The sequence below is a fragment of the Typopeltis vanoorti genome, chromosome 1 (genome assembly GCF_054136105.1).
Source record: "Typopeltis vanoorti isolate ZY-2024b chromosome 1, IOZ_Tvanoo_1.0, whole genome shotgun sequence".
Taxonomy (NCBI): Eukaryota; Metazoa; Arthropoda; class Arachnida; order Uropygi; family Thelyphonidae; genus Typopeltis; species Typopeltis vanoorti.
In genome coordinates this window covers 73,406,399-73,550,577 of record NC_143549.1, presented here as the reverse complement: position 1 = coordinate 73,550,577, position 144,179 = coordinate 73,406,399, and the positions used below count along the sequence as shown (strand labels likewise).

At 35.0% G+C, this 144,179-nt stretch overlaps 1 protein-coding gene across 3 annotated transcripts; it reads right to left on the bottom strand.

Moving 5' to 3' along the window:
• Positions 1–29,003: 29,003 nt before the first annotated feature.
• Positions 29,004–124,982, bottom strand: LOC150110088 (U-scoloptoxin(05)-Sm1a-like). 3 transcript variants are annotated; one of them, XM_090397863.1, is made up of 5 exons: positions 124,639–124,982; positions 101,483–101,583; positions 47,157–47,257; positions 43,532–43,702; positions 29,004–36,739 (listed from the first exon to the last, which is right to left on the bottom strand). In XM_090397863.1, exons 3-5 carry the CDS (start codon positions 47,221–47,223, stop codon positions 36,519–36,521), a joined length of 459 nt encoding a protein of 152 aa, XP_090253989.1. In that variant the 5' UTR covers positions 47,224–47,257; positions 101,483–101,583; positions 124,639–124,982; the 3' UTR covers positions 29,004–36,518. The 3 variants fall into 3 exon arrangements, with proteins under 3 accessions (XP_090253989.1, XP_090254002.1, XP_090253996.1); XM_090397876.1 differs by having other exon boundaries at positions 29,004–36,736; XM_090397870.1 differs by lacking the exon at positions 101,483–101,583.
• Between the last annotated feature and the right edge of the window lie 19,197 nt (positions 124,983–144,179).

The window sequence follows — 144,179 nt, the reverse complement described above, 5'->3', positions numbered from 1 at the left end:
TAGGTACGTGAGAAATTGCATTCTAGCAATTTTGTAAATTTAACTTTTTTTTACAGATAATATCATGGCTGAACCCAAGAAGAAATGTAGACAATATAATATTGAATAATTGAAATACGGCATTATTCACTTGTCTACAAACAAAACATAACCAATGTGCCTGATTTGCCAAAAAGTTTTTTCAAATGAATCTATGAAGTCTTCAAGACTAGAAGAACATTTAAGAAAAGTTCATGCTGATAAAAAAGATAAGGATTGTGTTTTCAAGCACTTAAAGAAAAAATTTTGAAACAACCAGCATTGGCAGGTATGTTTTCAGCAGCATCCAAACTAGATGATGATGGGTTGCACTTCTCTTAAAACATTTCCTTACTGATTGCAAATTTGTTTTTGTATCTATCTGTTTGTTCGTTTTAAACTCGAGAACTGCTGATCTGATTTTCATATGATTTTCTTTTATATGTATCAGGTAGAGCTGGTCAGGTCTTAGAAAGTAGTTTCTGGGGAGGGAGTGGATGCTGAATAAATATTTTTTTGGAAAAGGGGACAGTAAGCCAAATTAGTTTGGGAACCTGATTTACATCAATGCCATCTACAGCCCACCATCATTATTATTTTTTGTCTGTAAATTGCATGTGTTCTGAAGGGCTGATTTGTCTGTATGCAGGATGAAAAACCCTGCTATCTCCGTATGACATTGGCTAGCTCACCTTCGATTGAAAAAAATCCATATAAAGATTCCTCTCATCACAAAGAGAATTGAACAGAGCCTCTTTAAGTTCACCTAAAGAGGCTCCAAATGACCTACAAAGCCTCTTTAGGTGCACTCTGAAGAAAATATTCACCTAGAGAGACATGAAAAGAAAAATTTGTAAAAGTTTTAAAAAGTATCATGAAGTTTTCTGCAAGGATAGAAAAATAACTATGGTGAACTCAAGAAGTGCATAATTCAGAAGATCAAATTGCAGATGATTGGGAGTAGAGCTCTCATAATACCATCTATCAAAGAGGAAATAAAATACTCATGACTTATTTTTCATGGTATTAACAACACCACAAACACTTTTATCAACAAAGATGTTTTATTAACGCTTATATTTCGCTGATTTTCAACTCGGCATCATCAGAGCACAACACACATGTAAACGCGACAGTGAGTGAGTGAAACAATATAATTGCAAAAGACAAAAGACCTAAAGTCCTATTTTTTGGTGCCCTCTAATGGGGGAAAAAAAAAAAAAAAAAGCAGTTATCCAGGAGTTTTTCTTAGGATAACCGTCTCCCAAATTTTTGGCAAATTAATGCAACCATATTTGTCAAGGTTGGGAGAATTCTTCAAAGCCATTGCTGACTCAAAAAATAATCTTTCAGATCTATAACGACTCCTAAATAGCACATTCGTTTTCCTCCATCTAATCCTGTGTGAAGGAGTGTCCAAAGCGTGGTCTGCCAGTCCCGACTTGCCATAGTAATAGTAACGAATGTATCTTTCATGTTCTTCCAGGCAGATGTTCACTGATCTTCCTGTTTGCCCATAATAGGCCAAATCACAGTCACACAGAACTTCATACACTCCTGGGTGTGCTAAAGGGTGAAGTTTATCCTTAGGTGAGCGGATCAGAGTTGCCAGCTCGACATGAGGTTTGAAAGTGGTGCGAAGGCCATGTTTCAACAATACTTTGGCTATCTTTTTTACGATATACCTCTGATATAGGGAATAGAAATGGTTGTGTTGTATTCTTGTGTATTAGGGAAGGGCAGAGTAATGGGCCTATGTAGTATTTTATCTATTTTGTAGGGATTGTAGCCGTTGGCTAAGAACGTATGGCGCAGGTATTGGAGTTCAGTGGTCAGAGCTGTATCGTTAGAACAAATGGCTCCGGCTCTGTGTGTAAGTGTTTTTAAAATGCCGTACTGTTGGACTGGATGATGATGTGATTGTTTATGTAGGTATCTTCCTGTGTGTGTAGGCTTTCTGTAAATAGAAAAAGATAGTGATCCATCTGAAAGGCAGGTGACTAATGTGTCAAGAAATGGTAAACAGTTATTTGATTCTTTTTCTACTGTGAAGTGAATTTTGGGGTGTTGGCTGTTTAGGTGTGTGACAAAAGCATCCAAAGTGTCTTGTCCATGAGGCCAGATGGCAAACGCATCTACATAGTGTAACCACACTTGTTTCTTGTATGTAGCTGTGGTAAGTACTTTGTTTTCAAAGTGTTCCATGTAAAAATTTGCTAATGGGGGAGAGAGGGGGGGGAACCCATAGCAGTACCATTAATCTGTTTGTAGAATTCCCCCCATGTAAAGTAACCTGCATTCATGGTAAATTGAAATACTTCAAAAATATCTGGGGGAAATTTAGACTTGATTAAATCAAGAGTGTCTATAAGTGGTACATTGGTAAATAAGGAGGTGACATCGAAGCTAACCATTATGTCTGAATCTTTTAGGATTAGATTTTTAACCAGTGTTTTGAAATGGATTGAATTTTTTACAAAAGTAGAGGAGTTGCCAGTAAGGGGGGCAAGCGACTTGGCTAAATGCCGGGCCAGTTTATATGTGGGACTATCTATGCTATCAACTATGGGGCGTAGGGGAGTATTGGTTTTGTGGATTTTTGGTAATCCATAAATACGGGGTGGTTTAACATGAATTGGTTTTATTTTCCTGATGATTTCTTTGGGCCATGATATCACTTTTTTCAGTAATTTTCGGACTTTTTTCTTTTGAGACATCGTAGGGTCTCGATGTATAATTTGATATGTGGAACTGTCACATATGAGATCTTGCATTTTTCTGTTATACTCTTCTTTATTCATGCTAACTGTTGCATTTCCTTTATCGGCTTTTGTAATAATAATATTTTTATTATTATATAACTTTTTTAGGGCAGTTATTTGCTTACGTGGCATATTGCTTTTTGGAGGCTTAGCCTTGTTTATAATACTTGCTATATCTAGTTGCATGTTATTGGCCATTGCTGGCGGAAGATTGTGGATACCCCGTTCTACTTTCATCATAATTTCTAGTTTAGGAATTTGTTTGGGTGTGACGGCAAAGTTATGTCGTAGACTGAGAGCGTTCTTGGCTTCTTCAGTGAGTGTTTTCCAAAACAAGCGAGTGTTTACATGCGTGTTGTGCTCTGATGATGCTGAGTTGAAAATCAGCGAAATATAAGCGTTAATAAAACACCTTTGTTGATAAAAGTGTTTGTGGTGTTGTTAATACCGTGAAAAATAAGTCATGAATAACCATCAACACCTAAGCTTATCTGTTAGAGGAAATAAAATAATGTGAGAATTACAGAGGAATTTCTCTACTGAGTGTTCCAGATAAGATTTATGGAACCATATTATATCTGGATAATTGGATTTAGATAATGAGGACAGATTGCGAGTATGTGGATTACATACTCTGGTTAACAGGAGAAAGAGGGGTGATATGATAGATGTCTATAAACTTTTGAATGGGCGTTATAGCATTTCAAATGATGAAATTTTTCATTATATGGAAGGCAGAGAGAGAAAACACAGGGGACATCCATGGAAGTTAAGGTTGGTTGTTCTCAGTCAAGAATGGGTTAAGAGCTAGGTTTTTCTCCCAGAGAGCAGTGAGTGAGTGGAATAATTTGCCCTTATGGGTAGTGAGTGCATCTAGTGTAAATGAATTTAAGAGAAGGTATGATAGCTGGGTTAGGTAATTTACAGCCTCCCTCGATGGGTCCTTGACCCCCTCGAGGTCTCAGATAATAATAATAATAATATTTGAGAATCAGCTAAAAAAAAAAATGTGGAAGTGAAACTTGGAGAAAAACAAACTGGATTCAGGCTAGCTAGGAGTTGTCAGAATTAGATTTTCACTTTAAGACAAATAGTTTAGGAATCATGGAAATATAACAAGGATCTGTGTTTAAGTTTTGTTTGTCTGGAAAAGGCATATGACTAGATGCCAAGAGAAAAGTTTTCAAAACACTACAGTTATATGTATGATGTAAATTGGATATTATATCAAGCAAATCGTGTATATTTGAGTTGGGTCAGTAGTTAGAATTGGAAGAAGTACAAGCAAATGTCTGATATGATACCAGGTGTAAGACAAGGGTGCACTATGTCTCTCTGCCATCATATATATATATATATATATATATATATATATCATGTTATGAAAGAAAGTGGAATGAATATTGATATATCAAAATTAGAGATGTTGAAGGTTTCTCACTTGGTACTACAAATTGAAGAAGCCAAAAAATTACATTCTTGGTTTAATTCTTTTTTCCAAGTGTAAGCAAACAAAGTTTGCACGTGAAATATCTTCATGCATAGACTCTGTTTGCTTACACTTGGATAAAGGATTAAACCAAGGATATAATTTCTTGGCATCTTTAATTTATAAAATTAGAGATTTTAATCTCAGCTCTTTATTTATGCAGTTGATGTTATACTCTTAAATAAATCCAGTACAAATCTTCGGATTCTTTAATTAAATTGAATGGCTGCTGCAATAAATTTGTTGTGAAAATCAGTAATAAAGAAAAGAACAAGTAAAACATTTCATCCTAAATATTCAGGCTTAATTTTTACTGAGGATGGGTAATTAAATATGGAAATAGATAACAGAAGCAAAGCTGGTATGATTTTTAGTCAACTGAAGAAATTTGTATGGAATAAGATAGAAATTTGTTGGAACAGTAAACTAGCTCTATGTGAGATGGTATTCTAACCAACTGTAACTTATGGATCACAGATAAGAGAGACCACAGGTATGACATTAAAAAAATTAGGGGCTGCGAAGTTGCCATCAATGTCAGAATCATATTAAAACTAAAGATATCAGTAAATAACTTGACATTGTGAAAAACGACCAATTGTCAAAACAATTTGTCATTATTATTATTATCACTCCAAGACCTCATGGAGTCAAAGACTCATCTGGTCATGATACTTCAGGATGAAAAGATTACACACTTGTATCATATTGATGGTACTAGTTTACAAGAAATTGATGAGGTCAGGGATCTGGTGGTGATGGTGGATAGAGATTTAAAATTCAGAGGACATATTGCAAGATTTGGTAAAATAGCTTCAAAGATTACTTGGATGCTGAAGAACACATTGAAAGTAAAGATAGGGAGGTTATTATCCCTCTTTATAAGGCTATGATTTCGTCACCTGCTTTTCTTGGGGAGCAGGTGGTGGAGAGGATTCACAGATGAGTGACCAAACTGGTGACAGGTCTGTGGAATGTTTCCTATGAGGATAGACTGAGTGTGTGTGTGCAGGTTGCAGAGTTTATCTGACAGGCAGAATAGAGGGGATATGATAGAAACTTATAAATTACTAAAGGGATTCTATAAGATTGACACAGAAGAAATTTTTCAATATGGAGAGTAGGTGGAAAACAAGGGATCACACTTGGAAGTTGTCTAAGCGTGTGTGGTTAGTAAGGGTATGCAGACAAGGTTCTTTACTTGGAGAGAGTGGTGAACAAGTGGAATAGATTGCCAGAGGTAGCTGTGAGTGCCCCAACAGTGAATAGGTTTAAGGAGATGTATGATAGGTATTGTGTTAATGGATAGAGTGGGTCTCCTGCAATGAGTCTTTTGACTCCATGGAGTGCCCATAATAATAATAATACCATGAAAGTTGGGATAGAAATAAAACAGTTAAAGACCAAAAATCAGAATAAGGCTGTTCTAAAGAAAACACAGGTGTAAACAGACAGCATCAGTGGCAAAATCATTAAACATGATGTCAGAAAGAAACTTGACATTAGTATTCAAGAAGTTATAAGAACTAATCTAAGGTGATGAGTCTCCTGACTCCATGGAGTGCCCATATAAATAATAATAAACATTCTTGAACTAGAAAAGATCAGGAGACAGAAATTTATATTATGAAGTCTCCTCTTGAGATATAAAACTCACCTAATCTTTCTTATGCCATAAATCAGAATATATTAGAATAATTTGAGTCTTCACTAATTGCTGAATTCAGAATACTTTTGTTCATAATGCAAGCCATATAGAATATGATTAATGTTGGAAATAGCGCATGTTTGTCTTTGCACCTAATATTAAGCTATCTTTCTATACATTCTTCATTCTAACTGCTTATACACACACATTGCTCTGTATAATGTTTCTTGTTTACATCAAATAATGGCAGTGTTTTGAGCAGTTCTTGGCACCTTATATGCCCCATATCTAGAAAACTTAAATACAGATTCTTGTTCTTTCTAAGTTTCTCTTCCACAGTTTTTCTTGATCTCTTTTCAAGTACACTTGGATAAACCCAACCTGAAACACTCAAAAGTGAAATTCCTCTATAATTCTCACTTTAATTGTTGTTATTATTTTTATTTTATAGAATTGTACTAGAAGAGTTCTGCTCGAGTGACCTTTAATTTGTTCTGACCAAACTGTCTGAATGATGCTATATAACTATTGTCAAGGTTTCATACCTCCATATTTGCACATTTCTGGTTGAATGTCATATAAGAAAAGAAAAGGGTGATCATTATGAGTGATTTTAATTATGGCAATATAGACTGGAATGAAGAGATAGCAACTGGAAGTAAAGAAAATGAGTTTCTTGAGTTTTTGAGGGATAACTACCTCAGACAGTATGTAACAGAGGGCACAAGAGGATTAAGGGTCTTGGATTTGGTCATCTCATCGGAGGATGTAATTATCAATGAGGTATCAAATCATCCACCAATTGATGAAAGTGACTCATCGGATGTAATTATCAATGAGGTATCAAATCATCCACCAATTGGTGAAAGTGACCATGAGGTGATTACTTGGGTGGTTGCCAGTAGTGCAAGGACCCCTGTGAAAAAAGGGTATATGTGGAACTACAAGGGGGGTGATTATGAAGAGCTCAGGAGACAGCTTGCAGGTGTAGCATGGAATGAGGAGTTAGCTGGAAAAGAGATCAATGCAGCTTGGGGGATTTTCAAAAAATATTTAGTAGATGCAATGTCTAAATGTATACCATGGGTGAGAAGGTTAAATAAGGTAGGTGTGAGATGGATGAATAAAGAGATTAAGCATGCAATACAGAGAAAAAGGGCATTGTGGAGGCAGCAAAAGAGAAGTGGAAGTAACCAATTTCATGAGGTCTACAAAGACCAGGCAAGGAGGGTGACTTGGTTGGTGAGAGTAGCTAAAGAGAGGTATGAACAGCAGTTAGCTAATGAAGCTAAAAAGAATCCTAGAGAGTTCTTTCGATATGTAGCCAGCAAAAGAAAGAATGATTATGGAAGGATGACACTGATTGGAGGAAATGGTATAAAGACAGCTGTTGCAGAATGTGTAGTGGAGATACTTAATGAGCAGTTCATAAAGATCTTTCAATCTTGTGAATGTGACTTCATGGAGAGATTAAGAGCAGTTGATGATGGGGAGGAGAGACTGACTGTAAGTGAGCAAGAGGTGTTTGGGGAGTTGAGTAAACTAGATGTAAATAAGGCTGTGGGACTTGATAATATATCACCGCGTATTCTGAAGGAATGTGCCAGAGAGTTGACACCTGCCTTGACATATTTTTTTAATACGAGTCTTGCACTTGGTCAAGTCCCTAAAAAGTGGAAGGAGGGCAAGATTGTGCCACTTCATAAAGGAGGTGATCGAACTCAAGCATCAAACTATAGGCCTATCTGTGTGTCAGGTGTTGTGGTTAAGTTGTTGGAGAAGCTTGTGAGAACTAGGATCCAGAGTTGGGTTGACAACAATGGTATAATCTTTGATAGACAGCATGGATTTGCTAAAGGGAGGTCGTGTTTTAGTAATCTACTTACTTATTACAATAAAGTGACTGCTTCCCTTGACAGAGGAGAAGGATACACAGTAATATATTTGGATTTTGCAAAAGCTTTTGATAGAGTACCTCATGATAAGTTGACAGTCAAACTAGAGCAGATGGGGTTGGATATTAGATTAGTGCATTGGATTGGAGACTGGCTATCTGATAGGTATCAACAAGTTGTGTATGGGGGTGCAATATCCAAGAAAAGGAAACTCACTAGTGGAGTGCCTCAGGGATCTGTTTTAGGGCCATTACTATTTAACTTGTATATTAATGATATTGGCGAAGATTTGGATGGAGATATTCAGTTGTTTGCAGATGATGCAAAGTTGGGACGAACCATAAAGAGTAGTGAAGATGTTGTGGCCTTGCAAGAAGACTTGAATAAATTGAGTGATTGGGCAAGCAAATGGGGATGTGAGTTCAATGTTGCAAAATGTAAGGTTTTAAAATTTGGAAAACAAAGATGGGATGAAGAATTTATGCTTGGTGAGAATATATTGTTGGAAGTAGAGGAAATAAGAGATCTGGGGGTGATAGTGGATAAGGATCTAAAATTTAGGGGACACATCGCCAAAATTGTGAAGACAACACAAAGACTTCTGGGAATGATGCGGAGGACACTGATGTGTAGAAGTAGGGAGATTCTTGTTCCATTGTATAAGGCTTTGATTAGGCCACACATGGACTATTGTGCCCAGATTTGGTCATCTGGTTTTCAGAAGGATGAAGAGATGTTGGAAATGGTCCAAAGGCGACTGACTAAGGTAGTTTCTGATCTCTGGAATGTCGAGTGTGAGGAAACATTGAGGAGATGCAATTTGCAGAGTCTGGTGGACAAAAGGAAGAGGGGAGATATGATAGAGAGCTATCAAAGTTAGTAAGGGGTTGTTATAGGATTGATGCTGGAGAAGTTCTACAGAGAATAGTGGGAGATCAGGGGAGAACCAGAGGTCATCCCTGGAAACTGTATAAAGAGGGTGTGAGTAGGGGAGTGAGAGGCAGGTTTTTTTCGTGCAGAGTTGTGAATGATTGGAATGCCTTGCCTGAGAGTGTGGTGTCTGCAAGGAGTTTGAATGTGTTTAAGACACGGTATGATGAGATGTGTGTGAGATAAAAGGACCTCCTAGATGAGTCTTTGACTCCATGAGTTCTTGTTTAATAATAATAATATATTCCAGCTGCCTTTCTGCATTTCTGGTATCTAATAGTTCTTCTCATATTATGTTTTGATATGTGCTCTTGATTGCTTTCTGTATAAATATTTTCTAACACTTCTGTCACTACACATTTAACTGTCATTTAATAACCTTTCAAGATAATTACTACGCACATCCAGATCTTCAGTTTTTATGCCATGTTTATCATTTCTGATTCCTTTTACAGTATTCTTTCCTCTGTTTCTAAGCTATTTCAAGAACCTCTGGCACATTTTCTACCTTACTTGATATTTCTGTATTCATCATAGTCTTCCTGTGATTTTGGTTTAACTTTGTATGAAACTAGCATGTTTTTTTTTCCCTTTTTTTTTCAGAGAGCACATGCTGATATAACAGCCAGAAACTTCTTTCAGTATTTCTTTTTACAAGCATGTTTAACTTCCTGTAACAAACATGGAGGTCTTATTTTTCTCTACTTGCATATACAGTTAATCTTCGCTATATGATATGATAGACTGTATTTCCTAGGAGGGACCTCACTCGATGAGTCCTTTGACTCCATGGGGGCCTGAATAATAATAATAATAATATATCAAACTCATAAAAATGAATACCACAGGATTGGTTTGTTTTAGTGGATACTTTTATTATGGAGAATTTTTTTCAGAAAAACATTGTGCTTATGTAGCTATGATTGGGGCTTATGAATAGTTTATCACAGCTGGAGTACAAGGACAGATTGAGAGAATGTAAATTTCAAAGCCTCATGAGTAGAAGAAAGAGAGGTGGGGAATATGATTGAGACATACAGTATAAGTTAGGCAGGGGTTTTTATCAGGTTGACATGGAAGAGATCTTTCATAGAATGGGAGATGGGGGGGAAACAAGAGGCCAATCACTGGAAACTGTATGAGGATGGTGTGAGCAGAGGAGTGAGGATGAGGTTTTTGCAGGGAGAGTATTGGTGAGTGGAATGCATTGCCTGGATGTGTTGTGAATGTAGACACATTGAATCAGTTTAAAGCATGGTTGGATGAGCATTGTGTGCAATAGTGTGTGCCTCCCACAATGAGTCTCTGATTCCATGGAGGTCAGATGTTAATAATATTATATTTGTACAAAAGTAAACTCTAAATTCACTGTATGCTTTCTTTGCTGAGTCAGTCTACATTTTCTTTCAATTTTGCCACTAAATCAATATGATTCACTTTTTTGCCCACCAGTAGTATTTATATATTTGAGTTTATAGTTCATTTTGAAAGTTGCTCATGCTTTGTTTATTTTTTAGAATCTTTATACATGTTTCATTGTGATATTTATGGCTATGGAGACTACAGAAATAGTTTGTGATAAAGAATTTATCACAAAGAATTTGGGATATCATTAGTGCGTGGGAAATTGTGAGAGAATATTTGTTAGCAGCAATGGTAAGTTGTATACCACGAGTGAAGAAGAGGACACAATTTGGAGTAAAGTGGATTACAAACAATAATAAACAGGAATTGCATACGAAAAAGAGGTGGCTATGGAAGAGATATAAGGAGACAGGTGAAGAGAAGATGCATGAGGAATATAAGACACAGGCCAGAAGAGTGACTACTGTGGTAAGGAAAGCAAAACTGGAATATGAGAGGAGATTGGCCCTAAGATCCAAAGAAAATCCTAGGGAATTTTTTAGGAAAAGAGGTGGCTATGGAAGAGATATAAGGAGACAGGTGAAGAGAAGATGCATGAGGAATATAAGACACGGGCCAGAAGAGTGACTACTGTGGTAAGGAAAGCGAAACTGGAATATGAGAGGAGATTGGCCCTAAGATCCAAAGAAAATCCTAGGGAATTTTTTAGCTATGTGGCCAGTAGGAGGAGAAATGACTGTGGAAGAATGATATTGTGGGATAAAAATGGGAATAGAGTGACTGATGCAGAGGAAATAGTGGAATTGTTCAATGAACATTTTATTGGAGTATTTCATCCTAGAGTTGTCAGTTTTAATGCTAGCAGGATAGGGCTGGTTCGAGGTTTAGAGGTACAGGAGGAGAGTGTGTCAGATACTGAGTACTCTGGATGTCACTAAAGCTTTGGGACTCGATGGTATTTCACCACGAGTTTTGAGAAAATGTGCTAGGGAACTGACAGTGCCTTTAACCTGGCTTTTCAATGAAAGTCTGGCTTCGGCAAAGGTGCCCAGGGAATGGAAGGAAGGTAAGATAGTGCCATTGCATAAGGGCGGTAGCAGACTGGAAGTGTCCAATTATAGACCAGTTTGTGTGTCATCAGTAGTTAAGATCTTGGAGAAAATAGTGAGGGACTGTATACAGCATTGGGCAGATGAGGGTAATGTTATCTGTGAGGGTGCTCTTGTTTTAGCAATATGCTAGCCTTTTATAATAAAGTTACAAGAACATTAGATGAGGGAAAGGCATATACTGCAATTTTCTTAGACTTAGCGAAGGCATTTGACAGGGTACCACATGATACCACATGATAAGCTGATATTTAAGTTGCAGCACATGGGTCAGATTGGTCAACTGGATTCAGGATTGGCTGTCTGATAGGTATCAGAGAGTTGTGTATTGTGGAGCAGTTTCAAGGAGGCAGAGGGTTACAAGTGGGGTCCCACAAGGCTCAGTACTAGAACCTATATTGTTTAACCTTTATATCAGTGACATTGCCAGTGGATTGCAAGGGGATATTCAGTTGTTTGCAGATGATGCGAAGCTGGGAAGGATTATTAGTAATAGTGCAGATGTGGTAGCCCTGCAAGAGGATTTGAATAAGCTAGATAGATGGGCAAATGAATGGGGGTGTCAGTTTAATGCAGCAAAATGTAAGGTCTTGAGGTTTGGGAAACATCGATGGGATGCTGCATACTCTATGGGAGGAGTTATACTGGAGGAAGTAGGGGAGACAAGAGATCTGGGGTTGATGATTGATAGAAACCTGAAGTTTAGGGGACATATTGCAAAGGTGGTGAAGGTAACACAGAGGATTGCTGCAATTATGAGAAGGACACTGACCTGCAGAGATAAAAGGGTTATCATTCCGTTGTATAAGTCTCTGATCAGACCACACTTGGACTATTGTTCTCAGATTTGGTCCCCAGGATTTGAAGGGGATAAATTAACTGTTGAAAGGATACAAAGACGGATGACAAAGATGGTTTCAGGACTGTACAAGGAGAGTTATGAGGATCGGCTGAGGGAATGTGGACTGCAGAGTTTGGTGGATAGAAGAAGGAGAGGTGATATGATTGAGACTTTTAAACTGTTGAGAGGTGGTTACAGGGTTGACACTGGGGAGTTCTTTCGCTTGGTTGAACAGCGGGAGGGAGTGATGACAAGAGGCCATCCCTGGAAGTTACGAAAGGAAACTGTGAGCAAGAGGGTAAGGAGTGATTTCTTTGTGTGGAGGGTGGTTGAGCCGTGGAATGCATTGCCTGATGGAGTGGTGAGAGCGAGAACGGTCAATGAGTTTAAGGAGTGGTATGATAGACTGTGTGTTTCTTAGGGGGACCTCCCCTCGATGAGTCTTGACAGACTTTATGTTCTTAGGAAGGACCTCCCACGATGAGTCTTTTGACTCCATGGAGGCCTGAATAATAATAATAATAATAATAATATTTTGCTAAAGGAAATTTTCTTTAGCACTGTGTCTGTTTAGTTTCAGTTGGGACTTTCTGATAATTTGTTATATCAGTGTTTGGTATAGTGAGAGTTCGCTGTGTTTTTATTCTGCTTAAAATTAGAAGATTGATTTTGAAAACAACGTTACCTGAATTTATTATTATTATTATTATTACTTTTCACAATTCTTGATTATAGTGTTTCCTTAGCATACATACCAAAGTTAATAAATGTTTTAATCCAGCTTTAATTATCTGACCACAGTGTAAAATTGATATGCTGGTTGGATAATTGAAAGGTGTCAGTTAACTAAAAGGTATAGTTGTGAGGTGCCAGAAATCAGTTGAAACAGCAACCCATTCAAGGGTTGGATAATTATTGAGAAATTATTATGCTGAGAACATGATTTCACACTGTAACCCGTCATTGCTAGTTACAAATCTTCAATCCATAACATATAAGAATTGATATGGTTTATATTTGGGACTATATAACTATAAAAACTTAAAATATGACAATATCATATTAGCGGGGATATAAATTTGGACCTTCATAAGAGTAATAGTAAAACTGAAGAATATAAAAATATATTATCTACTCATGGGTTTCTTGCTTACATCGATGGCAATACGAGAGAAGTGTACAACTCGACTAGTTGCATTGATCACATATTCATAAGAAACAGAATGGCCTATGAGGTATCCACTGCACTCTACATTATTAATATATAAGATCACCATTCGATACTTTTGAAACTATCTATACCTGTTAGTGTTAACATCAGTTGCACAGGTAGTCAGAATAAATTTGTAATTGGCACCAATTATAAAAAATTTGAAAGATACATAAAACATTGTCAACTGCCACAAACTGACTTATTAGACACAAATCAGTTTCAGTTATATGATGAATTTATCAAAATTATTAAATATGCAGACACTAAATCGCAATATCATAAAACAGTTACAACAAAAAAGGACGTTTACACACACACACACACACACTGGATAACAGATGAACTAAAAAATATGATAAAGACAAAAGAGAAGCTCTACTATAAGCATAAAAAAAAATCCATACAATTTAAATTTTGAATATGACTAAAAATTTCGTTAAATATCTAAAGGAAAAAATAAAACAGGCAAAAGAACATTCTCTGCTATCGAAATTTCTTTCTTGTTGCAATGATAAAAGTAAAGAATGGAGGTTGGTCAATATGATAATAGGTAACACAAAACCGAAAACGCGAGAATTTCCAGAGGGCAAGACATCACTGATATACTTAACAAAATGAACAACCACTTTACCAACTATGGCAGTTGTGTTTTCGACCCTGCAGAAAGGTCAAAGTATGTCAGTCACCTTTCATGGATTAAGAATTCTATGTATCTACATGCAGTAAACGAAGATCAAGTGAAGAGTGTAGTAATCAGATTAAAAAAAAGTGAAAAAAAGTGGGATGTGACAAAATAAATGTTGTTGTCACACCAGATTTAAAAAGTTAAACATCATCATCAAATTCCTGCCATGTACCCTCAAGGGGTGTACAGGATATGATAGTAATACATGAAAAAATTACATCATTACTAACTTCCTATCTACAATTTTCTTCCAAATCAGTCTGTTACTTGTCAAGACTCCAACATTACCAGATCTTATAATTCTATCGTCTAAGGCACTTTGTACCGTATCAATCCACCTATATCTTGGTCTTCCTCTGGGTCGTTTTCCTGCCAACCTGGCAGAGAACACGTATTTTGCTAATCTTGCCTCGCCCATTCTGTTTAAGTTACCATACCACCTGAGATTAGCTCTGCTGATGCATTCCTGGATGCCGACAATGTCAAGTTCTTTCCTAATATTCTCATTTTTAATATGATATTGCCATTGATGCTATCTGTTCACGACTCTAATCTTTCTCAGGACTCTCATATCTGCGGTTTCTAGTCTTTGGTCAAGTGTTTTACTTCTGACAAAGCTCTCAGATCCATAAGTTAAAACTGGTTTGAACACTATCTTGTATACAGCTAATTTAGTGTTCCGACTAATTTCTCTCTTATTCCATATGAATTTATTCAATTGTCTTCCTACCATACCAGCTTTGTTGATTCTGTTGTCTATTTCTATATTTAATTTACCATCTTCACTAAAAATCGTGCCTAAGTGGTTGAAATGTTTTACTTGTTCCACAGGTTCTCCATTCACAACGCAGTTGACATTTTCAACGATTCTGCCTATTTTCATTGTCTTTGTCTTTTTATTGCTGACTTTCATACCATATCTATTACAACAGTTATTCAATTTAGTCAGAGAATCTTGCAGACTTGTAGCAGATTTATTTAGAGGTATAACATCGTCCACATAAAGCAAAGAGCTGACATTAACTTCTCCAATTTTGATATGTTTAATACCACTTTCCTTCATAATGTGATCCATATAGATAATGAATAACAGAGGGAATAATGTACATCCTTGTCTCACACCAGATTTAACATTAAACCGTCTTCCTGTACTTCTCTCAATTCTAACTGCTGACTTACAACTCAAATAAAGACTAGGTATTGCTTGATATGATGCCCCATTGACACCATATAACTGTAGCGTATTGAATAGCTTCTCTCTTGGCACCTTGTCATATGCCTTTTCCAAATCGACAAAACTTAAATACAGATCTTTGTTATATTCCCATGATTTCTCCACTATTTGTCGTAAAGTGAAGACCTGATCCTGACAGCCTCTATTTGACCTGAATCCAGCTTGTTCTTCACCAAGCTTTTCTTTCACAATTCTTCTCAACCGTTTCTCAAGTATACTTGCATATATCTTATCAGGAACACTCAGTAGGGATATACCTCTGTAATTCTCACATTCAGTTTTATTTCCCTTTTTATATATGGGTACTATGAGAGCTCTACTCCAATCATTGGGAATTCTTCCCTCTGTCCATGCATTCTGAACTATGCAGTGCAGCCACTATAATACTTTTATACCACCATACTTCAGCATTTCTGGTCGAATACCATCTTCTCCTGCTGCCTTTCCACATTTCAAGCCTTTGATGGCTTTTTCTACTTCAAGTATAGATATGTATTCCTGACTGCATGCCTGGTCAGTGTTTTTTTATCACTGTGCTCTCATCACTGCTTGTTTCATTTAGCAAATTTTCAAAGTAATTACTCCATACTTCAAGGATATCTTTTTCTCCCGTTTTCATGTCACCTTTATCATCTCTAACTCCTTTTACAGCACTCTTTCCTTCATTCCTAAGCTTCTTCAACAACCTCCAGAATATTTTGCCACCTTCTTGATATTTATTTTCTGTGTTCTTGCCAAAGTCCTCCCATGACTTTTGTTTAGCTAGTTTTATATACTGTTTAGTTTTCTTACATTTGTCTCTGTATTCTCTAAGAGCACAAGCTGACTTTTTTTGCCAGGAACCTTTGATATGCTTTCTTCTTTTCCTTCACTGCCTCTTTAACTTCCTGTGTTCATCATGGAGTTCTAATTTTTCTATCCTTGCAGACAACTTCACCACATGCCTCTCTAGCTGAATCTATCAGGGTTTTCTTCAAGGCTTGCCACTGAATCTCGAAGGTTTGGTTCCTGTTCTCAAACTCTTTCATTTTTTCTTCAATAATCTTTGTGTATTTTAATCTACAGTTCCCATCTGAGAGCTGCTCAACTTTTATTCGCTTTAAAACTTTCTTACATGTCATTCTTTTCAATATGAAATTCACTTTTATCCTGCTCAAGACTAAATAGTGATCACTTCCAATTTCAAATCCTCTGTACACTTTGGTGTCCTGCACCAGGGAGAAAACATCACTATCAACAATAACATAGTCAATGAGACTTTTCTTATTCCTTGCCTCTTCTCTCCATGTGAATTTGTGCACATTTATATGTTGGAACATGGTGTTAGTAATAACCAGTCCATGTCCTGAGCAGAAATCCAACAGGTATTTGCCATTATTATTAGCTTTGCTCTTTTCTCCAAATTTTCCCAAAATATTTTTGTATGTCTGACAATCACTTCCTACTCTGCTATTTAGTTCCCCAACAAGGACCAACTTGTCCTTTTTCATTGTGTCAGTAGCTTTCTCTAGAGCCTCAAAATATTTCTCCACTTCTACCTTAGCAGAACCTTCTGTGGGACCATAGACACAAATAAGTCTCATTGTCCAGCTCACATTATCATTAGGCATAAATTACAATTCTTTACAAATATCATTAATAAATCCTTTGAACATGGTAAATTTATAGAACACCTAAAGACTGCTTCAGTTATACTGTTATTTAAAGGAGGAAATAGAAATGAAATCAAAAATTACAGACCAATAGCTATACTATCCCCAATTGAAATTTCTGATTGAAAAAAACGCTTAAATGACTATTTAAATACAATATCCTTTTACGCTATTATCAATATGGGTTCAGATCTGGAAGCAATACTGAAAAAGCGCTACTCGAGTTTCATAAAAAGGTCTATAGTGGAATAAATGAAGGAATGCACATGGCAGCTGTTTTTCTTGATATATCTAAAGCTTTTCTTGATATATCTGTGTTCATCATGATCTATTGCTATTAAAAATGTTCAAATACGGCATTAGGGGAATTACTAATGACTGGTTCAGATCCTATCTGAATAATAGAAAACAATATTCCAGCTATGATATATTTAAAAGCATAACAAACACAATAAAATACGGAGTCCCACAAGGTACTAGGACCCATCCTATTCATAAGATATGTTAATGATCTATGTAAATACAAACTTTTTGGCAAAATGATATCCTTTGCGGACGATACGGCTTTAGTATACACCGAAACAACCCTTGAAAATCTAAAAAATCGGATTAATAGCGATATGTTAAAACTAAGTATATGGTTTAGTAACAAGGGATTTAACATTAATACCGACAAAACGAGATATATGTACTTTACATGACAAATTAGATCACAGTATAACTATAAAATGGCATGAAAGGAAATGTAGTGATACTCTAAATTGTAAATGTAGCTTAATCAAAAAACCAATAACCATCAAGCATTTGGGCTCCATATCGATAGCAATTTTAAGTTGAACTCCCACACCACTTTCTTAACAAATAAGTTTAGGTTCATAATTAACAGAATATATTATGTTAAAAAATTTGTAAATGCAGCATTCTTAAGATGTTTATACTATTCCTGGGTAAATTCTTCACTGCAATATAGCATTACCTGTTGGGGAGGAGACTATTATAACAATCTGCTTCCATTAATAAGAATACAAGACAGAATAATTAGAGCCATAACTACTACCGACTTTACACATTCAACCAATGATCTGTATATCATTCATAATATTCTACCATTTCAGAAACTATATCTCTATGGTTGTCTGTTATATGTAAAAATAAACACTGAAAGTTTCTTGGTATATAGAAAAAGGCGCGAACTTCAAGAGGCAGATTGGTTGTTGTTGCGAAGAATGTTTTTGATTACAGTGGTGATTAGTGAGTTTTAGATTTTGTGAATCTTCTTTGATAGCAGAATACAAGATAAGACTTTGACTTATGATGCAATTTTCCGGCCCTAGCCCGTCCTCTTCGCCATTATAAATGTTTCATCCCTCATTGTACACAAGGATGGAGAATGTAAAAGATATCAAGGACGCCATTCAACAGTAAAACAAAGATATGTCACTTGACATTCTCAAATTCACCGCTGTAATAACACCATTACAGCGGTGAACATGAAATTGGGACTTTTGATTCAGTATGATATAGTCCATTCCGAGTTTATTCATGAAAGATTACGTAAATGGTAAAAAAATTCTAAAGCAGTTTCATTCAGTGGAAGAGCTGGTGACTAGCTGTTACAGTCTGGTAGTGCTCTAATGCATGTCACTGTCTAAACGACATCCAGTACACATGTGGGTATCCACTAAAACATGCAGATACAACCAATTCATTGACTGCATCTATGTATTGTGTTGGGTGGGTTCTTGCACATTTATTATCTCTGATGCCTTGTACTCATTGGTTGCCTGAGTTCAATCAATGTTTGTAGTATAATAATGAAATCAAAATTTATACCATGGTGAACTTAATTCACTGTGTACTGGCTTTATTCTAGGTAATATATTTAAGTGAAATTTCATTAGAACATTGTTCACGGTTATTTCAAAATGAATCATTATTCAAGCAAAAATATTTATTATGGCTAAGATTTATGGTCACAGTTTTGTTCTCACTTTGTGCAGCAGTTTAGATTTTTTTTAGACTAGATACTTTTTAAATTTAAATACTCAAAAGGGATCCGAACGCGTTCTACATGTTTGATACCATTCTTACTTTTAAAAACCAACATTTTGACTTTCTTATAACCCAAATAAATTACTCAAACCTGGAAAATGGAAACTCTTTTCGATGATTCTCATCAAGTTTCTTTTCAATGGTTATTAAATTCACCAAAGTTGGCAATCTAAAAAATAAAAGCAAACAATAATCCCAAGAATAAAACCTCGTTTATCAACGAGGATCAATGGTATACTATAAGTTTTATTATCTCGTTTATCAATGTGAAAATTAGCGGTCAATGGTATACTATAAGTTTTATTATCTCGGAAATCATTTTTATGTTTTATAGGTTATGCTTAATGCTTACCACTCTCAATGAATGGTAAGATTAAGCATACCGATAGGTTATGCTCCTTTTTACCATTAATCTAAAATAACATTTGTATATTTTTCTTGTAATATTAATATACAAGTTTATTATGTATAATAATGATGTGGTTTTCTGTTCTGACCATTCTGGGGCATAATTAAATTTAGTCCATTTGTTAGAAATTTAATTCAGTTCGTGTTATTGGTTGGGATGAAATAATGTGCGTTTTTCCCCCTTTGAGACATCAGATGTCTCTAGTTACATTTCTAATAACAACAGACGAGTAGAAGCAGCAGTTGCTTTGTTTTCGAGATTTGTTTGCTTAAGTATAATATGTGTTCTTAAACGCGTGACTAACTACCTAATTCAATAGTACTGCAATAAGTTCTGAAATTGAATCAGATTTTAATTATGTGTACGAGTATTTCATTTCTATTTTAGCAGATTTTACTTCCTTACAGAATCCCATCTCCAAAGTTATGAAATATTTAAATAATATTGGTGTGTATGGGGGCGGGCAAGGCAATGGAAGCTAGGAAAAGCAGGATTGGATCGAATTTTAAAGATTTAGCCTGAGACATTTAATATATATGACAAGCTGAGAAGTCAGCTTTCAGACTGTATAAATTCAGAATCAGGAAGAGAAATCAAGTAGGAGTAAGATGAATGAATAGTATTATTAAGTTGGAGTTGCAAATAAATAAAAGGTTGTGGAGGATGTATAAAGAAAAAGGTGATCAGCATACTCATGAGCAGTACAAGGGTACTTACTGCTCATGGGTATGGCAAGGAAGGCCGAAGCTAATTATGAGAGAAAGCTAGCTGATGAGTCCGAAAGAAATCCTAAGCAGTTCTTTCGCTTTGTGGCAAGTAAAAAGGAGATAACCATGGAAGGATAACTTTAAAAAATGTTGATGCTAGGGAAGTTACAGAAGCAAATCAAATAGTTAAGTTACTTAGTGACCATTTTGCAAAAGTGCACCATCTTGGTTGAGCTATTGCAATGCTGAATGTGTTACTGACTGATGAGAGTCTAGAGATAGAAGAAATAGAGGTGCTTAGTATATTACAGAACTTTAATGCTAACACTACCATACAGTTAGATGGCATATTGACCCATGTGGCACAAGATGCAAAAGAATTAGCACTTCCTCTGACCAAACTGTTTAATTTAAGCCTCATCTGGTAAAGTTCCAATAGAGTGGAAAGTGGAGAAAATAATTTCACTGCATAAGGAAAGCGTCAAGACAGAAGTAGCAAATTATAGACCAATCAGTACATCAGGAATAGTGGTTAAAGTTTTAAAAAAATTAATAAAAATTAGAATTGAGGACTGGATGGACAGAAATATGATATTTTATAAGGGACAGCATGGTTTTGTAAAGGGTAGGTTGTGCCTTAGTAACTTGCTTACTTTCTATAATAAAGTAACAGTGGAGGTGGATAAAGGAAATCCTTACTCGGTGATACTGCTGGACTTTGCAAAGGCATTTGACAGGATTCCACACTGAACTCTGTTGCATAAATTGGAACAAATGGGTATAGATCCGAAACTTGTGATTTGGATTAGAGGGTGGCTGGTGCATAGATATTAAAGAGTGGTTTATGGAGGAGCTCAGTGGTGACTAGTGGTGTACCTCAGGTACGTGGTCCTCTGTTGTTTAACCTGTATGGTATGGTGCAAAAAAATAGTACTGAACTTCGACAACCCCCCACCTTCAGTACATGTACTATGTGATGTTTCCTTCGACTGCATGCACATTAATAGAAGAGCAGGTGTAGAGTCTACACCATTACATCTAGCTATACCAATGGTGTTGACGTTGGAAGAAAAGGCGTTTATTCCTGAGCGTTATTTTCGTTCATACGGAGCTGTTAGAGCAAATGTTCTAAGCCTACGATATGTTTGGGAGCAATTTGTTTTCGTCGTTGTCGTGCCCCTAGCAACAGTGTCATCGTTGTCTTAATCGAGAGGTTCTGACGTACTGGAAGTGTTCTGCCTCAATGCAAAAGGCATTCGGGGAGACTTTGATTGTTAATACAAATGAGAATCACAGACGTGTGCTGGAGCAAGTGCTACAGCCTCCGAAACGCAGTCCACGCCAAGCAGCAGTAAAACTTGGGATACCGAGGTGGTCACTACAGAGAATTCTTAAGGAGCTAGATACCTTTTCGTCATTCAGGTGAGTCAGTGTTTAACAGGAAAGGATTGCACTGCACGGTGGGAATACTGTGCACACCTGCTAGTCAATGTCTATGGAGATCCGTCCTTCATCCATAATGTTTAGTTATCGGACGAAGCGCATTTCCACCAGACGAACCTACGGTATTGGTTTCTCGAGAACTGAATTTGTCCAAGAGAAACCTGTTCACAGTGAGGTCACCGCATGGTGTGTGGTTTCCGGTCATTGCATAACTGGGCCCTAGTTGATTGAGGAGGATGTAACTAATCATGACCTTGAATAGCGACACTGCATCGAGAATGTGTTGGTTTTGTTCACCCAGGATTTGCATAGGATGTGCAAAAAATATTCCATTTCATGCACATGTATTTCAACAGGATGGAACAAGCTGTCACACATCACGTTGTTCTAGAGTCTATTTCTCTAAATACTTCCCTGGTAGGCTCATTTCGATGTTCACAGAATTCCCATATCCTCACTTTTACTAATCTCGCATCACTTGAAGCCTTTGTTTGGTGTATGTTGAAGGAATGGGTATTTAACCATAACTTGCCTTCAAACCGTCTTCAATATCCCAACCATTATTCTCCAAGTTGACAGAGAACCTTCGCATGCATGCACTATGAAACTTGTCTTGAAAGACAAGGTGTCCATTTCGAGCAAGTAATCTACCGTCGTTAATGCTTTATTCGACCAAGATTCCACCGATAGTTGTAGATGTACATATCATCATGTGTAGACATGTGTTTCTTTGTTAATAAATCTGTTCATTCCATAACATATATCGTTGTAGTTATTCAATACTTTTTTGTCCCATAATGTACATTAATGATATTGGAAATAATTTGACAGGAAATATCCACTTGTTTGCTGATGATGAACCTGTGTACCTCAGCGAATGTCGCGTTTGCACACCACTGCACTTGACCGCACGAAGGAAGACTTGCTTTCGAATCTAGTCGTCGACTAGATTCGAAAACGGGTTTTTTCTCCCGTAAACTTGGGTTTTTCGTCCCGTAGACTCAAGAAAATCAACCGTAGAACCCACATTATATCAGACATTAACTATATTGTGTTAGGGTTAGGGATAGGCTGACATACGTACAGTTTTGAACGGGATAGCACCGTTTTTTTTCATATTTTCCGGCCGTCCCGTGGTTTTAATAAAAATGTCGATTTTGTCCACTTTTTAAAAAAAAAAAAAAATCAGCGAACGCCTTTTTATTCCCGTATACGGGGAGTAGGCGAGGCCATTTAGCCCTATCTAACTTTTGGAGACTGAGTGGGCAGTTCAATCTCCACTGGTACCAATCAGAGATAGATGGCCCCAGGCTATCACTAATTAAGCGGTACTCAGTGAAGAGAGACGGCTCAAATGTGCCGCCATCTCGTGGTCCTTAACCCTAACACAATATATTTAATGTCTGAAATAATGTGGGTTCTACGGTCGATTTTCTTGAGTTTACAGGACGAAAAACCCGAGTTTCCTGGAGGAAAAACCTGCTTGCCCGTGCCAGAAATCGACTAACTCGGGAACCGGTCGAAAAAAGGCTTAGAAAAATTTCCTCTAGTCGCCGACTAGACTCGAAACGAAGTCTTCCTTCGTGCGGCCAAGCGCCGTGGTGTGCAAACGCCACATCCACTGAGCTACACAGGCTCTCGTCCAGTTTAAAAAACCGATAAATATATTTTAATATTGGTGAATAATAAATTATTATTCATAACCTATAATCTTATATTGATATCATGGATACCAGTAATTTGTATAACCATGGAGTTGCATTGTTCGATACATTGTTCAGAGAAAATAATAAATACATGTTGACCACACCACTTGCACGTCTCAGACGCAGCGTCTGTTCTGCTGTAGCGTTAGTTTTTGTTTTGCCTGTATGCTATCCGATGGCTTTGTTATTCAATGCCGGCGGTTTAAGTTTCGTATTTTTTAAAGTTTTAAGTTTTATTTTTTAAAGCTTTAAGTCTATCCTTGCAATGTCAAAGAGGCGAAACTGAAGTTTTAATGACGATCTCCAGAAAGAATTCGAATGTATTAAACTGGACAAGCTGTGTAGTGATGGAACAAAAGTGGTATGCCAACATTGTGATGTCCATTTTTCCGTTGGTCATGGAAACAGAAGCGACATCAACATCTAAATAGCCAAAAATATAAGGATGCTGAAGACACTCTGGCTTCAGTTAAAAAAAATAAAAAAAAAACATTAGCTCGTTTGTAGTGAGACGTGATGGTGATAGCGAAAGTGTTAAAATTGCAGCAAATGAAGCTTTTGTTACATATCAGTCTGTGGATCACGGCCAAATGACAGCTTGTCGACATTTATCAAAAATTTATGAACCAAAATTTTCTTCAGCACGTACCAAATGAAAAGCAATAATTACCAAAGTTTTATCACCAAACATATTGGGCAAAGTAAAACTTTTTTTATCGCCTTACTTTTTCATGAATACAGAATATTACATAACCCCCGTCCCGTTTTTGCCATTCCAATATCCCGTTGTCGTCTCAAGGAAATATGGTCAGCCTAGTTAGGAACACGTGATGGAGGAACTTGTTGAGCCGTCTCTCTTCACTGCGTTCAGCTTCATTAGTGATAGCCTTGGTCCAGTTATCTCTGACTGGGTACCAGTAGAGATTGAACTGCCCACTCATTTTCCAAAAGTTAGATAGGGCTAAAACGGCCTCGCCTACTCCCTATACGGGAATAAAAAGATGTTAGCTGATTTTTTTTTTTTTTTTTTTTTTTTGCTGATGATGCAAAATTGGGAAGAGTGATAGTCAATGATGAAGTTGATGTAGATATCTTGCAGGATGACTTAAACATGCTGGCGGTATAGGCAAAGGTAAATGATTGTCAGTTTAACGTGGCTAAATGTAAGGTGATGCTCGTGGGGAGGATGAGATCACATGTTGTGTTATCTCATCCTCCCTATATATAATGGAATTGAACTGCAACAAGTTGATGAGGAAAGGTACTTGGGGTAATTGTGGATAGAGAACTAAAGTTTAGAGGGCATATTGCAACAGGCGGCCAAAACAGCATATCATATTACTCAACAACACACTGACAAGCAGGGATAGGGAAGTTATTGTTTCACTTTATAAGACATTAATAAGCCACATATGGACTATTGCTCACAGATATGGTTGCCAGGTTTCCTTGGTGATGAAGAAGTAGGTGGAGAGGATCCAGAGGTGAGTGGCAAAGATTTTTGCAGGTCTGTGGAATGTTTCCTATGAGGAAAGTTTAAAGGTCTGTGGGCTCTAAAAAAACTAGCTGATAGGTGTAAGAGAGGAGATATGATAAAAGCATACTGTACAAGTTATTAAAGAGGGTTTTTATAGAATTGATACTGATGACTTTTTTCTTTACTGTGCAGGAAGGAGAAAAAGAGAGAGATCATCCCTAGAAATTGTGTAAGAGGTTTAACAAAGGTGTTAGGATTAGATTTTTTGCTTGGAGGGTGGTAAATGTGTGGAATACGTTGCCAGAAGTGCTTGTAAGTGCTTCATCTGTGAATAAGTTGATGGAGAAGTATGATAGGTATTGTTTGAATAATGGTTAGTGTGTCAATGTAGGGTCTCCCCCAATGAGTCTTCTGACTCAATGGAGACACCATTATATTACTACTACTACTACTACTACTACTACTGCTAATAATAATAATAATGTCAGGAATTTTTAGATTCATGAACTGGGTATGTAGCAACAGTATTAGTTTAGCTACTTTAACCAGTTATAAATATAGCTGGGCCATGACTATCACTAATTATAAGCGACAACCAATGAAGAGACAGGCAAACAAGTGCTGCCATCCCTTTGCATACCTAACCCTAACAGGCGAAGTTACTGTTTGTGGGTTTTACTGTCGAGTTTCTTGAGTTCACGGGGCAAAAGACCCGAGTTTTCTGGAGGAAAATCACATTTGCCCATGCTAGAGATCGACTAACTGGTCGAAGAAAAGCTTTGGAATAAGTTCCTTCAGTTGGTGACTAGACTTGAACTAAAGTCTATCTTCGAGCGGCCAGCGCAGTTGGTTCAAGCGCCACTTCTACTGCGCTACATAGACCTTGTTGTAAATATCAAGTTCTGTGTAATGCATATTATTTTAATTGTGTTATTACTAAACAACATTTACGTCTTCATTACAGAAAAATATTATAAAAAATAAATACATTCAGCCTACCAACCACTACAAGGCAGGCTGAAAGTATCAAAAAACTTCATAGGCATTCAGGGAAGAGAGCATGGTAAATAATTCACTATCTCATGGTGTCAAACTATTGAGAGTTGTACTGTCGTTTTTTTTTTTTTTTTTGAGTCGCGTGGTTTTCACGGGTGAAAAACACTACTTTCTTATGCCAAAAGGCCTAAAAACGATCCTGTAATCAGTTACTTGAATCGAACTTCTTAGCAGTTTTTCTTCTAGCTGCCCAGTGCTGTGGACGCAAATTCCACAAGTGCAAAGGCACTCCTAGAAAAACTTAGGCTATCAAAAGTGAAATGAAAAATTAGAAATAAATTCAAAATGTGATCAAAGAAAATTTTTTGCTCGCTTGTATTCCCCTCAAGCACTACAAGGCACTAAAGCAAAAGTTTTCGTAAATCTTCGTTATTAATTTGTAGTAATCTATACAAGAAATTGAAATTATCATAATATGTTTTTTAGTTGTTCAAAACGTTCTATTAACGAACACATTGCAACCTCTAGAAGTGTATAAAACACATTCACTCTAAATTTATCTTCTGGCGATTGTGGCATTTCGTCATGATGTTCGTAGTCAAATTGTCGTGTCTTCTTTCGTCGTCGAACTTCCGTACCAGTTTTAAATTCTTGTTCTCCATCCGCCTCTTCACTTAGTTCTTTTGCCGTTTTTAGAACTTCTTTAAAATTTGTATCTCTGATCGATACTCTTGTAAGAATATTTTTAAGTTTTCGATAGATTCTAAAGCAAGTGTAATGTTCATATTTTGGTCTTGAAGCATTTTACTCACAGGATTTATTCTGTTAAGTAAATCATGCCAAGTTATAAGAGAGAAAATAAATTTTTAGTCCTTTATTTTAGCACATAATGTTTGTGCTTTATGCTGTTTCTTTATTAAAATTTTCATTATTTAAAATTCCAAAAAGTGCATCATAAATTTCTCCTAACTGATATCGTAGAGGGCGGATTGCATTTATTTTACTTTCCCATCGCGTTTCTGATGGCTGTTTCAATGTTAATTTTTTTTACAAACTTTAAAAGGATTGCCCAACGTTTGTAAGAAAATGAAAAGAAATTGTATATTTCTCGAATAATTGCAAAGAAACTACTTGCATCTGCATTCATTTTGGCTGCATCGTTAATGATTAAATTTAGAGTATGAGCAGCACATGGCACGTAAAAAGCTCGAGGATTTTTGTTCAAAAACAAATTTCGGAGCCCTTTTTTTTTCCCCTTTCACATTTGCCCCATTGTCATACACTTGGCCTCGCATGTCTTCAATGGGAATGTTCCATTTTTCCAGTTGTTCCATTATTGTTGCACATAAACCACGTTCTGTGGAATCTGATATATCTGCAAAACCTAAAAAGTTTTCCCTGATCTTGACAATTCCATTGTCACAGGAAACAAAGCGAATAATAATGGTCATTTATTCCGTTTTACTTGCATCAGGTGTGCAGTCTAAAATTAGGGAATAATATTTAGATTTTCGAATTGATAATAAAATTGTATCCCTGATTGCGTTACTTAAAGTTTCCAATATTTCATTTTGACTGTCTTTACTCAAATTAGTGTACTCTATTTTTTCGTTCTAGGGCCCTTTCAACATGATTTTCCATAACGGGATCAAACTTCGCAAACAGTTCGACTAATTTAAAAAAAATTGCCGTTATTCCTTTCATATAATTTATCAGATGATCCGCGAAAAGTTAAATTTTGGCTACCAAGGAATTTTATAATTTCAATTAAGCGTTCTAAAACACTCGTCCAATGTTTCTTTTCCATTTCGTACATGCTTTGAATCTGGCAATCAATAGTAGTTTTGTTTTTTAAATTTTTATCAAGCTCCTTCCATTTTAAGAAATTTTTCATGTGAGTTAAACTAGTCTCATGTCTATGCAAAGTTGTACTTACATTTCTCCAATCATTATAACCATCTACAAGACTACTTGATTCAGTAGGTGCGAAAAGTTTGTAACAAAAGCAAAAAACAGAATTTAAAGTTTCGGAATAAATGAGTCATGTTCTTGGCACGAGCTCCCCGTTTTTCATTTTTCTATTATAATACTTGTCGCCAAATTTACGACCATATGTATCTCTGGGATATATTATATTTTTCTTTTGAACAGGCCCCATTTCAATTAAAACAACTCGTAATTTTTCATCAATATTTCCCCATTCACCTGGATCTTCTAAATTTACAGAGACTAACAATGAGTTAGTTCGTAGTGAACCACAACTAAATCTTCTCCTAACTATTTTTCACTTAAATCATGCGTCTTGTTATCTTGTTCAATAGTTGCAATAGTACTTTCATAAAAACTGGGTGATGTGCACGGTTCGTCAACTCTGATTTCTGATGTATCGAGTTGGTTACAATCTGCACCAGAATATTTTAATATTTTAACAAATTTATTAAGAGCCCCAGTTTGTTTCTTAATATCTGCTTCTTTCGCAGCATGACGCTTCCGAGTTTGTGCACCTGATAACTTTTTTTTTTTAAATTTTGATTCCATTTCTATTTTATACTCACAAGAAATTATTACACAACACGACACAGAGACGAAATAATAGTCCGCACTGCGCTACTGTCAGTAGTCTACTGAGATGCGTACTATATGATTGGTTAATTAGCAACAAATGTTTTGTACGAAAATTCGTTTCTGCGCACAAAAACCGTTTCACTGTTTCACTTTAGATAGACTGCAGTAGACACAACATTCTGTAGGCAAGCATTTAGCCTGCTCTCGATGCAAAATTGTCAACAGCCGGCTGATCAAAGAGGCCGCAATATATTATTTTTTAAAATTTTTATTCGCTGTATCCGGTCTTATTTATTTTAATATTGATCATTCTAAGAATTTTTGGTTTTTATGATAAAAATTTTGTTTTTTAAAAATGAACTTATGAACCGTGCCCCGGCGGCGTCGCCCGCTTGCCTGCTTCCGTCGGCCCTGCATGTACGTTAATGCAAATAGCAATTTTTTGTTTTCACACTGCACACTGTTTTACCTCAAGGGCTACGATCTCCAACCGTCCAAGAAACACGTGAATAGGTTTTTCTTTAATCTGATCCACAACACCGTTTTTTTTTTTTTTTATAATTTTACAGCCTCTCCTGTGTGTGTGGAGGGGGGGAGGGTTGATTTTTTTATGTATATAACAGCAATTGCTCCACCATTATGTTTAAATGGATCCATTATTTATTCCCACTGCTTTGTGTTGTGTGTCGATGAGTGAAAAGTTTCTCTTCTTTCAGTTTGATACTGCACATGCAGCTTTATTATATTTATTAAAACTTCATTCCAAACTTAAAAGTTATGGAAAAACTTTCTGACACATTCTACACATTTTAAAAACAGTAGTTTATTACACTGATAACAAGAGTGTACAAACAGTACATGACAATGATTTAATTACATTCACAATCCAAATAAATTCGTGCACTTTTATTAAAAATTTTATTTTCGGGGAAAAAAAAAAAAGAAGATCATTTTTTTTTTTTTTTTTTTTTTTTTTTTGCAATATACGTAAACAAACCACAAGTAGGAAACGATTTAAAAATTCAGTTAACTGCTAGAAATATGCAATCACTACGAAATAAGTGTTAAATTTTATGCTTATTTCATGAATTGAAAATTATTAAGTTTTAAAGAAAATGTTTTGTGAATAATTTTATATTAAGATTATAGTTTGTAGTTTAATGTTCACAGTCTTCGTGTCTTATTACAGAATAATGTATTTATTAATAAAGTTATTTATTAAAACCACAGCTTCATCAATTACATAGCATACATATAATGAATATCACAATATCTTGAACATTAACACTGACACGGTCTACATGGCTTGTTGAACTGCAGGAAAATATTGCACATAAGAAATTTACAAAGAAAAAAAAATACAAAACCATATTGGAATTAATAAGACAAATACATTAATATTTACATATAGATACAATTTATATTGATTTTTAATCCATAGAACAAAATATAACGCTATCAATACGAAAATACAGATTAATTTAGGCTTAAGATCACTGAAGCAAAAGCAAGCGCATTTGATTTTTTTTTTTTTTTTTTTTTTTTTTTGTTTCCTGGAAACTATTTTAACTTTCACTAATAATATATAAAAATGATATAAAGCAGTGTTTTCAAACTTTCTTCATCTGCAGAGCTTTTTTCCTCTCAAAATCTTATTTGAAAATTATACTTAAAATATATATGGAGTATGTATGTATATTTTTAATATGTATCAGTGATGCAGCATATGGTCTAAGTGGTTTGGATCTCTGTACCAAAGAAGGTCACTGCATTGAAATTATTCCGTACCTTCATTTAGGCAAATTTTGCTGCTTTTTTTTTTAATCCTAAATTGTATTTTGGTAGACAGAAGGAGAAAAAGTTAATCAAAAGAAAGTTAGTACTAATCTTCAAGAAAAACTAAATCCGATGGGTCTATCTTAAGTTATTCTACGTATACTGCTCGTATATGTTCTTATATACAGCGACATATCTGAAAAAGCTGAGAGATTAGAAGTGAATTAACTCTAGGTGTTTGGATTGGGTAATGCACATGTTAAAATGTGATTGTTAATAATGGGATTGGATGATGCTTTACCATGTGTTTTAAAGGAAATTATTTAAAGAATTACAAGTAGTCTCGAAGTTGGTTTAATGGAAGTTCTGCAGTTGAAAAGATCTTAAAATAGTGGAAATAGAATACCATAACGTCATGTGTAAGGATAGCGCCAAATTACTATGATAATTAGTTTAGGATTGGGATTTCAAAAGGAATAGTAAATAAAAATGTGATTCTGTTTAGCAATTAGTTTTAATATTTTAAAAATAGATCTTGTTTAGTTCTTTAAGTGGTAGACTATAAGGTAAAAATTGTATTTTATGATGCGGAGGGGAGGGGATGCATGTATATTGTTGGCCAAGGTATGACAGGTTACTACAAGGTTCTTATTTAAGTGGTATGTGAATGGATTGCACATCATATTTTTGAATAGAAAATTTTTTTCTGATAAGTATTAGTAAGGAATATGTCTCAACAGAAGATGACATGCGGGGTGACAAAGGATTCTATCTCTGGGTCAATATTATTTAACATTTTTAAATGCTACTACTATGAGCAATTTGAGGAACTATTCCATTGTATGCGGTGAAATAAAAATGGAAAGGGTAATAAAGAATAATGTCAATGCAATGTTTCTGTAATATTATTTAAATTAGTTGTGTTATGGGCGGATGTGTAAGGATACTCAAGATAAAATAGCGATGGTGTCGGGAAAGATGGAAAATGAAATTTACAGAACTTCATGGATAAATAAAAAAGATCATTGTTAGGGTAACTGTTAGTATGAAGGAAGTCGAAGGAGAACAGAAAGAGGTCAAAGAAGGTGAGGATAAAAAGTTTTTTTTTTTAAAACAAAAAAAAAAAGAAGAAGAAGAAGAGAAACTGTCTGTAATGGTAGTGTCAGTAAAATCCGACCTCGGAGGTTTTTTTTTTTTCTACCTAAGAGTTAACCTTTGGTTTTTATTGAGGGAGACACTGGAGAAGCAGAGCGAGAATTTATGAAATTTTTTGTGATTTTCTGCTTTTTTGAGGAACATGTTTGTCGACAGTCTGTTGCATGAATGTATAATAAGATTGCTCATTTTGGTTTCGAGGAAGGTTTTTTTTTTATTAATTTTGCAATATTTAGGCAGGAAGTAGAATTAAGGTACGAGGATGGTCTGAAAAGTTCGCGGCCTCAACCATGGATGGTAACACTATCGGCAAGATTTTTTTTTCTAAGTTGGCACATCTATCATAAGCATCCATGTGAAATTGCAAGTCATTCTATCAAGTAGTTTCTTTTATACAGCTGTCTGAAGCAAAAGATGTTGTCTGTATTCCTTGAAATGGAGAAATGGATAAAATTGTGTATCTTGCGGTTATAAAATTCTTTGTAAAAGAGGGTTTAACGCCAAAAGAAATTCATTCGAAGTTCATAAAAGTTTAGGGGCACTCTTCTCATTCGTTTTCGACAATTAAGAAATGAGCTGTCGAGTTTAAACGTGGCCGTACCAGCCTTGAAGGTGATCCACGTGAAGGACGTCCAAAAAGTGTAACAACACCAGAAATCATTGATTCAAGTGAACGATATGGTATTGGATGACCAGCGAGTCAAAGTGCGTGAAATTGCTAAGACTATAGGCATTTCAAAAAGATGTGTAGGATATATTTCTCATGAAGAATTGCACATGAAAAAGCTTTGCGCAAGATGGGTGCCGCGCTTGCTCACAGCAGATCAAAAACGCATTCGCATGAAAATCTCTGAACAGTGCTTGGAGCGTTTTTAACAAGAATAAACTGATTTTGTGTGTCGATTTATTACTATGGCTGAGACTCGGATTCACCATTACACATCAGAATCCTAACAACAGTCAAAACAGTGGACAGAAGCCGGTTGTTCAGCGCCAAAGAAGACAAAGTGAGTTCCATCAGCAGGAAAGGTCATGGCATTGGTGTTTTGGGATAAAGGCATTTTGTTTATTAATTATTTTGAAAAGGGTAAAACAATAACCAGGAATATTATTCCGATTTTTTTTATGTAAATACATAAAATGCCAGAATATTGTTGTTCACTGACCATATAATTTTATATTATTTTGTCCATATAATTTTCGACGTGAAGTTTCATTCTGTTCATTTAAGTGCGCGCACGCACTCACGCAAATCAAAAACCAGACTAGACGAAAAAATTCGTGAGAAAAGACCCGGTTTGCAGAAGAAAAAAATCATCTTTCATCTGGACAATGCATCTGCCTACAAAGGTGTTTTGGCAATGGGAAAATTAAGGGATCTGCACTATGAATTGTTGGAACATCCACCCTGTTCCCCAGATTTGGCTCCCTCTGACTTCTATCTCATCCCAAAACTAAAACTCTTCCTCGCTGGTCAGCGTTTTTCTTCGAATCAAGAGGTGATTGCAGCTGGAGAGGGATTTTTCAGATCTTACTGAGAACAGAGACGGGATAATGGCGCTGGAACATCACTGGAATAAATGTGTTAGTCTTAAGCGAGATTATGCTCAAAAATAAAAATAATTTTGAAATTATAAATTCGCTTTTTCATTGTAAGGCCGAGAACGTTTCAGCCATCCTCGTATATTGTTTGAAGTGATTCTACATTGCTAGGAACTCGGTGAAGAAGCACGTTAGTGTTTTTTTTTGTGAAATTTTGTGGGATTTCTACTTTTTTATTACTCTTGCATTCCCCCTTTCATTTCCTAACTTTTCAAAGGAGTAAATTTCGTTTTTACTCCTTTATCAATATTTCACATTAGCAATCTGCTGGGAATGAGACTAAAATTAGAGGTAAGTGATCTTTCAACCGTGAAATTCAAATGAAATCTGCGAAATTTTATTTTGGTGTCTAAATATCTTATTATGACAAAATGAAAATCAAATTTTAATATGGAAGCTAGTATTTTAATACGCCTATGTTTGATGTTATCTGATTATTGAAATGGTTCAATAACTGTATATAGTGAATCAGTACGGACAGTATTTTGCTAGATTTACAGTGAACAGTTGCATGCTTCTGTAACATGAAAATCACTTTGATCAGTTTATTCTTATGGTTTTATACATTAAACAATATGATTTTTATTGAACCATGCAGGAACTTCAATGTATTATATGGTAGATTGGTTCTGCAAAAGTACTGTGTTAATAAAAATCGTATAAATCAAGCAGAAAATGAAGAGATAGTTCCGTAACACTCAATTATATATTGACGTATTTAAAAAATAAAATAAAATAAAATAAATAAATTTAAACGTCTTGTGTGTAGATACACAACAAAAATTTAAGGATAATAAAACGCACTATAAAACAAAACAAATGTTTTTATTTAAACAATTAATAAGTAAAGATACTGTACAGTATGTATAGCGATGTTTGGACAATTATCTCCTTACATAATTTGCAAACAATTTATGGTAATAAGTAAATACGCTAGTACTTACATTAGCTAGTGGGAGACCAGTTATATGTTATAATAATAGATAATTTAAATCCAGATTGTAGAGAATTTAATCTTATTTTGCAGCTTAATTATTACTTTTAAATATTTTATGCACTTGTCTGCCCCCCCCCCCTCTCCCCTTCACACACGCACTCATTTATTATTTTATTCGCCCCGGATTATATTTGCTATGACGAGCTAATATAGTAGCGAAACAAATGTTTATGTATCTTGTGAGTTTCGAGAAACTGACAGCATATTTTGGTGTATATATTGAATAATATCCGCCTCCTGATAATTGACGCACCTGGTTAATGAGTTTTAATAAGTGACTTAAAAATTTATTACGTACGGTATCATTTACTGCCAACTGCACAGTGGAAAACTATTAACAGAAATGATATGCACAAACAGAATATGCCTTGTGAAAACTTCAATACTCAGTCTTTTAGTAGGATAACTAATTTGTGTTATAAGAAATGAAACGGGCTGTATCAAAAGTTATTTAAATATGATCCGTTTTAATGGCAAAGTACAGAAAGAGTAAAAAAAAAAAAAAAATTACTCTTTCTACCAACGAATTTTGTTCCTTGACCTTCATTAGAGAAAAAGTACTTTTTTTTTCTTTCCGCAAAAATATAAAAGTTGAGAAATTGACAGATTCAGATATACAGCACTCCTATCTTTTGTTTTGCTTAATTGGAAGAAGTGCATTTTTAAGCGATACCAAACTGACTAGCGTTTAGATAGTCAGTTGGTATCGCTTTGGTAGTGTTTAGATAGCGATAAGAATGGAAGAAAGTCAAATGAATATGAATATATGGAGTTATTGCTTTGGAATTATGTCTGAAACAACGAATTCTGTGAGGCTAATGAGGCCTTATTTACAGCAATTTATTATTATAAATTTTGTCCTGTCTCTGAGGAGATCAGCTAACACACCTTCCGTTCTTGTATAGAGTAAGAAACTAAAATTTTTTTTTGCAGGTCCTTAATTTAGAAAATTGCTCTGATAAAAATCATTATAACAAAGTAGATTTATTTAGTGTCTATTAGTAATTTTTATTTAGTCTTAGTCGAATTACACTTGACTCATATCAAAATACTTCATTATATTAATGAGTTGGCGAACCAATTTGATAAACTCCCATCTTTGAATGCACAGTGTGACATTATTTTGATTATCAAAAGTGATATGCACAAGTGATATTCAGTCTTTTTTAAGGATAATTAATTTTGTATGATAAGAAATGAAACAGAACGTGTAATTCCATAGCAACATTATTTGTTTAGTCAAAACAAATGACAGCTATTAAGATTTGCATTATCGTGACTTAGAATAGATAAGGCAATTGATACATCCCTACAACACACTACACCACAAGTTACATGCATCATATTTAGCATATTAGATTTGATGCAAACAGCGGGGAATCATTACATACCAATAAAATTAGCATTTACATTAGAAGTGCTTCAGAACTTCTTTACTATGTGCATTATCACTCACAACCAAGAATTATCAGTTGTAATCATAGATATGTTTAAAAATTCACGTATCCACACTGCATGTTTTTATTCACGAATAAACAAATTGAGAGAAAAGTAATGCAACGTATACATTATACGTGTTATATTCATGTGCGTAATATTCCTATATCAGCCCAATGGCTTACAGAAATCATCTCTCAACGTTTAGTAGGAATGATAAACTGTTCAGATTTTTTCCCCCTAATGATATATGCCATTATATGCGGATGAAAAGTTATTAGTCTTCAGCAAAATAAAATATAAATAAACAAATAAATAAACTATAAAATAAAATAAAAAATGTAGTTTTTAAGTGTTAACTCACAATACCAGATTAGCAAAAATATATTATGAAAAAGGCTGATGTTTATTGAGGTTCTAATTCTCCTCTGAGTGAAAAAACACTTTTCAGAAACACAAAGCACTATAACCACGTACAAAGATCAAAAATTAAGTGACTCTCACATTTCTTGAGCCTCTACTTGGCATTTACTTACCATAGGCTTTGTGGCCTCCTATGTGGAGGGAGTTATATAATTTTTTTCAGCCCATTGGCATAGACTACCACCCTCTCTCTCTCTAACACTTGAATCTAACAAAATATCAGCAAAATAAATAAGTAAATAAACTATGAATATTTTATATATAGTTCATTTTGTCATAATATTGTGTTGAGTTAATACTGTTAAAAATAACATGAATAATAACCAACACCTGTCTTGCTACATGTCCAAAATAGCAGTCTTTTCCATTAATGTTTTTTAAATTTCTTTTTAAGATATTATCCAAACCTAAATTGAGTAGCATAAGTTAGTTTAAAGATATGTAGAAGACTTGCTATCCTTTTATGAAGGTATTTCTCTAAGAAATTACCAAAAGATGACTAATGATATGCAATACAATGAAAAAGAAGCGAGAATAAGATTTGGCTCATCTCGTGTACCATATAATACACTTGCTTTTTTTCAAGTCTAAAATGAAATATTTTAATGTCAGGAGAAGAAATAATTTTTGAAATTGTCAGAATATTTATAATTAAAATATATATGGTAATAATGAACATTTCTGCAGTTTCTGGAAGCTGAATATGGTGAATATATCAGGTGAACATCTTCAGAATATCAATGAGATGAATTCACATGAAAAATCCAGTACATCAAAGAGAATAAAATCAATTCTTGATTCTTAATTTCCCAGTAATTCCTTATGCGCATAGCAAAATCAAAACACATTAGTTGTTATATACCTACTTGTCCTTCCATGGGAGTCTTTGGCACAGCAGTTATCATTAACTTCTTCGACGTAACGTATTAAGTCTATATAAGCTGACCTTTCCATACTAATAGGGTTAACAGCACCCATACCAAAAGAAATATCAGTGGTATTGAGGTGGCCCTCAATGCCGTGTTACAGCCATCATAGTCACAGGTTAGAATGCATCCTTGGAGGGTATCTTTCTCGAATCTAAATACACCACACTGGTTGTCCATATTTTCCAACGTACATGCACGGATTACAAGCTCTACTCCAGTTTCTACTGTAATAAAGGTTAAAATATGTTAAAAGACATTCATTGTGTGATTATGTTAATTGTTATTAAGATATTAAGAGAGAATAGTTAAGTTCCATAACTTATTCCAGTATGGTGAAACTATATATATATATAAAATTTAAAAAAACCTGGAATATTTTGTCAGTTTATATATATAGCTTTTGGAATTGAATGTCATATCTTTATTTAGTCGAACAAGTTTAATTAATAGCATGATGAACAGAAAAAGAAATTATATCGTGTATTATCAAAGCAGTCAGGAAAGTCCACATTAGTTTCATAATTTGCAATAAGATTATTCACTTGATATTTATTCATTAAGAACTTTTGCATGCAATAGTGAATGTGCCAAAGAAAATTTGCTAATCATGTAAATGAAGCCAGTGAAGGGTATGAGTTTGAGTTCCACTGAGGTACAAATGTTTGTAGAATCCTTAGCCAGAAACCTAAAACATATTAGCATTGTTGATGAACTTAAGGTTAGGTAATCCAGGAACCATACTGTATAGAAAAAACGCTGCATTTTCATGACGGATAATGAAAATCATCTACCACCTAAATATTCTACAAACATTTGTATTCCCCAGTGGAACTCAAACTCACAACCTTCACTGGCTTTATTTAACATGATCAGCAAATTTTCTTTGGCACATTCACTACTGCATGCAAAAGTTCTTCATGAGTAAATATCAAGTGAACAATCTTATTGCAAATTATGAAACTAATGTGGACTTTCCTGATTGCTTTGATAATACACAATACGAAACACAATTAACTAAAATATAGGATGCCCAAACAACCTGATTTAATACAAAAAAGTAATATTGCGTGGCAGAATTAAAAAGTGTGTTGTTTTTATCTTAAATCTCAATAAACCAAATTATATGATTTAAGGATTTTTTTATTTTTATTTTTTTTGAAAAAAGCAATGCATATTAACATCACGAGACCATACACATTGATAAGTGAGATGAACTATCAGATGGTAGCGTCTCTCTGTCCTGACGTACGTTGGTGTAGCGATGGCGCTTTTGTATGGTTTAATTCATACACTATTGAACTTTTTTAAATGGTTTCATGCTTGGGACCTCAATCTCTCTCTCTCTCTCTCAGCAATAGCACCATTATAATGATGAAAATTTATGAAATCGCTAAGAAATAAATAGATAAATGTAAAGAATGGCTAAATACTTCATGTCATATAGAGAACTCACTCCACAGCAAATTGTGGATTAGAGGAAATCCTTGCATTTGTTGAGATTCTTCCTAGCATGAATTTTAGGTCAAGTTGCCCGTTACAGTCTCATGCCAACGCTTTCTTGGTCTTCCAATTCTTTTTTCCTCATTTATTTTATATCCGTACAGTATTTTTGGCAGACTATTATTGCCCATTCGATTTAGATATTCTATCTATTTTTGTTTACATTTACTTAATCGAGATTGTAAAATTTCTTCAATGGTTTTATGATCCATTTGGTATATCCAGCTGTTTTTCTGAGAAATTTCACTTCCGCTCTTTAAATTAATTTTTCATTCTTCTTTTTTATGGTCTATCGTTCTGCCTTTCACTTCCATATAATAACGTTACTTTAGATAGAACGTTATATAGTCTGATTTTGGTGTGTTTTGTACTAGGGGATGGCTTAAATTTATTATTTATTATACCGTTTACTTTAACAAATTTTGATATTTTAATGTCTATATCTTTTTCATCTTCATATGATGATAAGTCACATCCCAGGTATTTCAAAGTATTCACTTATTCTAATATTTTATTATCTATCACTATTTTACTTCTTATTAGGTTTTCTTCTTTGAAATCAATAATGTTTTGTCTTTATTTTCATATTATATTGTTCTGACATTTCATTTAATGATTTTACCGATCTTTGTAGATCATTTTAATGTAGTTAATACAATTGGATCATCTGCAAATTCTTATAATTTTGTTTATATATCTATTAAAACGTAGAGGCAACAGAGTACATTCTTGCCATACTCTGCTTGATATGTTTTTCCATTCTGGTTATAAAAAAAATCAGCTAACTCCTTTTATTCCCTTTATAGGGAGTAGGTGAGGCCTTTATACCCTATCTAGCTTTCGAAGACTGAGTGGGCAGTTCAATCTCCATCGGCAGCCAATCAGAGGCAACTGGCCCATGTCTATCATTAATTATAGCAGCCACCGATGAAGAGGCTGGCAAACAAGTGCTGCCATCTCTAGGTACCTAACCCTAACAAGATATTTTACTGTCTGAAATAATGTGGGTACTACGGTCGATTTTCTTGAGTTTACGGGATAAAAAACCCGAGTTTTCAGGAGGAAAAACCCGCTTGCCCGTGATCAACTAACTCAGGAATCAGTCGAAGAAAGGCTTAGGTAAAGTTCCTACAGTCGGCGACTAGACTTGAACTTAAGTCTGACTTCAAGCGACCAAGCGCAGAACACGCAAGCGCCACTTCCACTTCCGCTGAGCTACACAGGCCTTTCATTCTGGTTATTTGACTGCTATTTTATTTCCTGTATATTTTTCTTGCTGTAAGAGCTGGTTTGGTATATTTAGATCGGTTAAATTTCAAATAATTTTGTCTGTTAATTTTATCAAAGGTTTTTTCATAATCAATTAAGGCTATGTGTGTTTGTTTTTCAAATTCTCTTCTCTTCTCTTTTCAATTAATAATTTTACAGTGAAAATTGAGTCTAGGCCAGAACTGCCTTTTCGGAATTCTGTAGGTTTATCCACTACAATACTGTTTACTTTCTCTTTTTGTATTCCTGCATATGTTTTGTACCCTGCATTTAGCAGGCTAATTTTCCTATAATTATTGCAGACATCGTGATTTCCCCTTTTTTAATAAATTGGAACAACCAGTGCTTTTTTCCAAGAGTTTGAAATATTTCCAGAAATCCAGATCATGTTAAAGAATTTCAGAAGTCTTTCATTAAAGTTTTCATCTGCATTTTTGTAGAGGTCCATATTTATATTGTCTTCTCCTTAAATGTAATATTTTCTGTTTAGGTTATTCTCTATTTTATGTTTATTAAATTTCACTTCTTTATTATCATCAGTTCAGAGATTTTGAAAATAAGTTAACCAGTTTTCTAAATCTATTGTCTATATTTTTACCTGATATATATATATATATATATATATATATATATATATATATATATATATATATATATATATATATATATATATATATATTTCTGTTTTTATGACATTTTATAACAATTTTATGATTTCTGTTTTTATAACATTGCATCTCTAATATTGTTGCCTGGTATGGGAATTTTGTAATGAAGAAATTTTGAAACTTGGTTCATAGTTATTTCCAATTTAGTTTAAATCTAATTATGATCAATTACTATATAATGAGTTTAATTCAAAGCTTCGATATGCTCTCACATCTAGGATTAACTCGGCTAATTTAAAATTTGCAATAATAATATAGTCAATAACTGATTTACATCCTCTGGCTGACCATGTATATTTATGTATTTCATTATGTTTAAATACCGAGTTCATTATTCTCATAGTATTATAAATGACAAAATCTGGCAGTTTGTGTCCAATTTGATTACATATATCTGCACCAATTCTCCTTATGTTGTGTATTTTCTATTTTCTATTTTGGCATTTTAATCCTCTGCTAGTAGTAAATAGTCTGTTTTATTTGTTTTATCTGTGACATTCTGCAGTTCTTTGTTTTATTGTATTCTTTCCCCTCTTTTGGTGCATATGCCAAGATTATTGTGTGATCTCTTAATGTTTTGGGTCTAATTTCTGTCTAATGTCTCATGCATATCTTTTTCAAATGCAGCCACACTATCCCTATTATAAATTAAACAACATCTGCACCAAGCTATGCAGCCCCTGTTCCGTCTTCTGACACAAGCATTTGCAATATCTTATCGTATACCCACTGCCCTTGTTCATTTCAACTATCACTTCAATACAAAATGTGAGTACATTTCTTAAACAAGACTTCATACGTAACAAAGCCACATTGCTTCCCAATCAAGCTTCACATCACAATTTATCTCTTAATGATCTCTTAATGTTTTGAGTCTAATTTCAGAAGTCGGACTCTGATCAGATTGTTCAATTTGATTGGAGTTTATAATTCGATGTCTCCGTTTTGACACTACCTTGTTTTCATTCTGCTCATTTGGAACCGTGTCAGAATTCCAAAAAATACTCGGTCGGTATCTGATACTGTTTTGAACTGTCATGCAGAGTAACGTAATTTCCCTTGTGGTTTTATGCTTATTTATTTCTAATTAAAATCTCTACTTACTGACAATCCAATGAAACGTAGTTGTTATCACTTCACTCTATATAGAACGACTATCCTCTGCTGAATTGGCCACTATAATTTCTTCACTTTCTTACATGACTGTAAGAACACAAGCAACCGCTGGTCAGTAATCTACCATGCACTGTATACTGAACACTCATCTAATAATGCATTTGTCCATATCTCTGTGCAATCATAGCTCGCTGAAGCCTAGGAACAGATTCCACAAGGTGTCGAACATCCTATATGCGTAAGCGGACCCATGTCCGTTGCAGCAACTCCGTCAGTTCACGCTCATTCCGTGGAGAAGGATAAGCAGTCCTCACATCTCGTTCTAGCATATCCTACACTTGGGTTACAGTCAGGAGAGTTTGGGGGGACTAGGCGAATTCGTTATCGTGTTCCTCCAACCACTCAGTAGTTGTACAAGCCTGATGAAAAGGTGCATTGTCCTGTTGAAAGATGGCACTGTGGTCGGGGTAGACCTCCTGCAGATATGGATGGAGACGATAGGTTAACGGGATCCTGTACAGTTCACCATTCAGTGTTCGCGGAATGATAACCAACGGACGAGGTTGTGTGTCAGAAGAAAGCTCCCCAAACACTGAATGGTGAACGCTACAGGAACACGTTAACCTACCGTCTTCATCCATATCTGCAGGAGGTCCACTCCGACCACAGTGCCATCTTTTAACAGGATAACGCAGAATGTCTTTGGGCTCGTACAACTACTGAGTGAGAACAACATAACGACACGACAGAACGATCGGACTGCCAGTTTCCTTTCTCCTCATGCATTGCATGCCATGGTATATGGCTTCCTCTCATCAAATTTCGTTATTAATGATGGCGTATCCCAGAGTTCTATACTTTACACACCTGCCATTCTTCCTATACATCAGTGACCTTCTTTAACTTCAAATTTTGTTTTGTTGATAACAATATTCTGATTACTCTTCTTCTTCATTTGAGCATCCAAATGATTCACGCTTCAATTTGTCATAACTAATGTTTTTAACACAGATCTCACCATTCTCAAGTACAAGTTGAGTGAAGATAATTTAGTGAATTGCCTCACTATTGATAATGTTCATTCAATCTACCTCTTTTCTCTGGAAGAGTCATCGCTATACTGCACCCCTTTCCCCTGCAATGAATACGATCCCAGCTTTTCAAGAAACTTGTTAATAGATTCCTTCTTTTTCCTTGACTACCGACCTGCAAACGACATGTTATTGGTTTGTTGACTTCTCACGTGTAAAGTTAATATAAAAATAAAATATATAAAAATCATCACCGCATTGGGGTCCGAAAACGATCCTCCTTTCCAATTTGCACATGCTCGGAAGATACCAATATAATGGTTTCTCGAGCCCTGATTAAATAGCTACTCAACAAAACACCATAACTTATTTCAGTAGCTGCTTGAATTAAGGCTGTCGATTCTCAAAACCTTCGTAGACGAGGTTATAATATAAAAATATGAACATATCACAGTCGATTTACTGAATTTCTCGCATGAGTATCATAACTCCAAAGAAATTAATAACAATAATTATGATAATTATATTTAAAAATTAAATAAATGCAGTTAGTGTGAGTCTAGTTTATAAGGTTTGTTCCATAATCAAAAAATGGAATTAACTTTCAAAGCAAATGTAAAATCATCTTTACCCTTTTTATTTTCATTTTTTTTAAACAAAAGAATCAGCTCGCTCTAGTTGCATCATAAAGTTTCGCTGGTCGCATCTCAGGTGTCATTCTGGTTCTCCAAGTGAATAGCACCTCCGTTTGTATTTGAAAGGCTTTAGGTTCGAATTAGAATCCTATTGTAACTAGGATATTTGTCAATGTCCTTAAAGTTAGTTAATCAAGGCATGAAGTGGTTCATTTATTAGGGAAAAGCATCACTGTCGATTCGATATAATAATTTTCCTTAATAAACGAATAAGATTATGTCTGGTATTAGAACTAAAGTCAATTTGTTTCTACTTTCGATGGCAATTACATTTATCTTTATTTATTTATTTTTCATTGGAAAATGAACATTAAGATCTGAGGTTTAGTATAACTATGTGAACATGACCAATTATCAATACACATATAATTACAGTGCCACTGATACGCATCCTTATTATAATACAGTAAGTGCATCTATCGTACATATAATACCGTACGTGGGTTAGATATTCTGGGAAACCCTACTCTAGAAAGAAACCAACTAGGAAACATCTTCACTCGCCACCTGAGACTTTGAATAATCAGGATGCTGGTCTCACACCGGTGATGAAATTTACCTATCAACTATAACCATTTACGAACATCCATAACCGCACTGTGATTCGAACCCATGTTTAGAGAGCGGAGCTGTCATCTACTCAACCAAACAGATAGGCTAAATATGATATAATGTAGGCTAAACACTATGGCTTTATTATTATTAAATTCCTTTATCGATAACCTTGAATGACTTACCCGTTATCCCAATGACCTTAATACAAAAGTTGGCCGGAAACTGTCCAATATGACCTTCTTTGGGCACCATACAGCCTTCGGTGTAGGTACTCATGGCAGGATTGAAGGCATCCTGGCAATTGATATCTGTGCCGTTTCTTGAACTGCAGGTATAACAGTTGATAGAAACACCTGAAAAAAAAAAAGAGGAAGTAAATTCTTTGTTTGTAATAAATCTCTAAAGATTTATTACAAAAAACTCTTTTATTTTAGCTTAGTTTACAGATAATGGTCACTCCTATTCTATTATATGGTTCCAAAAATATGGATTATTAACAAGTATCAAAGTAAAACACAGGCAGCAGAAATGAACTTTTAAGAACAATTCAAGATGTACAAAAGTAATTGTATAAAATGAAGGCATTACAAAAGAAGTGTTTATGGTTTAAATGAAAGATCAAGGAATATAGAGAGAAATCCGCTGCCAAAAGAAGCGGATATAGATATAGACAGAAGGGGAAAAGAGAAAGACCACTTGCAAGATGGAAAGACCAATGAAGGAGGAACAGGTAGATGCCTAATCCTTGATGACAAGAAGAAACTAAAGGAATTCAACATTTTTGGTCGAAAAGTAGAATACACGCGGCAGGTTAAAGACAGCGTGTGATATCTTTACTGTCATTTATTTAAAAAATTAAATTCCCTCATTAACCTAATTTACTTTTCTTTTTATCAACTTGAGGAGCACATTTAACTAATATTGACAGCAACCGAGGTTTTGCGACTACATCACTGTGGAAGAAAGTAGCAATGGTCTGCGATAAAAGCACTAGATATTAGTTGGAACAGCAGGATATCGTCGTCATAGTTAATGGCGTGAAAAAAAATCAGACTTTTGAAGAAATAAAAAGTACTATATCCCTCATGCTCTTTCATTTCATGGATATAATACTTTAGATGAATAATGACCTGCTAAAACATTCCAAAAGCGAATAATTATATATGAAAAACACGTATCAAAGAATACGTGATAAAAATATCGAGCCGAAAAGGCCGTACAAAGCGAATCGGTTGCAAACCATGGATTTTGAAAGCAGTCGGAAGGCAATCATCAGAGCAAGAGTTCAAGTTAATTAAGATTCTTCTTATCTCTCTTTTTTGTGTGAAAACTCAAAAGAAGCATAGATGTGGCGCTTTTACTCCAGTGGGGTCATGCGTTCATATCATCAGTGCCAGAAGTGGAAATTTACAATACCACATAATTTATTTTTTCCTTTTTTTTTTTTTTAATTTCTATTCAGGTGGTAAAATCAGCGGAACCATCTGTAGATACAAAATTGATAAAAACGTTCAATGGGGGGGGGGGGGGATAGAGGACTAGAAGGTACAAGGCAAGATTCGCGCTTTTGAATTTTGTTTAGAGGTGTTTTTCTGTTTTCTCTCCAAATGTTGCAAGTTTCGGCACATTTGGAAAATGGAACTGTAGATTTTATTACATTATATGTATATATATCTACCCTATATATATAAAATGATAAGCCTTTTTATGTCACGTTTGTATGTCACATTTTTTGAAACGTTTTGAAACTCAGGGGCTATCCTTAGTATCAAGTCTTCAAAATTCGAGTCATCAGAATTCAAGGAGAACCGGCCTACCAGTCCGGAACACTGGGGGGGGGGGTCGTAGGCGCCAGGGAGGGGGGTGTAGCCACCTAGTATATATATATATATCATCAAAAAAAAATGAACATATCTAATCACCGAGTCAATGGAACTAATGATCATATATTATATATATATATATATATATCATTCAATAAAAATGGATCAGGATAGTGAAAAAAAAACAGTAATCCAACAAGACTAAAACTACGCGCATTATCCGAGTGAATATTAAATCTGAGTAACAACTAATTTGAGCCGAGGTGCAGACAGAAAAGTATTTCATGAGAGAAGAAATCTAAAACTCAATTAGTAAAACTAATGACAAACAGCAAACGAACAAAACTGAGCAACAGCAGGTACGTCTAGATCTCGAACTTGATACTACTACTACTGCTGCTCTTACCCTGAAGTGATAAATGATCAAAATAATGAAGTAAGTGTAGCCAAAATCGTTATATCATAAACAGCATCATCTTAACAGAAATCTAAATGGATCTTAGAAAAATATCCACTCTTTGCATGGAAATCTTGATGTTTCCTTCGTTCCTGTTTTAAATCCCCCCAAAAAAGAGGGAACAGAGGAGCATCAAGACTGGTTTCGGAGAAGCTGAAACTAAACCCACCGGTTTTCAGACCTACAAAGGTGATATCTTTGGCAATAAACAGGAGATGGAGATTTTTTTCCAGAAAAGATTCGGGCCATCCTAGAATGGATGGAAAGAAAAAGAAATTCCTTTTACACGTTTAAAACTGAATATTATTTACCTGTTAATGCATTTTATATTTTCCCATGATATTTGATTAGCTACAAATCCATCCAAAGTTTTATCAAAACAGTTGACTGTCCTTATCTGACGGCCATTGTACCGCACAAAACAACTTCCTTAAATGCCGAATTTCTTACCTAAAAACTGGATGCAAATCAACCATAACATACGCATATTTGCTATATCTGAGCAGTAAAAAAAAACACTTTAATATTCAATGAATTTGATCAGAAGAAAGCGGTCAGATTAATCACTCTCTCTCCCTTTTCTCCTATTCGCACACCTCCCTTTATAAAAACGGATTTTTTTTTGTTACATGCTTATTTCCTAAATATTTCCCTGAATAAATTTATCCGAATCTGCATCAATAATTTGATTGATAATCCAATCATCTTTTGTACACGAAGTTGCATGTACGATTAGAATTGGAACACTGGCATGTGTATTAATGGACGCTCTAACAATGCGAAGTGAAAGGAGAGAAAAAAAAAAAACTGGGGGGAAGGAGAGTAAGAGATAGCAGCAACGCAACATTTCATACTTAAACAATCATTTACACCCTAAGCCTGCTCGCCTATGTTCTTAAAAAAAGAACAACAAAAACGCATCATCATTTATCTGCTAAAGCATGTCTTAGAAGTCTGGCTTGCAATTCTCGCTCTCATTTCTTTAATTCTCTCTCATTATGTACAGCGACTATTAAAGAAGTTTAAGTCAATCCTTTTAAAGCATCCTTAATCTCACCTGATAAAGCGGGCTATAAAAATATTTCACTTTAATTAAGGTTTGTAACACGGTGAAATAGTGAAATGATCGGGACAGCCTTTCCCCCACTTCTTCATAATTGGTAGGCTGAGGAACATTAGCTTTATCACGTGTCTTAATTGGTCTGTTTGTTTCCATGCCGACCATTACCATCCAGACTTATCACCCATAACATCTGTACGCTAACGGTTCGGTGAATTCCAGATGTAAAGTACTCTTGAGCTCTCTCTAATTCCATTTCCTTGTCTCGGGAAAATTTTCCTTGCTACTTCATGACAGATTGGCCTCGTAAATTGTCGACCATGAGTCAGCGAATGAATTACACTCTCTAACAAAACATGATAATGACCGGCCTCTATAAACTAGAAATAATGGTACGCCACGTGCGAATATCGGATTAACGTCATTACTCCGCCGGTATTTTCCAGCCTCCCGTCGGAAATGCCTACCTTGTCTGACATGTAGCATCAGCAAGCACAGAAGTACACTGAATCCTAAGGTGATTGATGACTCCATATTTGGACTTCAGCGCCACTGGTAGTCAAATAACCTGAGAATGAAAAAAAAAAAAATGAAATGTACATAATTTAAATATCAATGTCATAAATTACATTACAAGAAATGATCGTAAACAATAATTATTTTTGATAATTATTAAATTATTTTATTTAATAATTTACTTAATGATTCTCATTGATCATACTAATAATTAACAATTGTAGTACTTAACTGACATAATATTTATTATATAATAATTTATTTTCTAATTAATAGTTAATCTTCGTTTGTTTGTATTTTACGTAAATCTTGTTTATATTTTTTTCAGCTGCAATAGTTATTTGGTTTCTAAAATCATTAAATGAAAGTGCAGTAAATAAATTCAGAAAAATGACATTCATATCATAGTTAGAGAAAAATAATATTTTAATATACTGAAAGATAAAACAATGCATTGCAGGTATGGAATAATTACGAAAGAAAATATAATATATATCAAGTAGTGCTGAATTATACACTCATTAGACAAAACATTATGACCATCCGGCCTGTTTTCGGTTAACAAGAACGCATGGCTTGTCGTGCAATAGTGCGGTGATAACAGTATCTTGGTATGAGGATTGTTTCGGAGTGGGTATTGCCTTACATGGCGACAATCTGGCCCAATGGATCTGGACATATCCAAGCATTCCGAATGCTCTATTGGCTGCCTAATTCTCCTGATTTGAATCCTATTAAACATTTATGGGATCATGTGGAATGCAGTATCCACCAATCGACACCAGTGCCTTGCTCGGTCGCTGACCTCTGGGACGTTATTTTGTCTAGTTGATCAGAATAATTCAAGACACCTTCAGTGGTCTAATGGAATCAGTGTCAAGACAGATACAAACGGTTACGCTACTGAATGAGGCCTAACACGCTACCAGTTAGGTGGCATAATATTTTGGCTCATGAGTGTATATAATTATGGTATTTGAAAACACACGCACATTTGTAGAATTTTTTTTGGGTATATTATACGTTAAAGTAACCAAGAAATTTTATAAACTTGGTTTTAATCCTATTTCCCCAAGTAAGCAAACAAGCAAGTACGCTAAGTTTGCGCTTGAAGTATTTTTCCCTTAATTCATAGCATCATATATGTCCGCAAGGAGATATGCTTTGCATTATGGGAGATACTAAGGCAAGTGATCAGAGCTTAATCCACCTTTACCACGAGTTGCCTCAGACCTGAAAATACTTCTGGCGCAAACTTAGCGTACTTGCTAGTGTGCTTACTTGGGAAAATAGGATTAAAACCAGGTTTATAAAATTTCTTGGTTACTTTAACATATATATATATATATATATATATATATATATATAATATAGATCGTTTCTGGCAATGACAAAGAGAAATGCTGGTCTCTATGAAGAAGTCTTTTAGGATTCAGTTCCTTTTTTCTCCTTCTTTTAATGGATTACAATTATGACTTACAGAAATGCGTTGTAGTCACTGAAGTTCATGCATTCTTTCAAGTCAACGCGTGTGTTGTTGTATGTTAACGAAATCGAAGGAATTTTTTAGCAGTTTTCCACAGCCACTAGAGAACCATAATAAAATGCTTTATTACCAAGTCTTTATTATATGCGACTATCATAAATGTAATGTACAACTGCGATAAAACGAAACAAACCAAATTACACTCATTTCCATACTCCGCGACATCAGTGCGTGTTATTTGCTAAAGACATATTCTTCTTGAAATAGTCTTCGGAAAGCAAAAATGCTATTAAGAAAACTATAGTATGAAATTATCGTTGTGTGATTCTAAACACGCTTTCAGAGGAGAGAGAGAGAGAGAGAGAGAGAGAGAGAGAGAGAGAGAGAGAGAGAGAGAGAGAGAGAGAGAGAGAGGGGCAATGAAAAAAAAAGCAATTTTGGTGAGCTAATGTTAACTTTAAGTACGTAATGAGTGCTCTGAGTTATCTTTAAGACAAATCTGTAATGTTTATATACGAAATACATTTCAAAAGAGATACACGCTTTAATTCTCATAATGTGGAGATGGAGGAAGATCAAAGACTGCAATTTCCACCAACAAAAAGCAAAACTCAGGCTAATGATGTGAAGTCTGATAATACTGTAATAATCCATATGGTCCGGGTAAAATTTTAAATTTTAAATTTATCGATGTTAAAAAGAAATAAAATATGTGTTTACGGAAAATATTATGTTTAAACCAAATGCATTTTTACAATCATTTTTCTCTTTTAAGTTATAAAATAGTACTCAATGAAGTATCTAATTATGCATGTATGAATAGAGAGAGAGAGAGAGTTATAAAGAGAGAGGAGAGAGAGAGAGAGAGAGAGAGAGAGAAAAAGAATAAAGAATTAAGAACGAAATGGCAAAATTTATACTAATAAATGATTAAATTTCTATCTAATAAATATAAAAGTTTTCTTAATTATCAATACGTTTAATATTATACATTTAAAGCGTGGGATTGTATGAGAATATATTGGCTCGTTTGAAGTTAGTGGTAGACTTATAAATATATAATATTAAACGTATTAGATATAAAGCATCTTATAATTATTAAATATAGTATCTGTTTGCTTCATTATCTTTGATTAATGCTGAGAACGTCATTTGAATAGAAGTAAAAGGGCCTGTAAGAAAGCATATCATGTGAAATTTTATATTTTATCTAAAATTTTTTGTACAAACTTAACCTTACGAGCTACATACGGTTTTATTACATACTTCACACTCATCACCCACAAGAGTATTTTCTTTTTTTTCACTCCCGTCCGCGAACGGTTGTTGTAAACCTGTAGTACATTAATATGGTTGGGATAAAGATTTCTTCCCCTACTTTTTTTTTAATTCAGATAGTCTGGAAATCTAGTTCTAGAGACCAAATATGGAATTTTATTTTTTTCCAAACCCACTTCAGGCTTCTAGTAAAAGGGACAGTGGTCTCACACCGGACAATTAAATTTATCTCCCACCTAAGAACAATGCCAAACATCCATGCCCAAAGTGGAATTCAAACCGAATGCCTGTTGGTTGGAGAGCACAGGCTTCACACTCGGCCTACCGGCAAGTATAATGAAACTGTCTGAACGAAGTATTAAAAAAAAAAAAAAAAAAAAAAAAACTTGGAATTTCGAATCCAGGACACTTCTTCGTGGAGTTATATTTTGAATTTTATTTCAAGAAACCCAGTAAGTGAAGTATAATTGCTCCTACTTAAATATTTGGGACACTAATTCAAAGCCTTTTAATGTGCTGAATTTAAGTCCTAAGGCAGCCAAGATCATGAGCCAGCAATCTAGTTACAGTCTTTTCTGCCAACTGTGTGTGTGTTCATCCAAATATGGATGTTGAATAAAAAATCTTCCAACTCCATAAGAAATGAATTAATTGAATCCTACTTGAAAAAAATTAGATAAAAAATCCATCCTCTTACAGATGCATGTGAACTTTGGTATCTTTCCTTGAACTCCAGCTTTCAATTCTAATTAGAAGCATTTATAAAGCAGGCGTGAGTATAGTGCCCAATACACATTTTTTCGGGATTTAAGAATTTATAGAGAATATTTCACGTTTTTTTTTTCTTTTCTTGTGTCTATCTAGTTTTAGATCTCATTTCAACGCACGTGTTTCAAAAAAGGATAAATAGAATAAAAAAAATAGTAGCCATAACTGCCTGCATATTAAAGATGCATAAGTAAATGTGCTATTATCGATTCTTGGATGAATATTAATTCTAAAAAAAAAAAAAAAGCAGCATTTAATCCACCTTGTTTTGGAAATGCTGAAAAATAGCGGATTCAATTTTAATCAATACTAAATTCTACTCTAAATATGAAATTGGAGATGCGCAAAATTTCAAAACACGAATAGCAAAACATTTTTGTCAATAAACGGCATCAAAACTAGTAGCTTGCAATTTTATTTCAGAAGACGATAACACAGACTTCCATTCTCTTCTAACACCATTCTCTTCCTTACAATTCTTTTAGCGTGATGGTTCAGAAAAAGAACGTACAATAACCTGCACTGTGCGGTGTATGTGCTCATTTTTTTTTCAAGTTTCTTTCTCCGGATATCTGTCTTCACATTGATTTCTACGTACACCTGCATCATCGTGCGGCTAAGGAAATGAAAAAAGAAAGAAACCTTTCATGTTGCTATGCGCTTATTATCTTTGGGATAAAACAAATGGTCTTCAAGAGATAAAAAAAAACTGTTTTTGATGTACTCTGAAAATAGCGTATGAATAAGAACATTGATACTGATAATTACTGATACCATTGGACACAGAGAAATCTGTGTTTGGCAGCGCTGTGCAAATGCTGTCATTAATATTATTGAAAACACTGTTCAAAACGGAAATTGGTAGTTACCTGAATGGTCTCTACCGTAACGACAGTAGCGCTCTTCTGTCATGATGAATAAATGAGACTTGAAGCACGCTACCTCGAATGATAATTAAAAGGAATAAGAAATATTTTATAGATTTATTATGCAGTTTCAGCACTATTTGAGTAAGAAGAAGGCATACGAATTTATTGGAAACACAGAAGAGAAGAATAAAATATTTCTTCCATTAATTAAACAGCCCATTATAGTGGAGATGTTCCTCCATCTGTTAGTTTTTCTGAGTTAGCTTCGAATTTCTGTGATGGAAGACATGTTTACATATTTTACATGCAAGGATAGAAATCTACCACGTTCTGACTTGGCACAAGTTGATTATTTACCCCAATAAACTGTTTTTTCTCCTTCTGCATAACAGTCATGCTACGTAATCCCCCCCCCCTAAGGTCTTAGCTTTCTGCTCAATAATTCTAAACAAATCAATCCACTGAATACGGATACTGAATTAACTCCAACGTTCAGTATCGGTATGTCTAAGTGATTGGATAAAAATGTCGATTTCACAATTTGCCTGTTTTGAGGGATGAAAAACCCGAGTTCCGGGAGAAAAAACCCTCCACCTCTGTGTGTGACCGGTTATCTCACCTTAAGTCGAACGAGATCAGATAAAGGTTCCTCACATCACTGACAGGAATCGAACGAAAATCTTTCCAACCAATGGGCTTCGTGTCTACTGACTGAGCTACGGAGGCTGAAATGTTATATATGAACGTTCTAATAAATAACGATTTATTTGAACGTTCATATAAAATGAACGTTCAAATAAATGAGCAAAAATAGTAAATATTAAACTATTAAATGGCAAATATTTTTAATAAGCTGAATGTTAGAACACTTTAAACAAGTTAAATTCCAATTAAAATTTGAATGCAAAAAGAATCAACGCTTCAAGATCATCAGCATAAATTAGGTGATCAGCACAACCAAAATCATTATATCGATCACCTTGTTTTCCTCATAAAAAGATCCCGCTTCACCTATTTGTATCGTTGATAGTGATCAGATTAAACTTCTTGGATGAACAATAACGTCCGGTCATTTATGCCAAAAAGAGAAACCACTAGCCCTTTTAGGATATTTTTTCTTCCGCGTCAGACATTACTTCCTAAGATGATATAAATACATAATAATATTATAACCATTTCCAACTTTTCTGACCAGAAACATCTGTATAAAAAATTAGACTTATTTCGAGTTCAGATAACAAGATGTTATTGGAAGAGAATCCCAGATTATCTTATTAAAATTAGAGAACGGAATCCTAGTGCTTATAAAAGGCTTATTTTATTTTGTGCTGCAATTCCTGCACAATTTTTTTTTGTGAAAAAAAAAAAAAAAAACTTTGAGATCTACCAAACATTTCTACTTTGAGATCTGCCCACAACTTATTACACTTTTAATACGTGAATGGGTAAGACAATACAGAAACCCTTTTGTAGAAACCATGCATGATTTTTTTCAGACCATCAATAAACAGAACAGTGGTCTCACATCGGAAAATGAAAATCATCCACTACCTAAAGACAATTACAAACTTCAATATTTACAGTGGGACTCGAAGCCTTTTAGTTAGAGAGTGGGTACGCCATCTCCACTAGGCCCAACTAGGTCGGCATATAATGACACGTATGAGACCATGGAAAATCTTATGATCAGATGGAGTCCATTTCCATTCGAATGACGTAATGAAGTAATTAATGTTCACATTGAAAAACGGCATGTATTAAGAATGACTGTTGTAATTAAGTGTTGGTGGTTTATGATGTGATTTTACTAGATATGCATTGTTAGTCTGTAGTTGTACTTTGTTGAAGAGATCTATGCATTGCCCTGAATGCATTCTTACAATGGCCAGTGTCACAGTTCGTATTAAACTTAACTTCCATTCTGAATTCCTCTCGTCCATCCGTAACGGTGTGGGTGCTTGCAGGTAACCAATTTTATGCAAGACGACACCTCTTCCTATATCACCATCCGTGTCACGCATCTACTTCTGCCTGATATTGAGCAGTAAAAAACCGAATGACAGGTCACCTTCGGAATAAAAATCGTGAATTTCTTCCACTTTGAGTAATGGATTCCTGCTATGCTCCCACTTCTCCATGGTTAATTCAAGAATAATACCTTTCGCTCAAGTAATTCGCTTCCCTCCACCTCGATGTAGAATACTGAATACTTTCTGTGGGTAGTTTTCCTTCAATCACCTTTTATTTGTGTTGAGTAAGCAGACAATATGGCGCCACTCATGACCATAACGCAAAATTTACGAGAGCGTATTTATTTAGCATTTTTTTCTTTCAGTTTAATGAGGGTCGGTAAATTGCATGCAGTTGTAAACTATGTCTCATGAACAAGATCCGCTTCCAAATGTACAATAATGGTAGAATCATGCTAAAAAAAAAATAAAACAAGTCTCAAGTCGCTGCTAATTCGGTTTTCTTTTGTCCCTAATAAAAGAAATTAGAGATTTTTATGAGTGTTTATATGAATTCAAAATTTTGCAGAGGTTGCCCTTCTTTTTAGATCCGATTGTTCCAGAGAAATAATTTATGAATTATCCCCGAGATGTCTTGTCTTATTTTGAGTCAGCCAATGTTAGTCAAGGTACGAAACTCTTGAGAAAGCTCATAAATAAAGACAGTTTTATATCTTGGCGGTGCTAAAAATACTAACTGAATGAAGGCATCATTCCATGGCAGTACCAAGTCAGAAATGTGTCAATAATGTAACACGAATACATACACTATTACTTGGAGTATAAATCCTTTTATGTTAGTCCAGAGAGAGAGAGAGAGAGAGAAGTTGATATTATAATACGAATGAGAATGAATTCTGAATATAAATGAATGAAATAAAATTGAATTTCCATCTATTTTCCTTATGCTATTATTTTCTCTTTTTAGTTTATTTCTTTATTTTTAGCACAGTTAGAAGTTTTATGAAAGTGAATTCTGGTAATCTCTAAGGATCACAAATAATCTTACATTTTCCAAACAGAAATACTATTTATTTTTTACAGAATAATTTCGCACAAACATTTTAGTTTTCTTTAAATGCTCCAAACGGATTTCATTGATAACAACTGTCCCTTTAGTACAATTTATTTTTCACTTCTGTGCATTCTCTGAATGTTTTCTTTTTTTTTTTTTTTGGAAACCAATTCACGCAGAATTCTATTTCTATTCTTCGCAAACCGTCATCAATGTTTTCTCCTTAAAGTTCTAACCTACAATTGATTCTATCTAATGTTAATGTTTCTTTTCCCTTAAGTCTTTTAATCCACATAGCATTATAAGTTCCATCATTTTTGTGCGTGACTCCTCAGGTCTTAATTGTAGCTACCGTGCTGCATTATAGAGTACCACTCTCCAAACATACTACGAAAAAGTTATGAGGTGTTTTGCTTCTCATTTGCAACATTCCATGTTACAACATCCCACCGGTAGCAGTTTTTAGCCTGCGAATAGAAATAGGGGAATTAAAGGTGTCACCTCACATGCGTGGGTGAGGATTTCAATAGAGATCCCTCATTTACCTTATTTTCTAACTGCTATTTCGGGCCAGACACAAAAGTCACATCACAAAAGAACCTACAGCACGCACCTTACATCCCTTATCGACAAGGTGGGGGAAAGTTGGAAACGAAACACCACAATTCTCAGCACACGTAACATTGTGTCCTCCTACGTCGACTACTACTGTGCACGAGGCATTTAGCTTTTTTTTGTGTGTATGCGTGCGTGCGTGTGTGTGTGTGTGTATGTTGGAACCGAAATCCCCTGCTCAGTCACACCATCTATCAATGTCCGCCCGCCCGTGCTGCTCTTTTGGCCGTTAATCCACCCCTAGCTTTGCGTCGATTACTTTATTGGAACCGCGCGAGCACTGTAAGTCCACCCCAGTCGTTTACACGCCGCCAGCTGGGTCTGTGTTCGCCACCGATACACCTGATGATAAGGGAAAGTGACTCATGAAACGCAGGAGGGACGTTTCGGAGCAAGCGGTGTCAAGTCTATATAAGGGGGGGGGGATCGTCCAGGACCATCATTTATAGGTTCGGAGAAACGACTCGGTGGGGTGACCGGCACAAAGAACAGAGTTGTCCGGCTTCGGTACGTAGATGAGTCACGGGCTTTTGTCTTGGATCAACGGAACGGAGAGGCGCAGAATGTTCACCATCAGTCACCGGTCTTCATCGTTCGTGTCACGTGACTGTTGCATCGTTCTAGACTGCGTAAACCTACCCCCACACACAGGAAGGGAGACCTAAATTTTCTGGTAGGATGTAACTCGCCCACTCACTTCGAAGATCGATGGCTCTGCAGAAGGAGATGCTTTTTACCTTTGAGCTCTGCGTAGTCTCTGTTTCGGAACAAGTGTGCTCAGGAAGGTGCGCGCAATCAGTAGAAAGACATATCAGCTTACAACCCTGTTTCGGAATAACCACGAAATCTCTCTCTCTCTCTAACCAGTATTACTTAGGATTTATTCGTTTTTCCTTGGATTTATTCTGAAATAATCCGAAGATTTTTTTCCCCCAAAAATTATTTCATAATTTTCTGTAAGCGATTATAAACAAATACATTAATCAGGGCCCCTTTGCTTTAGAACCATGCTGACGTTTCTAACCAGAAAAGTCACATATTCTAGAGCTGCTGTAAGGCCGTACTAGGATAATATTTCAAATATGCGAATCTTAAATATTGATATTTAATAGTGATTAAAGATCAAACGTAATAATGAGAGCACATATAAGTAATATTATGTCACATTTTACTGAGAGGGATTAATTTGTTTCCTTTTACATCACATCCACATGAATATCTTCATCGAAATGTTCACATAGCACATTGAAGTAAATTAAATATCTCACAATCTTCTCATGCCATTTACAAAAGCGCTTTTTTTTTCACCAATAAAAAAAAAATAACACGGATGCCATTTTCTAATGGCATATTCTAATGCCATTTTCTAATGGCATACCACGAAAAACACACTGAAGAATGAATATTATAATTCAATTATGCACTTGAGAATGTTTCCTGTATAATTTTTTATCGATATTTAACGTAATGCGTATAATACAGAATTCTAAATTAAGCAGTCTGCAATAGTAACAGCGTTACTTGAAGGATGTGCATACCACAGATTTTAGATGCACATATCTGTACAACATAATGTATGAGATCTGATCAATAAATAAATATTTCATGTTTATTAGGGACGTGCGAAGGAATGCTCATGAAACTGCACTTTTCCACAACACAATTTTCTTATATATATATATATACATATTTTATTTTATTATTTTTTTTTCGTCTGCGAGGGATAATAATTTTATAAATAAAGTAGATTTTATATTCAGCATCCTTTTATGGCTTGGAGTGATTTAATGCGATCGTTCGTCAAGAGAATGCATTATAGACAAGTCACCTCATAATGTTCATATGATGCGTGTCATACATTAAAATCTGATAAAGAAAATACTTTCTAAAATATAACTTTCATTACAGTTTTGCTCTATTATTCAGAAAATTAATGCGCTACATTTCACAGATTGACGATTCAAATATAATAAGAGATTATTTTAAAGCATTCTGTCTGAAGATATTCTTTAATACTATCTATCTCTGACCTTTTGAACAATCAGTCCATTGTCCGTAAATTTAGAGAAAAAAAATCAGTTGTGAGGAGAGAAATCCTATCGGGGTTTCTCCCCTGAACTCGAAGTGGACGAGGAGATTTCGTCCCATTAGATAACAGGTCAATACTGGCAATGGCGAAGGTATCTCTATAAGAGGAATTCCCTTAATGTCAACTGATATGCCATTCCCGTTCAAAAGATTGCAATTTCGTGTTTGCCCAGCATTCCCGCGCGTGTCAATCAATAAAGAGCCGTGACAAAACATTCCGAGTACCTGGTGGAGATTTCAAATCTGATTCTTCAGTCGAAAATCTCAGAAGTGTGAAAATTAGGCTGAAATTTAAGAAGTGGGTGAGAGAAACAATTCCTTGAGAGATACTTGTGCCATTAAATTAAGAAATATAAACACGTTAGATCAAGAATATTTTAATATTTGCCAAATATTTCAGTCTGAAAATAACAAACTATCCTCAGTGGCTTGACAGGAACAGTTTTTACAAGGAGGAATACCAACAATTAATCATTCAAAAGTAGAACGAGCCGCGTGATGTTACATTGCTAAGCACTAAAGAGAGGTAAATTTCATCAGAGTGACGAATAAATTATGGATATTAATTGACAATTTCATATAATAATCTTAATTTATAAATTCAATTAAAGATTACATTAGACTAATGTAGGAATTAGGTCTCAATTAAAAAAAAAACCTAGTGTGTTATCCTGATTAAACTTTCCCATATTTTTGACAAGGATGGGCAATCATTTCGATTCAAGTTAGGGCGTTGAAGTAAGGCCTCAACACTCTCTTTGAACAGGCGCTCGAATTTACAGCGACATCTGTGTAGAAGGCGAGTCTTGGACCAGAGAATGTTGTGGCTTTTACTCCATCCCGTGCTGCGCCAACCCAGACTTATCGGATTTGTTGTGAAGAATGTACGATTGATGTTCTTGTATTCTTTTTTCTATAGAGCGTCCAGTTTGCCCAAAGTACGACAGATTACAGTTACAAGGAACTTGATATACATCAGACAGCGACATAGTTGAGCGTTTATCTTTAGAAGATGGGAAATAGGGGGATATTTTGTTGATAGGGATATAAGTGACTGTTAAATTATATTTCTTCAGAATTCTTGAAATTGGTTCTGAGATTCCGGAAATATATGGAATTGGAACTCGAGGAGTGTAGGAATCGAACAGATGTTGTGTAGTCTTTTCGGAGAAGCCATTGAATTTCATGTGATGTTTGATAGTTGAAAGTTCTTTCTGTAATTCGTGCGGAGTTGAGCAATTAGTTCTAGCTCGTCGAATTAAACAATTTATAATTCCTGTTTTTTTTTGATAAGGATGATGGGCAGATTGTTTGAGAGTGTAACGTCCAGTAAGGGTGGGTTTTCTGTAAACTGTTGTTGTCAGAATACCTAAAGGAGAGCCGATGAGAAGGATGTCAAAAAAGGATAACTTGTCGAGAGCCTGTTCAAAGAGAGTGCTGAAGCCTTATTTCAACGCCCTAACTTGAATCGAAATGATTGCCCATCCTTGTCAAAAATATGGGAAAGTGTAATTAGGATAACACACTAGGTTTTTTTTTTAAATTGAGACCTAATTACTACATTAGTCTAATGTAATCTTTAATTGAATTCATAAATTAAGATTGTTGTATGAAATTGTCAATTAATATCCATAATTTATTCGTCACTCTGGTGAAATTTACTTCTCTTTAGTGCTTAGCAATGTAACATCACGCGGCTCGTTCTACTTTTGAATGATCGATTGTTGGTATTCCTCCTTGTAAAAACTGTTCCTGTCAAGCCACTGAGGATAGTCTGTTAATTTCAGACTGAAATATTTGGCAAATATTAAAATATTCTTGATCTAACGTGTTTATATTTCTTAATTTAGGGGACACAATTAGTTCATTAATTGAAGGACCTGACAATTGTTTATAAAAAATAAATAAAAAATAGGGGATAACGATAGGTATTTTAAAATTATTTCTGCATACACGGAACTAGAAAGAAAGTACTGGCAACTCTTTGGGTTTGGTAGATCGCCATTAAAGTGTTTCCGCTTAAAGTGCTGAAACCGTATCCATGGTGTGTGTGTGTATGTGTGTGTGTGTGTGTGTGTGTGTGTGTGTGTGTGTGTGTGTGTGTGTGTAAGGGGGAGGGGTGTAAAATGTAGTACTCACTCCGGCTGAGCAGCAGTAAACGAAGAGAAGTGGCAGAGAAGGAGAAATGTATTTAAAGAGATAGATGCTCATGAATAAAAATCCAGGTTGCGAGAGGACAGAATGTCCTCCATGTTTGATATTCCGCCTTATTTACAACCCTTAAACGGTCCAGACTGACTTTCGTAACCATATTACCAGAATAAGGTGGTTAGTCATACAATATATATTTGTGTGTGTAAACTGCATGTGTTGTCCTGTCGGTATGCTTGGTTACAGGATGAAAAATCCGAGTTACCGGAACTGGACCGACCCCCTACTATCTATGCATAAGACCAGCTAATTCACCTTCAACTGAATAGTCCTGATAGTTTTTTCGCGTCTGTTGGATTTGAACCAGGGCTGTGCAGGTTGGTTAAAAATAATCTACTTCGCTAATTCCATGGCCTGGATAATGATTCATGTTCAGAAGGACGCTTTCATTTCCAATCCAAAATTTGGAACGCTTACGGTAATTATATATATATATATATCAGAAAACCTTGTTCTAGAGACCAAACATGGAACTTTTTCAAGACGCTTTAGGCTTCCAATAAGCAGGGTGGTGGTCTCCGAGCATCGGCAGGCAATGAATATCATCTCCCACCTACAGACAATCACAAACATCCATGCCTATAGCAGGATTCGAACCCGCAACTTGTTGGCTGGAGAGCGGATACGCTAACCACTCGGCCAACCAAGTCGACTCGGTTGATAATTAAATTGCTTCGCATCTGTCCGTGCACCACTTTGTGGATAAGTTTTTGTATGCACGTCGGCACTCACGCTCTAGGGATGCTCTGACCAATCGAGCGTCAGCTAGTTCTTTTCAGCCTTCGAAATATTGCAAGGTTCCATGAAAGTTCCAAATACGTATTCCATTTATAAAGTATACATTTCCTTCTACTTCTTATACATATGTACATTACCGTAGATGGGCTACGGATTAGATATGCATAACATATTCTTGAACACTGCTGTTTTCATATTAAAAGAAAGAAAAGAAAGTATTCTAAGTGAACACCAAAACAACAAATGTATATAATTGTCTCTGAAGCAAATTTCTACATAATTCCAAAGACAATTATACATCGCTTTTAATACTGAATTAAAATCCTTCATTTTATACAGTATGATAAAAGACAATCATCCAAATTTTTTTATTATTATTATTTTTTATAATCTACATAGAAGTTTACTATGAATATTTCTGCTACATCTAAGGAATTCCAAAACAAAAATTTTCTTGTGGGAAAATTCCTATAAATGTCAGGAGACCGGATCTTTATTGCTTTTCCGAAACCATGAGAAATGCTATAAACACCAGCAAGGACTTCTCTTAAATGCGCCTACAAAAATAACGTTCGCGAGTTATTCATACATTGTTGCTACGACTTCCTGATCAGGGAAGAAAAGTATTGATCTATCTATCTCTATCTCTCTCTCTCTATCTTGCTCTTCTGCTTAACTTTCTTTGTTTTTCGCTAAAGTTTCTGCCCTGTTTTTCCTGAGGGCTGTTTTAAAGCAGAAAATTTACACCCGAAAATAAAATACGCACTAAAATGTTTGAAAATAAAAGAATGATATCCTGCACATTGTCTCTTCGGTGCTATCTCCACACATGGAGGTCGGCAACCCAGCAATGTTGATAATGATCGTTCTCCTATCTTGGTACTTGGCAATGAAGAAAATTTCTTCTGTCGGTTGCGTGAGTTCGATGATCGTTTGCTTGTTAGTAAGAGAAAGAGAGAAAAAAAAAACTTGGAAGTTTTATTCTTCCAATTACTTCATGTCTTTGCTGGAATCAGCTCAGAAAATTTCCTAAGGCCTTTTTTAAACTCATATTCTAATCCCGTACTTGCACTTAAACAATCGCATTACACCACACCTGTCGTCATCTGTAAAGAAACCGGGGGTTGGGAGCACAGTCCCAAACGGATCCATACTTACCCGCCTGATTATAAAACACGTATTTCGCGCTTCAAGTTTTTTTTTTTTTTTATCATCCGATATATTGCATTCAGGCAATCAAATATTGCATTACGAATGGAATTATACACTAGTATCTGGCATGTAAAGTAGAAATTTGAACATAAAGATGACGCTAACCTCCTCAGAGCATGAGATATCCATAAAGAAAGGTATAACGCCATCTTTTTTACAACCAACTTATATATAAAAAAAAAAAAATCAGCTAACGCCTTTTTATTCCCGTATACGGGGAGTAGGCGAGGCCATTTAGCCCTATCTAACTTTTGGAGACTGAGTGGGCAGTTCAATCTCCACTGGGACCAATCAGAGATAGATGGCCCCAGGCTATCACTAATTAAGCGGTACTCAGTGAAGAGAGACGGCTCAAATGTGCCGCCATCTCGTGGTCCCTAACCCTAACACAATATATTTAATGTCTGAAATAATGTGGGTTCTACGGTCGATTTTCTTGAGTTTACAGGACGAAAAACCCGAGTTTCCGGGAGGAAAAACCAGCTTACCGGTGCCAGAGATCGACTAACTCGGGAACCGGTCGAAAAAAGGCTTAGAAAAATTTCCTCTAGTCGCCGACCAGACTCGAAACCAAGTCTTCCTTCGTGCGGCCAAGCGCCGTGGTGTGCAAACGCCACATCCACTGAGCTACACATTTTTGTTTATTACCTATGTGTGTTTGCTCCAGTTCTTTATTTTTTGGTAATAAATGTAAAGGTTATTGGGAGATAACACTCTTTGTCATCTTTGCTAAGAATACCAAACTTTCATTGTCATCGGCTTTAGATGATGAACTAACTATGAATATCATGCAGTATGGTGCAGCCAAATTAATTATAATATTACCACAACATCTAATTCCATATGCACGCAGACAAGTTTTCGAAAGGAGAATGAAAAATCTTCGGGAAACAAAATATAGTTATTGAAACATGAACTTTCAGTTGAGAAATTAAAAATTCAGTTTTTTTTTTTTTTGTGAATTCTAAACTCGCAAGAAAGCGTATCACGATTGCAGCAAACCAATAGACTAGGTATGTCACTAGATTGCGAACCGACAAAATAATATTGCATTATCTAAATATTTACCAAAAGGTGTCTCTCCTTTCCAAGATGTAGAAGAGGCTCGTTCACCAAATCCATTGTTATTTGAGAAACGTTTATATCGTTGTTTTCCTGGGTTGATGTATCCAGCGAAAAGCTAAAAGAGTTAATTACTGGTCCATCTAGACTACATCCCTATTTTTGAGAGTATTTATTTATTATATTTATTATTAGTAGTATATATTTATTTATTAATATTAATTAATAAATAAATATTCAATACTTTTTTCTCTGTTTAAACAGTTGCAATTTATCGAATAAATTTATAGCAAAAATATGTAGGTATGGGAATGAATTTTTTCTATAGCAGCAGATTTTCAAGGATTCGAATCAAGGTATTTCAAAATAACACCTTTTCTCTCCAGAAACATGAGGGGGTTAATAATGAGATAGCTACACGAGAACAGAACCATTTTTTTTTCGTGACTAGTGGGTTCCGAAAAAAAAAAAAAAAAACCTATTAAGTATGCAGAACTGGATACCCATTATAAACAAGCCGTTGCTCTTTCGAAAAACACAACTAAGACAAAAGCTATGTCAAATACTGTCATGTGACACATACCTTTCCTGAAAACGTGTGGCCCGAACATTCGTGAAAACGAACACCCCTCTTCCAGATACGCATACATAATCATAATAATAAATGGATGTCACAGCAAGTGATTAGTTTTCTCGCTGCACTTAATACACACACAGAAAAGTCAACGAACCCAACAACCACTTAGGTTTAATGCTGAGAGGATCATTTGTCAAAAATGTTGAAACAGGAAACTATTTCTGGTCGTATTGAAACCAGGTTGTTGATTACTGTTAGACTGTAAGGCAGCGTATTATTAGATTTCCTTTCACCGAGATTAAAACTTGTACTATCTGAGAAAGAATGAGCAGAACATAATCATAGAGTCACATGGGTGCGGACATGTCTACGAACTCTTCTCAAGAGAGTAAGTGCTGGGTGTGTTCTCCGTAGATTCCAGACATTTTTCGCATTATCTTTAAATAATGCAGAGAATTCGCATTTTCTAACACACACACACACACGCGCGCGCGCGCGTGTGTGTGTTAGCATTATTTTTATTACACCGACATTTCCTTACGATAAGGTATACTAATAGGACGGCTGAATTAACTAAGTTCAGGCGAAGGCGGTAGGTTTTCTTCCACAATAAACTTATCGACATATAAAATATTGATGGGCTAGGGAAGGGTTTCCTCAAACTTTTTCTACGACGGAACACTTCACAAATCCTGAAATTTTCACGGAACACCTTGGTTATTTGATAATATATTAATTAATAATTAATTGGTAATTTAGCTGATTTATTATTATTAATTAATAACTGATAATTAGTTATTAATCATTGATTAATTAACCATCAATTAAACCATCATTAAATTAATTTGCGCTGATTTTCATTGACATATCCTATTCTGATCACCAAAAATTTATATTATAAGTACTTACGAGTGAATGTAGACTGTGTGCTGGTAGTTTTCCCCTCCTTTTGTACATCCTGGAGATCGCTTTGTAGGCTGGTAGTGGATGACTCACTATCTGTTGCGTCATAAACACCTTCAATAAGAGATTTCTTAATACCAAAATTAAACAAAGTGCCTTGTGTCTTATTCATATTAGAATTTAAATCTGTATTCCTATTACTTTTTAAAAAATCACGGCACGTCGGTTTCAGAACAAGCACTTACACACTGCAATACGAACTTGCAAAGAAAGTATTCAGTATTACTAGATTTGAGAACTGGATACAGACTACCTTGATCTTTAATTTCAGTGGAAAATTTTTCTTTATACTTCCTTGCTGATTGGTCACTGACATTTGCAACACAGATGTTATTTCGTTCAGTTTTTAGAACATGCCGCCCATTGTTGTAATCGGCTTGCAGACAATTTTTATGATCGGTCATAAACGGCGGTATTCTCTTTCCCGAATGTTGAAAGATTTCAATGTGTGAAAATTAACGATAATTCATGAATATTTCCATGTTTAAAAATATGCCGCTTAGTCACTGATATTTGCTACATAGATGTCATTTCCTTCAGTTTTGAGAACAAAGGATATGCCACCTATTGTTATAATCCGCTTGCAGGTAATTTTTATGACCCGTCATAAATAGCGTATTCCCTTTCCCAAATGTTGAAAGGTTTCGTTTCGATGTGTGAAAATTAACGATATTCTTTTTCTTTCACTACGCGTTATTCCCACTTCTTATGCAGGGGCTGCTGCCCGCGCCCAAGACCGACTAACTTGGCTATGCCTGAGGAAGATCCTCAAATTCCTCACGTCTTCGACGGGAATCGAACCTGGGACACTCCTTCTCCAGGCATATGGTTACGAAACGCAAACCCACTAGGCTAACCGCGCGGACTTGTGTGAAAATTAACGATACACAGATGTTATTAGGCGTTCTGGGTCTGAGCTTTTCGACATATTCACGAATATTATTCTCCTCAGAATATTTTTACTATAAAATATTTATTCATGAAAAATGCTTAGAATACTAAAATGACAAATTCCAGGGGAACTTCTCGCGGAACACCTATTCACCTTCCGGGGAACACAGTTTGAGAAACCTAGCTGACAGCTAGGGGGGGGGGGGGGAATGGTAGTGTGGGCATTAAAAGAAGCAAAGGGGTAGTGAATTTCCAGAATAAGTCTTGAGATTCTGTGGTATGTGTCTGGTGGCTTTAATCTTTAGAAGATGAAAACTAAAGTAGACGAAATTAAAGATGAATGGGAATCGGTGAGTCAGTATTTCAACTGTCAAAGATTGTTGAATAGTTATTGCTCGTGTTATTGTAGATTTAGCCAAAAGTTCACACAATAATAAGTTAGGATTAGTATCAACATTGCAGCAGTGCTATATCTCTGTGTCGCTTCCGATTGTGCACTGGCACACACTGAGCTTCTGGTGATGACGAAGTTGGAGAGCAGCTGCGAACGGTTTAAGAAAAATAAGGACTTAAAAGTTCCATCTACTATCTTTTGGAAATAAAAAGGCGTAGAGGATTTATTTCTTTATTTATTAACACTATAACCAACCCCGTGAACTGTTTTGTATTAGTATAACATCTTAATTTAATTCGTATGTTGCGTTGAATCAAAATACTCATAGTACAGTGAGATGCTTTGAAGTCAAAAATACAGTTAGCAAATTCATTCAGAAGTTTAGATTAATGGATTTATTTATTTATTTATTACTAATGCTGCGAATAATAAACATAAAATTGATTTCAAGCAAATTATTAGTGGAGTAATAGATATACGCATGCGCGAGTATACACATTGTTGCAAAATTATTGGAGAATGTCTCATTTTTCTCGAATGTTGCCTACTACTACTACTACTACTAATAACAAATAACGTGGCATAAATACACATTAACTGATTGCAGTTTTGTACAACTGGCGATGCTTGTGGTTTAGAGTTGCTTCAATTTTCATTACTCGAGATATCATCACAGACTTCCACATTTAGTAATGTCAGTTCGTGTGAATAGTTCTGAATTAGGGAATTCGAGATCAAGCATGGATAGCATCATTAAACAGTGGAAATAAACCCAAACGGATAATCAGGCAGCTCATACACTAACTGAGAAGAATGGAGAACGTACTGAAAAGGGTTAGATATTCTTCGCGTGGTGCCGCAATTGATGTTCGACGAGAGTTGTATATCAACCAGAAACTCCGAACCCCTCACACCTTTGGGAATAGTTGAAATGTTGCATGGTATCTGCACGAAGATTCTATAAAACTTTATAACGAAGCAATTGCCGCAAGCAATGCGACGCATGCAAACTTTGTTCCAATAAAAAAAAAAAAGTATAGTTTGACACGCACGTTTATCCTTATATAATATTCTATCCTTCGACTATACACATAAAAGCGAAACACGAGTAGAATAAATTCCCTTGGTTATGATTGATCGACAACAGCGAGACTCAAGTACTTTTCGAGAAGAGCAGAGTACGACAACTCAGCTGGAGAGAGAGAGAGGCATTCTTTTTAAAAATTTCAATTGTTGGAATTCTCGTGTTGCCATTATACGTCGCTGTGTGGCGCAGTGCTTTGTAAGCAAAACAAGCGATAGTTGATTTCGAGTCGTCTGCTGTATTATGGCAACAAGGCGCTGCGATAGAAAGTAATATGTTTTTGGACGTGCTCGGATTGAATTCTGCCAATAAGAAATGAAGTGTCACTAATTGGCTGTCAGCTGTTTCTGGCGGACAGTCAATACCGGCTGGTGGGTTGGTGAAATGGCATCTCGAGTCATACATCACTTTCAAATTCTTTGTACTTTGGCATGTTTGTATGCGTGTTTAGAGAAAACCTATTTTCTTGCTTGTACTGTTAGTTTCCAAAAAATAAGGCTTTGTATATATGAATAGGAGCAGTTGTTCAGTGATGCTTGACAGTTTCTTTATATAAATGGAGACGTTTACATTTCCTTTTTCACTTTGTGTAAATTTCGAACGATTAGATCTGAACAATTCATCGCAACCGAAGAAACAAAGAGCATAAACTTAAGTAATTAAAGATAAACGTTCTTCTGTGTGAGACTTTATCTGTGATATATACAAAGAGGAAATCGGCGGGTTCTTTGGATTCAACAAGAGATAAAAGTTCTTGTAGGCTTCGGACCAATTCCTTCCTATAGATTGGCAAGTAAGGGACTGTTCTAAAATCTAGATTTTTCAATTAAGTGAAGTGTAGGGAAGCAGCAGCTCCGAATAATAATTACCGTTCTAATTATGACCATAATTAGCAGTTGGGAAAGAAAAAGATATAGATAGATAGATAGATAGAGAGAGAGAGAGAGAGAGAGAGAGAGAGAGAGGAGGAAAATATTTCTTTCTAAAGAAAGCAAGATAGACATTATAAACAGAGTACTTTAAATTATGAAAGACCTTAAGAAAATAGATAAAAGAAAGAATTTAAAATTTAACGAAGTATGAACATTCTTTGAAGACAAATTTTCCTAAGGTAAAATGAGCTAATAAATATAAAGGCGGTTCTCTGTCACTGGATAAGACAGCTGTAACGAGAAGAGTCTACAATAAATTTATGTTCTTGGTGTCAAGAGATCCAATTTCTGTCAATAGTGAAGAAAGCGGAAAACAATCCGAACAATTAAAGGTTGAAAACGTTGGGAGAAGATGGGACATACGTGAAAATGATTTGGCATTTAGAGAAAAAAAATGACTACCAAAGAATCCAGAATTAAAAAAAAAATTATATATTATTTGTATATGCACTCTATATTTTATTTATTCATTGAAATTTTTGCGGAACGTGTCACAACGTAAGACTGAAAAGATGAAAATGCAAATATAGAACACAATCGTATTAGAACTGTATAGAACTTCTAAATGCATATATGCTACATGGAATATCCAAAATGAAAGTCAAATAATGAGAAGAATATTTATTTCCAAGCGTTATATTCTCATCAACATACTTGTTCTCCGACTAAAAAATAAAATAAAATAAATTATATATATATATATAAATCCATTCTCTTTTCTTTCTGTTTTACGCATGCGCATAGAGCCACAACGTATACAGCGTACCATGTAGGCCAGGCTTGGCCAGCTTCATTCTATATTTAGTTGATTTCAAGATCATACGAGGACCAATATATGATGAATGGTAGCGTCACGGACCGCATACTTTTAGACAGAACTTAAATAAAAATAAACTCTGCATTTTTTCAAGGCAATAGTTATATGTATCGAATCACTATATTTGTTAAATCATATTACTACTGGGAGAACAATGTAAAATACTTGAAACTGAGTCTCTGAAACTGATCACTGTAACCAGAGCAGAGCACGTGACTTTCAATGATGCGTTACTCTGAAGCGCATAGAAATCTACCAGAACTCGCACAGAGCAGCAGTAGATTTTATAAATTGAGTAATCTTTTTAAAGCAATTTTGATTCCGTGTTGAGAATATAAAGTGTTTCCGTCATCAGAAATAATGAATATAACTAGTATATCAATCAGAAAATCTGCGGTCGAAACTAATAGCTTAATTGATAGTACATATAATTAATATAGTTTTTATCCTGCAGCGGGCCGCACAAAATCACGTTACGGGCCGCAATGCGGCCCGCGGACCTGCTGTTGGCCACCTATGATATAGGCTTTTGAAATCAGATCCCACGAAATAGGGTAGTTAATTCTTATTCACGTAGTCTCCTATGACTGTATATTGCTTATGTTCTTCTGGCTAGTTTGCGTGTTTTGCGGGATGAAAACTTGAGGTTCCAGGAGGGAAAAAACCCTTCCATCTTCGTATGGGAACAGATCACTCACTTCAATGAAAAGTCCAGATAAAGGTTCGTTCTTCCTCGTCCTAGAAGGGATTCAAATCCAGGTCTTTCCAGTCAAAGGGCATTGTCAAAACATTACTGCGATACGGAAACTAAAAAAAACAACGATATAAATGAATAAAATAAGAAAAATAATACAATTTGAAATAATTTTAGAATTCAGATCTTTTTGAATTTTTTATAACCTTAAAGATCCTATTTTTAAGATTATAAATTATAAGGATTAAATTTAGAGTTATGGACGAGATGAACCTCCGTTGTTTAGGTAGTATAGACGAAACCCTTTGGTCAGAAAGACCCGGGTTCGATTCCCGTCAGTGACGTGAGGAACCTTTATCTGGTCTCTTTCGACTAAAGGTGAGTTAGCCGGTCTCATATTGAAGTAGGTTTTTTTTTTTCACCCGTTAACTCGGATTTTGCGTCCCCCAGAACAGGCAAACCGGCCCGTGAACACACGTCTGCAGATACAGGACACACTGGGAGGAGGAGCTAACCTGCAGAGCTAACCATCTTATCCTCGGTATCGAATACCGTAGCGGTTAAGTGAATAGAAAATCCTCGCCATCGCAAGATTAAAGAGGGAAGGGATAAGATAAATAAGAATTATGGACGAACAGCTAAGACTCTAACGCGTAGTGTATTATATCTGCAAATTACGTGTTTCTTATGACCTAGGACAGTGGACTAATTTTGCAGGGGGTGGGGAATACGGTAACTTTTGAAGTCCTCATGAGATCGACTAACTCACCTTCAGTTGAAAAAAAAAAAAAAAAAATCTTAGAGGTTCTTCGCATCCAGGGTATCCGAGATTCGAATTCAGTTCTTTCCAACCAAACGAAGTCAATACTGACAAAACTTCAGAAGCTCCACGGATTAAGGAGTTACGACATAAACAGTAGCCTCTCTCTCTCTCTCTCTCTCTCTCTCTCTCTCTCTCTCTCTCTCTCTCTCTAAGTTTCATTCGCAGTTAACGGAGTTCAATTCCAAGAATTATTTGGTATGTGTATTTCATCACATTATCAGCTGCAGGCGAGTTTTACAGTTCCATACGGAGGTTATTTTTCTTTTAAAGAACACAAACATTATACAATGCTTGTTTAGTGTTTGTTCCTTCGGTCTAATACGGAGACGATGCCTTTTGGTTAGAAAGATTTCAAAGTCCATCTACGAATCGGAGAACACTTATAAGGGCTTTTCAACTGAAGATGAGTTAACTGATCGTATACAGAGGTGAAAAAAAATATTTTTTTTTTATTCCGGAAACTAGTTTTTTTTTTCTCTCGTAAAACAGGCAAACGGGTCATAAGAACACACGCAATTAATAGACACAGCACACTAGCCTCACCAGCCTTAGTTGTTTCAGTCATAATCCAAACAGCAACAACCAAATTTAAATGCATGCAAAACATTAGCAAATAAAATACAAAAGAAATCAATAAAAAGTTAAAAATGGTTTTCAGGTATGGCAGTTAGCATTACGGCAATTATTTTAGGGGAGGGATGTAAAGAAACTGCATGGTGGGTAATTACACTGGCACATACAGATGAATATCCAGATAACATTTAAAAGAAGTAGGCCAAACTGAAGAAGTTGGCATAGTCATGATACGTAGCAAAATATAGGAAAATGACTTTAGAAGTAGGAAAGGAGAGAAAATCTGGATAAAGAGATCGTGAGCGAAAAATAAACGGATGAAAGGAACAATTTCTTTCATCCCGTTGGAAAGAATGAAAGAAAGAATTTCTTACCTCAGTAGCTTGTCCATAAACAACAGAAATAGCAGCATTCGCAGCTTTTTGTTCAGTTTATGCTTCTGCTATCTAAATAGTGCCGCTGTTTGGAAAATTCAGCTGATATTTCTGCTGACAACGTTTTTGTCGTGGTTAGAGGGGTCACACGAGCTTCACATTACTCTATTAGCGCCATCGCTGACTCCGCTTAAGAAAATTGGCTTTCCTTTCTTCACCAAAAGGTCTCAAAGAAAGTTCTTGTGCGACTTTCGTCTCTTACCCATGCAAGCAATTCTCTAGTATTAGTCTTACCCTCATTATTCATGTATACATTCTAAATGAAAATCAAATCCATGGAGAAGAAACAAGCCATAGAGACGTGAAAACGTAAATTAAATGGGATTCCCGTCTCCTGTGGTTTGGAGGTTTTCATAAGAATGTTCATAACTGTATTAGGAATATTTCTTTTTGTTTGCTTAAAATGATATAAATAGAACATAAAGAAAGTTTTATTTATATCTAGTTGAATATTATCCAATTATTCGTTAATTAACTAAGATGGCAGGGTTCAAGGAATATTTATGGCGAGGTCCTAGTTGGTTTTCGAAGTTCTTCCTGGCCAATGGATTGAAGGCAAAGAAAGCGAACACGTTTCTACGCATAGCAAAACTAATTAATATGACATGTTAATAGGTTTACAATCAGGGAGTTATTAAAAGAAGATCAAATATCCTCTTGATAAGAAAACTTGTTTCTTCATAAATCATTCTGAACAACAAAACAGAACAAAACTGAAAAAGCGATTACAAAATTTAAACTCTTTCTCCCGTTCTCACATTTCCAATTAAGAATTTTTTTTTCTTTACATCTACCGGTAAAATTACGTCACATTAACGAATGAACAAAAAAATATAATTAAAATCGATTGATTTCTCGATAATTTAATGTTGAACTTTATGCACTTTAAGAAAATACGTATAAAATGCTTTTTATAGAAGATGCATGCCATTGTATCTTTCGAGTTTTGGACCGTCTTCTCATTTGTCTAAAGACTTGGTTGCAATTGATTGCACATCCATAGGGAGTTGAATGCACGCACACACGCACACGCAAAGAAAAGAATGGTGGTTACCACAGCTCTATTTTGAAAACAGAGCTGTGATAATCACGTGGATTTTAATTTTTCGACCTTTGTTTTCTCTGTTTTTTTTATTTAAAAAAAAACTAAAACCTAAACTTTATTATGTACAGGCTCCATTTTATGTAAGTGAAATGAAAATTTCACTTACATAAAATTTTAACAGTGACCGTCTTTGTATTTCAGATGTCCTTGAAACGTGAAGAATTCGCAGTTCCCAATTTGATGGATTCTCCTTCTATCAGAAGGTTAGAAATCTCATATTGACCATGGATTAATTATTGTGCACACTTACACGAATAAAACAAAATCAGTTTCATATTTTTCAGCTTAATTGAGAATTCTACAGAGGATGCATTCGATTTTTATCTACAAACTGAAATGGTCCCATTCTTAGCGTAATTATTGAATAGTATTTATAATCTACGTATACTTATATATGAACGTGTATCATACATGAAAAAAAAATCCGATCATGAGATCGGCTAATTCATAAAGTACTTTATGAATTTATGAAAGGAAAGTTTTCCATCTAGAAGCTTGGATATTTCATCTCGCTAAGTAGATAACTCAGAATGCCTGCAATTAACAGACATGATACACTGGTCTCTCATATCTTTAGCTGTTTCGATCATAATTCAACGCAACAATCAAGCACTAAACCCAACCCAACTCTGAAACACCAAATTAAGTTTACGAGCTTGCAGGTAAAGTGGATTTTAGAATATAGAAAACCACGAGACCTCTGTAAGACATGCCGCCAATCTCGTTCGAAAAGGAACAGATACTTGCTCTATTCAATGAGACAATCTAAATACAAATCATTCAAATAACATATCACTGAGTTACAACAGGAAACAGTTTCCAGTTATCTGGCGATCCTTCAATTGTAACCTTCAATGCTAAACATCATATATAAAGGACCGACAGAAAATTATAAATGTGCTAGACACTATAGCATTTTTAAATTTATAATTAATTTAATGTTCTCAGGAATTTGTAAAATTTAAAAACCACACAGTATTTAAAATACTTTTTACAAAGACTTTAAAAGTTGTGTTTTGCTCAACATTAGAAAGCTTAGCATTTACTCCTGAGCAAAGATAATTATAAAGATCATCCCCAGTCGACCGTTCAGTTTTTCATATCATGAAAAAGCTACTAATGAGGTCTTCCCGAATTAGTAATGTCACATAAATCATTGCTGATACCATTCCGGTAGTTAAATATTCGAATATAGAATTCTGCATCAGTTGTGTTTGTTATAACATTGATCAGATAAAACCTCGAAATAATTATATTTAAAAGGGAATTCCAAAATTTTAAGTTTCCGGCTTTAAATATCACAAATTTATTGAGATTTTTTTCTATCCAATTCTTTAAAAGACCCTTGTATATTTTTCCCTTTTAATCCAACCAAATTACGCTGTTTTTTTTTTTTTCTTTTCTGGTCAGTTTTTGTTACTGAAAATTAGAACAATCTCATTGCGCAATCAGCTGCGCACTGAACATGATTTTGATTTGCATTCTTAAAGAGATCGTAGAATTTATTTCGACAACTTTTGCACTTTTCCTAATAGGATGTTTTAAGATACTTTTTTTTAGCTAATATAAACTTCTCGGACAATATCAGAACACAAAGCTAATAAGCCTTTTTATTGTATTAAGTGGATTTTTTATATCGTAACAATTCTTCAGCAACAAACGTGGGATAAAAATCCATTGAAGTTAACATTTAGCATGTATTTCTGTTATACTGTAGCGACTACTAATTGTTTGCAATCGAAGTGAGAGAACCAGTTCTCATCCCCTCCTCTCGTGCAGATAAGATTTTTTTTTTCTTCTTTCAAAGAAGATCGTCGAATGGAGACAGTGCAAACAAAGGTGATCGCGTCAATCACTGATAACACAAAAATACTCAAATTCTCTCTGGATGTCTGTCTAGTTACGACATGAAGGAGAAAAGCTTCATATCACACGAAGGTAATCACGTGATTTCTTTGCTTTGATGATGTCTACTTCGCTCGATTTTTATGATTGAATTCTACATTTTTATTTGTGCGAAAAGAATTTGAAACGTAAGAACGAAAAGAAAAACATTAGGAAATGAGTTGGCCAATTCAAACTAAACGTCTTGCCATTAATAAAATAATGTTTAAATTTCTTTCGGTTGTTCAAGAGCTGTAGATCGAGTGCGGCGAATCCCAAGTTAGTAGAATGGAACCCTGAGAAGTTCCATTACAGTATAGTACTCTGCAGAAGGAATTACTTTATAAGAAATGCAGTGCTATTTCAAAATTTCTATACGAACTTTCTATCGTGAATATATCCTTGATTCTTATCCATCATTCCTTCATATTTACGTATCTTGACACATGCCATTTCATTTCTTAATTTTGACATCGGTAAAGGGTAGAAAAATTACGAAGGCACGTAAACACACCAGTGCCTTCACTATCGTCGTTGCATATGCTGCAAATATGCAAATACAAATATTCAAATACTGCATCACCAATGTCGGTTCAGTAAACTTTCACACAGTAAAATAAATATAATTTACTACATAGTTTCTTAGATTTTAATAACTTACAGAAAAAAATCTTCCATTCATTGCTTTATTAATCAATAGTTTTATAGGTATTTAATTTTTTATGCGACTCAAAGGCATTAATTCTGGCCAAGCAGGAAACTTTTCACAGTATCTCAAGTCTCCAATAAGATAGTCTTACACTGGGCGATGAAATTCATTTCCCACCTAAAGACAATCACAAACGCCCATGCCCAATGCGACATCTGAACGCGCAGCATGTTAGTCAGGACGGATACACAAACCATTCTGCTAATGAGGCTGACTAATTAATTGTCGACAATGCTGATATTTGCGATGCTTCGTTCACCAGCTGTTTGTTACATCATAATAAGTCAATGAAAGAAATTAATTATAGTAAACAAAACTATGTAAAAAATATGGAATAAAAATCTTAAAAAAAAAAACAGGAAAAACGCAAAATAAATGACAAATATTAATTAGGAGTAAATATTCTCATTTTTCTTTTCTTTTTCAGTTAATAAAATATTAGATTTAATTAGCAATCCATAAAAGTCAAAACAAGTATGTGTACTCCTAATTAGTGTACTCCGATCAACACTACTGATCGGCAGCAATCTTAAACAGTTGCCTAGGTGTCGCATGTGACCAAGAATTTGCATATAAGCTACGTAAGTGACGTTTATGTACATCTGCGGTTTATAATTCAGTGGAAGCTATGTGTCGTCTCTGGACCTTAGTGACGTAGAAGCATTTCTTCTTCGATTGCAAAGGCCTGAGCTGATTTCTGTCTAGAGTGCCAGGAATTTTTTTATAATAGTTTTTTTTTATCTTAAGATAAATCAGTTGGTGGAGGTGGAGCAGTTTTTCCTTACCAGGACACTCGGAGATTTTTTTTAATCCCTCAAATGTGGAAATTATAGCAAAAACCAATTAATCCTTAGTTTGGCGATAATTTTAATAAGCCCAACTATGTAAAGGTAAGCCATATTGTTTTTGTATCCTGAGAATCTTAACAGTTTTCTAGAAATTAAAATTGGAAAATACTTAATAAATGCATTTATTGGAAGGAAGAGAGCTGGATAAATTATGGAGTAGCCATCTGCAATGAGTTTGATGAGGTACTAAGTATTAATACTTATAACAACATGAGGTGGATCCATATTTGGAATAGAGAGAGTAATCTAAAACAGTATTTCGTCCTTGGTAGAACCTGTTTGCATCTTTAAGATTTGTATTTGACTTTTCTTTTTTTTTTTTTTTTATAGACGACATAAGACATCTACATAATACTGTATAAGTTGAAGAACGGGAAAATGAAGGTGCGTGCCTATCTTTGCAATTAATATTTATGCATCGCTTATTTATCTTGTAGTGAAAGAACCATTTGCTTGTTAACCATTCGATCATTCCAAAAGGATTGCTTTTAATAAATTAAAAGTTAAATTGAAATTTTTTATAACAAACAATAATCGACCAATGACATCATTGCCTACATTAAGAATAAATATTAATTGGCTTTTTTAAAAAAGCAAACATGAAAAGTCAAAATTAAAATCAGAAAAATTAATTACTTCAGCCTTAAGTTTTCGAATATTTATTACCAATTCTATTTTTTACAGTATTTGTCTCTTGTTTTGAATAACTGCAGCTATATTTAACTAGCAATTACGCTTTGTGCTATTTCATGTGTGATTATTATTTTTATCCCTTTCAAGACATTTTCATTAAATTTCAAATCCTTTTTATAGACTGTTTCGTTAGAGAATCGAAGTAAAGAATAATTTAGGAGAAAATAATGTTACTTTTAAAAATAAAATCCATCGTTCTTCGGATCTTAAGTTGTAAGAAAGCTACAGATTTTACATACTTATAACGAATTATAGCGATTTAAGGAGAAACTGTAAACTCGAAATAAAATGATTGGAGATGCCGAATATCTAATATGAGAAATTATTTGTTGTATTAAATGATGTTTGAGAACCGTCAGCAACTTTACACAAGGACTGACTCTAGTCTTCTGAACAACCACTATAATTGAACTCCAAGCTTTCGTGGGTGGGAGCAACATAAAAAAATATCTACTGAACATAGTGGAAAGCTATTCGATGGGAGAGTCGATCTTAACATTGCACTATAAGACCATATTTTAATCTGTCCATCTCCTCCAGCTGTTACCAGTGTTATACCATGATGACTCCGTCATCTTACCAAACAGTAAAATTTAAGGCATCTAATCCTACCCTTCAATTTCTTGAGACTAAGAAAAATGTACCATTAATATACTTGTACGCAATAACAAATATATCCTTCCAGTCTGTTCGCGACACCAGGTAGTATTTTTTTGGAAGAAGGCATAAAAAACAATCCAAAAGCATCATAACCGGAATATCTAATATTAATGGTCTTCTATATATAAATATATTGCGTTCTTTACTTTATTTTTTATTATTTTCTTTCTCAAGGCTTTCTCATTATGGTTTCAGTAAGTTGATGTCATATCAGACGAAGAGTGCCATGAAGAATAGAATAGAATATATTAGAAAGTGGTTCAGTTCCTGTATTTGAAAAATGTTTTAATATTCATCACAATATCTTTGGCCTCTACTTAAATGCTTTATCAATATATATTAAACTAAAACGGCAGAATCCATTATGATTTTGACATTCAGATTTAGATTCTTTGTGAATTTTCTCACGTTTCTTCAGCCCAGCTGAAGAATTCGGTTGTTTCGCTCTGTAAACCAACAACATTTATCATTTATTTAGAATCACAAATGTGTAAAGTAAAAAGTCTAGAGACCCTTCGGCGTCAGCATGGTTGGCCGAGTGGTTACCGTATCTGCCCTCCAACCAGTAGGTTCGAATCCCGTGCGTGGGTATGGATGATTGGGAGTATGTTCAGGTGGGAAATGAATTCATCGTCCAGCATGCGACTACCAACCTACTCATTGAAAGCTCGAAAAAGTTCCATGTTTAGTCTCTACAGCAAGATTTCTTTATGGATTATTCAATCCTTAGTCTATCCCCCAATACTAAATGTACTGCAGTTTTGTTTTGTTTTTACGGGGAAAGAAAACGGTCTAATAATCATCTGGACAATCAGTTCAAAAGAATTCATTTTCTAAATAATCCCAAACAATCCTGATCCAGCTTTCAATTGGTTTATTTTCCCGACTTCCCTTGAAACGCAACATATTGAATCAACAGTTTAAATTGTGCACATTGAAGTATTTAAGACTTCAGCCAAAACGGGCAACGCATTGTATTCGTTTTTCATTTCCTATTGCGATTTGTGTAAAATTTTGGTTTCGATACTATTCATGTTTTCTGATATGTTTTGAGATGGTTTTTCCAACTCATCCTCCTTGTTAACAAACTGATATTTACTCATAATTACAGAATGAAAAATGATTTTCAGAAACAGGAATACAGACAAGCAAGCAAATATTCATACACTTACTTAACATGAAGTGCATATTTGCACAAATGTCGTAGCAAGTTGTCAAAGTCCGTATTAAAGTAACAGCTTCAAAATGATCTGTGACCATCCAAATAATAATAATAATAAAAGACAATTTATTTTGCTACTGTTGAATTTGAAGTATTTTTTTGTGTTATTACCGTGATAATATGAAGATATTCTCTCACTCTCATTCTTCCTAGATAGTGACAGCGGCTTTTGATTATACTCATGAACTAAAACAATATATTCGGTTCTAATTAAGGGGATACAAATCCCTTGTTGTTCAACTGCCAGTAAGCAAAACTCTAAGATCGAGAACTACGAATTTCATATATATACCGAAAAACTATCGGCAAATCCAAGTGTAAATAACCACTTAGTAGTACAACACCAAGGCAACTCGAAGCAAAGGTGGTGCAAACTCCCTCACTATCCTTGATATTTTCTCATAATATAAAAACACAGCCCCTAGAGGATGTAATACTGTAATTACATTATGAGGAGAGGTCACTACCCAGACCGGTTTCAACCTTTTTTTGAGGTCTCATCAGTGAGTAGGTAGACCTGGAAGATAACAAGGTTTAAGGGAAAAGAATTTACATACCTTTACTATACGAATGCCATAAAGGTGTGTTTGTATATTATAATATAAATTGAAAGCCAAACTGCTATTTTTCTGGCATCCTTAATAATAATTAAGGGGATACAAATCCCTTGTTGTTCAAAATAACCGTTTGGCTTTTAATTTATGTTATAATATACAAACACACCTTTATGGCATTCGTATAGTAAAGGTATGTAAATTCTTTTCCCTTAAACCTTGTTATCTTCCAGGTCTACCTACTCACTGATGAGACCTCAAAAAAGGTTGAAACCGGTCTGAGTAGTGACCTCTCCTCATAATGTAATTACAGTATTACATCCCCTAGGGGCTGTGTTTTTACATTATGAGAAAATATCAAGGATAGTGAGGGAGTTTGCACCACCTTTGTTTCGAGTTGCCTTGGTGTTGTACTACCAAGTGGTTATTTACACTTGGATTTGCCGATAGTTTTTCGGTATATATGAAACTCATAGATTCGTAGTTCTCGATCTTAGAGTTTTGCTTACTGGCAGTTGAACAACAAGGGATTTGTATCCCCTTAATTATTATTAAGGATGCCAGAAAAATAGCCGTTTGGCTTTCAAATTAATATATTCGGTTCTATAAGCATTTGGATGTACTAGCGGTGAGAAACAATATTTTCCTTATCATAGTGATTTCTTTTGCACTCTTTACTCTTATTAAATACAATTATTTGCATATTTCTGATGAATATTTTTAACGTTTTTGTCGAATCTATTGTGACAATTTTGTCAGATGCCTTTGCAACATCTAGAAACACCACAGTATATCAGCAGAAATATGAACATTATTCTTAATAGATTCGTCCTTTATCTACGACCTTTATCTCTAATGGTCCCTTATCTCTAATTCGTCCCTTATCTCTAATGGTGAATAAGAACAAAACTATAAAATGTAACGTTAAAATTCCAATTTTTATTTATTCCAAATGCATAATTTTATAATGAAATATATATGTGTGTGTGTGTGTGTGTGTGTGTGTGTGTGTGTGTGTGTGTGTGTGTGTGTGTGTAAATATAATTTATTTAAAATTTTTCAAATAGTTATATTATAAAAAATTGTGATCTCTGCATTCGATGTCACCCCTTGGAGGGGTGACATCGAATCCTACAACTTTTACGAAAGCCAATCTGAGCAGATCATATGGACATTAAGAACCTGCAAATACTGCAGATTATTACTATTACTATTATTATTATTATTATTATTATTATTATTATTATTATTATTATTATTATTATTATTATTAGATGGCGTGCAATAAGCTAGCCATGTTCTACATTGGAGCTGCCTTGATGAAAAAGAAGTCACCTTTATTAAGGGAAAAGGTGATCTAATGAACATAGGTTTTTATACATATTGAGCTTATAAAAACAATAATAATCCAACTCTGATCTCGGATAAACTCAACACGAGCATTACGGATTACAGGCAAATGCAACACGTAAAACATGACGACTCTAGTACATTTAGACTGTACAAGAGATGTTATGTTACGGTTTGCAAAGGGAAGAGGATTATGAAGAAGATTTGTTATCGGATACATGAATTAACAATAATTGATAACGTTAATCTAAATTTAATAAAGCTAAATCTCCACCCAATGACATTACCAAGTTGATGCAGGCAGTTGAAAACCCTCATTAGATACCGGACACTCGCTGCCAAGGTAGACAAACGCATTGTGGATGAAAATAATCAGATTATAAGCCTCTTCCTCTATTAATGCACGCTCTGGATTGCGACTGAAACGCACGCCTGTTACAAAAGCATTTTACAAGAGTTCAGAAGCGAGAATTCATAGAATTATTGGTGATACACCGGTGGTGTTAATGCTTAGATAAACTGAATTTTGCTATTTATATTTTTTTGAGTTTTATATATTTTGTTGTTGTTCATTTTCATCCTGTATTCAGCGACTAAAAAAATTTAAAACAATTTTTGAATCAAAAGCATACCCATTTGTTCAATAAACTAACAATGCGAATGCAAGGCTTATTCCCTATAAACAATTATCAGTTTGAGGTTGCCATGTAAGATTTGGAATATCTATTCCAGTAGCTATACCCACAATTAAATACAATTCTTTACTTGGATCGATTTCCAGTTATGAAAAACCTGGTCTTTTCCTCAAGCTTTGTTCGGGCTAAGGCGTACCTTTCTTTGCGATTCTATTTCGGAGGTTGGCTTATCTGGATTAAAAGCTCTCGAAGCTTCTATGTGGATAACACTTGGAAACTTTCATTACAAAACCATCTGGTGTCGTCTCTGCTAGCGACTTCGACCTAAGGCATTTTAACGAACGTACAATAATAGCATTCGAGTTCCCAAAGAAGCAAAATAACTGCTCGTTCATATACCCCGAAGTCAAACAAATAGAAATCTACCTCGAGGACAGAGTCTAATCTCCACACACACACACACACACACACACACACCGAGAAATAACATTGGGAGAAAATGTTTTTCCTAAACCTTTTTTTTTTTTTTTTTTGACTGTCTTAACTTTTCCTGAGCCCACACAAAACTTTTCAGTTGATCAAGACATTGGGGATGACTGATTACTTTGAAGGTTCGAAAATTATCTACAGAATCGAAAGAAGTTACAGGAAAAACTTTAGTTTTAAGCTACATCACCATGACAACTATTCAAAGAATCTTGCGTGCAGTTTTTTTTTTTTTCTCCCCCTTGTGAACTATGTTGGTGTATCCATAGGAGTTGCATGTCGAAAGTGTCAAGGGACATTTAAAACAGAAGAGAAAAAAGGACTCGAGCCACGTGCAGGTCGACGAAGTCAAACTGCGTGACGGAAAAGCCAAATAGGATCATCTATGGGGAATAAAATCTTCTGGAAAGTTAATGAAAAGGTTGTCCCAACAGTAAAACTGAAGTACGGTATTCGCTGTGCTTTAGTGACATGTGGTCATATGGTATATATTAGTGATATGCAACCGTGATTCTCAACTGAGTATACCGCTGAGACGCTCTATAGTTTAGGTTTTTTTTCCCTCCTAACCATTAAACGATTGAGAGATATCTCAATTGCCAAGGATGTCTTCTCGTTAACCAATAAGTTTTTAGGGGAACAAAGTGCTGTGATGGATGATATTTCTTATATGAGAAAGGTAGAAAGCTCTTATCGTGGGCATTAAATGAAATGCAATGAAAACTGTGATGTCAGTTTCTTTATGTATACCACACCCGTGAAAGGTTGTAAGCCACCGTGATCAGGCTAAAACTTTTTTTATCTTTTTTTTGTATTTTTTATTTATTTTTACACAGCACAGAAACCCTATTCCAAGCCACGTCAGGCCTCCAGTAAGCCGGTCTCATACCGGGCGGTGAAATTCATCTCCCACCTAAAGACAATCACAAAAATCCATGTCTACTATGGAATTTGAACTGCAGTCTGGTGGTTGGAGAGCGCATAAGCTGACCACTCGGTCACCAGAAAAGCTAGGGTTGTCGAATACCGAAATCTGAGCTTTGGATTTATATTGTATGGTAGTGAGTTGTGGTCGTGGTTATTTTAATATTACTATGCGGCTGGGTCACCATGAGTCACATTTATTATATCTATGAACGGCATGTGTTCTCGGCATTAGATAGATGTGAATCTCACCCACAAAGTGTATGGGGGATAGGAATCAGGGGGGGGTTAGACTTAGATTTATGTAAGCTACAAAAGCTGCGGATTAGGGCTTCACATTACAATTAGGCAACTGCATCGGTAGAGATTACCGAAAATTACTCAGTGGAGGAAGCCTCTTAAAAGATATAGCTTAGGGTTCATGACAACAACTTTAAATTCTGTCCAGATCAGCGACAATTCCCAAAGACAGAATTAGGTTAAGGGTAGTCACTATGAAAAAATGTAACAATTCGACTCGCACAAGACTTATTTACTTAAGTGGAAAAATAATGATAATAACAATACGAATTTGGCTGGAGAACTAAGTTCAGTATGTTGTACCAGTTAGTGTAACCACAACCAAGCTAATACACACTCTAGTGGGAAAAAAAAAATAAAACAACGACAAAAAAAACCCATGCATGTAAGGGCTTCAAAAGTTATATTATACTTGTCAAACAATTATCTTCTAGCTTAATTCATTACTGAAGTGTGGTCGTGAAGTATCCTCACGACTGGGATACTTATTGTGCATGGAGGAGAAGCTCTTGACTTCACATCAATTGCCACAGTGCAGCAATGCACAATAATTCAAAATATTGTGGGAAGGGTCACTGCCCAGGCCGGATTCGACCTTTATTGAAGTCTAATCAGTGGAAGCTGGACGCAGAAAGATACCAAGGTTACATCAATGCAGAAGTCACTTTTTATTTCTATATAAGTAGTAAAATGGTGTATCGCCATATTATTAAATACTCAGGATCAAGATAGCCGCAGAAAGTTTTATCACTGGGTTATAATGTATTTTATACTTGCCAAGAAATTATATTTTTCTTTAATCCTTTATCCAAGTGTAAGCATGCAAACTTTGAGCACGAAATATCTTTATGACTAGCTATTTAGCTCTCAGAATTTCCTATTATGAAGAGTTGGTTTATATATTTTAAAGTAAGAATAACCTGTCAGCGCGGTTAGCCTAGTGGCTGTCTGCTTCGCGACCATATGTCTGGGGAAGGAGTGTCTTAGGTTCGATTCCCGTCGACGACGCGAGGAGCTTAAGGATCTTCCTCAGCCATAGCCAAGTTAGCCGGTCTTGGGCGAGGACAGCAGGTGTTTATCCTGGGCTTTTTCCTCCCGCAAAGCAGGCATACTGGCCCCACGAACACACGCTTCGACAGACATGGGATACTACCGGGAATAAGGAGCAAGAACCTATTCCTCAGGATAATTGGTTACCGAAGCTTACGAGGTAAAATGTGTAGGCTTGCGCGAAAGCGTAACATACGATGGAGAAGGATAAACTTGGATACATTAAAATAACAATTGTCTATATTATTTTGGTAAAAATTATATATATATATATATATATATATATATATATATATATATATATTTGTATATATATGTATATATATATATATATATATATATATATATATATATATATATATATATATATATATATATATATATATATATATATATATATATATATATATATATATATTTGTATATATATGTGTATATATATATATATATATATATATATATATATATTTTACTGAATCACAAACTTAATTTCCATTTATAGCATTCTTCCTGAAGACAAATGGATTTTGTTTGCCCTGCTCCTACCCGAGAAGAATGTATTGTGTTGGATAACTGAAAAGAATCGAGAAAGAAATACAAAAAAGAAATTAAAAAATCGCTTTATGTCTAGAAACATGATTTAATTATAGCACTTTGGTTTGAAATTGAGCTTTGTATAATTCTATGGCGAAATTTCTCAGGAAATCAGGTTACTAAAGAACTCCTATTTGGATGTTCTGTAATAACGTTGATAAAAAAAAAGTCTTCATAAAGAAAGATTTAGGCTTATATAAATAAAAAGAGAAAAGAAAAAACTTTTAGACTGCCACTTCATAAAGAACTTTTTAGACTTGTTCCTAATAAACTTTGTTACGAAACCATGCAATGTAAGATAACAATTATTAATTATTATTTATTTATTAGACGTAATAAAGTGTTTTTAATAAACTGATAGATTTAGCATACATTTTAGATTCCCTTTAGATTGCCCAAACAATCTAAAGGGAGATTATCGAAATTTTATTTGCGAAAAAAAAAAAAATTACAAATCCTCGTCATTCTATCATTAGCACATTATTGCCTATTCACCCGCTCATCCATTTTCAGTCCAGCGTTATTTTGAGAGGTTCTCTTACACGTATCGAAATCTGTCTACTAACTGCTATCCGAAACGAGCTCAATTTAATTACTTCCGCAAAGAAAAGAGTCTGACGTAGTTTTTTTTTCAGGTTATCTTGTGTCTCTTTCATAACTCTAATAAGTTTCCCCATCATTTATCACACTCAAGTTCTCTTCTCCAGGGTGTAGGTACATCACTTTACTGAGCAACACATAAATTACAATGACAGCGAAAAACCTTTAATTGCAGAAGACACATTGTGAGTTTCTTAAAGAACAACAGGAATGCTATCATCATATAAATAATGGAATTACCACTCGGCCTTTATCATGCAGCCAGGGTCCATTACAAGGATAAAAAATGAGTTCAGCGTTAGGTTACTTTGATAGAAGCTATTTTTTTAATCGGACCTTTTTTGCAACGTGCTTATTGATCCAAAGGACAACGTGGCAACCCTCCGAAGACACTATCGCTGGCATTTAGATTATGCAGAAAAGCTTGAAATCTGTATGAGCATCGGGTATTTTTTTTTTCTCTGATAGTTTTATTCAGATAGACCATCAACGTTTTATCTAGCCAACATTTATGCAATATTTGTTGTGGAAGAATTTTTTTAGTGTGCTGGGCATGATGGGATACCAAAGCAAATGATACGAAGTCATCAGCCTCTATATACAGCTCAAGTAGCATACTTGTGAAAATACTTCGAACGTAAACTTTGCTTATATTTAAAGGATTAAACAAGAGTATACTTTTTTTGGCAAGTTTCATTTAATATTTGTTCTCTTACAGAGATAGATTTGAAACATTTTTTACATCTGAAGTTTCTATTTTATTGTATTTCCGTGATTAATGAATAGTTGAAATGTTGGTGGTTCAAATAGACAAATTTTATAAACATGCAGAACTTTTTTTTGCCATTTTTTACTTAGTTGAATAAATCAAACTGACCTTCTACCTCTTTTGCACTGGGTTTTTAAATCCTTGAGAAGTTTAACAGTTCTAAAACTATATATATATTTTTTTTGGTAAATTTATTCGACTTATTTTAGACCTGAAACGATACTTCATTACTGGACACAAGGAGTAAACGAATAAGTCATAAATCTGGATGTCTCAGATTTCACCATTCGTGATTGGTCAGAAGGAAGCTAGCAAATCTATAATCGCCTTGTCGGGTAGTTTTTTTTTTTTTTTTGTTGTTGTTTCGTTTTATAGATAAAATAGTTGTCTAGTTGAAATTAAGCAAGTAAGAAATGAGAAACTGAATTCTGTCTAGTAGTGGAAGGATAGGGATTTTTTTTTGTCCTGTAATAATTTTTCCATCATTTTCCTCCTGGAATGAAGGAAAATGATGGAATATATATTTCTTAATATTTTTAGATATGGTATTAATAACTGAATTCTATTTCACTGAGTTTTCCTGTAAGAAATTGTAACAAACAGTTGTTCCCACACGGTAATGTGTTATAGGTTATTACCGCCCCTTTGTGAATGGAAGGTTGCCATAACAATATCCAATCGTACGAAAATCTACCCTGCAAGGCTGCTTCCTTTTATGCATACTGATGGATGGGTGGTGGAACAAAAGAAACAAAAAGAGTTATTGCAGAACGCAACTAAACGTCACCTATTCCCCACTACAATAAATTCTTATAACATAATTCTAATACTACAAAACATTGAATGCATATTGAACCGACAGAATTATTAATCACAAGCCTGGACAATTTTCAATGTTCCCACACGTACGACATGAGAAACAATAGCATACACAGTAACCGAACAAGCAACAGCAAAAATCTTATGAATAAAAAACAGAAGTACTTCTAGTCGAGATTCTAATATATGCTCAAACACGAACCATACGGCTGGTATAATAAAAGTCCCGGATGGGTGAACAACAATAAAATAGCTTTTTTTTCTTTTTTTTTTTCTTTTTTTATCTATAGTCCTTTCTGATGTATGTGTTTCCATTGCATGAAATAAAACCTGACATTGGCACGGCAGTGAATCTCCGAAAACAAAATGCGAAGGAAATGTCACGTGTCACGAAAAAAAAAATAACAAAAAAAGACTACAGAAAGCACGTGAGGTTGTATAAAATGACCATTTCCGTCGGGTGCTTGAGCAGCAGTTATGAACTTGACTGGAACTGTTATTGGAGTTGAGCACGTCAGAGACTGCGGAAAGTCATTAGGCAAGTGCAACGCGCGCGCTTCTGGGAAGCGTAATAATAGTAGCGGGAGAAGGGGGATATTCCCACCTTTACCTACCCCCCCCCGTCCTCCTCTTTGGCTTTTTCTCTGCGGTTTGTTGGAAGCGCGAGGAAATGACATTATCCGCTCACTTGAGGCGGGCGTGCTTCTTAAATTCGACAAAACTTTCTTTCACTTTTGGGCGGTGCGAAAGAAACTCGCTAAGCTGTTATAAGCATCCCCCCCTGCTTAAATGGGCACAGCAAACTTTCGCATCCCACTACGGTAGACCACGTGCTTCAAGAGAAAGAAAAAAAAAAGACCTTCGTCTTGGTCGCTTAAGGCGAAAGATTTGATATATATACAGCCACAAGATGATCGATCGAGTCTGCTTATTTCCTCTTCGGTGGTTCCATTTTGCGTTTGGTACGTTTCGTATAGAAATGCCACCCGTATCACCTCCCTTCTAGACACACTATTAGATGGAGAGCATTGAAGTCGAAGATGTTTGGATTCGACAAAGTAAATAATATTATTTTAAAGAATGCAATGTAACAAGCTGCCAAAATTATTCCGTATGAATCAAGCGTATTTTATTGTCAAATTAAATAGTATGCATAACTATATACAATATATTACGCGCAAATTTTAATGCGTGTGTTTTCCAAGCACTATTCGAGATAGAAAACTAGAGTTTAGTTTTCTGGAAAAAAAAAAAAAGTTTTACACTCCGTATGAAACCAAGAAACTCACCCACATTTTAAATGAGGGTGAGTTTCACACCCTCATTTCATAGAATGCGAATAACTTTTATCATCCTCATAATAAAAGTTCCTCGCATCCTACACGAGATTCAAATCCAGGTCTTTTCATCTAAAAGGCTTCAGCGAAAGCAACTGAACTACGACGGATTTTATTTTATTAATGCTTTGGGTCGAGTTATTTTGCTTACTTTCAAATAATATTTGTCGAAATAATAAACAATGGTACTTATTGAAAGGTACATTCAAGAGATGTCGAATCCTAACACAGAATGAAGTTGTAATCCATGTTATGGTATCTTTAAGAGTTGGACAGCATAAAGATTTTTTCTTCGAAAATTCCTTGACATTTATATAGAAATGGCTTTTAACAAAAAAGTGAAAAAAAAAAAAACAGGCAGGCCGTATAAAGCAACGACTGGAGCATGTTGGTATGAGCCATTCTACTGTATTAATTTTTATCGTGGCAATGCCAAGTTTTATTTCATTATTATTTTTTTCAGTTATTTTTCCCAACTGTCCTGTTTCAAACATTTTGATGATTTTTCCTTCCCCCTGGAAGCTCTCCGGTCAACTTATTTTTACGAAACTTGCACAGTTTCTACATTCGGCTTCGAAATAATACTGGATCCAATATTCACTTTACTTATAAAACGTTATTAGGTTATTTTTAAAAGAACAACTATTTGAATAAGATCTTTGTTATTTTATTTTATTTTATTTATTTTTTTGCTTATATCATTAATGCTAACGATTTAAACGTTATTTGGGATTCTTAATCTTGTACGCATTGATATTATTGACTCAAAATCGGCGAAACTAGGATATACAATATCAGAACAAAAAATTAATAAATCGGACGACCCTCGTCGATGGGAAAATTGCTTCAAGGTAAAGATGTTTAATTCAGAAAAACTCTTATTTCTCTATCTTCGCATCTGTCTGTATCAGTAATATCCCTTCCTCCAAAAAATCAATGAAGACCGTAATGAAATAAATGAGATGTCCCTTCATCAATAATTCTAATACACACAATTAATATTACTCAAAACCGAGTAATAGAAATTACTCGGGTTTTGTTCTGCTATCTTTCTGTTTGAAACCTTCATGTGACTCTTCAAAACTAGCACTCTTTCTTTCTTTCTTTCTTTCTATTTCAAAATGCTCATCTGTTTTTATTTGTCAATTTTATTGCATTGTCGTCAAACATCCGCAAGCAAACTTTTTTTTCTGAAAGTGAAAAATCTAAAACTACAAATAGGACATCCGATGTGTTTCTAGCTAGCATGCTCAAATAATAAAAATAAGATAATACATTTCGGTTTCGAGTGACTAAATTAAAAAATAATAATTAAGTTAATATTAATTTTATGGCTATTGTGGCTATTTTTCTTAAGGAGTATCCCTTGTATAATGCCACTGGCTTTTTCTACTCAATGTATTTAAGACATTATTGATATTTTAGAGACATAGATAAACGAAAAAAATACACTGAAGGAATAATTTTGGACCTACCTTTGTAGGATGTTCGCGGTTGTCTTCTTTTGGAGCAGCATCAGGCGTATAACAATAACACATTTATAACAATAACACTGCGAAAATATGACAGAAAGGAATAGGGGCGAGCAGAGGTATGTGAGTTGAAAACTGAATTTCCAAAGATGAACTATAAATTCTTTGGGAAAAGGAGAAAGATAGAATATTTTTAGGAGAAAGGAGAAGGATAGAATATAATTAATCAAGATTAGGGATGGGAGTAACGACACTCAGTCGAAACGACTCACACCCCGTTACTCTCACCCCTAATATTGATTAATTATATTCTATCCTTCTCCTTTCCCTTAAAAATATTCTAGCTTTCTCCTTTTCCACCTTTTCCAAAATAATGAGGTGTGTTTCTAGCTCGACTCCACGTGACACCCTGGGTAATAAACTAAATGAGCTAGAGCGATTGTTGGCAGCCAGACCCTATCTTAACGATCTGTTGGCTACAGACACATGAAATCACAAGCTGTACAATCACCAAACGGTTCTTTTCAGGACCACAAGAACAGAAAGATGGGTACTAATTTCGGATTTGCCAACCTCAACATTCAAGGAATCAGCTTTACTAAAAGTCAATATCTCTCAAAAATCCTTCGAGGAAATGATATAGACATAGCTATTATTCATGAGGCACACACACACACATACACACAGATAATGAACAACAATCGAAATCTTGAGGAAGAATTGCAAGGTACGATATACTAGGAGCTACACATCATCAAGATCATGGCTGTGCAACTTACGTATGCAATAATATAGAGAATGCTCACTTAATATCAGCACATATTAATCAGAATGTACATACTCATATCGAAAATTGAAGATCTCACAGTGATTAACATCTATAAGCCCCCCCCCCCCCTGGTAGAATGGCTACCTGAAGTAATTCCATATCTCCACATCCTACTATTTACATAGGGAATTTTAACAGCCATCACACCGTGTGGAATTACAATCATAATGATGGAAATGGCGACTCATTAACAAACTGGGCTGAGCAAAACAATCTGAGCTTAATATTGGATGCAAAGGACGAAGGAACCTTTAAGACTGCAGTACGGGAAGGGAGAATACAACCCAGACCTCTGCTTTGTTACCCAAAATTTGCAAAAATCAGTCGCAAAACACAACAAGACGAGTCCTTGAAGAATTTCCACAGAGCCAATAATTGCTCAGTATTGGTAGATGTAGGAATAAATATACCAATAATACGGTCCATTCCAAGACCAAAATGGAATTTTAGGAAAGCGAACTGGCAGGATTTTCATAAATACTGGATAAAAGAGTAAGATGGATACCACCTGTGAGTGAAAACTACAACAGACTACAACTCCAACATTCATTGGAGCAGTCATATCAACAGCGAAGAAGTATATTCCAACGGGTTTCCGAAAGAAATACATACCTGGCTGGAATAAAAACTGTGAAGAGCTATACCAAGTCTATTTAGAATCTGACGACTGCGATATAGTTGACGAACTACTTCACAAGTTTGATAACAAGCGCAGAGTTTGATAACTCTGCCCTTGTTATCAAACTTGTGAAGCTAAAAAATGGATAAAAAGGCTTTAAAAAATAAAGTAGAAAAGTATGATGCCTATTAAAGAAGTTAGGTGTAAGTAACTCAGTCACTCCTAAAGCTCCTTTGGTGACTCCAGATCAAATTGCCTGTCGAATAACCTCGCTGTCTAGAGCCCTTAGAGATCATCAAGACACACGGAAGATTAAAAGATCACTCAGAAACTTACGACAAAGTGCAGCTGATAGTTCCCAATTTTCAAGAGAATTTACCACAGACGAAATAACTGAGGCTTTAAAGGAGATGAAAACCGGCAAAGCATCAGGCTTTGGCGGTATTCATCCTGAATTCTTGGTTAACTGTGGGAAAAAATTCTCGTTAGTGGTTGACAAGATTATTTTCTCACATTTTAAGGACGGGAAACCTTCCAACAACCTTTAAGAGAACCAAAATAATAGCCATGTTAAAACCCAACAAGCCTCAGGATCAAGCAGAGAGCTATCGCCCAATCGCGCTCCTCAGTTGCTGTTATAAGCTCCTCGAAAGACTCCCCCTTAACAGAAATGGGGCAAAAAAAATTGAAATTATTATCTCTATTGATCAAGAAGATTTTAGGGCGCAACGTAATTGTACGGACCAAATACTAAGCCTTATTATCCATATCGAGGCAGGCTTTCAGAGATGTTTGGAAACTTTTGTTGTGTTTGTTGACCTTACTGCTGCGTAAGACACGGTATGGAAAGAGGGGCTGCTATACAAGCTGATACAAGTCATACCATGCCAATACATCGTGCGATGTTAACTCCACCAATCTTATTCAACCTATATACATCTGATCTACCGACAACTAGGTCAAGAAAATTTGCTTATGATGATGATATAGCCCTCACCACCCAACATAAGAACATCGAAGTAACTAAAGATATTCTGACAAATGATCTTAGAACCATTGGGGAATACCTTCATAAATGCAAATTAACACCAAACCTCAATAAGACCGAGGTTAACTCTTTTCACATAAACACCAAATTGGCAAATAGGAAACTTCAAGTTAGCTTTACAAAAAAAAAACGCTGCGGTACTAAGATTTCCTTAAATATCTGGTGTTACCTTGAATAGAACACTGTCTTTCAAAAGACATCTGGAGAATATCTCTTTAAAGATCATAACCCGTGATAACATCATACAAAAACTGTGTGGTTCACCATGGGGTTCTTCTTCTGCTACTACACCGCGATGCTCCGCGTTGGGCCTAGTCTACTCTGCAGCAGAATATTGTTCACCAGTATGACTAAGCAGTCCTCATATCAAGAAAATCGACACGCAAATAAATGCAGCGATGAGGACAATATCGGGCTGTATCAAATCCATTCCCCCTCTACTGGCTTTCAACTTTGAGCAACATTGCACCACCAAATTTGCGCAGGCAAGATGCTCTCGTAAAAGTGTAGAAAAAAATAAACAGAAATCCCCTGTTACCAATACATGAAGACTTTCCACATATAAGTGTAAGTTGCCTTAGATCCCGACGGCTTCCACTAATACTGGCGCTGAAGAACTAGTAAATAGCGATTTCAACGTAAATTTGAAATGGCTAGAAACTTGGAAAGAAAATTCGCCACCAGACTTAAACAAGTATATCCTTCCCAATCAAAATCCGAAAGGGATTGAGCTTCCACGTCATCTATGGAAAAGCTTAAATAGGATACGCACAGGATATAGTATCGGCACAAACAGCTTACACAAGTGGGGAAGATCACTTACATCCCAATGGGACCATAAACTAAACCATCCGGCACATTGTGTAGGAATGCAGCATAAGAACCTACCCTGATAACCTGAGAGACTTTTTTGAGGCAGATCCTTCAGTTGTTTAATGGCTAGCTGAACTAGACTAAAAAATTTAGTGATTCTTTTACCTGTTATTTGTATATATACGCTACTTATCACATTTATATTGTCTGCACAAATCTGTATTTATATATTTTGATGTCGTGTCTTTATTTTTTTTTTATTATGCCATACGCTAAATAAATAAATCCCAAAGAATTTATAGTCCATCCATGGAAACTCAGTTTTCAATTCACATACCTCTGTTCGTCCGCATTTCTAGTTCCCACATTTTTCTATCTCCACATTTCTGTCCCCCCCCTCCTTCCTGTCATATTTTCGAAGTGTTATATAAATGTGCTATAGTTATACGCTTGATGTTGTTCCAAAAGAAGACACCCTAGACCATCCTACAAAGGTAGGTCCAAAAGTATTTCTTCAATATATTTTTTCGTTTATCTATGTCTCTAAAACATCAATAATGTCTTAAATACAATTGAGTAGAGAAAGCCAATGACATTATACAAGGGGTACTCCTTAAGAAAAATAGGCACAATAGCCATAAAAAAACTAATACTAATTTAGAGGAGTTACATGAAAAATTTTCCAGAAATAATATTTCTAATTAAATCAATAATTAATTTTAATCTTTAATTAATAAGAAAGCGACGACTTGTACAGGTTTGTTGTTCAAAAAAACCGAAAATTTTATAGTCAATCTTCTTTGTTTATATTAAAAAAACGAGATGAAGGTTATTTGGATGCAAATTAAGATCCTGTGTGTCTCCTACATGTAGTTTTAATACTAAATGTCTTATTTTCTTCTCCCTTCTACGTATTAGGCCTACTGGCCTCTTACAGAGTATCTTCAGCCTTCTAACTCGTATCCGTCCCGAGGATAAGGTGACTAGCCCTATGCCTCTCAGTATATTCGCATCCGAAAATTCACATAAAACTGCAATAAAATTTATTCATTCCTTTTATTCGATTCGCCAAGCTAAATTCTTGGAACAGTCTACTCGTTACAATATTAAAATACATTTTTCTGAACATTTATTTAAATATTTTGTGTAAAAATTGTACCACCAAAAATAACGTAATGTACCATTAGTGGTACATGTACCACAGTTTGAGAAACGATGAATTCTAGAGTCAAGTGGAGGAACAACGGTTGATTGGCTTTCTATAACAATGTCGAAATACTTCATTATTACTTCCAAGTTTTGGTAAAGAGAACTTGCATTTTTCATCTCTGTCTCTATCGTTGCACTTAGACCAGCACTTCCCAAAATATGGGCCGCGGCTCCCTTGGGTGCCGGTAGTTTTGTTGATGGGGGGGGGGGGGGGCGTGAAATAGTGAAAACAAATTTAAAATGTTTTACGACTAAGTGCGCCATGTCAAATGTGTATGTAAGATGCTAAAAATGTAATATTTGCATTTGATTTTTGCAATATTTGCTGTGTATGTTTTGTATGAATATAAATACAACAAATATTATAATAATATATGTCTGTATTACGATTTTTTTTTCGTGGGGCCCGTGAAATATTTTAATTTTTTCGATGGGGCCGTGAAATATTTTAATTTTTTCAAGGGGTCCTTTACATCCAAAAGTTTGGGAAGCACTGACTTAGACAATCACCAAAATGAATAATACAACTCGCGCGCGCGCACGCACACACATACGCAATACTTGCTATATTCGCTGCAGATTACATTTGAACTATACAATGCATGTCCCTATAAATATCTGAAACGTTTGCTGATGTTTTGTTTTATTTTTACGAGCTTTTTATGTAATCTGAATCGACTCCAAATATTCATCCAACTTCCCTTAAATGCGAACGTGTGCCAAATCAAGAAAATAAGAACAGACTGTCATCATCCCACCATGGCTTTATGTAGGGGGGGTAGTCATTCTTCATGCTCTCCGTGTATATATATATATATAGTGAAGCTGCTAGAGGAGATGAACTAAGATAGAGGGATGTGCGGGAAGAGAAAGATGGGGATATTTATATTTAATGAATCAATCGGACTAATGGATGTAAGATGAAAAAAGGACAGAAATTTAAGAACGATATAGTCAATATCTACCTCTTTTGAATAAACTTCTTGGAGAAGAGTTGGTTATAAAAGTATAACAAAAAATTAAATCGCCGTTCATGTCATTGTAATGAACCAAAACCTGAAGGTTCAAACAGAAAAGGGATCAAGTTCCATGCTATTTAACATGAAGGAGAAACATTTCATTTCGTCTTTAATAACACCATATGAAAAAAAAAAAAAAAAAAGAAAAGAAAAGAAAAAAGAAAAACCTGAACTTAAAATGTCGTTTCTTGAAATAATGAAAATTTAAATAAAACACACAGAATATAAAGAAAAGAACTAGAGTGTTTAATACGATTTTTTCTGGAGAGCGAAAGAGATAATTTTAATACAAAGAGAAAAGGGGTTGGAGTTAGATGTTTTTGGAAACAAAAACAAAGGATACAAAAACAGTGTGATTACAACGCAGTTCAAAGTCTTATGGTTATGCAGTCATGAGCCAAAACATGACCACTAAGCCTGTTTCTTCCAACAGACTGCACGATTAGGCCGAAAACAAGCAGGTAGTGGAGGGATCCTGGTATGAGGGTTGTTCTCATGGTTGGATCCTCTCGTCTCCATTGAACACGCCTTGACTACTGATTCTTGCCTTTGAATTGTTTTGGACCAGGTATTGTCTTGCATTGTGACAGTGTGAAAAAAAAATATCTGGACTCTTCCAAAAAAAGACACAAAGTTTGCATTGCGCAGCCATGCTTCAAAGAGCATATCTAGTCATTCTGTGTGCTATTCTGGGCGTTAATTCTCCTGATCTGATCGTCCGTTAAACATTTATGGGATCATGTGGAACGCAGCATCCACCGGTCGACTCCAGTACCTCGCTCGGTCGCAGACCTTGGCCACGTTATTCTGTTTAATTATTCAGAATATGTCAGAACTTATTCCATTGTCTTGTGGAGTCAATACTAATACGAGGAGCAAGCAGTAATCTCAGCCAAAGGAGGTCCAACACACTACTAGGTAGATGATCAGAGTTTTGACTCATGAATGTGTCTGTAAGTTCTGTCACTTCTAATATTAATTTTTAAAAAGGGCAATAAGGAAGAAATTAAAAACCACAGACCTATAAATCTACTCCTCACCATATATAAAGTCTTCATAAAAATTATAAATAATAGAATAAAATCTAAACTACAGGGAATGCAATCCTGTGAACAAGCTGAATTAGGAAAGAATTACAATACTTTGGACCATATTCACACATTAAGACAGCGCATTGGAAAATCAATTGAACGCAATATACCCTTATGTTTGGCCTATATAGAACTATGAGAAAGCATTTGATTCAGTTAAAACATAAAGTTAAAATCATTAAACACTAAAAGTACTTGAAACCCAGGGAACTGAGAAACCATATATTGAAACACTAAAACATATCTACAATAATGCAACTTCTGTAATTAATTTATATAAAAACAGTGAAAAGTTCCCAATACAAAAAGGCATCCGGCAAGGCGACACCATATTCTCTCAAATTATTTACAGTTGCACTAGAGGAAGTCTTCAGAAGCCTTGCTTGGGAAACAAAAGGAATAAACATAAATGCAGAACGGCTGCATTATCTGAAATTTGCAGTTGATATTGTCCTAATAGCAGATAATCTTGCACGTCTGGAAGAAAGGATAAATCAGCTAAATGCAGCCTACAAAGTAATTGGATTAAAAATAAATAGAGAAAAAACAAAAATAATGATGAATAAATACATAAACCATAGAACTGTCAAAGTTGAAAACCATGAAATAGAAATACTTACTTCATATGTATACTTGGGCCAATTGTTATTCTTTGAGGATTGCCAAAGAAAAGAGATTGAACAAAGAATTCACTTTGGATGGATGGCTTATGGGAAAATGAGAGACATATTCAGAAGTGACATCCCTATAAAAAGGAAAGCTTTCGACCAGTTCATACTTCCTGTCCTAACATACGGAGGAGAAACATGGACTTTAACAGAAGCCCTAAACAAAAAGCTGAGAACAACACAACATCGCATGGAGAGAAGTATGCTAAAAATAACATTAAGGGATAGGAAGTACAAATACCTGGATAAGATCTCAAACAGGTGCCATGGATATTGTAAAATACATTAAACAGGCTAAGTGGAGATGGGCTGGCCATATTGCCAGATGCAGTGACGACGGGAGATGGACTAGAAAAACAACAGAGTGGAGACCAATGGATGAAGCAAGACAAAGAGGAAGACCAAGAAGAAGATGAACTGGAACAAATTGCAGGAGTGAGATGGATGGGAGAGGTAGAAAAACCGAGTGGTCTGGAAACCCATGGGGAAAGACCTTTGTCCATCAGTGGACAGAACCAAAAGGTTGAAGAAGAAGCGCGCTTGGCTAAATATATATGGAAATGTTATGATTTCCAGTCTAGGCTGTGAGTCTAAATTTGACTGTGGCATGGATTTTGACAATGGTTTGATTTTCATCTCTTTGTCAGTCTATTCCTGCTTATTGGAGGCCTGGATTGGTCAGTTACTAGTTAATATGAACATACGAGTAATAGTCATCGTTTTAATGCGCCCAGCTTCGTTACTCCTGCTATAACTGCGTGGCATCTATATGTTTGGTAATAAGTGCGAGAGAAAAAAAGATATAGGTCAGTCGACTGAAGCGTCAATTTTCCCAAAATATGAAGGAATCTAGAAAATTAGTCTGTGATCTCTGAATTTGGGAGATATAAGCCGACGAAGAACTTCCTGTTGAAAGGGTGGATTAAGAAAAAAAAAATCAGCTAACGCTTTTTATTTCCTTATAGGGAGTAGGCGGGGCCTTTATACGCTATCTAGCTTCTGGAGACTGAATGGGCAGTTCAATCTCCACCAGTAGCCATCAGAGATAGCTGGCCCATGTCTATCATTAATTATAGCAGCCACCGATGAAGAGGCTAACAAACAAGTGCTGCCATCTCTTGGTACCTAATCCTAACAAGATATGTTACTGTCTGAAATAATGTGAGTGCTACGGTCGATTTTCTTGAGTTTACGGGACGAAAAACCCGCGTTTCCGGAAGGAAAAACCCTCTTGCCTGTGCCAGAGATCGACTTACTCGGGATACGGTCGAAGAAAGGCTTAGAAAAAGTTCCTCCAGTCGGCGACTAGACTTGAACTTACGTCTAACTTCGAGCGACCAAGCGCAGAGGATGCAAGCACCACTTCCACTGAACTACACAGGCTTGGATTAAGAAATATATAAGAAATATAAAGTAACTATTTAGAAAAGAATTGACCTCATATGTTTCAACAATTCCGGATACCTGAACGATCATCTAAATATGTGAACAGATCGTTGGTTCATCTTTGACCTCAGTTACAGAAGGCAGACTTTCAACTAAATGTTGGTAAAACGGACATCGACGTTTTGAATCATTCGTGACTTGTTGCCGTTGCCCTCATCCTTACTTTTCCCAAAGGTTCTGTGGGATTCAGTGTGGCTTTCTAACCTTTGTACTCTCATTTCCTCAAACCACGTCTCCACAGTTCTTGCGGTATATGATGACTTATGCTGATAACCAAACTGCGTCATTTCCATAGAACATCCAAATCACAGACTACCAATGTAATAATGTTTGGTGTTTATCCCTACTTGCATTAACAGGAAGCCCTAATCTAAGCACCGAGAAGTATCCACACACCTTAACACCACCTTATGATGTATAATGTAGTCTTGGAAGCTACCATACAAACTGAATTCGAGTATTTTGGCTTGCAGCAGTTCTTCATGAAAAGTTGCACTAATTCAGTGTATAATGTTGAGGAATCAACAATTATAAAAGTCCTGAACGACTGGTTGACAAATACACTAGTACCCAACGGGAGGAATCCCACTTTCCGATCTTTTTCCTTCAATGCTGCCAGCAAAGGTTGGTCGAGTGGTAGAGCCTCTGCTACTAATGGCTCAGCAAAAAGTTAAGCAAGTTTGAGTGCGGTTAGTAGTTGAAAGGGATTCAATCGTTCGATGCTGTTGGCACACTCTCCCTCGATGAGTCTTTGGACTCCATGGAGGTGTCACATAATAATAATAATAACAATAATTTCTTTGGCTTGATTATGCGTCGGGTTCATTTTCACTACTGTGCTTCCATCTTTAAGTTAGCCACATTTACTCATTGGATCCTTTAATTTTGTTTTAATCGTAACAACTGAATGATGGTTAACACGTAATTAGCGTAATTCCTTTGCCACTAGGTGGTGTGCAATAGTATTCAAGATGGATGCCCGTATAATTTTTGTAATATGTGTGTGTATAAACAAGCGATAAAAATATTAAAACTTAATATTCGTTGCGGGAGAACAATCACAGTCGGAAACAGAACTAATTCGATGGGAACTGATTTAAAAAAAAAAAATTCATTCAGACTTTTTCTAAAAGAAACATGATTTAATCATTTTAGCAATGAACTAGTTTCCGACCACTCTTTGTACTAGTGTCGCTAGGTTTTTGCTGCAATTTTTTTATTTATTTAATTATTGTGAGATAATTGGCAAAATATCCTGTTACTGGCGCCCTTAGAAACTGTCCCAATTCTTATGCTACTGGTTGTTAAAATAAATTACTGAAGAAAGAACGATGAAATGTTTCATTTGAAGTTTCATATAGCAGACTTTACTTTGTCTACTTAGTATAAAATCAGGATATTTCTCCTTTCGAATAAATTACAATCAGAAATGTATATATGTTTTCTTTTTTTCATGCATGAAACCATGAAATTTTTTTATGTATTCATTTTTATGATCCAAGTGTTTCTTAGATATTCTCGAACAATCACGAAGCTCAGCTACTGCTTAGACGTGCATGAATGAATAATCTTTACTTCTAATCGAGAAAATTGGTTTCTTAATGCACATAATTAGTAGTAAGCAGGGGCGGCACGTGCATAGGCACCGCGGAACTGCAGCACCCCCAATTTTTCTCGATATATAAATATATTTATTAATTTATTTATATTTGCTTGTAATATTTAATTTTATCATCAACAATCCTATACAATTCGCTTATTTTGTATAAAAAATAATAAAAATCCAAGAGGCTTTTTTTTTTTTCGGCGACGTAAATTAAGTTAAGGGGATAATAAATCTCTCATTATTTTAAAGCCGAATAAGAAACTCGAAGATCGAAATCTAAGAGTTTCATGCCGAACGTTCTCGGCATGAAACTCTTAGATTTCGATCTTCGAGTTTCTTATTCGGCTTTAAAATAATGAGAGATTTATTATCCCCTTAACTGAATAATAAAAATTCATCTTGAAGCACTTAGGAGGGCGAAGGACGCTAGCAGCACCGTGTTTACCACGGTGCCATATTGCTACGCGCGCAAGCATAAGCACGTCATAGTGAGATGCGAGAGCTATTAGCGTAATACGACACTGTCCGTCGCGCAGTTCCACTGTTGTTTATATGCAGTTTGCGCCAGTAGTAGAGTGTTCGTAGTGCTTATCGTGTTTATTCCGTCTCTTTAAATATTTGGACATTACAATTAAAGACAACATTTGTTATAGTTTTTATTTTAGAACATTATTGGGTTATGATAATGGATTTTATTTTTAAGTAATTTTCAATTATACTAAACTATATAATTTTATCGATAATAAACAATATTTTTTCATGTTTAATTTTTTTTTAAATTTTTATCATAATTTTGATATTTTATTAGTTAACTTACTATCAGTGGCGGCTCAAGCCATGACTATTCAACAGTTTTCCAAAAATTAAAAACAATAAGAAAGCTTAAAATTAAATCCAAACATAATAACGCAGTTGTACTGATTCAAGAATAAAAAGTAGACAGTGATAATTTGATTTATTTTTGTAGTTTAATTTTTAATGTGTTTTTAACATTCAATACATAAAAATAATAAGTGCCTATGTCTGTGGAATAATTAACCGACACTGATTTTTTTATTATCAATACTCAATTACAAAATCAATTTTTTTTTCAAAGTATTATTTGAAAACAAAACAAAAATTGGTTTATTTTTTGTTTGTAAAGAAATGAATATTCTCATTCTATTTAAGACAAGATAAATAATATTTCATCTCACCGACAGAACTGGAGACAATTGCAGTTCGTTTATTATTTTTTTACTTCCTATTAAAAAAAATCCCTTTCTTAATTTTTATTTTATTGATTTAAAATAAAAATTAAACAGTGTATGCCAACTTCTCTACAAGAAGCGCCATCTATGCAACTATTTCTTCAGTTTTTTTCGTAGTAAAGCTTTTGATGAAAAGATAATTAAAATATTCAATTATCTTTACATAAAATTTAAAAAAGGAAGCTAAAAACATTTTCTATTAAGTAGGAAACGAAAGTTCTTATTAAATGCTTTAACATTAATGAAAAGCAAAAAAAAGTCTACCAGCTTTAATAAGCTGTCATAAACGCCTCATTTTCTGCAGCTGACAATTTGTAAATCGACATCACGAGTTCAACACGTGCTGCCATTTTTTAAAGTTCATTCATACGTTTAACCATCCATCATTAGCTTGTTTTGTGCACAGGCGCTCTTGCAAAGTTTCGTTATGCACTTTGAGACCGATTAGACCAAATCCACAAACACCCTGATAACAGTCTAATCTGCTGACCGGTTAAACCATCACCAGAGGGAACATACAAGCCGCTCCAACACGCATCAATTGTCTGACAAGTTAAGAGTAACTTGGTAATTTAGCAAATACGACGTCCGAGTACAGAATGATTAGCTGCAAGTGGTCACCAGTGCAGGGCGGCCAGTCAGCTGATTAATTATGCAATATGTCCGCTAATTAGGCCCTCAGTATTGCTGGGAGCTCCAGATTAAATCCGCCCGCTCTTATCGTCGCGTCACTGGTCGGAAATGGATTACCTACGAACGTGACAAGTGGAAATTTAACTTATCAGGGAGTGGGTGGGTATGTGGGTGGGTCGGTACTGGAAGACAATCTTAGTCGTGATCTGTTCTGCTACACAGTTCAAGTGCCACAACATGGAGATAATATAGACACCCTTCACGTGTTTCTAGGTGGCTGCGTAGTGCCTTGACACTAATTTCCTGTCGTGACTGACATAAATCCACTTTCGTGGTTGCTTATCATACAGATTGTTAAGGGAGTTCAACCCACTTTATATTACCCCCCTATGGAATTGCGACAGTAGGTGTGTAGTTTTTCACAGATCCATACACACATGAACAGGACAATTTACTGTTTTTCAAGAAACATCCAACTGTACAAATATTAATCAATGCCTACCTTCAAATGTTTTCGAGATTATGTGCGAAGCCGCCACTACGATCGATCTCCAGCTGACAGATGGATCCGAAGTTGCTGCACGCACAGTCTAAATTTCCCCCCTGGATAAATGAAAAAGTGTTGTATTAAACTGCTGCTGATTTTCGAATATAAATTAACAAAAATAATCAGATCAATAGTTTTTATATAAACATTAAAACAAACAATTACATCCTATCAAGAAAAGAGAGAAGTTAATAAAATATTTCGCGATTATGGTTGCCAATAGCAAAGATAAACAAAAGCTCCATTCAAATTTTATACGAGTTTTCTTCCTTCGTCTCTAAGATGCCAACTCTAGTTTGGCTATCCTCCATCCTTTCTCTAATTTAACAAATGATTCGTATCAAATCATTTGGATAGAAGAATAATTTCCTTACACTAGAAGATAATGCATAAATGCATCACGTGAAGAGAGCATGATTACATGGATGACATCTCTGAAGCGTTAATACTGATTCCTAATCTCCCCATGAGAATTAAGCATAACATTAAATTCTACTTCTGAACCTAAAAGCGTTCAGGAGAAAAACTTTTGATCTGAGAAAAAGCATTAAGTTCTGATGAACCCTTTTTTTTTTTTTGAGTTCTGGAGCAGAACTAAATAAGTGTTTCAGGGTTCTCTATAAATATAATGCAAAATTATTTTAAATTCAATAATAAAGAAGAATAAGTTATAGCTTAACCTAAAAATGAACACGGATTAAAATACTACTCAAAAAATCCACACATGGCATACAATACAATAATGTTCTGCTTATAAAGCCTTCATCAGGATCATAGAACAATATCGGAATTTTGTCAGGTGAACCAATATCTAACATTCCTATGTACACATCGCAACAAAATTCGTTAGACATTCAAAATTGCTTAAAATTCACGATACCTAGCAAGTTTTTGTCCCTTCAAGTGTTGCTCTTTCACAAAGAACAAAGTCAACACGCAAAACAATGAAAAAGAAGAAAAAATGTTTATATGTTGCTTTTATAAAAGATTAAAAGCAATCATTCATTTCATTTTTTGGTTCTATTCTTTGTGAAAAAGTAATACTTGAAAGACATTATCGAGCAAGAGTTTTGTTGTATTGAATCGAACACCACATTTATCCGCAAGCTTTGTGCCAGGATTCATCATTCTAAACTTATTCCCAACAACCACTTTACTACTCCAAATTTATTACTCGAAAAAAATTTTTGCGTTTTGATAACTACATAATCAACAATAAAGAACAGATCTTTGTTGTTTATTTTGTGTATGTAATTTTTTGTCGAAATATATAGGACTGCCAACGCAAAATGATTCTCTCTCTCTCTCTCTCTCTCTCTCTCTCTATATATATATATATATATATATATACATACATACATGTACAATAAATATACAATAGTATAAACAAGATAAACTGAAAGAATCAATCTTCAATATTTGTGACATTAAGAATATAAATTATACAACGAACAGCTCTATTCTTCAGAATTCTTCAATATACAGATCAACTCCGTTATTAGATTACACTGGCGCATATTTCGGTTTTACTACAAATGTTTATTTGTAGTCTGTTGGCTCAATGGACACAGTGGATATAAATAAAGATATACGGGAATTCGTATGATTGCTTTTATTATTATTACAGTGGCACTTCCGTGGAGTCTAGGGACTTATCGCGGAAGACTTGCTCTATATATATTATTAATAGCGAACCTGACTCATCGTGGAAGGTCTCGCTAACCCAGCCACGTCTATAATGCTGAGCATTAAACTTATTCCTACTCTTAGCATTCACTCACCCACCTCGCCATTTAAAATAAATAAAATAAAATACTGTTGCTCCTTCTCATTACTCCCTTGCACAACTTTCAGAGATGGTCCCCCCTCTTCTTGTACCGTTTGCGAATATCTCTCCCATGTCCATCCATAAAATACCTCTCTACAGCTTAAACGTCTCATTCACATTATATCACATAATCCTTTTTGTCTTTCATTTAACAAACCGCAAAGATCACATGACTTCAATTTATCCTTGTAGCTATCATTGTATACGATCAATCTGCCTCTCTTCTTTATTCCAGCCTGGTATGGGACGATTAACAAAGTTTGTACACTGGCTTCATAGCTTTAGTTGTTCTGATTGTTATTTTAAAGACTCCAACGGAATCCAGCTCTGAAGTGACTCGAAAAAATCCTTTCAAAAGCTTTCAAAAATCCAAATTCAACTTGCAATCTTGTAATTTTATCAGAGCAAAAATCTTTCAGACATAAAGGAGTTGAAATATTCTGTATAAATTAAAAAAACAAAAAAAATAAACACTAAACTTATTAAAGTCCCTTTCTTAGGTTCTTTCAATTCCCAAGAGTTGTTACTTCCCGATCTGACTACTCTGCGGCATGTTTCAGTAGAAGATAATCTCTTCCAATAATTATACACGGATGTGGCTACATCATCCCTTAATGCGCTACTAAATCTTCTACTTGTGATTGGATAGCAATGCTTGAGTTGTCGATATCTAGTTAGTTCTTGTGATTCCCGTCCACTTCATCCAGAGATCGAGGATAAGAAAAGCAATTTCCTTCCTTACATCGCCGCTGATCGCAAAACCACACGGTGGCTCACGGTCGTTACAAGAAGAAAAGAAAAAATAATAGAAAAAAAAATGTAATGGGACTGTCGCTTTCTCTCGCTAATTCTTCGTCTTCTTGCTTGTCACCCAGCAGGCTTGTGTAAAGTGAAACCTTCGATGTGCGTCTGTTAGTACCAGTAGAAAGTAAAGAGAATTGGTATTGATCGAGAGAGTAGAAAATGCCAGAGAAAAAACGCTAAAGAAAACAGGAGGTGTTTTCATCACAATAACCTAATCAAAATATTCACCAACAGCTGATTTCGTATTTTTTTTTTTAACTTTCAGGAAATCTGTAAAGAATAAAAGCAATTTTATGATAAAAAAATATGCAATTTTTGGAAATTGGTTATATTTCATACATAGCACGCCATTTCATTCTACCATTATATCTTTATGATAGCAATCAACATAACTGAACTTCACTGACAACGCATTTTTTCTATGTAATGCGCATGCTCCAACTTACATTTCGTCTGCTTTTTACTGTTAGCTTATTCAATACAGAACTTCAATATCGTAAAAATGTTTGTGCTGTTACTAAGAGTAATAGTCGTGTAAGTATAATTAAGCAAAACTTCAGAATTATCAGAAGTAATTTGGGTTCAAGAAAAAATAAATATTCGGATATCCAGTACGCTCTAGGCTAACGTAAGTAATTAATAAAATTGACTAGCCACTTACAGAGAGAAACTGATGAAGTTATGTACATTAGGACCGTCTCAGGAGAGTAGCAGGAATATCGTAGATGGCTGTTGTTATTCCTTAGGCGCAACAAATCAATAACAGTTACTTCGTTGCGGTATTCTAAGTCTATCCACGCCAAATTTAATAAACACGAAAAGAGTGAATAGCTTTCTTTCTCTGCATCTCTGCGTTGGTAGAGCTTATTTGTATTCTATCTGTGTCTTCTTAGCAAATTTTATCTTTACGTTCTTTGCATGAAAAAAAAGTCAGGATAAAATAAAACGTCGCTCAGAATTCATGGAATAATTTGAAGGGTTAATAGCTATTATTTATGCATTAAGTGAATCTATTTGACTGATTTTAATGCAATTGCTCTATCATATATCTGGATTAGTTACCAGGAATTTAATTTACTTTGGAAAGAAGTTCGAAGAATTCAAATATCTTTTCAGGCTTAAAAGTGAATGGCAGAAGCTTTTGCCAGTCACGCAGAGGAAGCTGTCAAACTGTAATGATTGCGATGCTGAAAAGGTTTTTTTTTTTTTTTTTTTGTGTGTGTGTGTGTGTGTGTGTGTAGCGAAGAATCGAAGAACGAATATAAAGTCAAGCCCTGGGAAAGCGTTTAAGGGTATGCAGAATAGTAAGAAGAAACGTGAAAAGTACATTGAAGGTGATTATTAATGTTTATACTGAATCTTCAATTTTAATAACCAAAGTTTAGGTAAGTAAGCAAAGTCACCGAGTGATAATTTACTAGGGATGAGGAGACTAATGAGATTTTCAAGCTAAAATTCAAGCAGAATCACTTTCCTATGAACAGTTTGTTAAAAAATATCCCCATTTTGAGCGAATACTTCTCTAAATCCAAGTAGTAAAGCTGAAGTTAGCAAAAAAGCTATTAAAGAGGGCTATTCAGGAAATTCTATGATTGATTGATTCGATGCAAAATAGCCCTCGTTTATGGAAGTATTGGCATCTTTGACATAGTTTCGTTCTTACTGATGTTTATTTTAATATACAGCGGATCACAAACCAATTTAAAACATTTTCTTCGCCTTCACGAATGATGCTATCATACTCATCTTAACCTATTTCACTGATTAACAATTTTAACCATTGACCGATTATATTTGAGAGAATTCAAAAATTAAAGTTACCGAATTTTTTGGAGAATATCGCTATCGCTTCATGTATGCTGTTTATTAGTTATTTCGCATAAAATAATTCATATTTGCATAACGCACCACCTATAAAATAAATCAGAAAAAAATATTTTTTTAAAGTAGTACAAATTCGAGTCTAATATTTTCTTCCTTGGGATACATAATGTTTTTAATATTCATATTGCAAAGTTGGGAAGATGGTCAAGGTTTTTCTCTCTTTACTTTTTTTGAAACTCCTTTTCCCAGCAAAGACTTCCACAATCACCTCAACTTGATTTTGATATTCAACTAAGATTATTATCAGAAAATAATTGTTTGAAAACTGAAAAAAAAAAGACTAAAGATAATAATTAATCAGAATTTGAAAATTTAATAATACTAATAGGAAAATATTTCACTGTGAAACATTTTAGTAAGAACGAAATGCTTCGATGATGCAGGTTACTCTGATGCATTCTGAATAACACATCATGAGAACAATACGTGTTTCGCGTTACAATGATCAGGTTTCAAGTTCCTGAAGAATTTTCGAGCCAACTACAACTATTAGTCTATCTCGTATCGAAGGTTATTTTTCTTCCTATATCGAAAATTCAAGTTTTCTGAAAACACTGCACAGACAGATAGCTGGATTGTTTTCTGGTCTTAGCTGCCATTAAATAATTGTAAGAAACCGAATTCAATTAAATAAAAAAAAAACACATTCCGCAAATTGTATTTATGAAGTAGATAATGCTTTATTTCCTGTATTTTTATACTATTAAATCAGATAAATTGGTGTAAAATATCTTGGTTATTCAGAAAAAATAATGAAAAAAAAAACTGCAATTTAGAAAGTTATAAACTGATGGTGCGGAGACCTTGATAAAGTCTTCCCTATCAACTTTGCGGCTTCATTGTAGTGACGGATTGTAATTTTATTATTATTATGTATCGTGAATGCATTTCACCATTCATGACTCGCTGGAGAAGTTTTACTAGGAATTTCTCATCGATTCAGTCTTTTAGGCACAAGTCTCATTAATTAACATGATAACTAGCCAGCAGTATTCGAAGCACATCTTATCAGATAATGCACTACACCTCAATCCATTTCTCAGAAATGCTGAAAATATGCTGTAAACGTTTCGCATTTACGAGATTGTTGATGTGACGCATTTACAGAATGTTTTAGCAGCAGGAAATATGTTTCCTTCATGGCGATATACAACATTGTTTCATGTACATGTTACCTCTGAAAGGTCGAATATTATTAGCTGAATAGTTGGAAATATTTTAGAAGAGAATAAATATTATAGTTATTTCATGTTTTCCCATTCGGTGTTTCATGTAGTGAAATTCATTTCATGTGTATCTTGTATACAGCTAATGCTAAATTGTTTCGCGTGGAATGCGCTCGCGCAGTAATAGCAGACGATTAACTTAAGTGCTTAATAAGCAAATATGTGGTGATTTATATGAGAATTTATTAACTAGTTATTTTCATCAGAGATTTAATTAAAGCGTTTAATCTTTCGATCCATGTTTATATTAGCGACGAAGGTAATAGTTTCAGAAGAAAGTAAATATTGTGCTTAGCTGAACTTTAGGGAGAACTTCGGTGTCGATGAGCCACTGAGTGTGAAGTGAAATTTCTGGCCATTCCGGTAACGTATGAAGCCTGGGAAGTGTTGTCTGTTCTTTGGGATATAAAATAAATAGAAAGCGTGCTCTTGTTGCCTGAATGGCTTTTAGGCAGCATTTTATATAACTTTAAGTTAGCAACTATCGATGAGATCAGCTTTTGTTTCACAGTACTGAAGATTTTATCTTCTGGCCAACAGCCGTGAGTGGAATGAATATTGCAGAAGGAATAATCATTTTTGACGTGTTTTTTAATGCAAGGCCCAAGGATGAATAGAACGTAGCTTGCATGAGAAAAGAATCCAAAATAGTAATAAATTGCTGTCCTTGAATGCAAAATTCAAGCAATTGCTACCAGGAATTACTCGAATATTTTTATATAATGTGCAACTATCATTTGGCCTGAAACTTAAAATTCAGTTTCAAAATCGGATGTTTATGTTTAATTTATGCAGTTTGACAGAGTGATTTATGTGTTATTCTTAGTTAGGTCTTCAAATATGAGGAGCGGATAGCTGTGTGTGTGTGTGTGTGTGTGTGTGTGTGTGTGTGTGTGTGTGTGTGTGTGTGTGTGTGTGTGTGTGTGTGTGTGTGTGTGTGTGTGTGTGTGTGTGTGTGTGTGTGTGTGATCAACGCTTTTCAAGATAAACTAATACTGGGCAGTCAAAATTCAAACCTTGATGACGTATTGAATTATTCATAGTAATCAGCTCAGATACTTCATAAATAAAACGCAGTGTTATATTCTTATCTTGTAGTCTTAATTGAAGTGTTGCTTAGTTAATGTGTAAAGTGACTTCCATTTTTAACCTTTTAGTTACCTAATTTTCAAACAAATAATCTGAGATAATTTGCAACGAAAATATAACCGTGATATCTGTCTCTGCAACAGGTTGTGAATTGAATAATTGAGCATTGCGCAGTTCCTGAAAATTACTAATTGGCAGGCTGAAGAATATTTTGCTAATTGTGTAACCCTTTATAAGGGCATTGCAACATGATGAAAGTCTTGAGTTTTCGGAATGGGAAGAATCCTCCGGAAACTAATGTTGTTCATCCCTGAGGACCGCGAACATGCCGTCAACAGACGGACATAATATATAAGCCTCGTAGTTTACTGTGTCGACTAATTCTAATCAAAGTAAACCAAACCAAACGAGTTCTAAGTGCCATTTTAATCAAACTGGATAAGTACTAATTTTAGCTATTTAAAGTTATTCGGGAACATGCAATTAATTCTTTTCTCCTTGCAAAACAGACAACCTGAATAGGTTTGTCTGCTTTTCGGTCAGTTCCCACTATAAACACTTCTGCCTTCTTTGAGAGCTAATTCATTTTCACTTGAAAACTCTAAAGATGTGTCTTAGCGTTCTTGACAGGATTTATCTTGGCAACCAAAGAATGTCTGCTTTTCGGAATGGTCAATGGAAGAATCAATAAATGCATACTTTATCTTCCGTATTTCTGTGTTTGAATAATTTTAATTTGTACTTCAAAGCACTTAGTCTTAATTATACGGTTTATTACTTTATAAAGTTTTTTGGAGAAATCATTGCACGCAAAATATTCTTACCAGCTTGTGTTCGTAGTTAGAGGTGAGGTGAATAAAGCAGCCTTACTTATTCAATTATCTAACTTGGATATTTCCATATATTATTGATTAGGTCTGACTTATAAATAAATGTTCGATCTTTGGCAATGTACGCTTACTAAATCATCAACACAACTGGATCCAGATAAATTATCATCCTGTATTTCAAAGTAAGTTTTGCTTTTGCAAGCTAGAATTTAATTTTCCAGAGGGACCACTTATACTTAGTAAGTGCTAAGTGTTATCAGTAGCAACTTTACTAAATACGTACTATCCCTAAATTTTTAATATTTGCTCATCGCTCTGCGACAGATATGAATAGTTAAGGCTACACTATTTATTCTCTACACTCATCTACTTAGCATAGTATTTTTGCAGTTAATTGCGTTGGTTGTCTGGCCCGGTTTGCCAAGAAAAACTTTGCTACCTCCTTATGAGGCTGGTTAACTCCACCTTCAAGTTCATATAAAGATTCCTCGAGTCACGACGAGAATCGAACCCAGGTTTTTTCCATTCGACGGGAACCTATCCTGTTGCTTTTCTGACTACGTTACCGAGGCTGTAACATTAAATGTTATTTCACCTTCCACCATGCTGAGAATATATAATAGTTTTAGTTGATATACTCGACATTAATCGGAATGTCTCTCTCTCTCTCTCTCTCTCTCTCTCTCTCTCTCTCTCTCTCTCTCTCGAGTATATTTATTGGAAGAAAACATACTCGTCTGATCAAAGGAAGCATTTTAGTGTCGGTACTTAGTAGAATCTCAATATTATCCGACATGATAAAATGCAAACGATCCGCGAAGAAGAAAGACTTTTTCCCGATTATCCTAAAATCATACGCCTTATATTATGGCAAACCGGCCTTCCAGATATATCGAAAACAAAATATATATATATATAAATATTTTTTAACTCTATTTAGAAAGAAAAAGTTACATCACTTTGTTTAAAATAGTGGAATAGGAAAGCAGAATCTAAGCATACCTTATCTCTTCCCCTTACGGAGACTACCACAGGAGATTAAAGCACCACATGGAAGGCGCCCAGTACTCCCATATGATACTTCGTTCCTTCTATCGAACCGTAAGCAGATGTCTTTTTCCCTAGATAAAAGTTTATGTTCTGTAGCATCCAAGTCTTTTGTTTCACACGGCCGAGGCAATATTTATATACGTTGTCAAGGAAACGCTGAGATATGTCGAAAATAATTCAGTAAGGGGAGTAGGTGGGGTAGGGTATAAAAAGAGAATTGTTGTCTGGATGTATTGCTTAAATTTACAATCTCCATCACTGGGATTATGAAGGCATTTGAAGATTTCCTCAAGCACTAATCCGTATAGAGAATTAACACTCTTATAATACAAATGTATGTGAGCAATAAAAACTACTCCGAAAATATTACAGATTCATAAATAGGATTTTAAAAAAATCTGCCGATGTAGATAACATAGAAGGGAAGTCTAAAACATGTACTTTCTTAATAGATATTCTTTAAGTTAGTTCTTTTCTTGTATAAGTTATGGAAAATATCTTTCACCAAACCTTGTTCCTTCTGTATTTTTTTTAACTTGCTGTCTTTTATTATCTGCACTTGCAACCTTTCAAAGACAGGGTTTTATCCCTTTCTCAATTTACTATCTACCATTTGTCAACATCTGTTATGGACATGTCGACAATGTCCACACGCACGCACACACACACACACACCACAGAGAAAAAAAAAAGTTTGACCTTTATCAAAAGAAGGAAGGAAGATTTAAAGATGTCTTTCTAGAAGAGCATTTCGTAAACTTTTTTCTTTTTTTTATGATTTGTTGATGTTGCTGACCTTTGCTCCTTCGGTCACTGATCAGCGGGGGATTTTCAGTTTTATGGGTTGAATAGTTAGACATGTCGTAAACAGTATAAAATGCGAAACAAATTTTGACTTGACATCGAGCTCTGTGGCTCTGACACGTGGAGAGAAACCATTAAAATGTCGCTCGTTCAACTTTTCAATCCATGTCAAAAAGAGCATTGAAGAAAAAATTCCGAGAAGTTTTTGAAAGGAAGATGCAAAAAGATGTGAAAATCAGCTAATGTGGTTTCCTGTGGAACGTCAAGAGGAATAATGCATGACATACCATTGAACAGAGGCTGGGAGCATGCACGTACAAAATAAACGGTCACAATAAAACTGCTTCACAAAACTTCAGTTCGCGGGTAGCATCTTTAACTGGTTCAGAGTGCAACGGCTTCGCAAAAACTCATCTCTCTCCACTGAAGGAAATTTTCAGCCACTTTTTTCAAGCTAATCGATTTAAGTTCCTATAGATAGCTTTTTGTGACACACTCAGATAGTGTACGTACAATACTGCACTATCTAGATTGCATAAAATTATCATATTTAAGCGGACAATATGAATATGTTGATAACGGCTTCTCGATGATCAAGTAACGAAGATTTAACGGTATCTGTTATAAGTATTAATGTTTGCCTCCTAATTAATTTTCTACCAGATGAAGGTAATTTTGGAGCAGCTGCTATCGTCCTGCACCGAGCCCTCGATTATAGTGCTTCTTACAATGGAAGACCACGCGTTTTGGTTGAAAAGAGCAGGATAAAAGGGGGTTCAAAATTCATCAATATTTTGGATGATATTTTAAATGGATATTAAAAATGCAACTGTCAGATATAACACATAGAGCCTTAATGCCTTGTCTCTAGTCACTGCAGCCGAATATTTCGTAAAATACAAAAACCACAATCTGAGTTATGTTTTCTGTGTTTTGTCATCGTCAATAAAGTTTAAGAAAATACATCGACGTTTGGAAGCGGAATTGTTTCAAGTGATGATCCAATGAGAACTCTGCGAAAAAAACATCTATTTACAACCTTTTGCCTATCAGTTATGTTGATTTTCACTGGGAAGTCTGTCTGTCTATTTTTTGTGAGGATGACAAAGCAGAAGGATAAATCGTGTTTTGTGAGGATAAAAACGTCCCAGAAATACTCTTTGTTTCCTTGATGTGATTCTTGTCCAATTTTTTTCCAAATTTCAACTATTGCTCTTCCGAAGGTGCCACGGAGGCACCCATGGAGAACTAGACGGGTGGTAAACTTGCCCTTACGTGTATAGATAAATAGTCGCGGCATTTTTATATTTCAAAATAAATTTCATCACAGTCATTCCCATTTCCTAATATGTATTCTCAAAGGTTTTACAGGATATTATAATCGTATTACATAATTATTACATATTTATATTATTACTAGCCTACTATCAACAATTTTCTTCCAAATTAATCTGTTATTTCTCAAGTCTCAAATACTGTGAGATCTTACATTTCGGTTTTCTAAGGTGATGTTAACTGCATCAGTCCACTTAGATCTTGGTTGACCCTCTGGATTTTTTTTCTATTCCTATCAAACACCTAACATCCTCATTTGTAATACAATACTGCCATTGATGCCGTCTTCTTACTTCTCTCAGTCTTTGATAAACTGCTTTATTTCTAACCCAGCTCTCATATTCAATTTAAAACTGGTCGCACTATTTTTTCTTTCATTCGATATAAATTTATTCAAGGCTTCTCAGCATATTAGTTTCGAAAAAAAAAGAAACCTATATATGAAATTTCACAGTATCCTTTGTGTTTTCGATTGCCCTTGTCAACACTCATGACGCTCTGTCAGTTGAAAGTGCGTCTGGACATTTGTGTGTAAATTGGACTAATGTACTGAAATGTTTGTAATCGTTTTATTATCCCGATACAGAGACTTGTCTCTTTCCTTCCTGATGATATAACTGACTGCTGCTGACAGCAAAAACATACCATCTATCAAGTTACTTTTCATCTTGATACAAACAGTTTGGAACTATAATCTGTTAGAAATTACGGCCAAAGCAATAACGTCTCGTGAGATCTAGTTATGTTAACTGCTTGTATTCTGGATGGTCTCCTTAAACACAGCATAAAAACCAGAGTTCTTGGAAGCAAAAACCATTTACTTTCGTATGAACTCACGTAGTTGAAAAATCCCTATAAAGGATGGCATCTTCTTTACCGACTGAATTATGAGCATGGAGTAAGGAAAAGATATACTTTGCGACTGGGATATGTTGAGTTTAATAATCATCGTTAAAAATCATTTGGGTGATGAATGTTAATGAGGATCTCACCGTGAGTTAATATCATGATCGATTTAGGATTAAAAGATCGATTTCAGTTATAAAATATGATTGTTATTTAAGTTAGAAACCACACATTACCGCTACATTAGTAAGCATTATATCATTGTACGTGGACTGTTCAATAAGTAATAAGACTAATTTTACTGTGGCGAAACCACTCATCACAATATTAATTTCTGTGGAATAAAGAAATGTTGCTGTCTGTATTGACAAAGGAGGTTGATAGATGGCGTATACGGGCTGATGTGCCAGAGTGTCACGCGACTAAACGCAAGTGCTCATTGGCGCGCCTACGAGGTGCGACCAGTCTTCGAAATGGAAGCGTCCTTGGAACAGCGTTATGCGATTAAATTTTGTGTGCGTTTGCAAAAATCGGCATCGGACACTTTTAACATGATACGCAAAGCTTTCCACGATGAAGCAATGTCGAGGGCAAGTGTTTTTCGCTGGCGTAAAACTTTTAAGGAAGGAAGGCAAAATGTGGAAGATCTTGAACGTGAGGGAAGACCTTCAACGTCCATCACAGAGACAATGATCAACACAGCAGCGATTATCATCAAGCACGTCAAAAAGAAGTGTCCATTGCTGACGAATGGCTTCTTATTGCACCACGATAATGCAAGGCCACATATTGCTGGTTGTGTAGTGGACGTTTTGCAGAAGAACAACACAGATATCCTACCACACCCTCCATACAGTCCTGATCTCGTGCGATTTCTGACTGTTTTCTCAGCTCAAGAAACCGCTAAGAGGCCGTCATTTCGAAAGCAACAAAGCTTTTGTAAAAACTGCGGAGGCGGTTTTGAAAGCACTCTCAAAAAACGGACCCTCACATGTGTTTAAGAAGTGGACGCAACGTTGGGATAAATGCATCACGTCTCACAGTAGTTATTTCGAAAAAGAGCATGTAAATGATGACGATTGAATTATAAACAAATATTGAAGTAATCCAATGAATTTACGGCATTATCATATACTTCAAACCTCTATTTGTCAGTCAGTATCAACGATGTCCTTTGGTTGGAAAGATTTACGTTTGAATCTCCTCTAAGATGCGATGAACCTTCATGATGATTTTTCAAATGAAGGAGAGTTATTTTGCGACTGGAGAAACAGACAAATCAGCTAGAAAAATACATGCTTTGGCAGATTGTGTCGATAGGATTAATCATCTCTATCATGACGAAGAGGTTTATTCGAAGCCAAGTTTCTACGCCATGAGCCTTTAAGAGGAAAACAGACGCTTAAGTTTATACATCACTACCAATCCTGTTAATGAACATCAAACTTCAGTAGACAACTTGGCATAAAATATGTAGTCCACAAATCATATAAAGAATACATAAGCATTCTACTTACTAATTAGAACAAAAATATTCAATAATCTACCACTCAATAAATATTTAATGAAATAAAATTTAACTTTACACGAACAGTTGTAATACCCATAGATTGTTTGAAGGAATCTAGTAATGCATTTCTTGAACGGCTGGGTTTTTTTAGTATTTGGAGAAAAGAGTGAAAGGAAGAATATTCTCGGCAACAGAAGTACACGAATGAAAGAGGAAAATATAAAGTTCATTTGGTAATTTTAAAGGCGATACTGAATGGACGCTAATGAGCAAACCTGCATGAGTTTACGTGCTATAGGAATGACGAAAATATAGGATAAATGATGAAAGTTAGTTTAGCAAAATAGTGCCCGTAAACATATCTGTGGAAGAGACATAAATCAGAAATAGAACGTCTATGCTAAAGTGATTGGGAGGAGTTTATGAGAGAGATATATAGAGAGAGATCATTTAAATATATCCCTCTTCTGGAGAACGAAGAGAAGAATTTGAAGAATTTTAGGGAAGTTGAGTGCACCACACCAAATGCTACGAGATAAGTATTTTAAGTATTATTTGGACCGATATGGAGTTTGTGTAAGGATAACAGTTGTGTAAGCGAGAAGTAATGTATCTGGAGTGGAAAAGAACACGAAGTTTTTGAGGGATGTGTGTGTGTGTGTGTGTGTGTGTGTGTGTGTGTGTGTGTGTGTGTGTGTGTGTGTGTGTGTGTGTGTGTGTGTGTGCGCGCGCGCGCCAGAAAAACTGTATAAATCGGCCCAAGAACGAACCTCATATACTGTAGATTTTTGTATTATCAAAAGTAAAGAGAGAGAGAGAGAGAGAGAGAGAGAGAGAGAGAGAGAGAGAGAGAGAGAGAGAGAGAGAGAGAGAGAGAGAGAGAGAGAGAGAGAGAGAGAGAGATGGTTGTTAGACCGGTCTTGCAAGAAGGAAGACAAGGCTGTGGTTTCATAACATTGATATTGATATTGACAGCACCCCATTAGAATGGCAAGGAGATTGTTGTGTTTAAAGCATCAGATTTTGCAGGTTTTGAAGCTCGGAATGTTTGAGTAATGCAATATTTGCCAGAAGAATAGAATACTATTACCAGATTTTGCGAGAGAGAGAGAGAGAGAGAGAGAGAGTCAATGGAAATACGGAACTTTAGGATTAGCCCTTGTTGTTTCAGAAATCTGAAGTGAGGAAGCCATCTACCAACACGGTAGCGAACGACTAGAGATAAAACGGGAGGATTGTACTGCACAGGTTAGAAGATAGACCATAATACAGTAGCTTGCCGAGTACTAAATAATCAAGTAGTTTTGCTAAGTGGGTATCTATGCTAGACCTAATGAGATGTTCTAGAAATGTCTAGAACGACCACACGAATTTATTCAAACATTTCCTAGTAAATTCACAGTAAACTGATCTCTTGATGGTGCTATACATAACGATTTATTTTATATAAATTGTTATTATAGATTTATTTTATCGAATCTATCTTTGTAGCGGCTTAAGTTTAAGAGCGGGATTTATTATATAAATTCCGCTCTTAAACTCAACTCTTAAAAACTTAAATTCTGCTATTAAAGCATGCAAATTGGATGACTAACCAAACAAGTTCATTATAAACCATCAAGAAAAAAAAAAGACCGGGTCACCAATTGAAAATATTCTCATGTCACCATAAGATTCCAACCCACAGTCAATTGATTGGAGAGTGGGAATGCTATCCACTCGACCATAAACTAATAAAATTAGTAGTTTTAGGCCTATTCCAGCTTCAGAACTATCGATGATGACGCATATTGCATAAAATATCCGGAAACTACTAATTTTATTAGTTATGCAAACAAACCACTTGGTTGGTTGAGTGGACAGCATCTCCGACAACCAACCGACTGTATGTTGGAATCCTATGGCGACAAGGATATCACCATAGGATTCCATCGCGAATATTTTTAGTTAGTAGAGTGATGGTCTTACTCTTTCCCCATCGCAAGTGTGAGACCATCACACTGCTTAATAGAGGCTTGAAATTGTACGGGAAAAAAAATACACATTTGTTCGCTGGACCAGTTTCTGGATTATCCGGTCCCTCACATATACAACGTTTCGGGCATTAATACATGGTCGCCTAATTAAGATTAAATAATACGGAAATCCTGCTCTAAAGATCAAACATGGAACTTTTCCAAGCCATTTCGGGCTTTCAATAAAGAGAGTGGTAGTCTCAGGCCTAAAGAAAAATCATAATACGCCTGAAGGCATTCGCGAAACCACCTTTCATCTACCATTTAAATATGAACAAAATTAATTTGGTCGATAATCTTTTGTATTACAAAATTCCAAATTTCATCACAACAAGTCAAAGGATTCAACAAATGAAAGAAAACTCAGGCATATAGGGGGTAAAAAGCGTATTCAGAGAGCTATATTTACTATTGCTTTTCGTAATTCTGTTGTATAATTTGATTATCGATACGGAAGTGATGCAACATTGCTATAGCAACACAGATATCACTGTTGAGCTGTAAGAGTTGAGCTGTAAGAATTGTGCCATGACTTTCAAACGTCCTGCATCCACTTCCAGCTTACAACACAAATAATACTTAATGGGGGGGGGGGAGTCAAGAACGAAATAGATGATTTTTACTAATGAATATTTATTATCCTTTCATTTGGTAACATTTTGCTAAAATTTATATATAAATATTTATTCTATGCTACCAAATGCTTTTTAAAAGCACACTTGGTATACCTTAAGAGTCGATAAGACGGAGTTTTTTTTACTTTATGACAAATTAATGAATGAAATGCTTTGAACTTACAGCCCTCTTTACTGAAAGGGCGCCACTGGTGACGAAAGGGGAAAACAAACAGGTTCTATGCTGAAGCCATAGTAAAAGCGAACCGAAAACGAATTACCGCAAATATTTCCAGTGTGTCACGTGTTGGGTATTGTAGTCGTCAGTAACGGAGAGCAGTCTTAGCACGCGGACAAGGTAACTGGTATACCCACATTCATTTCCGGTTGTCTACATATCAGTGATGTATTGCTTTAATCCTGCTAATGACGTCACTTACTCTCGAACTCCCCTCTCACGCAAATGTCCCTTCGCACTATAATCAGACTCCCCGCAGGCAGGACACCCATAACAATGACGATAAGCGATGGCAGAGGGATTTAATCCCTGGTGGCTATTGACAACCGCAGCCCTCTTGACAAATGTGGCACAAGGGTGACAGCTGGCACGTGCGCGCGTCGCTCCTGGTTCTATCGGATCTGACAACAGCACGCGACACACTATAGAAAACTCCGGTAGGATTCTCTCTCGAGCCATTAGAAGGCTCCGTGGATATGGATGGCAGTGATTTGTCCCTGAATGGTCTACCCTAGGGTAGAGACAATCACACTTCGAGACGGAGATATTTTAAGTAATGTTAGCACCGGCTTTAAAGGGGGAGCTGGGGGAAAAAAGAACTAGAAAAGTGCATTGGAGTCCAACTAAGTGCAGTTCCTAGTTTCTATATCAGCAGCTGTTCGTCTTAATTCTGTGTGTGTGTGTCGAAAGGGAAGTTTTCTTCTCACCTTTTATTGTAAGAAATGGGGTGGCTGGAAATGTGTTTCCAATTCTGAGAGAATCTATTTAGAATTCATAAACGAGCTGATGGTTTTGATGGCGTTTCGGTTTTCTAGTTTCATCAGCGTGTAGTGTGGATGTATTGTGCGCACTTTTAGCGATGTCTTTGTCCATTTCAAACTCTCTCGCTCTCTCTCTGTCTATGTGTGTTGAAAAAAAATTGGAGATGGTTTCGAATCGAATTTTCCATGAATGACTGTAAATTACAAAATTGTATTTTCAACACTCGAACGTATATTGAAAGATTATCTTTACTGCTAGCATACGACCAACAGAAACACCCGATACATTGAAAGTGTTTAACAGAAAGGACTGTATTTTTTCTTTTCTTTATAAGAGATGTCAAAATTAGTTTTACCAACAAACTGCTGCGATTTATATTGCCAAAGGTTTCAGTTCGTAAAAGGAATAATAGAAACAGAGTTTACAAATCTAAGTATTGATTGAAAAGATTCAATTAAATGAGCTTTTAGAATAAAAAAAAAGAAAACATCCACTTCAATTGGAAGATGAAAATGATATTTTATTTTTCATCTTAACGAATCACATTGCAATTTAAAATTAGGCACTATCACACGGCAAACTCGGGTAATCAGAATAATCCCATAGTAACCGTCTATTGCAGTTGGGAATATTCTCAGTAAATATTTCCAAAAACTATATTTACGAATATTCACATTAATACAAATGAGTTTCTCTTCCTCCATCCCTTTTCGTTCATCCATGGTACGATTACTGTTTGTCGAACAGGCTTTCTGATTTAGCAATCGTTGTAAAAATGAAATAGGTGGTACAAGCACAGATTATGATAATCATGTCATTATCATGACATTCTTTGTTAAAGCGAAAATTCCTACGTAATAAAAAAGGAGAAACTTGCATATTGCAAACAGGTATCTAAACTCAATGCAATGCATCGATGATACGCGTTTTTCACATCTTACTGTGGAGCGTAAAAAAGGAGAAACTTGCATATTGCAAACAGGTATCTAAACTCAATGCAATGCATCGATGATACGCGTTTTTCACATCTTACTGTGGAGCGTTTGAAATTATCTCGTTGCTAACGAGATAATTTCAAACGAAGCGCAAGCTTCCCATAATGTTTAATTCCCGATCGCTTTAATTTATCGTAGGCTATAAAATACGGTTGCCATTTTGAACAGTAAAAGTGCCAGATATGATGGAACAGTAAATCATATTTATGGAATGAAATTATCACAATCCTACTAGATGGATTCAAACTTAGCGAACATGCTTGATTTTCTTTCCTTTCTTTCTTTTTTTTTTTTTTTTTTTCAAGCATATCATATACTGTGATCTCTGGCCACTATTTTACCAATATTCTTTCCTATATATGATTGCTTTGAGACGATTTTTATCTCAGATACATTCAATTAATAACTGCTATCAAAAGAATTCAGAATTCAAAATATTCTCTAACAGGGAAACTTTGAGTTTTAGTAACAGCCAACTTGTTGATTGCAAATAATTCGTATACTGACACGGAGAATCAATGCTCCCAAGTTCAAATTAAATGCACAATTTAGTGGCTCTTAAATAAATAAATACTAGAGTACTTACTTTTGTTTATCACGCTGCTATTATTATTTGAAAGTTAATCCAGGCTGAAAATGAAATTTCTAATTAGTAGTTGACTTATTCTGAAGAATAAATGCATTTTGGTGTAGCCAGAGTGGATATATTTTGGTTGAACCAAACATGATCATTCAAAAATTGGTTCTAGTTATACCTTTAAAAACTGTACTTGAATTTATGAGAAACAGAAATGCATCATTTTAATTTGTAAATAATGATTAATTAGCATTATGAAGGGACAACTAAAGCCATGAGAGCAAATGTAATTAGGTCTATTTTGTTGGAGGAGGGTGAAGAAGGGAACATGAGTTTCAAAAAAGGAACTCCCAGCTTTTCTATGACACTGGATAATTTGCATTTCATTCAAAACGTCCTAGTCAATGTTTCTTGCATACTAGTCGGAATTCAAACTTTAATTATGGAGACAACTCGTGTTTTAGTAACACATAAGTATCTTTACTAACCTATGAGGCCATTATAACTTTACGTGCATCGTCAATCGGATGTTAAATCAAATAAACAGTGCGTGCTTTAAGAATATTTTGGAGCTCATACTATTACTGATACTGTCAAGAGTCATTACTGGTACTGCTTTCGACTAAATTTGAAATATTGTTCCCAAATCAAAGTAGAATGAACGGGGGGGGGGTTCTGAAAACTTCATCTTCGCAAACATCTCCACGTTTAACCATTTTCGACCGAAAATATAATGTATGGTTATTCACAGTTATTTCTTTATGTTTCGGTTTCCCTCATAATTTTGGTACATTTGAACCAAAATAGATGATGGGGTCGCAAATGAGGATTCAGCAAACACTTCGGTTGTTCCTCGAATGTTTTACCTTCATCTAATAAAAGTGATCTAAAAATCGATGGAAAAATTGAATGAGAAATTATGAGACAGCTGACATTATTGTTTTAATTGTTGAGATGTAAAATCCTCTCTGAAATTCAAGCAACATCACACTTTGCGTGAAGGACTTATACATAATATGAGTAAAGAAATCGCTTATAAACTGCATTCAACCTACTACTTCCTTAATAACTGCTATCAAAAGAATTCAGAATTCAAAATATTCTTAACAGGGAAACTGAGTTTTAGTAACAGCCAATCGATTCATTTTTTACATACGAAATGTTTTAATTAGACACTTAAAGGAAGGAAATATTCATTACAATAATATATTTTACCAACAGTTTCACTTTTGGAAATGATTCTTCGGAATATCCATGCCAAACAAATAGGTCCTTTTAATAAATAAAAAAAATTATTGTAAATAAACTTACTTTTGTAACATTAAAACTATATGATGAGAGCAAATCTGTACTGTTTCCAAAACGTGCCATGATTCATTGTTTTCTTAAACAGTATAATATTCTGAAGCTATGATGTTCGATACATGATACTCACATTTGTATTCTGAATGGAAAAAAGTTCCTTGCACTGATTAAATAATCGTAGCTTCCTTTTTCAGCATGCATAATAAAAGCTTCTCCTCGTATAATAATACATTCTTTTTTAATGTTGCGATCTGTTAAAAAATCGCGATGCAACATCTGTTACAGCAAGATCCACTTTTATATTCAATCTCTGATATCTAATAATAGTGCTCGTAGAGTAATGAATTAAATTTTAATGAAACATAATACTAGATAAATATAGAGCTATCATTCATGTATGTGTAAAGGGCAGTTCTATATTTCCATTCGCTAAAATATCAACGAACTATAGCCGAGTGTTAACTAATTTAAAAATGATATTTGAAGCCGTAAGGAGCTGAAGTTGAATGATGGATTTTACAAACTTAAAATTAAACATTAAATAAAAGAATAAGAAAAGTCAAAAGTATAAAGAATCTCCTTTCATTTAATGAATTTAAAAGAAAACAACTGAAATAATTAAGATTCTATTAGAAACGTTAATGCATTAACGCAAGTCCAACATTTACAATGGTTTTCTTTTATAACTGGTCATTGAGTAATCTTACACTGTTACGAATAAAACTCAGCATAAGAGCCATTTAAACATTAAGAAACAAGCATAATTGATTACAAAGCAAACGCTCTAACACAACGGTAAAAACAAGTGCAATTTAAATTCTTAATTAAATACTCATTAAATTTCCAGTGTAAATTAACATTTTCCCATTAATTGTTTTTTAAACAAAATCTAGTTCTTTGCATTTCTTTTAAATTAATACAATAAATTATAGCACCAACATTAATCTTCATTTACGTTCACAATGCTTCCCTTTGACATTCACGCGTTTTTTATATGTCGGTAGAGTGTCTCAAAACAATCTTAAGTTCACTCGGAGTGACACACATCGCAAGCTACTTTGACCTTCTCATCCATTGATCAACGTTGTTGAACCGTAACATAAAATATTATTGTGAAAAAGGACAAAATTATCTTTGAAAATCTTTCAACAGTTTGCATATTTGTTGAAAATCTCAAAGCTTTATACAGGAGTTCAAATGTATTACAGTTGGAGCTTAGGTGATTATCCACAATAAATCATATCCAACGTCAATTAGTAGATTTAATATTCTTCGCTATAATCCTTGACTCAAGACTGAAGGATTTATTGAGACTGCGATCATATTCTGTTCCGTGCAATATGACCTCTGATCTTTTCAGGCTTCCCCTTACATGTTCTTGAAGGAAGTTATATGAGATATTATATTGCTCTACAGATATTACAACACAGAACATCAAATAAGTGAACGGTTTTGTTTATTTCATTATAACGCGAAGGATTTAATAGCCGATTAAATTTCTGTCCATTCACTGAATACAAATTCATAATACAGTGATATTGCCATTAAAACAATGCACTGTATTCTTTCTTTTGGCATCATCCTATTGTTATGCAGTCTCTCATCTTCTTCTCCAATCTCTGTTCGTAACTCCTGCTCATAATAATACATTTAAATTTTATTTATAGATTTGTTAATGCAGCGCTGCATATCGGGGTGAAAAAATTGAAAAGAAAACCAGATGCTACTATTATATATCTGCATAATCACACAAACTTTTATAAATTTAATTATAGGGCAATAACACTAAAATGTATGCTCTTAATGTTTGTTTGTTTAAACATCAGCTGATAAATAGGGATGGTGATATTGAACAAGCCTTTAAAACGCATGCTAATATCATTGAGAGGAGGGAATGGAAAGGGGTGAGCCGAAATTGCTTTACAACGGCTGTTTCCAAACATTGTTTATTCTGTGCATAATAGAAGGTAAGACAATTCGAAAGTGCCTGAAAATTAATAATAATAAAGAAAAACAAGTTTTGCGCGTGTGTGCATGGTAAATAATCGATGAAAAAAAAATTCATTTGAGCGCACTGAATTTGAATAACATTATTATACTTCATCTTATTATTATTATTATTATTATTTATGCCTCCATTAGGGGACCTACGTTCATCAAGGGTGGAGGCGGCATTAATAAAATTATCCTAAAAGAAATAAAATGACATAAATCTGAATAGCGAGTGACTACATTGCAAGATTATCTAAAATAGGCTTAATGAATGATAATTCTCTTTATAATGAAAGTCTAATAGGCGAATTAATTAATAAATAAAATTACCAGCCACTTGTACAAATGATCTAGCAATCAAAAAAGCCCTGGCAATTTTACTAAATTCTGAAATGGGATCTTTTTTTATTTTAGAATAAACCAAAATCTGTTTTCGAAATAATCGAATTAGATAAGCTCATTTACTTATTTCTAGAAGCAAGCTATTTGATAATAACTTCCCATTGTAAAAATATAATGAATGTTTCTACAATATGAAGAGACGTGGATATGTATTAAAATTTTCATGACAAACTAACATAACAAATTATCTTTTAAATATTTTTCCATGCAAAATGGAATATTTTCTAACAACATTTAATTTAGTCCTAATTTTAAAAACGACAAATTATAAAATGATTCATTTTTCATATATAAGCTAAAGAAATTTGCTGAATCCATTTATCAGCAGTATTTATTACATCAACTGTTTGCTTTGCGATCCCGGAGAAAACGAAACTACCAGAATCTACACATTTCTTAAATGCTATAGCATTTATATAAAATACGTTATATGAATACAATTAATCATGTCGAATATTTTAAATCATTATAAAGGAAAGCATTAATAATAGCAATAATAATAAATACATGGTGAAACTCATTACAAGTTTTTATTTTAAATTCTACTTGCGATTCTTTCAAAATGTTGCACTATTCCAACTGACAGACGGTTTTTCCTACTGAATATTATTGCCAAAGAATACCACAAAACCATAAGGGATCATAATTGTTACTTCTCACAAGTTTTCTACAAGTGAATCGACTTTGACATCTGTCATAGACGTTGCTAACCAAGAACATGCAAAATACATAAAAATAGACACTGAAATCAATGCGTGCTTACTTGAAGGTGCTTTCCCTGCATTACTAATATGTAATCAGAGAAGCACCCTTCAAGTATCAAGTTTTTTAAACTCGAAAGTAAACAAAAAAAAAGGAATAGGTAGAGGGGGTGGGGGTGGGGATAGAAGCGATAGTTCAGAAAATATATGATAAAACAAAATAATTCGTAAAGCTACTACTATTTATATATCAAATGATTTGAAATATAATATCCTTAACATAATAAATGTCATGAACACCTACCGGACCTTAATCACAGTAGACGGGTAACGATGACCTGACCTTCAAGCTGGTCACCAGAAGCAACACTATCTGTGTACGTGTGTGTATGTGTGTGTGTGTGTGTGTGCGCGCGCGCGCGCTTACGCCGATCTGATCCGACGAACACGGATCGCCTTCTCCGGTTCACTTACAAGCGAACTGCAAAACTCCGGCGGCTGCTACTGCCTCTGACGACACAGCGACGTTGCATCCATGTCCTAATGGCGCAGCGGAGCGGTTTCGAGCGTGCGTGACTGGGGCGAAAGGTGGAGAGTCTGAGAGAGAGAAAGAAAGCGCCCTAAGGACGAGACGAGCTGAACTTTCCGACTCGCGCTGCATCCACTTCTAAAAATGGAGGTGGTTGCTCTGCATACTACTTATCCTCGCTATGACGTCACAGGTGGCGCTCCGTCTCCTTGCGTTGTGTACGTCATCAGTGTGCAGGAATCTACTGGAGAGCACGCTCCATACCGATTGTGTAAACATCAAACACCGTCTTCTGTTCAGTGGTTATTTATATTCGTCGCGTTCCACGATTTCTTAAAGAAAGACTTAAGAAGTGGGTAAGAGTTCATTTATGTGAATTTGTGTGTGCGAGTGTGTTTATTTTATTTAATTTACGGGTTTTGCGACCACACGATGTTTTCTTTAAGGAAGTATATAGAACTTTAGTTTCCAGTGACATCTAGTGGACAATTTATACTCACTTTATCGAAACCCCATCAGAAAGCCTGCGATTTTGGATGAAAAAAAAAAAAGTGGAGAAGAAGGGGGGATGAAAAGAAAGCAATGATTGGATAGTTTTATTTAATATTCGTAATAGATCACATGCAATTAAATCAATGTATTAGAGGGATAATATGAACTTGACCTTCGAGTTTGTTACCATATCCGATGATTAATAACAGAAGGCTTTTTCCAGAGATTTCTTTATATTGCTTTGCTAATTAAAAAAAAAGTCAATTTTACATGCTTCACTTTCTAATCAATGTTTTCTATTTCAACGTCTTATCTTACTCTATAGTTCATGGAACTTTTTTATAAGTTGCGCGTAATGCCTCCAATAAGAAGGATAGTAGCTTCACACGAGGCGATGAAATTCATCTCTACCTACAGATTTCACAAAATTTTCGTGCTCTATTGATTAGAGAGCAAAGTCATCTCCACTCGCCCAACTAGGCTGACAGAATTCTTAATAACCGGAAGAAGTCATTTAATACCTTTGGTTCTTAATAACATTAATGGTAGCCGGGGGCATTGCTATGTGTCTAGGGTATAATATCAGTTTGATGAAGTAGAAATATCTATTCTGTCGAATCGGGGCACTAAGATATAAAAGGATTTCCGTTCTGTGCACTATACTCTTGTTATTAATACAAATGTTTATTTAATAGTATTTACTATATCTTATATCATACAATTATGCGAGACAAGCTGCATTTTCAACGTTTACTCTTCTACCGTTTTTTGGATAGAGTCAAGAAAAAAAAAGTGACAGAAATGTCGTTGTGTTTTTATTCGTGACGAGGTAATGCATACTTCTATATTTCATGAAAGCATAACTTCAAATCCATCTCTCCGTTAACAAGAAACGATTTTATTATACACGGGAAAAGCGATAACAGGACATAACCACATTGCTCGGAAACCCAACAATAAGGAAGAAGCTGAGAACGCAGTTGTTAACAAAAACACTTGTATAAGGCTCAAAACCAAACCATGTCATCCTTTGCGATTTTTCTTCCTTTTTCATGTTGGGCTCAATTGGCTATCACGGTAAGAAATCTTCTTAGAAACCTACTCATTGTCTGTGGTAGGACAGTTAATTCTATAAATTATGTGTGTTCCTCTGGACGGTTTGTCTGTTTTGTGGGATGAAAAATCTGAGTTTCAAGAAGGGAAAAAAATCCTGCCATCCATATGAGATATATGGATGGCAGAGATCCATAACTCACTTTCACTTGAAAAGCCACGATAAAGATTCTTCGCATCCTAGTCGGAATTCGAACCTAGGAACCTACTGAGCAGCTTAGCTCTCTGTAACGGACCGTTCATCCTGCAAAGTGCGTGATAATTTTCCTTACTTAAGAATTGAAATTAAGAGAAACATCCTTTATACTTACAGACATTTCCATTTAGTAAAAGGATTAAGAAAAGGAAGAAGGAACTTAAAAATATTTGATTACAAAACAGGCTCCAGGTGATAATTATTCTGCTTATTACTGTTTGAAAGGAACAATAGAAAGCAGTAATACTTGTTGCCGCATCATGACTAAAAGTCTAAGACGTTTTTAATTAAAGTCTTTTCGACTTTGAGACAAAAGCATTAACTTTCCTTTTTGCTTCACTTAAATTTTTTGAAAGAAACTGTTAGGCATGTTTTTGTTCTCAAACTTACGATAACAAGTCTTTGGCCACCCCCCCCCTTTTGTAATCATGAAACAAGAAAACTGAATAACGGATGGCATAAAAAGGAGTAGAATAGATAAGGAAATCCGTTATGTTAATAACAGACTTCCTTATTAACTTTGTGTGACAGAAATTGGAGTTGACTGCACCATTATGGAACGAAAGAAGACGCTAATAGGAGAACTTCAGTGGTCTGGAAACTGCCATCAGTAATATCACAGCAGAAAGAAAGAAAAGAGAAAAACAGCCTACGCACATAGACAAACGCTGATCGATTTAGGCAGCAATAAGCCTAACGCAAACGAAGAGTCGTGCCTTCAATTACCACAATGACAAGACATCTGTAACATGCAACAACAAGACACATTGACTGGAAACAGTGAAGCGGTGGATACTGAAAAGGAAGAAAATAAAACAGAATCGTCGTCAGCTATCATTTGTTGTTTTCTTTAATGATCCATAAGGAAGGGTATTCTAAAATGATACGCGCATACCTAAGAAATATTTCAGTAAAATCTGGAAGATGCACAAAATTCATACGAATACTTGTCAGTAACCAGTGAAACACTTTCAGATCGTTAAATGTTTTAGGAGAAAAGTTCATGTGCGATTTAGCAGTGTAAATTTTAAAATGTGGGCGTCATTACTTGTATTTGCGTGTGTGTGTGTGCGTACGAGAGAGAAAGAGAGCCACCAGAACTAGAAATTTTTGCTTCAGTCTCTCTCTATAACAGGAGGAAAAAAAGTACAATCTACAATAGACACGTTTTATGTGAATCTAATCTATGAAAGGTTGTAAAACTATATGGGCTAAGGATTTTTTAATTTTTTTTTAAATTTTGTATTTTTACATAGTCCGGAAACCTTATTCCATAGACCAAACATGAAACTTTTACAAGCCATTTTCAGACCACCTCACCTAAACGCGGAGGTGGTCTTACACCGTGCGATGAAATTCATCTCTCATCTAAATACAGTCACAAACATCCATGCGCACGGCGGGATTTTCATGACTGCATTTGTGACTTCATATTAAGAATATCCTCAAAGAATCGTAATCAATCAAGCAATTTAAAAGTATGAAATGCCTGACACGATTTTTATATTTATTTATAAAGAATGCCCAAAATTTAATTAACGTTTTAAACTAATACAAAACCAGATTTATAAATAGTCATACCGAAACTGATATTCATATGCAATCCACTCCTTGATATCCATTCATCCAAAAGTTTTACAAGTGTGGTTATCTTCTCACACATCCTTCTACCATTTACTAACCATCTTTATTTTCAAATGAAGAAAGAATTCCAGTGTGAGTCCATCTTTTTTACATTTGAAGAAAGACGGGAGCATTCGCTGTCCATCTCTCTTCTCTCATGACCACATCATATTAATCCGTTGTTGTTTATTTTTAGTGTTCTTTTAATTTCTGTTATCAATTTCGTCTTTAATGAGTGTGCACAATCTGTGAACACAGTTCACAGATTGCATAGAATTTTTTTATCGCGATAGGTTACCTGATATACTTTCCATTATTGGCTTTATTTTATAAACTTTTGTTGTTTCCAATTGATCATTCTCAATACATTTTGGGGTGGATTAGATGTGCTCTGCTAACCATTTCTTCTTCTAAATTTAAAGTTATTTTTATTAAGTACTTTCGCTAGCAGAAGCGGTATTGATATTCCTCTAATTATACATTTAGAGGAGCATCAAATGTACATGCTCGTCTTAAATGTACTCATTTAGATGCTCACGATCAGCATTCTTATTGTAAAATTAGAGGAGCATCATTAACTTTGTGTTATCAAAATTTTGTTTAAAATTAATTGTTGGACTGTACACAGCATAATGAACGTGGGATTCATGTACCCTATATGCTAAGTTGTAATCATCTCTGTTAAAACCGTCTTATTATCTACAACCTTAATGAAAAAAAGTAGGCTTTAAATACAAAACTCTCGTCATTATCCTTCCATCAATTTGCAGCTAATTTCCAGTCCTCTATGGTTTTGACAACAAATACAATGAAGTTGATTTATTTTCAATCTGTTGTCCTAAACGCAAGCTGTTGAAATATCCTAACCTACTCAATTATACACAAATGCTTACGCTGAACTTCCTTTTTTATAGAATAAATACTGCATTTTTTGTTGTTGTTGCAGGTTTTTAATGATGGCCAGTCCAATTAATGTCTGCATGAAGAATTGAATCCTCGAGTTAGCAGTCAAACTATGAGAAAAACTTGTCAACAAAAACCTAGTATTGATTAGTATTGTAGGAGAAAGGATTTGCAAATTAAAAACGGGGAAATATATTTTAGAATATCAACCTAGCTGCGCAAGCTGATGAAAATCAATAAATAAAATAAAATCAATAAAAAAAATACAAAATAAATGTAAATAAAATAAAATCAATAAAAAAAATACAAACTAAATGTAAATTATTTTGTATTTTTTAATGTGGTTCCCACTCACGAAAGATATTGCGAAACTTTGACAAAAAAAGAAAAAAAAACTTGTAATTCCTACAGAGAAAAGGTGTAATCAGAAATCACCAAACACACTCCTGCATTAAGATAATAATATATCTAGCATTCCATGGCTAAACTACGTACCGTTCACCAGATTTTCGATGACATTTCCAAGTTGGCTGGTAAGCATGCCGCACCCAAGCATATAAGTCCGGATTTATCTCCAGCTGCGTCCCCCCCCCCTCCTAGAAAATTACGTAGGCGTACATTACTCTACTGATCATTAATTAAAAAACCAAACATTAGTCCAAAAACCTACTGACATTTTTTTTCCAAAGTCAATTTAAAAAAGGCATCACTAACCGACCCTTCGCTGACATACACAGCGTACTTAATGAGGTAGGAAGGAATTTTCTAATGAACTTAGTCATGAGATTCAACATTTAAGGAAGTAACACAGTGTATTTTGCATTTACTTTTTACACCAAAATACCATCAGCTGATAACAAAAAATTCCCTTTGATAACGAAATCCTTCATTTTGTTTTATTAAAACACTTAAGGGATTGAACAACGTAGTTGAGAATATAAAGTAAATTATACTTTACTAAATATTTCCGATATTTCGGCAACATCACGTTGCCATCTGCTAAAGGAACTTACAAAAAAAGGCACATGCACGTAGGCCATACAACACAGTAACTGAGAATGAAGAGATGAAGCTATTGTTCTCCTAAAAGTCCTGATGGTGCCCTCTAGCGGGCTAAGTAGGTGTTCTTGGCCGTTGGGCTGAAGGTCTGCTGATCTAAGCCTTCCAAATTTGGGGCAGTCGCATACAACCAAATTTGTTAAAGTTTGGGGAGTTTCTTAGGGGCTGAGGCTGATTCCATAAATAGTCTTTCGAATTTGTATTTGCTACGGTGTATTACTGTAGCTTTCTTCCACCGTATTCTGTGGCGTGTATCCAGAGCATGGTCTGCAAGACCAGAATGGCTGTACTTGTGAAAACGGATGTAGTCCTTGTGTTCAGAAATTTCACAAGTACAGCCATTCTGGTCTTGCAGACTATGCTCTGGATACACGCCAAAATTTGGGAGGCTTACATCAGCAGACCTTCAGCCCCAACGGCCAAGAACACCTACTTAGCCCGCTCTAGGGCACAACATCAGGACTTTTAGGAGAACAATAGCGTCATCTCTTCATTCTCGGTTACTGTGTTGTAGTGCCTACGTGCACGTGCCTTTTTTTGTAAGTTCCTTTAGAAGATGGCAACGTGACGTTGCCGAAATATAGGAAATATTTATTAAAGTATAATTTAATTTATATTCTTAACTACGTTGTTCAATTCCTTAAGTGTTTTAATAATGCATAACCAACGTATAAGCCTGTCTACGAGAACCTTCAATTTTGTGTACACAAAATTTATATAAATAAATATTTGGTGAAGTTAGAGACATTACTTCTTATCTAGCATGGCAATACTCTCAATCTGGGCGATGGTGGTAGATGTCGACCAGTTTCCCACTGATTTCCAAAAAAAAAAAAAAAAAAAAAATAGAAACCTTACGGAAATAAAACGACGCTATACTTGTTTCATTCAAGGGGGGGAAATGTATATATAACTTTTAAAAATATAGAATGTATCAGTTGCAACATTTATTAAAATGATCCTATGTAAAAACTTGAAAATTTACAAATCTTTCTGAGTGATGCAGAATTTTAAGCACGATGGAAATTCCAGGAATGAAATAGTTCAGTGTATTTCTAGAAAAGAGTGTCAGCGATACCAAAATATAACACACCAGGTTTCTAAGAATAGTCTGGTGCTGGAATTTTTTAAAGATAAACAGCGCAATAAAAAGATTATGTGAAAAGAAATATTTTGATACTTTCAAAAGGGATAAAACGCTGTAAGATAGCCCAAGAAAAGAGAGAAAGTCTAAAATTAGCAAAAGAAATGATAAATACTATAAAGATTCAAAAAAAAAAAAAAACGTAAGCTACGTAAGGTAATTACGGAGAGCAGCGAGAACCGGAAACACGGTGGGAAGACGAAAGTTGCAAGCGCATACACAAAACTAAACGATGCACAGCCGCACTTATACCTGAGGGAGTTTGTAGTTGGTATCAAAGAGATTTTAGTTGCTTTTATGCTGAAGAAATTTCAATGAGTGGAGGAAGTAAAGCCACAACATTCACCTTCCTGGACGTAAGAAAGGATAACAACGGGAAAAAAAAATAGCTCATCATGAAATTCTTCAGCACTCACAAGGGTACACACGCGCGCGCGCGCTCTGGTGAGAGTAATTTCCAAGAGAAGATGACACCCTTGATTTACTACATTCATAAATAACACTATTTTTAGCGAGCATTCAGTGCAGAACGTCGTGACTTGACGAATATTCTAGTATACGCTAAGCCTAACTTAATGGACTTCATTTGACACTTGCTCTAACAGGAAATAAGGCTCAGTCTGCCTTTTAAATAAAGCAATGCAAGGGTTCACTTTATTCTTTTATTACGTCGCTAAATCAACGTATTTTATGATGTTTTCCCTATTATATTCTTATAATAGAGAAAACAGCATCATATTCTTATATTTTCTCTCACTCTCTAATTACTATCATTTTTTAGGCAGTCAAAGTGATATTGAATGTACCATTCACATCAAAGTGCGTCCCAACTGCTGAAATGCGTGTTAGTTCGAACACGATGACGTCATCAGAAATGAATCACAATCTAAGCAATTTCTTTAGGCTTATCCTCCCAAGTCAAGTCAGAAACAGTTCACCGGTAAGGGTTCGCAGTTGACGTCTATCAGCAGCAAATAAAGCTTTATATCACTCACGAAGCAATATCATTTCTCTCACGAACACCAGTTATTAGATGTTGCCGAGCTTTGTTCCCTCCCGCCTCTTCAACTCCTGCTGTTCCATTCTCTAAATCATATTGCTTTCAACTCTGCTTTTCTTTTTTTTTTTCTTTTACCTTCAAAACTCTTGGTAGTGTGTTGACAGCTTCTACAAATTCTGTTATCATTCGGACCAGCCGATATAATCCCCCCCCCTCTCCTATTTTTTTTTATCAAAACATCACGCATTTCATTCTCTTACGTGTTCTCATATAACAAAGAATTTCTCTACGGACATAAAAAAAAAAAAAGAGAGAATAAAATAATAATAAAAAAAAATACTAAATAAAATTGCAACAATTGCCACCCATCATGATCGAATGTCACTATGAGGCAAAGGTCTCAATGGATGCCTTGTAATTGGATTGTTTTCATGTTATTATTATTATTTATTTATTTTAACCCATGTAAGGACTGAATAATTGCAACTGTATATTTAAAGTTATTAATGCATAATTACAAGAAACCAAAAGAAGTATTATTATTATTATTATTATTATTATTATTATTACTATTATTATTATTATTATTATTATTATTATTATTATTATTATTATTATTATTATTATTATTATAGTGTTCAGGGAATTAATAAAGTTATATTTTATTTAAATATAAAGAGCTAATAAGCTTCATTTCGGCAATGAAAACATTACTTAAATTTAGGGGATATTAAATCCCACATAGTTTTAAAACCGAATAAGAAACTCAAAGATTGGAATCAGAGAATTTCTTGCCGAATATAGTAAACTATAAAGTATCGGCGACACTAGCGTTAGCAAATGCAAGTGATCCTAGTACGTAGTACAATACCGGGCAGCTCGTTGCAAAGGTGGAGAAGTTCAGATCGCTATTCTTAGGTATTTTCCGTAATGTAAAAACACATTTCCTAGGAAATGTATGCTGTTATTACATTATGGAGGGAGGTCACTACCCAGACCGGTTTCAGCCTTTTTGGAGGCTTCATCGGAGTAGCTAGACCTAATAATACCAAAGTGTATAGCGAAAAGAACTTATATACTCTGCGAACGAGTTATCCAAACAGGTGCAACCATTAAGTTACTTGAATAGCGATCTGAACTTCTCCACCTTTGCAACGAGCTGCCCGGTATTGTACTACGTACTAGGATCACTTGCATTTGCTAACGCTAGTGTCGCCGATACTTTATAGTTTACTATATTCGGCAAGAAACTCTCTGATTCCAATCTTTGAGTTTCTTATTCGGTTTTAAAACTATGTTTGATTTAATATCCCCTAAATTTAAGTTATATTTTATATTTATATTTTTTTTTCTAAAATTCAAAAAAATATAGCTTTTATTTATAAAATAAAATAAAATAAAATAAAGGAATGTACAGTACCTTTGAACTATTTCTTAAAAATATTTGAAATATTTTTAGTATGCGATATTATATTACCCAATGCTTTTCTTTGTCTTCTATTACTGGAGGTTGGATCGTTGTAGTATGTTATCGTTTTTAGCAGCTTTAAATAACTTGCATTTATCATATCTATTACATTCTTTTGCCTTTCTTAACCGAGTTTCTTTTCCTTCCTTTCACCACCCCTTCAGTTTAATTTGTATTTTCAATTATGTTTCGCAAAATATGTAAGCATGGATTAGATTCATTTTGTTCTACTTGCGTGGGCATTTAACAACTCGGATTTGGCTGGACAGACTTTAATAAAAGTAGTATTTGTGGAATAAAAGTTGTCTGTTTTTTTTTTTTTTTGTCTCAATCGGATCGTTTTAGTAGTAAAAATAAAAACAGATACATACACAAAATAAATTAAACTTGCCACTATAGACAAGGAATTTAATTACGTTGCGTAAACAATTAAATTGTAAAAAACAATTATGTTTCATCCAGGCGCCCTCTATACTTCCTTCTCCGAAAAAGGCTGGTTTGAAATCAACAGAATACAGCAGCTTAACAAATAATAAATTTGCGAATTTTGTAGTATTGAATTAGATTTTGCAGTACAGCTAGTGGAAGAAAATTTATTAATAAACTGTATTTACCGTTTATATTGGTTCTAATATAAGTCAGTAAATAATAAGTGGAACTTCATTATTTATAATAAACCTTTAATTTATTTTACGAATAAAACTAACTTTAATTTCTTTTTTTTCTTATGACCTTCCATTTGATAACAGACTATACTAGTTGTTGAATAATGCTGGATATTATTACAATTTACATTATTATCGTCCTAATGGCTTACCACTCAATTAGAAATGTCCAGTCAGCTAAATGTTGTACTTGACATCGATCGCAAGGTGGATAAAAATTTCAGCTCCGTTGCTAAGACAGAAATGGAGGTGAATATTATCGGCGAATGAACTATTCGCAGAAATATTTGAACTAATTAAGCGACCACAAGTCTCTTCACAGATCTCTTTGGAAAGTAAACAGACGCACCAGCAGCGTTTCACACATATTCTAATGAATATTTATAACGCTCTTCTCAAAGAAGCCAGTGTGTGTGTGTGTGTCTGTGTCTGTGTGTGTGTGTGTGTGTGTGTGTGTGTGTGTGTGTGTGTGTGTGTGTGTGTGTGTGTGTGTGTGTGTGTGTGTGTGTGTGTGTGGTGTAGAATGGTTTTCGGAAACTAATGAATTTAATGAGGTGCAAGCGCTCAGAGATAATGGAGTTTGGAAAATTGGTACATTATTCAGACCTAGAATCTGGAAACACGCCTCCTTCCTAGAAATAAGGGAAAAGAAGGAACGGGGGGGGGAGAAATACTAATTTGTGATCAGTCCCATTTTTAGATCCCTATAGATGATAGGAACGCATTGCTTTGCAAAAATACTTGATATTCTTAAGATACAAATCCCTTGGCATAATTTAGTCCTATGCTCTTGATAGGATTAGCTAGGAGTAGTTTGATACTTTCGTAAATAACAGTTTCCTTTGAAAATGTGTTACGGAATTTGTGGAGAGAGAGAATAATTAAAAAAAAACATTAGTATTTTACGCTTCATTTTTTAATTCTTGGAATAATATACAATGGCGCATCAAAAACAGTTCGTAGACGAATTTTTTTAATTTTTTAGTTTCCTCTAAACTAATACTGAATTTAAGTGCCTTACAAAATATGCAGGCATCTATTTCTATTATTTATATTCACAAGTATAAGAACTCTACTCTGGTTGGCTAGAATTTAATGAAATTTAGTATTTCAGATCGTTATTAAAATCTGACTACTTATCTTAATTGGACTTTTCATCTTTTATTATTTAAAAATATTTACAGCTCTGGCTTTTAAAATAATTGACAATAAATAAATGGCATTATAAAGAAAAACGACTTTAAGTGAAACTGGCAGGCCGAGAGGTTAGTTTATTCACTCTTCAGCTAAGTAGCTTGAAAAAGGTTCCAAGTTTGTTCTCTATAGCAGGTTTTCAGAATTAGGGGAAAATGCCAAATATATATATATATATAATAACGATAGAAAAGAAAATCTTAATCTACAAGCAGTGCTAATGTACTACAGGTTTCCGATCTTTCATTGGCAGGAGTAACTTAAAATAAATATTAAAAAAATGTTGCAATAATGAATGGTGTTCCAGTACAAAATACTATTGAGAAACTTTTTAGTATGTATCTTGGATTATTTTTATAATTGTTTTTGCCACCTCTGATTAATTGAATATTTGACAATATTTTGCCAATACAACCACTTAAACATTAGACAACATCTATTTTTGTTGCATATTTCGTTAGAGGCTGAACTCCCACATGACACTTTTTAGCATCATAATAAGGTGAATGTGAACCCAAAATTATATTAGATCTTAGGAAATTATGGATAGTACATTATAAAATGATTAAAAGTTACGTTATTCCAGCCTGAATAATTCTTTTGAAATGATTTAATAATTCTTATCAAAAAAAAAAGTTCTTGAAGGTGTCAGCAATGGCAGTTCTTGACTTAGCAGGAAAAGAGGCTTACTAACTTCTCAGTCTCTAGTGAGATCATATTTCATTGATTGTGAATTGTAAATGAATAATAAAAGGATTTAATACAAGACCAGAACAAACCACATTTTTCGCCTTCTCTGATGAGCAGCCACTGATATTAAGGAGGCTTTTCGAAACAAATGCAATACAGATGATCCCCAACTGTCCTCTCTATTGAATATTTCATATGGAAATTATGATGAAGTGATTGCCACGATTCAGATATCTTCAATACATTAAAAGCGGACGATTTTCATTGGTTCTCAAGAGTCAATAGACAAAATGAGGGATTTAATTGACGATTGGAAACAAAAAGCTTCTAAATTGTTTCGAGATTTGTTCTGGAGTTAGAAAAAAAAAATACTAAAAGTGATTTAAGAGCGACTATCGCTACGGATGAGTATTGATTTCTTTGAGAAATAAAAAAAAAAAACACTGTAGAGAATTTTTGATGGTTTACATCGTATTTGTTAATATTAGACCCACACACAGAAACTCGCAAGACCTATTGCATCAAGGGATAGGATCTGCTTAAGAAGGATAGAAGAAAAGTAATACGAGACTCATTAATTACTAACATCTGGAAAACTTTGCTCATTCAATGGCATTCAAAACATAAAGAGCACCATGATTTCATTCTATGTCGATGGACAGACGATTGGCTATTAAATATAGCGTTAATTACCTACAGATTTTTTCGTATTGTTTTCTAAATAAGGGCATGCAATTCAAAACTTATGGATATCAGTTAATCGGCTATATTTTTAAAAATATTAAATTAAAAATAAATTTCATTCAATTTGACTGCGATAGCTATTGTACTTTGTTGAGAAATATTCACTGAAGTCGTTACACAACGTTACGTGTGTACTAGTTTCAAAGATCCTGCAACATATTTTAAGATAACTCGATAATAAAAAGAAGATAAGGTTCCTGGAGCAAATGAAATCCTCAAATAAAGATAGTAGCACCAATGCACAGCATGAAAAAAAAAAAAAAGGAAAATCAACATTGCCTCTGGTTGCAATTCGGGAGAATGGAATCAATGGAAGACTATCACAGTAATAAAACCATTTGTTATGGGCGAGTTGGGTGCAAGGGCCTGTTTAAAACCCTCTGCCGTTACTCACTAGATGTCGCTATTATTATTCTGGCCTTTTTCCGTGCTGTGATTTCGCGTGTGTGGAATGTTTTAGACGACCTACATCTGACAGATAACATTACAACCTCGCACGTTGATGCTGCTCTGGTGATATTAAAGTCAGACAGCACAAGGAAATTTAATGCCACGAACTAGTGACCCCTAAGTGCTGCCCAAAGCGACTGTACCAGGAATGATTAATGGCGACAATTTTCTGGCCATCTGCTCTTTCTCTGTGCCATTAATATGAAAAAAGCCTTGGTGTGTCCCTTACAGACCATCACCATTACCATTTGGCCCTCGGTAGACCAGCATTTGTTGTTAGTTGTTACGGAGCTACATCAACAACACTTTCTTTTTCTTTTCTTTTTTTTCCTTCTTCACCTTTCTTTCTCCCTCTGCTTTCCTTCGTATCATACAAGCAAAAGCATTATCGAGAAGAAATACAAAACTTAAAATAGTAACAGATGAAAGTATAAAAATTCGGATACTCATATTTCGTTATCTGTTTAAATGATTTCCCCCCCCTCCCCTCCGAACATCACAATCATTAAATCGTGATATTTCACTTTAGTGATGGATTAGGATCATCTAGAAGAGACATTCTAGCAACAGGCAACTTGTGGCCCTACTTGTTTGTAATATGAATATGATATAGAAAAATCATTTGTTCGATGAAATAATGATGTCTTTTTTTTATAAAAGAAGTATGAAAATAATTCTCATGAGACCTATATTTTCCTTCGGAATTTTTGAGGAAGCAAATTTTTACATCAATACAGAAAAATCTAACCTTTTTGAAACAAAATCCTGTTCTGTGTATTACTGAGTCCAGTGTCTTCAGATGTTTCTAATAGTGAACCGGAGATCCTTAAGTTATAGGATACTTGGATAATATGTCACAATGAGGTACTCAAGATTTGGATTACAAACAGTTACATTCAGTTAACTGATCACGATTAGACTTAATCATGATCTTAAAGCTTGTCCAGCACTGTGTGCCCAATTAATAATAATGCCCTTTTTTTGTCAATTCCTCCCACGAAAGGTTGTAAACCTACAGCACATTCATAACATCGATTAGCTAAGATTTAAATTATTTAAAATTTAATTTGTAAATATTATATATACATATATTTTTACATAATCCGCTAAGGCTGTTCCAGAGACTAAAACTGTATCAAGTGGCTTGATACAGCCACCAGGCAATGAAGTTCATCTCCCACCTAAAGATGATCACTGACATCCATTCCCACAGTGGGATTCGAACCAGAAACTTGATGGTTGGAGAGAGTACATTAACTCCTTGTTGGCTGACCAAGCTGTCTTTGGTTGAAAGGAACAGAATTCGAATCAGAGAGAGAGAGAGAGAGAGAGAGAGAGAGAGAGAGAGAGAGAGAGAGAGAGAAGACCCTTTATAAAGGCTTTTCAGTTGAAGGTGAGTTAAATCGTCCTGTACGGAGGTGGAGAGTTTTTCCTCCTGCAAATTCGGTTTTTATCCTCAAAAACAGGCAAACGCAATTAACAGACATAATATAGTGATGTCATTGTCAGTCAGATTCAAATTGCCGAAACCAGAGCTACGCCATCTGAGGATTGAGCGCCCCTGCATTAACTGCTTTTGTGCCTAATTTTTTAAGTACAAAGATACACTATTTTGTTTTTAAATCTAACAAGGTCAACCTTTTTTCCTTTATAGAGAAAACAAGCATGAATATGATTTAGTTTTCAGTTCTTTCTATTGTTTATTTCTTCTGATAAGTGTTTTTAAACCTCCGCATGTTTTTAATTATTTACATATTCATACTTTCGGTCGGAAGTTAGCTGCTATTACCAGGAAGAAATTCCTGGATCTAGGTCAGAAGCTGAATGCACTGGCAGCATTCAGCTTCGAAGTTGTGTTCAGATTCAGTTTTAATAGAATATTTTATTATATTTTGCATAGAGAAAGCTCTGTATCGTTAAGTAAATAGTTTATTTATAATCCTAGTTAGAAGAAGCCTAACGTCAATCCACCTTAGTCAAACAAACGAACTAGTTGGTTTCTGAAGAGAACCAACAAGTTCGAAATAGCTCTCAGTCCAATGAAACCTTTATCAAATGCACTGATAAAAGGCGAATATATGGACGCCTGGGCAGCGCTTGTCTTTCCTCGCCTTAGCTCGTAGTGCAAGCTAAGGAGAGGATTGTATTCTCGTAAGCTCTCTGGCCAAAATGTCGAAACTTTCTATATATATTCAGCTTTCAAATAATTTTGGATCTTAATATCTCCTATTTTATATAACTGTTATTAACTCTTGATAATTCTGAATCGTGGCACTTTCTGGGAATATATAGAAATTAAATGTTAAGTTAGGAAGCTCTCTACAGGTATATTGCACAACATTATCACTGAATGAAAGACTTATGCTGTAATATTGTCCATTATACTTATTTCCTACGTACTAATAATGATTGCATTTTGACCTTTGATAGTTTCATAACCAAGGAACATTACAGGAACAATCGATAACAAGCCTGCGCTCAAATCATGTCATAAACGACACTTGTAATTTATTAACCCCTTAAAGTATAAATTAAAAATCAGAAAGCGGTCATTTTTCTGCCAATTTATTGGGCGAGTTTTGGGCGAGGGCCGATACACCCCGTTGTTAACTTTCTCGGCTGAAAGGAAATAGGCACAAGATTGTCTAGCGTCTATATTCGGTTGTATTTATATGTGAAACCAAAATTCAAAATCAATTTTGCTGCAGTAAACAAAAGACGTATCACAGACGTCTTTGTATGTTAAGGGGTTAAGTAACATTAAGTACGGCATCTTACACACGAAAGCAGATCATCGACTATTCTACATTGTATATGATCTCTTGAAAATCTTCTAGTACATAATGAAATGTATGCTTGGTATTCTCATAATCGCAATAAATTTCCCATCAGTTTTAAGTGTTGAATTAGAATTTTCCGTTCACTCTGTGATGCATCATCTGTTTGTAACGAGGACTGCGAATAAAGCATGGAAAGCGATTGCTTGTATTACTTCCTGTAGACATGGCAGTGTGTCACAAGCAGTGGCGGCTCGTGGCTTGAAATCGTGGGGGTGCTGCAACTTTCGAAATATACATACACAGTAAGTACAGTGTATACGTGTTTGGATAAAATATCAAAATTATGGTAAAAATTAAAAACATGAAAAAATATTGTTTATTATCAATAAAATTATACAGTTTGGTATAATTCAAAATTACTTAAAAATAAAATCCATTCCTTTAACCATGCTACCAGCCAGGACTTTAATATGCACTTCGCATCCATTTGCATGGATGCGAAGTGCATATTAAAATTGTAATACCATTGATATTACATTGAAATTTATGATCGTTACGAAGTTTTGAGGGTGCGTATTTGATCTTTAATTGCCGGTAAGGTGGTTAATTGTAATTAAAGAAATGGATTTACAATTTTTGGACATTACAATTAAATCCTTTAATTGTAATGTCCAAATATTTAAAGAGACAGAATAAACACGATAAGCACTACGAACACTCTATTACTGGCGCAAACTGCATATAAACAACAGTGGAACTGCGAGACGGACAGTGCCGCATTACGCTAATAGCTCGCATTTCACTATGACGTGCATATGCTTGCGCGCGTAGCAATATGACACTGGTAAACACAGTGCTGCTAACGTCCTTCACCCTCCTAAGTGCTACAAGATGGATTTTTATTATTTTTTTATACAAAATAAGAGAACTGCATAGGATTGTTGATGATAAAATTAAATATTACAAGCAAATATAAACAAATTAATAAATATATTATAAATAATTTATATATCAAGAAAAAATTGGGGATGCTGCAGTTCTGCAATGCCTATGTGCGAGCCGCCCCTAGTCACAAGGCACAGATTCCAAGTTCTAGAATGATTCCGGAGCAGTATGAGGATGATTTTTATTATTCTTCTTTGGTTCTGCTCAGTCACCAGCCTCTGTCCAGTCGATAATCTGCGAATTGATATGGAACGAATTGTCCGCTACAAGGATTTGCTGCGGAAACTGTGAAGTGTGTTAGTTGGCAAGGATCAACACCCATGGCACTTCTTTTAGTCTAAACCGTGATAATGGAGGTTGTTTTGAACGATAAAGTGTGACGTTTGGTGCACGTAGGCGCATCTAATAGCGAAGTGATAGTAAATGGACAATTTTATGAGCATTCCTGCTCTATTCATGTCCTGTTCTATTTGAACATTGGGACTGATTTTGATGAAATTGGATATTTTGCATACTTAAAGATTATCGACCGAAATTAATCTTGACCCCCATAGGACAAACACTTCTATCATTTTACATAAAATTTCGTTATACTGCGTAAATATCTTATATAAAACTCCTTGTTCTTCTTCCTCTGCGCGTTTTTCCCGTTTCCTTTGCCGAGTCCGCGTGTCACGTAGATACGACGTTTGTTTGTACAAACCCCAGCCGGCCTGTCGCTGAACCCGCCGCTGAGGGAGAAATGTATTTTTTGACTGTAGCAGCGTGTGTTCACGTGGCCGGTTTGCCTGCTTACGGGATGAAAAACCCCAGATAAACTGGGGAAAAACCCTGCTGTACATGCCCAAGACCGGCTAACTTGGCTCTGGCTGAGGAAGAGCCTTTAGCTCCTCACGTCGTCGACGGGAATCGAGCCTAGGACACTCCTTCCCCAGGTATATGGTTGCGAAGCGCATAGCCACTAGGCTAACCGCGCGAACAAATATCTTATATAAAACATTTTACATAAATTCATATAATGCAGGCTTGGTTGGCCGATAAACGTTTGTAGATGTTAGGTGGCAGATGCCTTTCACTGGGTGTGGAATCGTCACTGTGATTGTTGAAGAAATTAAGTGGCATGAAAAAATTATCATCTTTCGTCTCTAGACGTAACTTTGTAACTGTTATTACTTCGGAGACTTCTGTGGAAAATTAATGTCCGATTTATTTACCACATGGAGGATGTTGGTCGAACAAATTGTAAGTTATTATTTATAGCATCTACTAATTTTCTATCTATTATAGTACACTTCTTCATGAAAATAAAACTAAATTAATCTCATTATTGGTTTTCAATAATCAAGCTAGCCGTATCAGTAGTAAGGCACATTTGAAGCAGACCAACAATGTTGCGCGTGAGCGCTTCATGATGTTTTATGATGGCTAGTAATGTGATGCATGGAGCGTTCGAAATATGCGTGTGCCAGTTTTTATTTTATTTTTATAAAACACGACCAAAGCTGATGTAGTATCTTCCCTTGAATCTCGTTACGTTTGTTTTTTAAGCATTTCCACTAAGTCCTGAAACGCTCTGACGAAAATATTGTAGGCAATTTCTGTACCTTGTCCCTAATGTTTTTTCTGTACTTTTTACATATCCGCCCAGTATGGACATTATTAATTTTGTTTTCATATATACATTTTTATAAATATTATAAGTTTTAAAAGAGGTAAACCGTGAGTAGACATAACTATACAAATAAATAACGGAAAAACTCACGTAGAAATATTATTTAATAGTATAATTTTCGCCTGTGTGTCACAGGCATCTTCAGTACAATTAGGCACAAAAATTAAACATTAACTGACAATTCCAAAAAGCGCCACCTAAGTAGCTGGTGTAAGATAACTAAAAAGGTCAATAACTTTCCTAAAAAAAAAAAAAAAAAATCTTCAAACATCTTCAAAAATCTTCAATCCCTCTTCAAACACAGAGGAAATAACGCGCATTACCATCCCTTATATACAAGGCATCAGTGAACGTATAGCAAAAATTTTAAAACCACTGAATATTTTTGTTGCCTTTCGACCGTTTAGAAAAATCTCCACCTTTCTCGCTTCTCCAAAGGACAAGCTTCCACATCTTAATCATCCAGGTGTCTACAGATTCCGTGCTCTTGTGGATTATGTTATTTCGGACAAACGGGAAGATCTGCCTCCATTCGGCTAGAAGAACACCAATCTTATATTGAATACTTTAAACCTGAAAAGTCTGGACTTGCAGAACATGCCATCTTCACTAGACACAGAGTTCATTGGAGAAAGACAAGAGTTCTTCACAAAAGTCAGTTTCTCATGGAACGCCTTTATAAAGAAGCATGTAAAACTCTACTTCATTCTCCTAACTTAAACAGATCCGACGGCTTACGTCTATCCCCTTTATGGGAGATAGTACTTTACAAATCAGCTAATCTTTCCTAACTTTTTATTGTATTAAATTTTTTTTTTTTTTTTTATAGGAAAGTTATTGACCTTTTTAGTTATCTTACACCAGCTACTTAGGTGGCGCTTTTTGGAATTGTCAGTTAATGTTTAATTTTTGTGCCTAATTGTACTGAAGATGCCTGTGACACACAGGCGAAAATTATACTATTAAATAATATTTCTACGTGAGTTTTTCCGTTATTTATTTGTATAATAAATATTATAGTTTTTGTTTGTCAGTTACTCCTGAGGAAGACAGCTAAATACAATAGCTACCGAAAGCAAATGAATAAATAAATAAAAATTCTCAAATTTGTGGAAGGGGTCAGATTGCAGAAACAACACGTTACTAAGCAATTTCTCAAAATTTAACATTAAAAAATA

Excerpts from the sequence above, each read along its gene's own strand:
- LOC150110088 (XM_090397863.1), bottom strand. The coding sequence starts at position 47,223 with ATGGAGTCATCAATCACCTTAGGATTCAGTGTACTTCTGTGCTTGCTG. Across the intron at positions 43,703-47,156 it reads GATGCTACATGTCAGACAAG|GTGTTTCTATCAACTGTTAT; the intron begins GTAGGCATTTCC and ends TTTTTTTTTCAG. Across the intron at positions 36,740-43,531 it reads TAAGGTCATTGGGATAACGG|TAGAAACTGGAGTAGAGCTT; the intron begins GTAAGTCATTCA and ends CCTTTATTACAG.